Below are 134,482 nucleotides of genomic sequence, written 5' to 3' on the forward strand. Positions count from 1 at the left end.
AACTCATCAAACTCAACATGCAAAGAACAAAGAATCCAATCAAGAAATGGGCAGAAGACATGAACAGACATTTTTCAAAAAAAGACATCCAATTGGCTAACAGACACATGAAAAAGTGCTCAATATCGCTCGGCATCAGGGAAATCCAAATCAAAACCTCAATGAGATACCACCTCACACCAGTCAGAATGGCTAAAATTAACAAGTCAGGAAACAACAGATGTTGGCGGGGATGCGGAGAAAGGGGAACCCTCCTACACTGTTGGTGGGAATGCAAGCTGGTGCAGCCACTCTGGAAAACAGTATGGCGGTTCCTCAAAAAGTTGAAAATAGAGCTACCATATGATCCAACAATTGCACTACTGGGTATTTACCCCAAAGATACAAAAGTAGGGATCCAAAAGGGTACATGCACCCCGATGTTTATAGCAGCAATGTCCACAATAGCCAAACTGTGGAAAGAGCCAAGATGTCCATCAACAGATGAATGGATAAAGAAGATGTGGTATATTGGGCGCCTGGGTGGCTCAGTTGGTTAAGCGACTGCCTTCGGCTCAGGTCATGATCCTAGAGTCCCTGGATCGAGTCCCGCATCGGGCTCCCTGCTCGGCAGGGAGCCTGCTTCTGCCTCTGACCCTCCCCCCTCTCATGTGCTCTCTTTCTCTCATTCTCTCTGTCTCAAATAAATAAATAAATAAAATCTTTAAAAAAAAAAAGAAGATGTGGTATATATATACAATGGAATATTATGCAGCCATCAAAAGGAATGAGATCTTGCCATTTGCAATGACGTGAATGGAACTGGAGGGTATTATGCTGAGCGAAATAAATCAAACAGAGAAAGACATGTATCATATGACCTCACTGATATGAGGAATTCTTAATCTCAGGAAACAAACTGAGGGTTGCTGGAGTGGGGGGTGGGGTGGGAGGGATGGGGTGACTGGGTGATAGACACTGGGGAGGGTATGTGCTCTGGTAAGCTCTGTGAATTGTGCAAGACTGTTGAATCTCAGATCTGTACCTCTGAAACAAATAATGCGATATATGTTAAGAGAAAAAAAAAAGAAGAAGGTAGCAGGAGGGGAAGAATGAAGGGGGGGAAATCGGAGGGGTAGACGAACCATGAGAGACGATGGACTCTGAAAAACAAACTGAGGTTCTAGAGGGGAGGGGGGTGGGAGGTTGTGTTAGCCTGGTGATGGGTATTGAGGAGGGCACGTTCTGCATGGAGCACTGGGTGTTATGCACAAACAATGAATCATGGAACACTACATCTAAAACTAATGATGTAATGTATGGGGATTAACATAACAATAAAAAATTAAAAAAAAAAAAAAGAAATAGGTAGGTAATCTCCCAGTGGCTCCCCAGGGCCTTCAGGACAAAATACAAATCGATTAATGTGGTTTTCTAAGTTCTTTGTAACTGGCTCCTACCTACCAGTCATAACTTACCTCTCTAGCCAGGCTCCTAAATATTCCATCTCCTGTCTCTGAGCCTGTGCACTATGTTCATTCTGCTTGAAGACCATCCTACTCACTTTGTACCCAGCAGATTTCTATTCTGTTTTTAAGTCTCAGTGTAGATATCATTTACTCTAGGAATCTGTATATTCCAATATATTACATTATATTCCCATGTAATAATTGTCCCGCTATTTGGTGTCATCCATGGAAGTCTGCAAGTTCTGTGAGGGGAAGGCCTGCATAAGTCTTGTTCACAGTTCTGTTCCTAGCCCTTAGCACAGATGGCCCTGGTCCCACATGGTCTTTGGTCAAGTGTCCATGTTTCTGGAGTCTTCCTTGTCGCTATGGTAAGGCCCTTCTCTCAGCCACCTCCACAATCTTTTCCTGTGCTGTGGTGTGCAAGATGGCATGAGGCTGTCCTCAGGCCATCTGCTCAGGAGCCTCACCCAGCCAGGCCACTATACAACTCTCGTGCATCTTGGGACCTGGAACCTGGGGCTCCACAGAGGGCCTTATGGCCTCCGTGGGCTGTGGGATCCCCTCAGTCTTTTCCAGGGCTGTTATTAGCTTTCATCCAGGCTGAGTGAGGCTGCTTTTCAGAGACACCATCAAAGTGTGTCTCCATGGCTCTTATCTTCATCTCTCTGAAGTTCATCTTCACCCCAGTGACCTTTAATCTCGTCTTGGGTAGAACAACTTGCTTTTATGTCATCACGAATTTTCCCGAATCAGAGGTTTATGGCATAAACTTTGAAAGTTTGGCGCTCATACTAGGTTTTGGTAACTCAGAAAGTATTTTCTCTCAAAGCTTCTGTCTCTGTCATGAGCCTCAAAAGTCTATTTTGATAATTTGTTTCTTAACTTTGAGTTGCAGCCCTCTCAAAGGCAGTAAGCATATCTCATAGGCTGGATTTAATGATGGAAGGGAATGTGGGATAAAAGGAACTAATAAGAATGGGTTTATATGTCAGAATACTGCCTCTATACAGACCCAACAATCACACAGACACTTTCTACGATAACATGGGGTTGCATGCACAGGAGTCCCATTCCCAGGAATTTATCCTACAGAAACACTTACAAAACAAGGTAAAAATGAATGCATAAAGATGTTTTACAGTGTTGGGTTTTTTTGTTGTTGTTGTTTTGTTTTGTTTTAGAGACAGAGAGAATGGGGGTGGGTAGAGGAGAGAGACAGAGAGAATCTTAAGCAGGCTCCATGCTCAGTGCAGAGCCTGACATGGGGCTTGATCACACAACCCTGAGATCATGACCTGAAATGAAATCAAGAGTCGAATGCTTAACTGACTGAACCACCCAGGGTCCTCACAGGATTTTTTGTAATACTGAAAAATCATAAAAACCTAAATGTCCATCAACAAGGACTGGTTAAAAGATGATGAATGGATAAAGAAGAGGTGGTATATATATATACAATGGAATATTACTCAGCCACATAAAAGAATGACATTTTGCCATTTACAATGACATGGATGGAGCTAGAGAGTATTATACTAAGTGAAATAAGTCAGTCAGAGAAAGACTGATCATACCATATGATCACATTCATGTGGAATTTAAGAAACAAAAGAAAAGAGAAAAGGAGGAAAAAAGGAGAGAGGGGCAAACCAAGAAACAGACTCTTAACTATAGAGAACAAACTGATGGTTACCAGAGGGGATGGGGCAGATGGGGAAATTAAGAGGATGGGGACTAAAGAGCACACTTACCATGATGAAAAAAAATAAAATGATAAAAAAATTAAAAACTACCTTTATTAACTGCTTTTATCATGTATAACATATTGTGAACATCTGCATTTGTAATGGAAGCACAGTATTCCATCCCAGGGATGCACCAAGAATATTAACTTTCCTGCATTTTGGTTTCTCTAATTTTTTAAAACATTTTAAACAGGTGCGCTTGCATGGCTCAGTCGGTTAAACTTCTGCCTTCAGCTCAGGTCGTGATCCCAGGGTTGGGCTCTCTGCTCAGCGGGAAGCCTACTCTCTCTCCTTCTGCCCATGCACTCTTTCTCTGTCAAATAAATAAATAAAATCTTTAAAAAAAAACAATTTTAAACAAAGTTGGGTAAGTGTTCTTTTACATACTTGCATACTTAAATACATACTTTTAAAAAAAGTTTTTATCACGAAATGTTCAAATACGCAAACCACAGAATAGTACGATGACTGTCCATGTATCGCATCCAAATTCCACAATTACCATCTAGGAGCAGATCTTGTTTCATTTATACCCCACCTACTTTCCCCATCCCTGATTATATTGATTATATTGAAGCAAATCCCCAAAATAATATCATTTCATCCATAAATGTTTCAGTATGTATCACTAAGAGATAAGATTCTTCTTTTAAAATATAACCATAATACCAATATTACACCTGAAATCGTTTTAAGCATTAATTTCTTAATATTATCAAATAAATAGTCAGTGTTCAAATTCCTGATTGTCTCACAGAACTTTAATTTTTTTGCACAATTTCTTCTTCTTCTAATTAGGATCCAAATAAGAGCTATATGTCTCCTGGCTGATATACTTCTTAATTCGTTTTTTAGGGCAGCTTGATTGAGGTATAATTTGTACAACATAAAATTCACCAACTTGTTTCTCTTTTAATCCATAAAGTCCCCTTCCAGCTCTTTTTCTTTTTGCAAATTTTTGATGAAGAAAGCGGGTAGTGTTTCTCACTGCAGCCCCATGTAATGTCACTCAGCAAGTTTTCCCTGTCCCCTATATTTCCCAAAAATTGGTGGTTAGATTTAGATGTGGGATCAGATTTAAGCTTTACATTTTTGGCAAGAAGACTTCACAGGTGGTGGTGTGTACTTTCACACGCAATGTATGTTTATCTGTCTTTTTGTGTGTTTATCAGCCATTGATGCTTCTTGACTAGAGCCCGTAAAAGGGTCATACAGTGCTGATACTCTACCTTGTTTTCTTCATTTCTTCATTAGCTGCAATACTTTGTAAATAGAAGTCTCCCCTTATCCCTTTCTGGTTACCCAGTACTATAGTTCGTACTGGAATGGCGAGAAATAAATGCTTAATTCTTTCCTTTTATTTTCCAGTCTTGAAAATAAAATGTGGGTCCCTAGCATTCTCTGAAGGTGACCAACGAGGGTGTTACCATTCCTGTTTTTAGTACCCTTTTGAATTCGTAAATGTAGACAGTTTTAAAGTGTTTCCATCCAATGCAGTGAAATTCCTTGTTGCTCAAACTGTCCTTTCTTTGGTCGACGGGAGCTTTCAGTTCCATCCCGGACTTTTTTTACTTAACCGGAGAAATCAAGTCAGTTCTTCCTGCTTAGCACAGGAAAATATTCCAGGCTCATTCACACCCACTCACCCTAGAACCTAATATGTCACAGACCAAAGAAGGCAGGAGGAAACAAAAAGTGAACAAAGGCCCTCAGCTTAACTGGAAAAAGCCCTGGGGCGTGAGTCAGACTATCTGGGTTTAAGTCCTGACTCTGTAAATGGCTGAGTATTGCATTTGAGACAATTGGTAAACTCTGATTCTCTCACCCTTTTTAATTTTTTCTCATTTGTTTATGAGGATAATAATAGCAGGAACAACAATAGTAACCATAGTGTTGCCCACTTCAGCAAGTGTCTGTAGAAAGGCACTCTGTGCATGGCACACAAACGATATGCTATCACCGTGGCTCCTTCAGCCTGGGGTCCCCATCCGAAGAGCCCCACCACCAGCACAGGTGGTGGTTTCTCTCCCTTCATCTGTCTAACAGTCTCTTTGAAATGCTCTCTCTAAAGGGCTCTCAAACCTCCTTTCTAAAATACCAGTGAAGGGGGGCGCCTGGGTGGCTCAGTTGGTTAAGCCACTGCTTTCAGCTCAGGTCATGATCCTGGAGTCCTGGAATCGAGTCCCGCATCGGGCTCCCTGCTCGGCGGGGAGTCTGCTTCTCCCTCTGACCCTCCCCCCTCTCATGCTCTCTGTCTCTCAAATAAATAAATAAAATATTTTAAAAATAAATAAATAAAATAAAATACCAGTGAAGGGGCACCTGGGTGGCTCAGTCGGTTAAACATTTGCCTTCGGTTCAGGTCAGGTCAGGTCAGGTCCTGGGATGGAGCCCTGTGTCAGGCTCCCTGCTCAGTGGGGAGTCTGCTTCTCCTTCTCCGCTCGCCGCCCCCCCCCCCCCCCCGCCCCCTGCCTTGTGCTCTCTGGCTCTATCTCTCTGTCAAATAAAAAAACTACCAGTGAAAACAACGCTGGTGAAGCTGGATCTCTGGACCTCAGTGGGGAAGTGGGCACAGGCATGTCATGCTGTTGAGAGGGTCAAGCAGTAGGACTTTTCTGAACAGTCATTAGCCAGTATGTAGCCAACTTTTAAAACGTGTCTATTTCTTTGATTCAGCAATCCTACCTCCTAGAAGGAATAGTTAGACAAATGAGATAAGATGTATTTGTGAGAACGGCCATTATGGGGTGATTTATAAAACCTTAAAAATTGGAAAAAATGTAAATATACCAGTAGTTATGGAAATGATGAAACATCCATTAAATAAAATGGAATACCATACAAAAACTGAAAATAATTTTGTAGGTCTGTATTGACTGACATGAGACATATTCGTGCTCTATTCCTAAATCTAAACAAATCAAGACACAGAAGCTGGGCGGGGTGGGGGTTGCTGGAAGTGTTTCCTATCTTGGCTTGGACGGTGACTACACAGGTGGACACATAGGTAAACCTGCACCGAGCTATGCACCTAAGAGTTAGGTACTTTACTTACATTTTACTAATAAACAAGATAAAGTAAAAAAGAAGGATAGAAGGAAGGAAGAGAGAGAGATAAAGAAAGAAAGAGAAAGAAGAAAGAAAGAAGAAAGAAAAAGGAGAGAGAAAGAAAGAGAGAGAAAAGGAAAAGGAAAGGCAAGATCATCAGAAGCAAGCATGGGCTCACCAAAAAAGTCATACCAGTCAAAACCCAAACCAAATAAACCACATAACATAATCCTGCATATATAGTAGGAACCAAAATTTTTGTTTTTAAAAAAGATAATTAAAAAGATACACTTCCAGAAGACTATTTGTTTACTGAATATTAAGGGATACACGTGCCCCCAGTCTGAAACTCATGATCGCGCGCAGGGTGCGGTTCCAACACTGTGGGGGTCTCTTGCCTGCACTGCCTAGGTAGCACCTCCTGCTGTGTCTCCCGGGGATCCCCTTTACCCCCCAGCCTGTTCTCCCCCAGCAGCCAGGGGGAACCTTGGCAGCCAGGACCCCTCCGTCCCTTCCTCACCCTCCAGTGACTTCCCATCACAAATAGAACAAAATGTGACCCCACCTACCTCACTGACCTCCCCTCCTTTCTTTCTTCTCACTGTTTCTTGAACACGCCAAAGAAATCCTCACACTTGATGCTTTTCTCTCAAAAATTCACATGGCTCATCTCTCCTTTCCTTCAAGTTTCCTCCCTCAAATGCCATTTCTTCAGAGAAACCTTTCCCGAACTCCCAAGCCAAAATGTTACCGCCGTATCCGTCATCTACTCCCACTCCTATTTTTCCGCACAGCATTGACCACCCCCTGGCTTTTTGCTGCATGTTTACCTCTTGGAGCGCTGGTCTTGCCTCATGCCTTCCTTGGGGTGTAGCCCCGCACCTGGCTGTCTCCGTGAGGAGTTGCTGCATGCAGACAGGAGAAAATCTCCCGTGATAGGAGCCCTGGTCACGTTAGTTTTTCTCCCTTGTACTTTTTCTCATTTTCTGAAATGTTTTACAATGAGCAAATATTACCATTACAACAACAAAATTGAACGAAGTTGTGTTGGTTTCCTAGGGCTGCAAGAACAAAGCATCACCCGCACAGACCACCATTGTCTCCAGGTGTAGAGGCTGGAAGTCCAAGATCAAGACTGGCAAGGTTGGTTCCTTCTAAAGACTGCGAGGGAGAATCTGTGCCAGGCGTCTCCCCAGGCTTCGGGTGGTTTGCTGGCAGCCTTTGGCGTTCCTTGGCTTGTAGATGCATCAACCCGATCTCCATCTTCAGCTTCACATGGCGTTCTCCTTGGTGCACGTCTGTGTCCAAATCTCCCCTTTTTATAGGAACATGAGTCATAGTGGATTAGCTGCCCCCCACCCTCATGACCTCATTGTAACCCAATAACCTCTACAAAGACCCTGTTTCCAGATAAGGTCATATTCTGAGGTGCCGGGGGTTAGGATTTCATCATATCTTTTTTTGTGGGGGCACAATTCAACCTATAGCAGAAGTATTACCTTAAAACAAGAAAAAACGGGGCACCTGGGTGGCTCAGTCGTTAAGCGTCTGCCTTCAGCTCGGGTCATGATCTCAGGGTCCTGGGATCGAGCCCCGCATCGTGCTCCCTGCTCCACGGGAAGCCTGCTTCTCCCTCTTTCACTCCCCCTGCTTGTGTTCCTGCTCTCGCTATCTGTCTCTCTGTCAAATAAATAAATAAAATCTTAAAAAAAAAAAAAAAAAACAAGAAAAAACGAATTTCTGAAATTTAAATGTCAGAAATGTGTGGAAACCTGTGTGTGAGGGGAGGATACTTCCCTGGAAACGTGACTTCTTAGATACGTTTTCTTTCAGGTTAATGATTTCACTAATGTCTAAAGCTGCTTAAGAATATCTCAGTCAAGGGACGCCTGGGTGGCTCAGTTGGTTAAGCATCTGCCTTCAGCTCGGGTCATGATCCCAGGGTCCTGGGATCGAGTCCCGCATCGGGCTCCCTGCTCTGCAGGGAGCCTGCTTCTCCCTCTGCCTCTCTCTCTCTATCTCTCATGAATAAATAAATAAAATCTTTAAAAAAAAAAAAAGAATATCTCAGTCACAATACAATTCTGGCTCATGCCAACAGAGCACATCTTTCTGTAAGATGCTCTTTTATTCACTTTAATTCTCCACCACTGAAACTTTCCTGCATTAAGGGATTGGCCCAGCTTTCTTGGGACGAAAGGCCTCTTGACTAAGCCAAGAGGAGCCGGTCACCTCCCAGAGGGCCCCTCCTCTCCCATGATGGGAAATCCATCTTAGCCTCCACCATCTCCCAACTCTGCAGCGAGGAAGGGCTTCCCTTGGAAGTGGGGCTTGACCTCATTCATGCTTCTAGAGTGTCTTTTTTTTTTTCTTCTTTAAAGTTTATTTTTGTATCCTGTTGTTAAATGAAATGCAACCTCCCTCTGTGCAGAATGGGAGGAATAGTTGCTTTTCTTTTTTTTTAATCAGAAAGCCTAGAATCTTTCTGGCAATTATGCCGTGACTGACATAGCTTAGTCACTTTTGCACAATTCTTTCCTGTTCTCTTTATGTTTGTTTTATCCTGAGGTAATTCCAGTCCTTCAGCTTCTGTGGCCTTGTGAGGTTCACGTGCGCTTCGCCTACTCCCCTCGCTGTGGGAGGATCGTGGGGGTTCCTTTTCCTCTTCTCACCAGCTCTGTTTGCCATTCGCACACCACTGACTTTTCCACACCACCTGCCAGATGGGGCATAGGGCCCCTTGTGAACATCAAGACTCCTTTCCCATAATCTTTGATCCTGGCCTACAGGCGAATCCTGCCCAGCAAGTGGGGGGTGGCACAAAATAGATAGGGAGAGGAGAAAGCTAAAATGGGAGTGGATGCTAGAACCTGCTGGTAGGCTTTGCAAAATCAGCCACCGGGTTTTGTGGGGAGCCACTGAGAGGAGACGTGGGCTGGGAAATGCGTGGCATGAGCCCAGAGGGTGTGGGCTCACACGCTTTCCCCTCCCTGCTCTCTTAAGAGCTGGTGGCTGGACAGCCACAGGGCCGAGATCTTCTGGCAAAGTCCTTTGTTCAAACATTCCCTCCGTTTTATTCATTCATCCACTGATAACACAGTTCCTGCAGCAGCAGCCGCAGCGTTAACCACAACAGGACTTGGGCCTCCTCCCGGCCGGTGTTACCTCGGTCCTTCACATGAATGATTTCAGGTAAGGCTCGCAAAAACCTTGTGAAGTAAACACCACTGTTCTTCCCTCTTCTTCTTCTTCTTTTTTTTTTCAGACGAGGACCCTCGGGGGCCTGAGGGGGATGCAGAGGGCGGTGTCCTGCCCTTGTCCCTCCAGGGCGCTCGGCTGAGGGCAACTCCTGGTAGCTTCACTTGCAAATGCTTTACCAAGGTGTCATAGGTGACAAAGTGGCCCAACACCACACAAGCCAGACTCCAATCCCGCCCACCTGCGGTCTTCCCAGTATACCAGGAACCATCCAGTGAGGCAGCCGGACAGGACCCTCAGCAAAGGAAGGCCTGCCCAATGGAAGGCTGTATTGGCACTTGCCGGAAGCCAGACACGTTGCCCTAAAACACTTTTTTTTGGGGGGGGGGTCTTTATTTTTTATTTTATTTATTTATTTTTAAAGATTTTATTTATTTATTTGACAGAGAGAAACACATTGAGAGAGGGAACACGAGCAGGGGGAGTGGGAGAGGGAGAAGCAGGCTTCCCGCTGAGCAGGGAGCCCCATGTGGGGCTCGATCCCAGGACCCCGGGACCATGACCTGAGCTGAAGGCAGATGCTAAACGGCTGAGCCACCCAGGCGCCCCTGGGTGGGGGGGTCCTTTAAAAAGGCTTTCAATTTCTAGAAAATATATGTATTGTAAATATAAAAATACATATGTGTAAATACATTCACATACCCGGATGGCTCCCTTGAAATTGTCAATCCGTGCACTCTGACGCTATCCATCTTCAACAGAGAAAAACCTTGGGTTGGGTGCAGATCCACTTACTTATTAAAGCAACGAGTGTTGTTTTATACCACCTCTTAGGTTTCAGAGTTACTTGGGGCCCTCCGGTGCCTCCCTGGGCTTTGATGTCACATGAGCTGGAGGCGGTTCCCCGCCCTGCCCTGGTCCCTACAACTTGGAGCGGCGGCACTTTCATCACCTTCAACAGGTTCAGTGGCATCGAGATGCAAAGTGCCTGGCACCTTGTCAGTGCCCAGTGGACCAAAACTCTCCTTTAACGAGTTCCCAGCCTAGAAGAGGACCTGACAGCTAATGTTTTCAATTTTACAGTAATGGCGCAAGTATATGGAGAATGAATGGTATGCATTTATACACCCAGCGAGAAAACATGGAATTTTTTAAAAAGCTAACAAAAATAATCTTTTCCTAAGACTTCATTTATAGGATGAAGTGACTATTCATTGGGCTTATCTTTCAAGACTGCTTTTTATAAGGTATTGCTTTAAATTGTTCATTATTTTTTTTTGCAAACACAGCACATGTTAATTGCACAAAATTCAGGGAAAAAATCAAGGTGAAAGAAGAAATTTTAAGAATTGTCCATGAACCTGTCAGGTAGCGGTAAGCACTGAGAATATTCTAGTGTTTTTCATTCATTTTCTGTGGATACGCATTTACATATAAATACACATAAATAAATACATGCAGATAAGGCATGATGCTGTAACATTTATTTGATAATCTTTTCTATAAAACTTTTCATCGACATATAACATCCTACAGAAAAAAGTGCACAAATCTAATAACTTTTTTTAATGCAATGCATAACAAACAACATATCGTTGAATCTTCTATAGCATGTTTCATAACTCCAGTATTCTACTTTGTGAACATACCGCTTTTCTGGGATTCTTGAGTTGCCTGAGGTCAAACAACTTTCTGAAATGAATGTCAATTCTTTTTTTTTTTTTTTAAAGATTTTATTTATTTGACAGAGAGAGATACAGCGAGAGAGGGAACACAAGCAGGGGGAATGGGAGAGGGAGAAGCAGGCTTCCCGCGGAGCAGGGAGCCCGATGTGGGGCTCGATCCCAGGACCCTGGGATCATGACCTGAGCTGAAGGCAGATACTTAACAACTGAGCCACCGAAGCGCCCCATGAATGTCAATTCTTAAGCAGGACTCTTATTTCAAGTCCTGCACATTCTTGCAGGCCATGTATGGAAACTCATGGGCCATAGATGACTACCTCTCTCAGGATCCTGGAGCTCTTGATAAAAATGTAGATTCTTGCCTTACCGAATAAGAATGTCAGGGTTTGGGGACCAGGAATCTTCATTTAAAGTAAGCTCATATAGGAAACTCTTAGGAGCATTGAACTTTGAGAGCTACTGGCCTTTTATCATTTTAATGTGAACATTCCCTCTTGGGGTGTTATTATCCAGAATGATTGAAGAAGTAACCTCACTTGCTTTCATGTTCCTCAGTGACACCCAGATTGTAGGGTCTGCTTAACGGGAGGTTGAATGAGGATGAGATGTCTCAGGGGAGAAAAAGCGGGCTGTCTCACCTACTCCCTCCTACTCCCAGAGCACTGTTGGGAAAGACATTCTCACCTCTCAGAGCCTTAATTTTCTCATTGCAAAACAATGATGGTGAAAATAATGATCTCTCAGGGTTGCTACAAGGACTGAATGAGATAATGTCTGGGGAAATCTCTGCAAACCAAAACCTGCTCTAAAATATTATTATTACTATTATTGTCATCCACAGCTCAACTTTTTCCTCTCAGTCATGGGGATCCTGGTTAATGGTTACTTCTACACTTACAATGTCTAATATAGTAACCACTAGCCACATGTGACTTCTGAACATTCAAAATGTAGCTAGTCTGAATTTTATTATAGTTGTGCTGCAAGTTAAAATACACACCAAATTTTAAAAACTTAGTACAAAATACAGAAAGTAAATATCTCATTAATAAATTTTTAATGTTGATGACATGTTAAAATAATAATTTGGGTTAAATAAAATATATTGTTAAAATTAATTTCCCTTTTTTCCTTTTCCTAATGTGGTTAACTAGAAAATATTTGTATGATTTGCTACATATTTTTTTTTGGATAGTGCTATTCTAGAGACATTTTCAACAAAATAATTGAATTAAAATTCCCAAGTTAAAAAGAAGAATGTCAGCAATAAGAAAACAAACAATCCTATTAAAAAAGGGGTCAAAGACCTTAACAGACCCCTTACCAAAGAAGATATAGAGTTGGCAAATAAGCATATGAAAAGATGCTCCACAACATATGTCATCAGGGAAATGCAACAATGAGATACCACTATGCACCTATTAAAATGGTCCAGGTCCAGAACACTGACAACACCAAATATTGACAAAGATGTGGAGCAACAGGAATTCTCGTTCACTGCTGGTGGGAATGCAAATGGTCCTGCCACTTTGGAAGATAACGTGGCAGTTTCTCAAAAATTAAACATACTCTTGCCATCAGCTTCAGCAACTGCACTTCTTGGTGTTTATCCAAAGGAGCTGAAAACCTATATCCGCACAAAAACCTGCATGTGGATAGTTATAGCAGTTTTACTTATAATTGCCAAAACTCAGAAGCAACCAAGATGTCTCTCAGTAGGTGAATGGGTAAACAAACACTGATACATCCAGACATCAGAATGTTATTCAGTACTTTAAAAAAAAAAAAAAAAAAAGCTATCAGACCCTGAAAACCCATGGAGGAAACTTAAATGCATATTACTAAGTGAAAAAAAGCCAATCTGAAGAGGCTACATACTGTGATTCCAACTATATGACATTCTGGAAAAGGCAAAACCATGGAGACTGTAAAATGATCAGGGATTGCCAGGGGTTGGTGGAGGTGGGAAGGATGAATAAGCAAAGCACAGGGGATTTTTAGGGCAGTGAAACTATTCTGTATAATACTGGAATGGTGGATGCCAGTCATTATACATTTATCTAGACCCATAGAATGTACAGCACCAAGAGGGAGCCATGATGTAAGCTGTGGACTTTGGGGGATTATGATGTGTCAGTGTAGGTTCATCAACTGTAGCAAATGTATCATTCTGGTGGGGATGGTGATAGTGGGGAAGACTGTGTCTGCATAGGGTAGGGGGTATATGGGAAATCTCTGCACCTTTCTCTCAATTTTACTGTGACCCTAAAACTGCTTTTTTTAAAAATAGAGCCTTTAAAGAAAAAAGAAGAGGGGCGCCTGGGTGGCTTAGTTGGTTAAGCATCTGCCTTCAGCTCAGGTCATGATCTCAAGACCCTGGGATTGAGCTCAGCGGGAAGTCTGCTTCTCCCTCTCCCCCTCCCCACCCTGCTAGTGCTCTCTTTCTCCCTCTCTCTCAAATGAATAAATAAAATCTTTAAAAAAAATAAAAAGAAAGAAGAAGAAAAAGAAGGTTGTACTGGCCTGAAGGAGAAATTGGCCTAAGAGTAGGGTAATGTTATAATTATGTGTGTGTGGGGGGGGGGATCCAAATTTCATGCATCCAACACTGCTGGCTGCCCATGGAATCTTGGGGGACTCTTGTCCTAAGAATTTCTAGGAGAAGACCAAGGGAGGGAACAAAGCGCCAGAATTCATTAAGTCACTTTAAGGAAATCATGGGTTATAGAGTAGAAAACATTAGTAAGGCCCAGGGAAGGTGAAGTGTAGATCATTATAAAAGCTGACATCCAGCGCACAATGTCCTCATGAAGGCAGGTTTTTAGATATCTGGAATTTACTTCCAAATACTTCAGTGCAATTGTGTGTGCCAATCAACTTCAAATTTAATTCTGAAACTGTCCAGCCAACAGCAAGTTGTCAGCAGTAAAGTACTGCTCAGAAATAAAAGGAATTACTAATAATATGGTTGAATCTCAAGTGTAGCATGCTAAGTGAAGAACTCAGACTGAAAAGGTGTCATGTTTTGTGATGCCATTTCTATGACACTCTGAAAAAGGCAAAACTATTAGGTAGAAAATAGATCAGTGGCTGCCAGGGGCTAGAGGTTGGGAAAGGTGTGTACCATGTAGGGGCGTGAAGAGACATTTTATATCAAGGAAAGTGTTCTGCATCATGATTGGGGTGCCTAACTGTAGGTATCTGTCAAACCCATAGAACTATATACTATAAAGAGCAAATGTTACTATATGTAAATTCTATTTCAATAAACTCGAGGAAGAAAAAGACTGCACAGTTCACATTTCACTGTATGTAAATTTTACTTTAAAAAAAAAGTCCATGAGGGAGTGTCTGGTTGGCTCAGACATGGCTCCACGCATGTGACTTGATCTTGGGGTCATGGGTTTAAGCCCCACACTGGACATAACTTTAAAAAAAAAGTCCATGTACAAATACTGGAGTCTAGTTGATATGCATCTTCAAAGTGTTCAGGGATAACATGTACTGATTACTGCAACTTACTTTTTTAAAAATTTTTTTTATTATGTTATGTTAATCACCATACATTACATCATTAGTTTTTGATGTAGTGTTCCATGATTCATTGTTTGCATATAACACCCAGTGCTCCATGCAGAACCTGCCCTCCTTAATACCCATCACAAGGCTGACCCATCCTCCCACCCCCCTCCCCTCTAGAACCTTCAGTTTGTTTTTCAGAGTCCGTAGTCTCTCATGGTTTGTCTCCCCCTCAGATTCCCCCCCTTCATTCTTCCCCTCCTGCTATCTTCTTCTTCTTCTTTTTTTTTTTTTAACATATAATGTATTATTTGTTTCAGAGGTACAGATCTGTGATTCAACGGTCTTACACAATTCACAGCACTCACCATAGCACATACCCTCCCCAATGTCTATCACCCAGGCACCTGCAACTTACTTTGAAATGAATCCGAAAATTGGAAGGATCTAGGGCGCCTGGGTGGCTCAGTTGGTTAAGCATTCAACTCTTGATTTTGGCTCAGGTCATGATGTCAGGATTGTGGGATTGAGCCCCACAGTGGGCTCCATGCTGGGCGTGGAGCCTGCTTAAGATTCTCTCTCCCTCTCCCTCTGCCCCTCTCCCCTGTTCTCTCTCTCTAAGAAAAAATTGGATGGATAAGTGGATAGACGTGTGATAACACAAACATAGTAGAACCAGGGCGTGCAGTTCTCAAAGTGATGCCTGGGAACTGGCAGCCTCAACATCACCTAGAAACTTGTTAGAAATGAACATTTTTCAGGCCGGACCCACTGAATCGGAAACTATGGGAGTGAGGCACAGCCGTGTGTATTTTAACAAGCCTTTGAGGTGATTCTGATGTGTGCTAAAATTTGAGAACTATTGATGCAGATAGTGGTATATTGGTGGTCACTGTACAGTTCTCTTAACTTTTCTGTACGTTTGAAAATTCTCATGATAAAAAGGGCGGAGAGAAGAATGGGAGTCCAGGAGCGGTGCGCTCGCCTTATAACAGGAAGGAGCACCTGCACGGGTGGCTGTGGAAGTATCCCCCTTGGTTCGGTCCATTAGAAGGAAACCTAATGCAGGTGCCTGGGTGGCTCAGTCGGTTAAGCGACTGCCTTCAGCTCGGGTCATGATCCCGGAGTCCCGGGATCGAGTCCCACATTGGGCTCCCTGCTCAGCGGGGGGTCTGCTTCACCCTTTTCCCTCTTTTTTTTTTTTAAAGATTTTATTTATTTATTTGAGAGAGAGAATGAGATAGAGAGAGCATGAGAGGGGGGAGGGTCAGAGGGAGAAGCAGACTCCCCACTGAGCAGGGAGCCCGATGCAGGACTCGATCCAGGGACTCCAGGATCATGACCTGAGCCGAAGGCAGTCGCTTAACCAACTGAGCCACCCAGGCGCCCTGACCTCTTTCCTCTTGTGCTGTCTCTCATTCTCTCTCTCAAATAAATAAATAGAATCTTTAAAAAAAAAAAAAAAAAAAGAAGGAAACCTAATGATGTGATGTATGTTGTGATCACTGCTAACATGTAATGCTACGTCAAGCCTTTTATCAGGCTTCCTGTGGGGGATACTTCGTGTAGGGGATACTAGTCTAGGGTTCTGAACCTGAGCTTCAGAGAGCCCAAAAAGTCTGTGGGTAGAGCTAAGGGGTTTGTGAACTTGGGTAAGGAAAAGTTACATCTTTATTTTCTCTAACTTCTAACTGAAATTTAGCATTTCCTTCCTTTATGAATGTACGCAGCATTCTCAGTAGTATTAGCAGAACCTGTGTCTTTGTCTTCAGTAGAAATTACAGATTTTTCCTATCACATGACAATTGTAGTTATTCTTGAAATACCATTTATGGTCATTACTACTTCTTCACTATGGAAGTTGTTAGATCTGCCATCGGATCTTAATGCATGGGTAGAGAAAAACATGTGTTACTATATCATCAGATTTTTAAAGTATTTGATAATCATATTTCAATAAAATTGGTTTCCTTTGTAATCATATGTATTTTATTTCATGCATTAGAAAATATTCTGAGGGGCACCTGGGTGGCTCAGTAAGTTAAGTGTTGCCTTCGGCTCATGTCATGGTCCCAGGGTCCTGGGATTGAGCCCCTAATCTGGCTCCCTGCTCCGCGGGAAGCCTGCTTCTCCCTCTCCCACTCCCCCTGCTTGTGTTCCCTCTCTCGCTGTGTCTCTCTCTGTCAAATAGATAAGTAAAATCTTAAAAAGAAAAGAAAAGAAAAGAAAAGAAAAGAAAAGAAAATATTCTGAGAAGGGATCCACCAGCTCCCCAGACTAAGAAGTTCATTTCTAAAAAAAAAAGATGCAGGAGCGCCTGGGTGGCTCAGTCGTTGAGCGTCTGCCTTCGGCTCAGGTCATGATCCCAGGGTCCTGGGATCGAGCCCCACATTGGGCTCCCTGCTCGGCGGAAAGCCTGCTTCTCCCTCTCCCACTGCCCCTTCTTGTGTTCCCTCTCTCGCTGTGTTTCTCTCTGTCAAATAAATAAATAAAATCTTTAAAAAAAATTTTAAAATTTAAAAATTTAAAAAAAGATGCAAAAGCCCTGCTTAGCCAGACTGAGAGATAGCTGTTCCGCTGAAATTCATTTCTGAAACATGTAAGCGTTGGAACCTCCCCCAAGCCCGCGGCTCTGCCAGCCAAATTCAACAATCACTCTGAATTCCAGGGAGCTGGAAGGAGGGGGATGGCAAAGTGCAGGCTGATGGAAAACAACACTTGCTCAAGAACCCAGACCAGAAGAGGAGGCATCTGCCTCAGTTCCTCTCTGTTCCCTCCCTCCATGTTCCACTGTCCTCCCATCTGGGCCTGGGCGATTTGCTAGTATCTCGTCGTTACGGTGATAGCCTTGGCTATTAAAAATAATAATCTTCAAATTCCTCACTTTTGGTGTGAGCCTCAGTATTTGCAGTGGCACCAAAACAAAAGTAGATTTATTGCAAATATATTGCATAGTTTTCAGTGAAGCTCAACCTTGGCCCACGGTACAGAAAGGCATGATAAGTGGCTCCTGCTTTGCCAGCTGTAAAACTCAACTGGAAGCTGTTCCAAGCTCAGGATGAATACAGTGTGTTTAATAAAAAGGAGAAGAGGGAGAAAGAGGAAGAGAAGGAGGAGGAGAAGGGGAGAAAGGTCCTTGTTAACTTTATTAAAGTCACTTGAGATGAAAGGTCCCTGCTGATTGTCACCCTCTGGTTAGGTTTAATGGCAGTGAGATTGTAGTCCACTTAGTAAATTGTAAACATGGATTTGGATCTGGCCACTTACTAACTGTGAGGCTTTAGGCCACTTAAGGCCTCTGAGCCTCCTTTTCATATGAAATGGAGTTGCTCAGAGTAGCTGCCTATAGGGTTGCCCTGAGGATCGGATGAGAAAAATCCTGTAAAGAATTTACCTGGGGCTTGACACAGGGTGAGCCGGAGTCTCAACCCTGGTCCTCACACTGGCTGCAGGGAGTGATCACGGGAGGTGTGTGTGAGGGGGTGTTTATTGTGGTAAAATATACATAACACAGCCTTTACCATTCCACTCCTTGTAGGTGTACAAGACAATGGCAGTTGAGTACATTGACAAAGTTGTACAACCACAACCACTGTCCATCTCCAGAACTTCATCTTCCCAAACAGAAACTCCATCCCCATCAAACAATAATTCTCACCTGGGCAGTTTCCAAATAACATCTGGACCCCACCCCAGACCCACTGAAGCAGGGCCTCTGGGGGAAGGGCCTGGCAGCAGTATTTTTTTAAAAACTCACAACCACAATGTTGATCATTAAACAAAGAAAGTCCTACTCAAGTAGGTTTCCAGTTCCCCAACCTTTTTTGGTCACCTCAACTCCTTGAATGTACTAAGAAGGCAGAGGATGAAGAGGATTGAGCCTACAATTGCCAACTCTGGGACCTGGACATGGCTGCAGGCCCCTTCAGCCTGAACCCTCAGCTCCTTTGGCACGTCCTTTTCAGTTTTCCCAAGAGGAGTTTATTGCTGTTGTTCTCTGATCACAGAGGCAACATTAGCTCCTGAGAGAAAAATCAGAAAATATAGATAAGCAAAACAGAAAAACGCAGTTTCCACTTTGAAAACATTCCTCTTGTACTTCCTGATTCCTTAAGCCCTCTGAGCTCTTTCTGCCAGCTGGTTGCCTATTTGCCCATATGTCCTGAGCCTAGATTGATTTTATTTTATTTTTTGGTAAGATTTATTTGTTTGTTTGAGAGAGAGAGAGAGAGAGAAAGTGCTTGAGCAGAGGGAAAGGGAGAGGGGAACCAGGGCTCCATCCCAGGACCCTGAGATCATGACCTGAGCAGAAGCCAAGAGTTGTATGCTTAACCGACTGAGCCACCCAGACGCCCCATAAACTTGATTTTAGTTAAGAGTGTCCCATATACTTTTTAGCCCATGTTCACTATTTCTTGGAATGATTTTTGCAGAGGTGGAGGGTTTCTTCCCTGCCTCCTTGATATCACCCACTGCATCTTGCTTTCCTGTCTTTAATATTTAATTTCTGTGGGAAGCAAATTCAGTTCAACAACATGAATGTAGCGTCTGCATACATACATGGGGAAAGGCACTGTCAACTTGAGTCATATTACTATTTAGCTGTTTTAGCAAAGTTTGATTTGCTAAGATGCTTTTTATAATGAATGTACTTTCTTACAAAGGGCAGGTAAAAATCAGTAATGACCACAGATACTGAAGGAGTTTTAAAAACTGTGGGGGTGCCTCTCCTCGATAGTAGTCAGACATCAGGGAATGTTGTCATCTTTCAGGAAAACCGAGGCTCTGACTCCTCTTCTTGTGATGCAGGCTGAGGAAATGGAAGCAGGGCTGTACCTGGGCCTCAAAATACCTTCCCATACTTCCTACCCACAGAAGAGTTATTTGAGCCAACAAACTTCTGTTTTAAAATGTGATGACATCTCTCTATACACGAATAATGAAGTAGCAGAAAGAGAAATTAAGAAAACAGTCCCATTTACAATTGCACCAAAAATAATTAGATACCTAGGAATAAACCTAGCCAAGGAGGTAAAAGACCTGTCCTCTGAAAACTATAAAACACGGATGAAAGAAATTGAAGACGGCACAAATGAATGGAAAGATATTCCAGGCTCACAGAGCAGAAGAACAGACGTCTATACTACCCAAAGCATTCTACACATCTGATACAATCTCTATCAAAATGCCAACAGCATTTTACACAGAACTAGAACAAACTGGGATGCCTGGTGGCTCAGTCGGTTAAGCATCTGCCTTCGGCTCAGGTCATGATCCCAGGGTCGTGGGATCGAGCCACGCATCAGGCTCCCTGCTCAGCGGGAAGCCTGCTTCTCCCTTTCCCACTCCCCCTGCTTGTGCTCTCTCTCTCTCTCTCTCTGACAAATGTGTAAAATCTTAAAAAAAAAAAAAAAAAAAAAAAACTAGAACAAATTATCCTAAAATTTGTGTGGAACCACAGAAGACCCTGAATTGCCAAAGCAATTTTGAAAAAGAAGAACCAAACTGGAGGTATCACAATCCCAGAGCTCAAGATCTACCACAAAGCTGGGTAATGAAAACAGTATGTCACTGGCACAAAAATAGACACATAGATCAATAGAACAGAATAGAGAGTCAGAAATAAACCCACAATTATATAGTCAATTAATCAATGCAAAAAGACAGTGTCTTCAACAAATGGTGTTGGGAAAACTGGACAGCCACATGCAAAAGAATGAAACTGGACCACTTTCTTCCACCATACCCAAAAATAAATTCAAAAGGGATTAAAGATCTAAAACCACAAAAATCTTAGAAGAGAACACAGGAGTTGTCTTTTTGACATCGGCTGTGGCAATATTTTTCTAGATAATGTCTCCTGAGGCAAAGGAAGCAAAAGCAAAAATAAACTATTGGGACTACATCAAAATAAAAAAAACTTCTGCACAGCAAAGGAAAACAATCAACAAAACTAAAAGATAACCTACTGAATGGGAGAAGATGTTAGCAAATGACATATCCGATAAAAGGTGGGTATCTAAGATATATAAAGAATGGAACACCAGAAAAAAAAAATCCAATTTAAAAATGGGCAAGAAGACATGAACATTTTTCCAAGGAAGACATCCAGATGGCCAACAGACACATGAAAAGATGCTCATCACTCATCATCGGAGAAATACAAATCAAAACTACAATGAGATTTCACCTCACACCTGTCAGAATGGCTAAAATGAACAACACAAGAAATAGGGGTGTGTGGGTGGCTCAGTCGGTTAAGTGTCTGATTCTTGATTTCAGCTCAGGTCATGAACTCAGGGTGGTGCGATTGAGCCCTGCATCGGGCTCCATGCTCAGCAGGAAGTCTGCTCATGATTCTTTCTCTCCCTCTCCCTCTGCCCCTCACCTCTCTGCACTCTCTCTCTCTCTAAAAATAAATAAATCTTTAAAAAAAACAAAAAAAACAAGAAACAAGAAGCGTTGGTGAGGATGTGGAGAAAAAGGAACTCTTGTGCACTGTTGTGGGAATGCAAACTGGTGCAGCCACTGTGGAAGACAGTATGAAGTATCCTCAAAAAATTAAAAATAGAATTACCTTATGATCCAGTAATTCCACTATTGGGTATTTACCCAAAAAAACCCCTGAAAACACTAATTTGAAATGATGTGTGCACCCCTATGTTTATTGTAGCATTATTTACAATAGCCAAGGTATGGAAGCAGCCCAGGTGTCTATTGATAGATAAATGGACAAAGAAAATGTGATATATATATATATATATATATATGAATATTATTCAGTCATTAAAAAGAATGAAATCTTGCCATTTGCAACATGTTTGGAGCTAGAGAGTATAAGGCTAAGCAAAATAAGCCAGTCGGAAAAAAACAAATACCATATGATTTCATTCATTCATTCATTCATTCTTAAATTCCTTTAAGAAACAAAACCTATGAGGGCACCTGGGTGGCTCAGTCGGTTGAGTGTCGGGCTCTTAGTTTCAGCTCAAGTCATGATCTTGGGGTCCTGGGATCGAGTCCCACAACAGGTTTTGTGCTCAGTGCGGAGTCTGCTTACCCTCTCCCTCCCCCTCTGCTCCTCTTTCTCTCTCAAATAAATAAATAAAATCTTAAAAAAAAAAAAAAAAGAAACAAAACGTATGAACAAAATAAAAAAGAGACAAACCAAAAAACAGACTCTTAACTATAGAGAATAAACTGATGTTTACCAAAGGGATGGGGGAAGTAATAGGTGATGGGGATTAAAGGGTACACTTATCATGATGAACACGGGGTGATGTACAGAGTTGTACACCTGAAACTAATCTAACACTGTATGTTAACTACACTAAAGTAAACCTCCCCCACCCCGGAATGTAATGATCTCAGAGGATCCTCACTTCAAACTCTTTGATATCAAACATCTTTTTCTAACACCAAGGTCAGCCTAACTATGGGGCTAGGGGTTCCAACATGGCTGGGAGCACTGTGGGGGCCTCCCCCCACACTGGCCTTGAAGGGACTGAAGGCTGCTTTGGGACACGTGTCTGCAAAGAGGCAAACAAAGACTACATCAGCTTCAGTTTCCTTGTCTACAAAATGGCGTGATGTGAAAGGGCCAATGTGAAGATTTAGGGGAAATCTTGTTTCTAAAGCCCTTTGCATGGCGATGGGCACATAGCAGGCTCAGAATAACAGGTACCTTTTACTGTTGACATCATCAGCATCACCGTCACCATCTCCTATGCCATCTCCTCTGGCATAGGTGTGGTGGGTTGTTGATGCCCAGTTTGGATCTATTTCTCCCCAGAAAAAGAGAGATAAATATGAGAACTTTCATCCCTATAATTCTATGGTATTCACTGATACCACTAACTAACTACTAACTAACATCCACTACTAACATGACCCCCTTTAATTAACCCAGACAAGCATGTCATTAGATAAAACATAAATGATCTTGTTAAGAATAAGTAACATGGGCTGAAGCTGGACAAACTACTTAGGTCTGTTATTTTATTTTTATTTATTTATTTTTTTAGAGGGAGGGAGAGAGAGAGGGCAGGGTGGGGCAGAGGGAAATGGAGAGAGAATCTTAAGCAGGCTCCATGCCTTGTGCAGAGCCCAATGCAGGGCTCGATCTCACAACCCTGAGATCATAACCCCAGCTGAAATCAAGAGTCAGATGCTTAACTGACGGAGCCACCCAGGTGCCTCTAGGTCTGTGTATTTTAAACTGTGGTCCTTAGATCTCCCTTAGGAGAACTACCAAGAAGACTTGTTTAAAAGGAACTTCCCTGAATCTGCAAGGTGAACCTGGAACATCTTGTCATACAGAAAGAGAAAGAAGCTATTCAAAAGGACTCAGGAGGTAATGTGAATCGGCATGCACTGGTTGAAATGGGACAATGTGAGAATAAACATGTCAATGGATCAAAACATATCCTGGTATATTCAAATGATACCAAAAACAAACCAAACACTCCTGGGTAACTTTCACAGAATGCTAGAGAAACAACTTATCCCTTTGGAAACTGACAAAATAAAGGGGAAAATCAAACATTTATTCTCCCTCTCCCGTTAGAACCTAACCTCAGGAGAACCAAATAGTTGTTGCAAGGAGGTTTCTCTTTATAAAAGAATTCCAACTGATAAATGAAGATAGAATGATAGAATATCGCCACTGTGCCGTCCCCTAATGCAGTAATGGATTAGGTGTCGAGCATCAACATTTCCTAATGCAACACAGGAGGAACAACCATACTAAGTTGATACTAGGTGGCTAACTATGGGAGTATATTACGTTCATCTTGCCAAAAAATAAAATCTGAACCTGATCAAGCAGCTTGGTCCCACCACCAATTTACATGATGTAAAAAGGATATAGGAAAATGTTAAAATGTACCAGGAATGCAAGCAGCAAAATTGAGATGGTGGGAAACTCTGCTGGACATCTAACCTGGTTTCTTCAGTAAATATATTGCAAGGGGGGAAAAGAAGACAAAAAGAAAAACAGGGGGTGGCTTAAAAGGGACTGAGGCATATTAGCCTACCGCAGTGTATAGACTTTAATCCTAATTCAAACAGAGGGCAAAAGCCATATTTTTAAAGAGAAAACTAGAAATTTGAACATTGATCCTATTTGGTGATTTTAAGGGATTATTGTTAACTTCTTTAGGTGTGAAAATCACATCATGGTTATATTTTTTTTACAGATTTTATTTATTTATTTATTTGTCAGAGAGAGACAGAGAGAGCGTGCACTAGCAGGGGGGGAGGAGCAGAGGGAGAGGGAGAAGCAGACTCCCTGCTGAGCAGGGACCCCGATGTGGGATTCATTCCCAGACCCTGGGATCATGACCTGAGCCGAAGGCAGATGCCCAACCGACCGAGCCACCCAGGCGTCCCATGGTTATATTTTCTTTTAATTGAGGTATAACTCACATACAACAAAATTTACCATTTTATAGGGTAGAATTCAGTGGTTTCAGCATTTTCACAAGGTTGTACAAAGATCACCATTATTCAATTCCAGAATGCTTTCATTACCCCAGAAAGAAATCCCATACTCATTAGTTGTCACTTGCCCTTCCCTTCTTTCTCTTGTTTCCTAACAACCAGTAATCTACTGTCCCTATGGATTTGCCTGTTATGGGCATTTCGTATCAATTGATCGTACAATATATAGACTTTTGTGACTGGGTTTTTCCACTAGCATGTTTTTAAGGTTTATCTATGTAGTAACACGTATAAGGACTGCATTCATTCCTTGTTATGGTCAAATAATATTCCATTGAATGGATATATCACATTTGGTTTATCCTTTCATCAGTTGATGGACACGTACTGTTTCCACTTTTTGGCTATTATGAATAATGCTGCTGTGAACATTTATGTACAAGTTTTTCTTAAAGATTTATTTATTTGAGTGGGGGAGGGGCAGAGGGACAGAATCTTAAGCAGACTCCCTGCTGAGCAGGAAGTTATATGTGGGGCTCAGTCCCACAACCTGTGAGAGAAACCAAGTGTGGAGGCTCAACCTGACTGAGTCACGCAGATATCCCTATGTACAAGTTTTAGTGTAAGCATTGTTTCCACTTCTCTTAGGTATATACCTAGAAGTGTAGTTGCTGGGTCATGGTAACTCAATGTTTCATGTTTTAAAGAACTATCAAACTGCTTTCCACAGTAACTGTACCATTTTACATTCTCACCAACAATGTATGAGGACTCCACACCTTAGCCAACATTATGTCTTTTTTTATTATAGTCATCCTAGTGATTGGCAATTAGTATCTCATTATGGTTTTGATTTACATTTCCTTAATGACTAATGTTGTTGAGCATCTTTTCATGTGCTTCCTGGCTATTTATATATATTTTGGGGGCACATATCTATTTGGATCCTTTGCTTGTGTTTTAATTGGGTTGTCTCTTTATTGTTGAGTTATAAGAGTTCTTTATATATTCTAGATGTATTATTATGTATATCATTTTATTAGTATATGATTTATGATTATTTTTTCCATTCTTTTCACTTTTTTTGAATTGTGAATTGTCTTTTCCCTTTTTTTTTTTAAGATTTATTTATTTATTTGACAGAGAGAGAGACAGTGAGAGAAGGAACACATGCAGGGGGAGTGGGAAAGGGAGAAGCTGGCTTCCCGCCGAGCAGAGAGCCCGATGTGGGGCTCAATCCCAGGACCCTGGGATCATGACCTGAGCCAAAAGCCTGAGCCAATCAGGCGCCCCTCTTTTTTTTTTTTAAGATTTTATTTATTTATTTGAGAGAGAGAGAGCACACCAGCAGGAGGAAGGGGCAGAGGGAAGGGGAGAAGCAGACTCCCCATCTGAGCAGGGAACCTGACGTGGGGCTCCATCCCAGGACTCTGGGATCACAACCAGAGTCGAAGGCGCTTAACTGACTGAGCCACCCAGGCGCCCTATCTTCAGTCTCTTGATACTATTGTTTTATGTACAAAAGCTTTTAATTTTTTTAAAGATTTTATTTATTTATTTGACAGAGAGAGTACAAGCAAGGGGAAAGGCGGGGAGAGGGAGAAGCAGGCTCCCGCTGAGCAGAGAGCCCGATGTGGGGCTCAATCCCAGGACCCTGGGATCCTGACCTGAGCCGAAAGCAGACACTTAACTGACTGAGCCACCCAGGCGCCCCGCTTTTAATATTGATAAAGTCCAATTTATCAATTTTTTTCTTCTGTTGGTTGTGCTTTTGGTGTCATATTTAAGAAAGCTTACCAAATCCAAGGTCATGAAGATTTACACCTATGTTTTCTTCTTAGCGTTTTATCATTTTAACTCTTACATTTAGGTTGTCGATCCATTTTGAGTTAAATTTTGCATATGGTGTGAGGTAGAGATTTACCTGTGGATATCCAGTTGTCCCAGCACCATTTGTTGAAAAGACGATTTTTCCTCCATTGAATTGCCTGGACAACCTTATCAAAAATCAATTGACCATAGAAGTATGGGTTTGTTTCTGGAATCTTAATTCTATTTATTTTATGGCTATTTTATGCCAGTATCATACCTCTTTGATTTCTGTAGCTTTGTAGTAGGTTTTGAAATTGGGAAGTGTGAGTCTTCCAAATTTGTTTTTTCTTTTGAGGATTGTTTTATCTATTCTGATCCATTGAAATTTAGGGTCAGCTTGTTCATTTCTGTGAAAAAACATTTGGAATTTTGATCAGTATCACATTAAATCTGTTGATAAATTTTAACAGTATTAAATTGTCCAATCCATGAACACAGACATATTTCCATTTATTTAGGTCTTCTTTAATTTCTTTCAACAATATTTTGTAGTTTTCAGTATACAAGTCTTGTGCTTCTTGGTTAAATTTATTCCTAAATATTTTCTTCTTTTTGATTCTATTATAGATGGATTTTTTCTTAATTTCATTTTCATATTATTCATTGCTAGTGTACAGAAATAAAATTGATTTTTTTATATTGCTCATGTATCCTTTTACTTTGCTGAACTAATCTATTAGGACTAATAGTTTTATTCATATGTATTTTTAGGATATGTCATCTGTAAATGAAGATAATTTTATTTCTTCCTTTCTAATTTGGGTGCCTTTTATTGTTTGTTTTTTTTAAGTGCCCTTATCTTTTAAAGATAAGATTTGAAATATTTATAGAAAGAAATGATGTCTGGGATTTACTTCAGAATAATCTGGGAGATACAAGAAGATAAACAAGAGGTGCCATGTGTTAAAGCTGGGTGATGGATGTGTGAGGGTTCATTATACTAATCTCTTTATTTTTGTAAATACTTTAAAATTTCCATAATAAAAGCCAAAATGAACACTCCTGGAGTCCTCACTTTGGATGGACTTTTGGACTCAGAATGTCTGGGTAAGGAGTGAACTTTTTAAACAAGCTCCCCAGACTATACCTATAGAAAATATTGTTTGAGGGTTTCCATCCCAGTCTGTGAATTACAAGTGAACAGAGCTTTCTTTATCCTGGCCCAGGATCCCCTCCAGGTTTTCACCACCTTGGTGCTTTGCCAAACTCAGGTCTGTGTTCGAGAAGCCATGATGAAAGATGCCCCTTTACTTTCACAAAAACCTGTGATTAGGCAATGTCATTTGTATATATTGACTTAGTGAATATTTTGGTTGCTGAAAATGTTAAATTTCATTAACTTGTCACTCAATTAGGCCACTTCCACAAAAAAGGGGGGGCCACGCATACATGATTGAACCCAAGTTTTTAAATTAATATTCCACTTGTTTCTACCTTTTGTCTCATCGCTATCAAGTACCACAAGTTTAAGAACAAACTGCCTTCAAACCAAATGTCAGCAAACTGTGTAACGTCACACAAGCCAATTTTTCTTTGTTTTTTTTACATGAGAATAACTTAGCAGTTCAACAGAAGTAGATTGTTTTATTTTAAAATACAATAAGAAAAAATATCTAATTCTGCCTTCTAGATTTTGAAGGTGAAACTATATAGCTCTCTGAGCCTTATTTTGGGGTACTATTTAAAAATTTTGTTTCCACCAAGTTTAGACCACACAGGCTGCCCCCCAGAGTTGCCCCTTCTGGGCCCCGTTTTTGCTTTCCATAGCTGCACTCATCTGAACTTCAGACTCCACCTGAGCCCTGACTTTTGGTTTGATACCCTCTGAGCACTCAAGCCCTTGCTCTGTTGGCATATTACTTTGAACTTCTTACGGCTCTGTTGCTGCCGTCATTATTTCTCTTGTATGTGGGGCTCTCTCCATCAGTCTTTTCTGTTCCTTCTCTTCACAGTCCTTGGCACAAAAATGCTCAATGGATGTTATTGGCTGACATCCAGTCCTATCCAACTTTACTAAATAGCACACCTACAGAAACTAAACATTACGCTATCATAGGATCCCGGGTATTTGAAAGAATATTGTTAACATGCGCCGCCCAGGTTTATGTTTAGCATTTAGCAGCGGAGCAATGAAGGCAACTGCAAATATGAAGTTCATTTGCAGTTCAGCAGAGAAGTACTTGTTTTGCACACAAATGAAACCCCATACATCCACGTCTTGCCAGTTGTGCTTTTTCGTAGAACTTACATGTAGTGACTGCATCTTAAATTAATGTCCAGCACTGCCAGAGAATTTTCAGGGCTGAGCCCCTCGTACTGATGTTTGTCCTCGGTCAGCCCATTTGGTGCTTGAGATAATGCCCAGTAGATAGGAGAACGGTTTCCTGGAAGTGAAAGAGCAAATTCCTCTGAGCATTCCTCATGGTGTCAGGAATTGCTTCTCTTGAGGAAGGAATTGAAATCATTTGGCCATCTCTCTTTACCCATAGTCTCAATTTCCTGACATTCAGAGTTTTTCAGTGACACATTCTGCTGGGCGTGTGAACTGACCAAACAGGGTGTGGCCTCACAGAGTGTGCTGTGGTGAGCAGACCGTCTGACCTCTTGTTTCCAGCTGAGACGGGGCCAGTGTTTGCGTGCATGTGTGTGCGTGCGTGTGTTAGCAAAGGATAGGGTTTGACTTTGATCAGTTCAGCTAACTTTGTGAGGAACATAAAAGCAAACCAAAAAAAACGGTGAAGTGGCGACATAAGATTATGGGATATCGACAAGTTCAAAGTCATCTTTGTATTTCCAGTCTAACCTGTAAATCCTATGTTTTTTCTCTTTTTCTAACAGCACTAAAGGAAAACTAGGGTTATCCCTGAATCAGAACCCCGAGTTTTAGAGATCCACCATAACACATTGCTCTACCCTTGCCAAACAAAATGCTTGTCAGGCCTTAAAAAGGCTTAGAATTAATCCCACAGCTGCCAGTTATGATATTCGACTTGTGGCGTTCCTTCCTAAGGTTAGGGAAATTCCATTCAAAGTCCCCAGATTCTTTGTTTGTTTTTTTTTTTTTTTTTCAGCATATACAGCATGTGGAGTTTAATATGGATAGTTTTATGAAAAAACAATTCTGTATCTACAGGATGTTGGTCACAACTGTGCTTTACTTAAAAATCATCATAAATGCCCTATTTATATTTTCTGTTCATGATTTCTAAGAAAGCACAGCTATGGGCTATAATTGGTAGCATATGGTGCTATTACCTTCTGTAGAAATGCATTTCCCTCCCTCAATTTGATGTTAATAATTTGATTCATTAGGCTGAAAACTCGTCGAAAGATTGTTGGCTTTATCCTTCCATCTAGGATGTTCTTTTCACTCTTGAGATTTGGTAAGCTCCAGCTCCTCAAAATTTTTCCTTGGATAAAAATTTTATTTATTCAACAACCATCTACCATATGCCAGGGCCTTCACATACATTGTGTTATTTGATCCTATGACACCGTGAGAAGGATACGAATCCCTGCTTTATAAATGAGGAAACCAAGGCTCTGAAAAGTTTTGATGAAATTGGTCAAGATCTCACAACTAACCAGATATGTTGGCTCCAAAGACTGGCTCTTTCCAGCTCACTCAGCTGCCTCCCAGACCAGAGGTTATAGGCTTGTAATCCAGGATCAGGAAAAGTTTTGTGGAGGAAGTGGCAGGATGGGGAGCTCTTTAAATCAGAGTGATAGAAGCTTTCAGAGCAACAAGTGGGAAAAAGTACTAGGGATCAAAACCATGTGGAAAATAAACAGATCTGCAACATACACACAACCTTTCTGGGCACCTGAAATCACACCATTAGAAAGTAGTTACTTTCAATCGTTCTATCACATTAATGGATCACGTCCTAGGTGCCAGCCTTGTTCTAGGGTGCTGAGGATGAGCTAAGACTAAAGTAATCCCGTCATAGTGCAGTTGACAGTAGCAGGGTAAGGTCTCTCCTTCCTTCCCCCCCTTCACTTAGTAATTCATTTATACCTTTCTTTTCCAGGAGCTTCAGAAGTGCATCCAGGAGACAAGACTCAGAGAGAAGCCTGGGAGTGGGTTCTGGGTGGTGGACTATTCCTGGGATGGCAGAGCTGCCCATGGGCATTAGTTACCCCAGGGAGTCTCTCTGTGTCCAGCCTGGGTCCCATCTCGGAGGGGAGGGAGATGCTACCAGGCACGCAGAGGGGCAGGGAGGCTGTTGGGAATAACCCATTTACTCTGAATGGCGTCCTGGTCCACCTGTCTAGGCCTTTGTTCAGAGTCTTGTTGCCTTGGTCCTAGTGAGGACCAGTCTTCCTCACACACCTGCACCTGCCTGGTGCGCTCATCTCACCCAGAGATGAAACTGCCTCCATTTTTGTCTCCCCTACAAGAGGAGAGCTCTTCACAGGTGAGGCGGGCTTAGTCCTCTCTCCTTTGGCTTCACACAGGCTGGGGTGCAGTAAGGCTGAATCAGGCTGAAGGGAGAGAGGGAGAGGTGGGCTGGGGAACAAAGGAGCTCAGAGCGGATGGTGAAAAGGAGCTTCCTTCAGGAAAGAAAAAAGGTGGGATGCATGTGATGTTGGTTAGACCCAGAGGTAGACAGGCAGCTCTGGGATTTAACGGATGTGAGGCTCCTCCTTTCTCCCTATAAGCCCAACTGGACTCTGCGCATCAACCTTATAAGCCGAGTGGGAGTTGTGAACCAGTAAGTCAGCCTGAACTTGGTTTCCTGATGTGTTCTGTTTCACCAGCATTGTGTATTCACAAAAATTGACTTTGTGAACTTTTAGATGAGGTATGTGTCCCCCCACAGGCCCCAGTGTTCTTTATTTCTTACAGAGGTCCAAACACAGGGTCATTTTACTGACCCTGGTTGATCTGTGGAGGTGTTTGCATAGCCTGAGTTCTATGGCAATATCGGGGGAGGTACCCGAAAAGCAGGAGTCGCTGACATCCCCCTCTTTGTCATTCCCTATGTAACCAAATTCCCTATGTAAGCCAAATTTTGTTGATCTTGCCTCTTCAGCAGCCCCCGTACCCATCCAATTTTTCCATGCCCACTGCTGTGGCTCTGGGGTGACAGTTGGCAACCTTTTCCTGTAATAAGCCAGAAAGCAAATATTTAGGCTTTACAGGCCATATGGTATCTGTCACAACTACTCAAGTCTAGTGTAGGGCAAAAGCAGCTATAGATAATATGTAAATGAATGAGTGTGGTTGTGTTCTCATAAAGCTTTATTCATGGACACCGAACTATAGATTCATAAAATAGTCATGAATCATGAAATATTATTATTTTTCTGACCTTTCCCCCTATTTAAAAATATAAACACCATTCTTAGCTCAGGGCCCACATAAAACCAGGTAGTGGCCTAGATTTGGCCCATGGGCCGTGGTTTGCTGACTCTTTGTTATGGGTTGAGTTGTGTCCCTCCAAAATTCATATGTTGGAGTCCTAAACCCCAGTATCAGGATGTGACCTTATTCAGAGATACAGTCTTTGTACTGGTAATCAGGTTGAAGTGAGGTGGTCAGGTTGGGCCCTAATCCAGTATGATTATATGTTCTTATAAAAAGGGGAAATTTGAATGCAGACACATACAGAGCAAGACCATGTGAAGACACAGGAAGAAAATGACCACCAACAAGCCAAGGAACACCTGAAGCTACCAGGAGCTCGTAGAGAGGCCTGGAACAGATTCTCCCTCACAGCCCTCACCAGGAACCTGTCTATTGACATCTTGATCTCCAATTTCTACCCTCCCCGACCATGAGACAATACATTCCTGTTTAAGCCCCCCCAGTTTGTGGTATTTGTTAGGCAGCCTCAGCAAACCCCTCTCACCCTGCTCTGAGGAAGCGCCCTCATCTCTCACCTCTGTGAGGCCTGTGACTGCTTAAGCTCCTTCCTGACCAGCCCCACCACCTGCTCTCCACACAGTGGCCAGAGCGATCTTTTTACAATCACGTCAGTCCTCAGTGTAGACCTTCTCAGTGACTGCCTGCTGTTCTGAGGTAGATAAAGAACCGCATCCTTACCCTTCCCAGAAGTCTGGCCCTGCCTGCCCTCTAAACCTTTCCTTTCAACTCCCCGCCCTTGTGCCCTCCTGCCTCGGACACTTCCCGTGGCTGCGGTGTGACCATTGCCTTCAAGGGCCCCTTCCTTGTATATGTGTATAAAGGCAAATATAATTGATAATTGACATTACATTCATATTTTTCTTTTGATTTTAAAAGATGTTAAAATTAGAACGCTTTTGTGGGCCTGATAAAGCGGTTGCCCTGGCAGTTCCCTCTACCTCATGGTGAGGCTGAAGGGGGACATGAGAGGGACTCAGGTCACCAACATCTCCTTCAGCCCCTCCAAGTAAACTTTTGTGGTCCCTAAATCACTCCTATTAGCATCACCAAGAGGGGTTTGTTTGGTGAAAAACATGAGGGTCCTTCCAGCAAGAGTAGACTGGCTACCATCTTCAAAGGACACTCATTAGCCCAGCACTCCCTCCCCCATATAGAAATTCTCCAGTACCCAGGCCAGGGATGCTGCTCCCACCCCATCCCTACCCTTTGCCTGGTTACCTTCCACTCACCCTTTAGCTCTCAGATGTCATTCCTTCAGGAAGAGCATCCCTGACTGCCTCCTGTGCCCAACAGGTTAGAGGAATTAGATGATATGACACTTACTACTGTTTCTAATCATGCATTTGTTTTTGATTTAGGGCCACCTCCTCCTTCTTGGAGTGGTAATTTCTATGATGACAGGGTTCTGTCTGAGTTTGCTCACCATCATTATGATCTCAATGCCCAGCACTGTGCCTGGAATTCGATATACAGGTGATAAATGAATGAATGACAAAGTATTTCTAATTCTTGAAATTCCACCTAAAGAGATTCAGTCCTTTGAATCTTAAAGGCTTTACATCTCCTGGGTTCCCTTTAAAATGCAAATACTCAGTGGTTATTAGTTATGGAGGAAATGCAGCATCGGAATGGGCTCAGACATGGTGACCACACATGGGACCGGCACTGTCTTGGGGACATAGAGATACAGCATTGGTTACCTTCCATGAGGACTTCAAAGAACCTCCTCTCTTACTTTTGACCTTCTTTAGGGATCACTAATAAAAAGGACTGTGTGGCTCAGTTGGTTAAGCGGTTAAGCGTCTGCGTTTGGCTCAGGTCATGATCCCAGGGTCCTGGGATTGAGCCCCACGTTGGGCTTTTTGCTCAGCGGGGAGCCTGCTTCTCTTTCTCCCACTCCTCCTACTTGTGCTCTCTCTCTCTCACTCTCTTTCTTTCTGTCACAGAAATAAAAAGAATCTTAAAAAAAAAAAAGGACTTGGGCTCAGGCAGTATTTCTAGTGCATTTAGTAATTAAAACTTAATCTGGAGAGGAAAACTGAGAAATCGGCCAAGAACAATTCTACAGTAATGGGGTGGGTAACCACAATCCAACAGCCCTGTCTGTCGCTGGAGCACCAGTGTTCCTTGATTATTTTCCTGCTGGGAGCTCAGCCCTTCTCTCTCCCCCTGCTTTGTCCCCTGAGTGCACGTTATCTGAGCTTCTGCTCCAATTGTACTTGGCTTCTTCCTCTGTTTTCCTGCCACTTCTTCCCCGTCCTAGTCAGATTTTATCTAAAATTTCTCTAGATATCAGTAGCTAACTACGTTCAGTATTTGAGTTGTTGCATGTTTGCTACAGAGATCTTCAACGCATATTCATTTTGAAAAATATATAGTGTACTATCTGCTAAATAAAGGCATACTGGGGGTGGGGGGTATCATGCTTAAAAACCAGCAAGAGCCTGGTCCAAACAAAATCCATCATTCTTTTTTTTTTTTTTAAAGATTTTATATTTTTATTTGACAGAGGGAGACATAGCGAGAGAGGGAACACAAGCAGGGGAAGTGGGAGAGGGAGAAGCAGGCTTCCCACCGAGCAGAAAGCCCGATGCAGGGCTCAATCCCAGAACCCTGGGATCATGACCTGAGCTGAAGGCAGCCGCTTAACGACTGAGCCACCCAGGCGCCCCCAAAATCCATCATCCTGATCTCTCAATGTAAAATTAATCTGTTAGTTTAGCTCTGAGTTGTGATTTTTTAGTGTAGCTTCCACTGTTCAGAAAATATTTTCCTTTCCTCTTGACTTCTTAGATGTCTAGTTCTGGGATCTGTGAAATTCATGCATCCATTGTCAAGGGAGCAATCATCTCTAATATCTGAATCTTGCTTTATGCTTTTACAGTGATTATTTGAACACTGTAGCTTCATATCTTGGGATTTTTAGTAGTCTATAAATGTTCTGTCTGCCTTGCTATTATCATCATGGTATTCATTCAGTATAGATGGGCATGAATGTGTCCCTTGATCTGGGGGAACTTTTTTTTTGAAATTCATTTTTCTCTAATTCTAAATATAATTTATATTCACTATTGTACTCTTCCCTCCCTCATAATTCCATCCTGGAAAAGAAACATTAAAGTGCGGACTTAGTCCTTTATAAGTTAACCAAATCCTGTTTGGTGTGAATGTAAACTGATTATTATCAGCAATATTAAAAAAATAATACCTTGGTTATCTGCAGCCATTTACAGGTAAACATGTCTCTTTATCCATTCTCACTTATCAACTCCTTGAAGTTCCAAGGTCTGCTTCTGAGGAAAGGCATGAAATATAACTAATTGAAATTAATTGTGTGATGGGAATAATATTTTCTGTTAATGGTAAATATTCAAATGGTTTGGGGCTACTGATGATAGTAAAGGAATGGCTTCTAATTTCAAAGTTCAGATAATTATATCTAACATGAGGGAAAAAAGAAGGGAAAGGGTATACTTATTATGGTTATTTTATGTCTGCCATCTTTATAGGGATTTCCATTTGTTCATTACGTAAAAACAAAACAAAAGAAATCAAAAACAATTGTTGAGCAGCTTCTGTTTACTAGGCAAGGGGCTAAGTACTGTGGTGGCTACTATATGCACCTAAATCCTGAGCGCTCATTCACCTCAAGGAGCTAGAAGTCTAACAGGAGAATTAGGAAAGTTTGCAAATAACCAGGATCCCAGACCATTTCCCATCAGGAGAGAAGTCCCACACAGTGCTGCAGGGAGTTCAAAAGAAAGGAAAGTGGCTACTTCTGACTTAGATAGTCAAGGACAGCTTCTTGGAGACAGTGAATTAGAAAGTGTCTAGTGAAGGAGAAACCCCCTGAAGGAGGGTGTAGCAGTTTCCTCCTGCTGCCACAACAAATTCCATAGACTTAGTGGCTTAAAGCAACAAAAATGTCTTCTCTTACAGTTCTGGAGGCCAGAAGTCCAACATGGATCTCAATGGCTAACACCAAGATGTCATCAGGGTTGAATTCTTTCCTGGAGATTCTAGGAGGGGGAGTCTATTTCCTGTCCATTTGGGTTGTTAGCAGAACTCAGTTCTTTGTGGTTGTAGGACTGAGGTTCCTGTTTTCTTGCTGGCTATAAATCGAGGGCTTTACAAAGCTTCTAGAAGCCACTGCATTCCTTGGATCGTGGCCCTTCCTCTGTATCCAAACCCAGTTGCAGGTCAAATCCCTCCCATGTTGTAGCATCCAACCTTCCCTTCTGTTCTCTTCCACTTTAAGGACCCTTTTAATTACAGCAGGCCCCACTTGAATAATACAAAATAATCTCCCCATCTCAATGTCTGTAACTTTAATCACATCTGCAATGTCCATTCTGCCATGTGGAGTAACATTCACAGGCCCTAGACATTAAGGCATGGATATCTTGGTGGGGAAGTGGCATTCTGCTACCTACCACATGGGAGTAGGATTTCGACCAGGAGAAAAAGTGGGGAGTAGACAGCCAAGCCTGGCAAAGCATGAGCAGGACATGGAGACAGATTCCAAGCAGGAAACAGCCATTTGGTTAGCATCTAGGTCTAGGGTACACACACCTGCATACATGCACACACAGAGTCAAAGAATGCAAAGGAAGCCTGGAAATACATTTTTTCACTTCATCATGGAGGGCTTGTCAACTATCAAAGAGTCTAGGCTTTGTTCGGTAGGCAGTGGGGAGCTCCTGGAGGTTTTTGAGTAGGCTGCACATTAGGACAACTGATGTGGCTTCAGGCTGTGAAGAATGGATGGGAAAAAGATGAAACTGAAAGGAGGGGAGCCCATTTAGGCCACCATAAGGGTCTAAAAATGAAAGGGAACGGTGATGCCGGGGTCTCCTATCCCATTCTTCACCTGTGCTGCAGACCTAGAAGGTGGTAAGGTAACAACTATGTGCCTCTGCAAGTCATTGATTGTATGGTAACTTATTACAGCAGCAGAATTCTCCCATTTAAAACAAGTTCTCCCCTTGAACCCTCATTGTCCTCCAGCTACTTTCATTTCCTTGTTTCTTTGCCACCTTACTCATCACAAATGTTTCCCGCCTAACGTCTCCTCTCTTCAGCCTCCCAAGAGAGAGCTCTCCGCTAAGGTTCCACTGACTGCCAAGTCTTTAAATCCAAGGGACATTTTTCAGTTCTCATTTTACCTGACTTTTTAGGAGCATGCATCTTTGTTGATCTCTCCTGCCCTGAAACACTCTTCCCTTTGTTTCTGTGAAACCACATTGACTGGAAACCACATTGACTTCCAGCTCTCTGGCAGCTTGTCTGTTTCCTGTGCAGGCTCACCCTGCTCTACTCACCATGGAATGTTGCATTTCCTCAACATTCAAGTCCCTTCCCCCTCTCCCTCTACACTGTCCCTGTGGGCAAATTCCTCTACACCTTCAGCTTTGGTGGCCACCTGCAATATATGCAGGCAACTCACAAGGTTGGATCTCCTGATCAGATTTCTTCTGAGCTACAAATGGGTGTCTACAACTATCTTCATAACACCTCCATTCACTCCACTCCACCCCAAATGATAGCTCCAAAAACAAATGCAGGATCTCAGTGCAATGGAAGGCACTATCACCCACCAGTTTGAGAAGTTAGAAACCTCACAGCCACTTGCTTCTCCCTTGGGCCATACAGCTGATCCCATTGTTATTTCTCCATTTCATCTACTCTCTTCCTCCTCCAAAGCTATCATCTTAGCCCGAGCTGTATCACTTCATTACTCGACTAGCCTTTGCCTCCTTCCTTTCAGCTCCCACTCGTCCTTCACTCAGCCCCCAGAATGATCTTTTGGAAACACATCAGGTCATGTCATTCCATCATGTCCCTTTCATGACTTCCCATTGTTCTGAGTATAAAGACTAAGATCTTAAAGTGACACACAAGGCCCTATGTAGCCTGACCCCTGCCTACCTCTCTATCCTCACCTTTTATCTCCCACCCCCTACTTATGCATGCCAATAACAATAGTCTCTTTTAGCATTTAAAGTGGTGCCTTATGTTCCTTCCCCCACAGGGCCTTTGCACAGGTAGTTCTCTCTGTTAGAATGCTTTTCCTGTCCATCTTGTTAATTTCTTTGCATCTTTTACATCTCAGTTAAAGTGCTTCCTGATTTTTTAGGCCAGATCACATCCCCTCTTTTATAAAATCTCAATGGATAGTTGTGTCTACTTTATAGTACTAGCCACAGTCCCAAATTTCCATGTTTGTAGCATTACCTCATTATTATTTACCTCTCCCACTAGACTTGTAAGCTCCATGAGAATGCCTGTGTTCAGTATTTTGTCCCTGGTACCTAGCACATCTGGGCGCCCAATGTGTTGAACAAATTAGGTACTGCTGAAGAGGGTGACAAGACTAGCATATTGTAAATGCATGATAAATATTTGAGTGAATATGTGTTCCATTTAGACCACTTTGACTTTGAAAGGTTGTCAAACCACACATATGAAAATGTCTAGAATTGGTTGGAAGTCTGGAAATGAATATGTGTGACTTTCAAATGCAAATTATAACTTTCTAACCCATGAACACACTCAAATTCCTGTGTATGTAAAATACCAGGAAGAAAAGGTAGGCAAACTCAAGATCTTGTTTTTCTTTGAGGTCACCTTTCAGTGTAGACAAAAACCTTGTTCCGTTCTTTCGTTGTGTGAACGCTGGCCACTGTGATGCTTTCTACCAGAGTGTTGTCCTCTCATCTCCTCTCTCTGCCTGAGCTCAGTTTAACTTTCTTTCACCCTCTGTGATATCTCCCCAATATTCTTTCAGCTCCTCTCTCCTCCCCGAGTATTAATTTGACAGTAGGTAAGCACAGAGAGATACCATCTGGTCTTCCCAACTTCTCTGTTTACTTCACCGTCTTATTTCTCTAACATTCTCCCTACTCTCTCCATTCTGTCCATTCTCCGCATGCCTGAAATACCAGGCTTTCCCATGACTTTGCTCCTGCCCTTCTCCCCTTCCAAGTATCTTTACCTCAAACTTTAGTTCTTTCTCTCACCTCTTTCTGAGAGGTATTAGCTCTGGGACATTTTTCAAGTTTCAACCCCAAACCAAGAAACTCTTTTTGTTCTGGAGTTGCCAGCTATCAAATACAATCTGCATGACTGCTTCCTGACTTTTACAGATTTCCCTTTGCTCTTTGAAATTTGGCAGCCTGTCACTGGCCCCCTTCCACTTCTGCATATGAAATTACCTTATCATCATCTCATCAGAGTTTTTATTATCAAAAGCCATTTATCAAGCATCTGACTATAACACACTCAATTGTTTTTTTTTTTAGATCTGATTTAACAAAATACATAGTCTTAAAAGCACTGTTCGATAAAGCATTTAGTAGTTAATTTTAACGTTAAAAATAGACCATGAAAATGTTTCTTTTACAATTATGCAATTAAATATTTATTGTCAATTTAGATGAGCTCAGTTTCCCTTTGAAAATGTAAATTTCACTATTGAAATTAATTTTGTGGAGAGGACAGTTTGAGCCTTAGACTTTTAGTTTTTCCTAAAGCAAGTATCACCAATGTTTACTGCAAAAGATGAAATTAAAAATTTGAGGGACACTTGGGTGACTCAGTAGGTTAAGCATCTGCCTTTGGCTCAGATCATGATCCCAGGGTCCTGGGTTCGAGCCCTGCATCAGTCTCCTTGTTCAGTGGGGAGCCTGCTTCTCACTCTGCCTCCCGCTCCCCCTGCTTGTGTATGCTCCCTTCTTCTCTCTCTCTCTCACTCTCACTCTCTCTCTCTGACAAGTAAATAAATAAAATCTTTAAAAATAAATTAAAAATTTGAATGGAAGGTTTTAGAACATATAGGAGCATATAGACCTTTTCAGTGGGATTTTTATTTCAGTTACATACATAACAACATGCTGCTCAAGTCTGCAAATAAAACAGAAATTGCAGCCAACTATAAACGTAATGAGAAATAAGTAAATAGCTGGTGTTGCTGTCATAGCTCACTCAGCATAAAAAGTAAGCTAACGGAGGATGTGGTAAGAAAAGAAAATTTGTTTTAGCAATTCGTCTCTTAATAATGTAAAGTGTCAACATAAGAATTCTCTAAATGCAGAATGTGATTTTTATCTTGACAGTGTTTCTTTGAGGTCTTCTGGGAACAAATCTTCTTAAACTCTTGAGCAATTCTGACTTATGCAATCACATACTTTATTACTCATCTGAGAAGCAGAGTGGCTATGCGGAGAATGAAGCTGCGCTCCGTGGTGTTGGAGGGCTGGAAAGGCAGGTCTGCAGAGACTGTCCAGGTGGCCACCGTGGAAGGCTTGCTGGGACCCTGGACCTTCTCCTAAACATGCCCCAGAGAGTTTTACCAAGTTTTCCACAAGGTCCTGTTTTCCAAAATGGAAATAAATAACAAAATAAACCAAAATCAGAGAAAATTTTTCTCTCATGAATTTAATATTAGAAAACATGTTTAAGAATGAAAACTTAATACTGGGGATTTTCTCCTCTGGTATCAGAAACATTTTCATTATTGTGAAACATAAGAGTTTGTACACTTAAAAATGGTTAAGATGGTAAATTGTAAGTTAGGTGTATTTTACCAAAATTGAAAAAAATTGGAGAGAAACCTAGAGGTGGAATCTATTAAATAGGTTCCTATTAAATAAAGGCATTTTAAAAATTACAAAATATAAAACATTTCTGATCATTCATCTGCTATCTAGTAATCTATTACTCTCTTAAAAACAATAATAATCTACTTGTCTCTAAGTCTGACTTTCTACAATATATACCCTTTGGGAAATATCCAGAAACTGAAGAAGCAAAAGGCCTTTTAACAGTTGAAATAGCCATCACGAAGTCCTAGTTCTTCCTTGCAGAGGAAAGACCTTTAGGAATGAGAAGTTCTATTAGCTCTTACTTTACATACAATTTTGATAAGCTGAGTAATCTTTCTTACACAACAGTAGATTGAAAGCAGAAAATTAGTAAGGTATGGTATTTTACTAGAGACTGGAATCTTGATAGCAGAGGGAAAAAAAAAAAGGAGTTGATTATCTAACAGAGGCAAAACTAAATGCAAAGAAATCCCTCAAAAAAGCCCCCAAACAAACAAGAAGGGGAGGAGGAATGGGATTTGTTTAATGGGTAAGAGTCTTAGTTTGGGATGATAAAGTTCTGGAGATGGGTGGTGGTGATGGTTGTACAACATTGTGAACTTAATGGCACTGAACTGTACACTTAAAACTAGTTAAAATGATAAATTTTATATTATGTATATTTTATCACAATTACCAAAAAAAGGTTAGAAAAAGAGTTCATCATTGAAACAGATCCCCCAACTAATAGAGCTGATATTGTTAATCCTTTCTCTGGATTTTTTTTCTTTTCATTTTTTTTTTCTTTCTCTAGAAGTTGCTACAAGTTTGCAGAACCGAAAACTCCGAACAACAATGAATGAGTAGATCTCTTTGGCGGACCCAGAGTCATTGGTTTCAAGAAAAAGTGGTATTAAATTTTGATAATTGAGATATTAAAGTGTATTCAGTATATTTGAACTAGCAGGTAAGAAGTTCTTTATATGTAGTCTCGGGGGAAGAATATGGTTCCTATTCTTGTGGAATTTATGATCTAATCAAGGAAACAAAAGACATGGGTATAAAACAAATTAAATCAGTGTAGCTCATCTAGTTTTTTAGGGCTTTTAAGACTAGAGCCTGCTTTTCGGGCACTAAGACATAAAGAGGCTGAGCCATAATCAGGTGTTTTGCATTGGAAGCTTGGGGAGGGGGTGGGAGGCAGGTAGGTAGTCTTAGGGCATATTCCTCAGGGGCCTCAGTGAGAACCCCTAAAACATCCTGGCCTCATAACTGCAGGGGACTGGCCAGGGAGTGGATCCATAGCCTCTCTCTGCTCTGGCTCGTGCTGGAGACACATCTTTGAATTCCCCTCTTCCTCACTGCACAAAGCCCATTATTTGACTTCAGTTTCCTTATTTATAAGTGCATTATAATCATGATTCTTGAGGTCCGTGATTTCAAGCTTTGGAGTCAGATCTATCAAGGTTTGAATCCCAGCTCTTGGTTACTGGGGCTCTCTGTGTTTTAGGGTCCTCTTCCAGAAAAATGGGGTTAATAACATGGTTGTCTAGAGCATTAAATGAGAATACACAGGTTTAGGGCAGCAGCTGGTATAGAGTAAGGACATATATATATATATTTTTATATATATATACATACATACATACTATGTTAATTAATTTATACATTGTAGCTTTGCCACTGCTGTAGGCTTTATGCTCAGCTGGACTTGTGTTCTCTCTCTCTTTTCTCCTCTTCTCAGTTGATGCATTGTGTGGATGTACTTATTAAACATAATTTTTGTTAATTATTCTATTTAAAAGTATTAAGAACTATGAGACAAAAATCACCCAGAAGGGTGAAATAGGTGAAGGGGATTAAGAGTACACTTATCATGATGAGCACTGAGTAATGTATAGAATTGATGAACCACTATATTTTACACCTGAAATTAATGTAACACTGATGTTAACTACACTGGAATTAAAATTAAAATCTTCATAAAAAAATCAAGTACATATAAACAATAATAAAGAAATAAAACAAAAAATCACCCAGAATAACTACATCCAGAAACTACAACTTTCAGCATTTGGCTGCATACTTTTCTGGACTTAAAGATTTTTTTTGAGAGAGAGCAGGGGGAAGGGCAGAGAGACAAGCAGACTCCCTGCTGAGTGTGGAACCAGAGGCAGGGCTGGATCCCAGGACCCTGAGATCATTACCTAAGCCAAAGTCAGCTGCTTAACCAACTGAGCCACCCAGGCGCCCCCCCATATCTGTATATTTTTTTTAAATTCTATATTATATGGTATAAAATATATATTTTTGTATACATATTTTAAAATATAAATATATATACTTATATTGTTTTACAAAATTGGATACCACTTGCTTTTTTTCGAACACATCTACAAGACTGTCAGCTCCAGCAGGGGATAAATCATGTGGTTTTGCTCTCCATGGTATCCCCTGTGCCTGGTTTAGCCCATGACTCATGGCAGTACTCAAAAAATAAAAAAACAAAAAACCCTAAGGAATGAATGACTTCGTATCAATAAACACATATCCAGAATAACAATAAACATGACCATTAATCATAATATTCTCCTGCATAGGTGTGTCAATTTGTCCAAGCAAGCTTTTTTTTTTTTTTAAGATTTTATTTATTTATTTGACAGAGAGAGAGTGTGCGTGTGCACAAGCAGGGGAAGTGGCAGACAGAGGAAGACAGAGAAGCAGGCTCCCCACTGAGCAGAAAGCCCTATGTGGGACTTGATCCCAGGACCCTGGGATCATGACATGAGCTGAAGGCAGACGCTTAGCTGACTGAGACACCCAGGCACCCCTCCAAGCAAGCTTCTATTTAGAAGTTTACCTGTTTCCAATTTGTTTCATATATAGATATTTGAAAACTTTTAAAAAATGGTTTTTTTAAAGGCACAAAGAATAACACAGCACACATGATTAAACCTATTCACCCAGAATCAACAAATTTTAAGATTTTGACAGTTTTGCCTCACTTTTTAAATAAAAGAAATAACATATTGGAGGTAAAGTTGAAGTCCTCATTCTGCTCTTCTCAGTTTAATTTCCCTCCTTCCTTCTACATAGGCAACAGCCATCATGAATTTGGTGCATCTTCTTGCAGTCTCCATGTCTATACTTATAAAAGTATTGATTAGTATAGGTTCTGTGGCATTTTATTGATGAATATGGTATCATAGTGTATATACAGTTCTGCACCTTGCTTTTTTTCCACTCTACAATTCGAATTCTATCATTTATCCTATGAAAAGCATAGAGCTAGTTCATTCACTTAGCTTTTTTGTCACTTGAATATCTACCTTTTATTTTCCTATTATTCCCTATTGCTGGGTATTGTAGGTTATTCTTGATTTTTCACTATTGCAAACAATGCTTTAATGGTCAGTATAACTACAAAATTTTATTGGGGTTTATACAAAATTTTTAAGTCACTAAATTCCTTTTATTTGCAACATTTCTTTGACCAAAAAAAAAATGTTTTCTTTAATTATGTTTACATCTTCGAAGACAGCAAGGGCAGGACCTTTAAACATACACAAAGAAGAATCGCAGCCAGCCCTGCCCGCCTGGGGCTGGGGAGGAGAGAGTGAGTTCAGTGTATGAGTGAAAAGGTACACAGGTGAGTGCAAGACGGACTCAATTACAGAATACCCACTGGGGACTTATACTGTCCAAGATGCCTGGGTAGAGCACAGGATAAGATTGAAAAATGAAATTGAACTCTAAGCCGCACAATCATTGGTTTAATTACCAGAGCTCAAAGAGTAGAGAAAACAGGAGAGTGATCTAGGAAGATTCATTCCTTGTGAGAGCTAAGACGGAGGCAGGGCTGAAAGCCTGGGTGGGAATTAGATGAAAGTGGACAGGATGGCAGACCAGGGACTTGTAAGGTTGTTAAAAAGTCCAGAGATAATTACCTTCATTACCATTTCTTTTCACATTAAAATTTAAGAACTTCACAAGAACTTATTAGTTAAAAAGGAAATCGGACTGGCTTTTAAAACAATATTAGCCCTCACCATCACCTGCCACAGACTGTAGGTGGTAGGAAGTATGTCAGGAGAGTCCAGAAGTAGATTAAGGATTGCTTCCAGGCTATTAGTTCAACTCACATCTCTGCACAATCCCTGCACATGCCCGTGTACCACACCCACAGACCACAAATGGAAATGCAAAACTCAGACTCACTTGTTGGTATACATTTCTATCTAGTTCTGCACATCATGAAACATCTCATAAACAAAATTTCCACAGCACTGGGGTTTGATTAAATTAAAACTAATTTTGGATATACATTTGAACGTCGTTTATTACTTGATTCCATGGACTAAGCTGTCCTCTTCTATCCCCTACTTTTAACAGCTGACACCTATTTGGTAACTTGGTGGCTCCTTCAGGCCTGTTAACTTACTTTCTTCGCCAGGGCTGGTGTGAGACGCTTAAGAAAACAGTGGCTTTAACGACAGTTACCAACTTTTATACCAGTGCAGTCGAAGCGGCAATACTGGAGCTGGGGGTGGATGACAAAGTGGCAAAAAGGTCCGCAAGAGTCGGCGGGGAGGCCGCGGGCAGGTGGCGACGGGCGCTGTTGGCCGCGACCGGGAGGCAGGAAGCGGCGGCGGGGCGGAGCGGGCCGGCCGCCGAGCAGCCAGGGCCGCAGGCGCCCCGCCCGGGCTGGTATGCGGCCGAGAGTGACGCGGGAGGCGGGGTCACGTGACGCCCGTGGAATGCCAACAATGTAGCGAATGTCCCACTTGGGTCTGCGCGCTGGAACCTCGGCGTGAGCGCCCCGGGAAGATGGAGCAGCCGCCGCCCGCGCCGCCGCCGCCCGGGGCTCCCCCGTACCCGTGGGGCCAGCAGCCGCTCCAGCCACTGGCGCCCGGTCCCCCGGCGCGCGAGGCCCCGGAGCCACGGACGAGGACGCCCCGGAGGGTGTAGACCGCGCCCCAGGAGGTGAAGGGGCAGGGGCGGGGGGCGTGTGGCCAGGGGCCAAGGCGGGGCGGCTGGAAGTTTCCGCGGGCCGGCGGGGCCCCGGGGCGCCCCGCGCCCACCCTCGGGCCGCTGCGGGCCGCGGCTCCGGGAGGGGCGCCCGACTCGGCGGGGCGGCCCGGCCGAGGGGCGGGGAGCGGGGCGGCCGAGGAAGTTTGTCCCGAGCGGAGCCCTGCGCCCTGCCCCCACGGCCCCCGCCCGGCCCGGGCCCGGAGCCGCCTCCGCTGGCGGCGCGTCGTCGCGGGCCGTCCGGAGTCAGCCGAGCCGGGGAAGTTGGGAGCGAGCGCCCGGCCGGCGGGGCTGCGCCGCTTTGTTGTGCGCCGGGCGGCCGCGGCCGGGCTCCCGGCGGGGCTGGAGCGGCCCGGCCCGGGGCGGCGAGCGGGGCGTCCCGAGAGGCCGTCCGCGCCAGGGGTACCCCGTCTCCACGGTCCTGGGGAGCTGGGCTTTTACCCCGAGACCCGGCCGGGCGCCGTGCCGGCTGGGGGGCCCGACAGCGTCGGGATCCCGCGCCCGCTGCACCGCGGTCCACAGAGGCCGCGCCGTCGTCCGCCCCGGGCGGTGCGGTCGTCCCCCCACAGGCCGCGGTGTCGTGCCCCCGCTGGCCGTGCGGTCGTCGCCCGACCCGCCTGCCACGGACAGTGCAGCCCGCAGAGCCCCCGGTGGTGCCGGGCCGGCGCTCGCTCCGACCTCTCCAAGTTTGCCTCCCGGTCCTCGCGGGTCGCAGCCCGAGCTTCAGGGACGCCTTCGCGGCCGTGAGAGCGGCGGCCGTTGCATAATACGCCTTTCCTGCGTCCTAGTTTAGCCGACTTTCTGGAGCTTGTCTTTTCTGATGCAACCTCACGTGCAGTTAGTTCCCCTGCCGGACTCCGGCGATGCGGATTCTGAGTTTATTCGCGTTTTGCCAGTCACCTCTCCGCAAGCCTGCCTTCGGAACTTCAGGAAGAGCATCTCTCTCGGGGTGAAGTCTGGCTCGCGGGGTTGGGCGGGAGTGCAAGCCTGCAGCAAACCTGGCGTCCTTTGATCCCGAGTCCCCGGTACCCCAGGGGAAGGCGGGGAAGGTAGACCCCTCCCAGACGAAGGTGAAACTCACCTGACGGCACCGGGGCCCGGGTGTCCTAGGCTGCTGGCTGGCTGTATGTTCTGAGCCCTTCGAATGAGAAGTTGTTTTTTTTTTTTTCCTTGCAATCATAACCGTGAAAGTATACTTTATTTGTAGTTTTATTATGACAAAATCTTAAACAAGAACTTTTACATTTTCACACGTACGGAGGATATAAGTGAGCGTGCTCTTAATAGTAATCTAGACTTTTAAAAAATTGTTTAACAGTACTCTTAAACCAGGGACTATACATTTGGCAGATAAAAATCCAGTGGCCAAACAGCTCTCTTCCCAAAGTATTCGGCAAATATGTTACATTTTTAAAGGAAAGTTGGCCCACATTTTACTAAGAAACTTAAATATACTGAAATTTGAGTGGAAAGTCACAAAATGTGTATTGTCTTTTTACAGGTGTTCTGTTTAAATTAGTAGATGAGGAGCCTCCCTTTAATAATGGAGAAAGCAACTCGTGACTTATTTTTAGGAAATTTGTACTAAGTAGATCTTGCTCCATATAGTTAGTTGAATCTCAGGATAAATCCCTCCATATGGATCACCATTTTTGAGTGCTAAATCAAGAGACTAAGCTGACTTGTATCTTTTACTTTTTCCTTTAGCTTTTACTATTTCCTATTTTTACTCTTTCTTTTCGTAATAAGGTAGTAACAGAACAATCTTCCAAAATAAGAATGCAGAGACTGTTTAAGAAAGTCTGTTTTAAATTATAATTAACAAGACACTGTGTTATTCAGCCTCTCATAAAATTTGGTCTCATTATCCAGGTATATAGAACACTGTTTAATGAGTACACCAGCATTCCTTTGAAATTAAAATTGCTAAACATTTAATAAATCTCAAAATGTAAAGCAATTGAAAATGGCATCTGAACAGAAGACCTCATGCAAAAGTATTAAGTTGAATTACTAGAATCATGGAATTTTAGAACTGGAAAGGATTCTACTAGTCTCTCCTTCTAGGTGGAAATAGTTTTGACCTAAGTGTAAATTGGAACTGTACATATTTCTTTCCTTAGCAAATCACAGGGTTGATGGGAGGGACTTTCCTTTGGTGGGAGGGGAATGTTTTTACAATAAGATGCCTTGTTATTTTAAATGCTGTGTTGTAAATAGCCAGCCCTAGGCTTCTAAATCCCACTCTGTTGGGGTGGGGATGGCGGGGGAGGGGGGGTGTTGAAGCTGATAAATTCACCATAAACATAGGAAGGATTTGGGAAAGCTTTTGGAGGGGGCGGGGGTGTTCTGCTTTGTATTAGATAAACCAGACCAACACAGTTTTTGAAAAGTTGCTTTTATATTTCATTTCATGGTTGTAATGTGAAACTTGTAAACAGTGTTCCCTACTGACTTTTAAAAAAAATGACTTGAAGAAATAGAGAAGATTACTCAGTGCTTTTACTTTGTCTTGACTGTAAATCTGCTTTAAAAAGGAGCACAATATCCTGATCAGCCGAATGAAGGGGTTGGGCTTGATAATCCCTAAAGTGACGGACTTCCAGCTCAAAAAATTCTCTGAATTTCCTTCCTTTTTACAAAAGCCTATTGCTTAGTAATTTCTCTGGAGAGAACTGGGCCTCTATGGCACAAGTCCGGGGGTCACCATTCCCATTATATGTTGCGTGGGTGATGCTGTATGAACCAGGGCTTTATACACAGAGCACCTGTGAATGGCTCCTGGTGTTTGGGCCACCAGTTTCTCTCTAAGTCAGCTGTTCTCTCAGTATTTTTAAAGCTAATGTTATTTGATCTATAATTTCATTTTTGAAGTATTCAAACAAGGTAGTGTTGGAAATAAAGATAATGGTTGTGATACTAAAATTAGAATTGACATTACTTAATGTTTACTGTTCACTATATGAAAACCTTATATTGCTTACCATCTAGACCATGTCAACCTAATTGTAACAAATGGTTTCTTAAGTTAATGAAATACTTTTTGCCCATGTGCTAATCTTTGACATTCATAGGAATTTTTCTGGAGGACAAGTGAAAAATCTCATGGTTTGTAGCAGTGGTTTATATTTATTGTTAACCAGCATTGCTCTATTGGGGTGTAACGTAGATTCTATAACCTCTAAATTAGCAAGGATGGTAAAGATTTTATGAATGTAAGTTGGCTCTTGAATGGAGTGGGCCTCTGGAGTATTGGCCTCCCTGCCTCCAAGCAGTTTTCCTGATTAGGAATTCTAAGAACCAGCAGGTTTCATTCCTAATTAACATCATCCCTACCTCAGAAGTCTCCTATGTTCTCATTAAATGTACCCAGACAGTTTACCTGCTCCCTCCCCAACATTATCTGCCTATTCATTTTTCTCTTCTATGTTTGAGCCTTTTCACAGGAAGTTCCAGACTCTAAGAATAGCTTCACACTTCCTTCATCAAATCATAGCCTTTTAGCCTTTCCAGTTTTGGTGAAACAATCCTTTCTCTGGTAGATTTTCTCCAAATAGGCACATGGACTGGGATTCTTTGGACAGTCACAGTATTACCTCTGTCCATAGCAGGACTCTCAAATGGGATGGGTGTTCTGATTCCTTAGCTGGCGTATGTCTGAAATTTGGAGGGAAAGGAAGCAGCGCTTTCTTAAAGACTGAAAACCCTTACTGGGGTATGGAGTTGAAGATACGGAGACCCATCCTGTATAGTTGCTTGCTGTTAGGAATGCTGCAAATAATGGATAATAAATCTGTCTATAACCTGATCATTCTGTGTGGTCATCTAGAGTACAGACTTCTGTGGCTCCATTTTTTATGCCTTTGTTCATAATGCATACATATATATCCCACAGATATCAGGTGCAGAGCTAATAAAAGAATGTGATGGTTTGTTTTTCCTCTAGATTGTAAGCTTATTTAGAGGTGAGACCCTGTTCTACTTGGCTGAGACCTCATAATACCCAGCAAAGTATTGGCATATGGCACTTCTAAACCCACTACAACCTTGTGATTGCACTATTTATTGGAGAATTTTCCTGGATCCCCAGAGGGCTGTAATAACTGATTTCCTCAAAGACCTTCATTATGAGGGGGAGCCACTGTTGTGTGGTTTCCCAGCCTGGACAGTACTGGAAAGGTACATCAGCATGGTAGTTGGTGATTCTGACATTTGGCATCTGGCTGGAGGCCTGCCCTGCCCTGTCTGCCTGACTTAGTTTCAACTTTGCTAGTTAATTATAGTAAGGATATGATTTTAATAATAACTGGAATTTTAGGTCCAAGAAATACTGTTTTAAAAAATGCCGGTGTTTGTCATTAGTGTGGGTCTCAAGAGACATGGGTTTGGTTGATTCTGTGGTTGGTGCTTGATGTGTGTTTAGCATCCAGTGTGGGTTCATGAAGCACTAACAGATATTAGAATGAAAGTTCATGAACATCTGATCGCACTTTCCAGGATTGGAATTGGGTTTGAGAGGGCCAAATTAAGGGATACTTCAAATATTGCTCTCACATTTTTACATGAGCCACCTATTCTAAGTAGTTGTCTCAGTTCCAGGTTTGAAAGTGAGGTGTTTTTGTTTTGTGAGTTGTGAAATAGTTTTGAAATTCTGGTGTCTAGTTTCTTTTAAAGTATATTTAAATTGATTGATGATGCCAAATGAATTTCCAAAGTTAGATTTACTTTGCTTGATACCCTCTTTTTTAAAATCCACATTCATGAGGCCTTAGGGTCATATTTAGAAAATTCTTGATGAAAGAACTTATTAAAATGATATAGTAGTGTGTCAGAGTAGCCCATTTCTAGCTGCAATCTTTGGTGAGTATTCTCATGAAAAATTCTTTCATAAGTTCATAATTTGGCCATGAAATCAACTGTCTTCAAACTAAAACCTAAAATACAAGGTCTCAAGCTGAGAAAATACTTTAATTCTTTATGAGACTGAGGGAAAGTTTCATGCTTTCCAGACTGTTCAGGCAGGAGCACAGTTTGCCCAGAGGTGCTGTGGTACAGATTCGCTTAGAGAGACAGGGCAATACCTGTGATGGTCCCAGGACCAGTGCTTTCTGTCAAGGTGATGGTGGAAGATGGGAAGAACACGAGGAGAGTGTGTGGTGACCTCCAACTCCCGCCACGCAGAGGAACTTCCCCAGCGGTGGGTTTATGGGGTGTGAATGAATCACTCTTTCGACTTCTGTATATGTTTGAAATTTTTCTTTTTTTTAAAAAGATTTTATTTATTTTTTAGAGAGTGAGCGAGAGAGAAACAGCATGAGAGGGGAGAGGGTCAGAGGGAGAAGCAGGCTCCCCGCCGAGCCGGGAGCCGGATGTGGGACTCGATCCCAGGACCCTGGGATCATGACCTGAGCCGAAGGCAGACGCTTAACCATCTGAGCCACCCAGGCGCCCTGTTTGAAAATTTTCATCCTAAATTGTTGAGGGGAAACAAAAAGAAAAGAAACCGAGACCTCTGGTCCGGATTCTGCTTAAGGGCTTATCCACTTGGTATTTCTCGGCTCATGCATCCATACAGACATCAACACAGAAATGTCTTGCTCACCTGTGCCGGCCAGCTTTATAACTGGAATGTTTGTGGGACACATGAGTGCTTAAAACCCCAAGTATCTCAGGAGCGCGGCTCTTTGGAAGCTGCTCGCTGTTGTGTGTTTTTCGGCCTCCTGGCGGTGGGGGTGACGGCGTGCTTGGGAGGGCGAATGTGGCACCTGGCAGGTTAGACTGCGCTCTGTGAGGGGACTTTGCCCTCCTGGCAGCGCCCTGTCCTGAGGTTCGGTCTCTGCATGTGTCACTGTGTGTAGCAAGGGAACCATTCTTCAAACGCTAGTTAGCGAAATGTGAATAGTTAGACGATTTTCCCCCCGTTTTTGTATGAGTGTAAAAAATACATAGTATTTATCATTTTAATCTTTCCTAAGTGCATAATTCAGTTGCATTAAGTACATTCACATTGTTACTGCAATCATCGCTGCCATCTATACTCCAAGCTTTTTCATCATCCTAAAAGACACTGTACGCACTAAATAATAGCTCCCCGTACCCCTGGCCCCTGGTCATCTCCATTCTGCTTTGTCTCTCTCAAGTGGCATATTCCAGGCGCCTCATGGAAGCAGAATTGTGAAGTATTTGTCCTTTTGTGTCTGACTTACTTCACTTAGCAGAACATTGTCAAGGTCCATCCATGTTGTAGCCTGTGTCAAAGTTTCATTCCTTTTTCTGACTGAATAATATACTGTGTTATGCAACTTTATATGATAGTTATTTGTGAACTCCACTGGGGAACATTTCACCTGGGCCCACATCTTACACTTCAGAGGAAAAGCACTGCTGTTTACTGAGTGCCTTCCGTGTGCTCAGCCTTGTGCCAGACGCTCTCCCGCGCCGCCCTTAGACCAGTGGCAGAATTTATCACCGGTGTAGGATGGAGGGGACAGACCCAGAGCTAGGTGACTTCCTATGTTCATTCAACAGATGCTTCTTGGGGCCTATGTGTGTGTCCGACAGGCAGGCTCCTGCCCCACGGACCTTACAGTTGAGGTGATTCAAGACGAAAGCAGGCACGTCAGTCATTCGTTATACTCTGGGACGTGGCTGTGAGTGAACACCAGGGTCTCTGGGGTTGGGTGGGCAGGGAGGTCCTTCTGCGAAGGGGTTTTTTCAGCTGAGAATTGTAGGAGGCATAAGTGAACCAGACTGGGAGTGGTATTTGTTCCTCGCAGAGAGAATAGTCTTGCTAAGTTCCAGAGGTAAGGAAGAATTTGTTGCCTTTAAGTTCCCCGGGGCCATCCAGCTTGAACCTGATGCTGGCTGGTTGGGAAGCAGTCAGCTTCCTGAGGTTCAGGTACTGCTCCCAGGCCTGGCTGCAGGCACACGTTTCAAACATTAAGTCTAATCACTTAAGTTTTTCTCTCTTCATGCTTTTCTTTTTTAAAAAGGAAGATTCTTTAACTTTTCAAGCATTGCTATCAAATAGTCATTTAAAGAGGAGTCACTTGGAGTGAGCATGAGATACCTACATTTCTACATTCAGTTTGGTACCTTTTCCACTAAGCCAGTCTGGACTTTGCCCTGGTCTTGTCTCTTGACTTGATTAAAGCCTTTTTTGTCTAACTGATTCTGAGTCCTGAACTTCTTAGTAATTCTAATAATTGGCCAGTGTGTTGTGCGTTACAGATGAGAATGATCTCACATGCAGTTTCACCTGTGATCTTCAGAGCAGCCCTGTCAAGTAGACAGAGAAAGGCTTGTTACCCAGTAGGAAACTGAAGCTCGGAGAGGTAAAGTGCTTGCCCAGATCACATGGAACTAAGTGCCAGATCTGGGGGTGGAAGCCAGCTCCAGCTGCTTTTTCCTTTGCACCGAAACGGCCGTCTTCTGAAACAGCCTCCCCAGACCTGTCCTTACCTCCTGATAAGTGCCCTTCTCCATCCCCACCAAGGCTTCTTTCTTGATGCTCATTGTCCAGGTGGTTGTCCTAGCTCAGAGACTGGTGCTACCATCAGCTCTGGTTTCTAAACCAGAAACTTGGCCTCCCCTTTCAAACCTTTAGTCCTCTAGTGAACATCACCAACCCTTACGGGTTCTATTTCTTAAGCTGTTAAATCCACTCACTTCTTTCTGTTCTCCAGCTAATATTCTGTTTCAGATCCCCATAATATTTTGGGTAGACTTTTATTGTCACATTATCTAAGTAATCGATCTTCTTGTCTGTCTCCCATCTTAAACTGTGAATTCCCTTAAAGTCAGAGGCTGGTCATTATTTTCTGTTTTTCTAGAACCTAGTAACAGAGCCATCTTGTATGGGTGTTCAGGTTGTGCGCTGTTCAAGGGCCTTACACGTAAAAGGGCATGCCTCACATCATACAAATGCTCGCTTATATGAGGGCATGTGTAGCCTACGGGGAGACCCTGGGCCACTCACGGAATACCTGTACAGCAGTAGAGAGTCACCTCCCCGGATAAAGCCACATGGCGTGCATGTTATGTACCTGTTCTGGAGAGTACACATGATCACTCCTCTGTCACTTGCCTCAGAGGTCCAGTTCCCTCCCTCCTTGTGATTTAGACTTTATCTGCCCCCCTCACCTGGGGGGTGTATATTATGTGTGTGTGCATGCCTGTGTGACAGATTGTGACATGTGGCATCGGTAGGTTTTCAGAGAGGGCCAGGCCACTATCCACAGAGCTCTGGAAAGCTCCCCAGGGCAGGAGTTGCCCATGTTGTACAATAATATAGTAACAAACAATTTACTTGAGGAAGGGGTACCTTTTTATAGTCCCACAAAGGTACCACATGAACCACTAGGGCTCTGCCGATAACTACACAGAAAGTGTGGTGGTAGAAGCAATGTCTTAGAGCAGACCACTCACTCCTCAACTCCTCCTAGCTCTGGGGCTGGAGTCACAGGGCCTCCGGAAGCCATAAGAAAGGCAGCACAATTTGCAAAAGCCCCAAACTGGAAATAACCCAAATGTCCTTTGGTGGCAGAATGGATAAACAAGTATGTTCATACAATGGAATATTACTCAGCAGTGAAGAATAGCAAACTCCTGGTACATACCACTGTATGAATAACCAAACAGTGTCGACCAAAATAAGCCAGACATGAAGAGTACAGACCATGTCATTCCATGGATATAAAGTTCAAAAACCAGTCAGACTAATCCTTGGTGTTAGAAGTTAGTGAAGGCGATTCCCCCTGGGGCATTGGTCTGTGGGGGGCTGGGGGCTTCTGGGTTATAATGACACACTCCTCGATCTAGGTGCTATTTATAAGGGTGTGTTCTTTGTGAACATTCATTGATCTTATGATTTGTGCACCTTAAGAAGTATATGTACAACTTAAATAAAAACATTCCTCCCCCCGTCCCTCCAAAAGACTGACTTCTTCCCCAGCTTTCAGCAACTTTGTGTTTTTAGAGTAAATTCCAGAGGGCTTTCAAGCCTCAACCCACCAGGGCCTCTTTCACCTGTGCCTGGCTCCGCTTCTCTCTGCTGGTGTGGCTGGGCAGAGAGGACATCCCCACATCTGGGGTTTGGCATTCTCACAGTTCTTTTTTCTTCAGTGTGGACTGTCTCCTGTGGCCCTTGCCCTTTCTTAGCTGAGTACAAAGCAGTTTTGTACCTTCTCTTAAATCTGCTAATGTCACTTGATGGTAAAATGAGACTGCTCTTCTAGGTCATGCCAGTTGGGAGGGATACGAGCTCTCCACTCACTTACCTACTGCTCTCTCTCTCTATGGCTGAGCAGACAGCTCCCTAGCTAGGTGAATGTCCCGCATGCTGGTGCCAGTCATTGATGTTTCTAAGGCCAGACTAAGCCCAGACGTCTGGCCAAGGTGTAACCAGCTTCTGATCTCTCTCTCCTCCCTCCCTGGGATTGCTGCACCTCACCCAGGCTTTCCTCATCTACCTGGTGTGTTGCGATTGTCCCTTCCAGTCCACCTTTCAGTTGGCTTCCAGACTCAACTCTTCAAAGGGCACTTTGGCCACATCACTCCTTAGCTTCACTGCAGACAATGACTTTCCACTTTGTCTGCAAGGAGTCCAGACAATTAACATGGCCTTGAAGGTCCTTCCAGATGGAGCCTTGTACACCTTCCACAGTCTCATCTCTCCATAACTCTCCAGGAAAAGCCTTTGCCACACAGATGTGAATGTGAAGGGTGGGGCCTGTTCCTCTCCTTTGCATATGCCCTTCCAGTTGGCTGGAATTCCGTTGTTCCCTACACTCAGATTCAGTTATCTCTACTTCACAGCTTTTTCTGGCTTTCTCCTTTAATCTCCCATTTGTTAGATGATTTCCCCCCTCCTCTTGGGCATCTCTTTTCCTTTGAAGCTGTTTATTTGGCTACCTCACGCTCACCTTGCTGAAGGCCAGAATTTGTTTTTGTTTGTACTAGCAGTGCCTAAGACTTAGTAGGCTCTTGATGAATGTTTGCAAGGTGGATAGGTGGGTGGATGGGGCTTAGATGAGTAGATGGTAGAGGAAGGGTGAATACATTTTGACTGCAAAGAAACCCTCCCTGATTATTTATTGTGAAGATAGGATAATTTGTCTTGTGTGTTTCAGTTTTCAAAAAAAGGGAAAAAAGACCCTAGAGATTGGAAATAAAGTGATTTGTGTAAATTCCCACAGGAAAAGATACAATTCTCCTGCCTTTTCTCAGACATAGTGAGAGTCATCAGGATTCTCCATACGTGCTTGGCAGCTCCTTGAGAATCTCTCTATTTTTGCTGGAATGGGAATTCATGGTTTTAGAAAGTTAGGTATTTCAAAACAGATGCTTAGACCACGAAGTCACTGAAAATGAGTGTGGTTGCAATATGCCCATTTTACACCAATTAAGCAGAGCTCTGGGCTTCTGGCCCCCTGCCAACACTCTGGTCCAGGCCCCAGGGAAATCTCAGCAGTTCTTGGATCTAATTGTTCACTGTCTGCAAGGTCTTAAAACAGTCATTTCGGTGACTTTACTATGTTAGATGTTGTGCATTAAAATATAGATTTCATGTTGAAAAATGTATTTAGTCTGATTCTTACTTTCTAAATAGAATCTTCCCTCAGTTTCATTGAGAACGATAGTTAGAACCTTTTAAGACCTTCCATCTCCCCACCTCTAAGAATAGTAATTTTAATGTCATTTCTTCAGATTTATGGTCCTATATGATTATGAAATAGATCTATATAAGTAAATTCACATAGAACTCTTAGAGCCTGGCACATAGTAGATACTGGATAAATATTAGCAATCATTTTTCTTTCTGCAAGACAAAGTCTGTGAAGCAGATTTCCATTTTACAGTTCTAAAATTCCTTACTGAAACAAAAAGTCCAGAGCCCTTTGCCCTGTCCTTTTAAAGACTGCTCTTTTTTGAATCGATTTTTCTTTGTTCATTAAAATGCAAAATGCTTTTCCTTTACAGTTTGCTCTTAGAGTTCTGTGGGTTAAAAGGAGTGAAATGAGTGAGGGCAGAAGAGGAGGGAGGGGGAGAGGGGCCACTAGAGCTTCAGGTGTGAGCCCAGAGGCTGTGCAGCAGGCCTTTGCTTTTGCCACCAGTGGGCATCTGTGCTCTGGTGATGACAGCTAATTACACAAATAATAGTTACACGAGTACTAGAAAGCATGGTTTACCAAAAACTTCTATGTTCCAAGTGCTACTGAGCCAGTTCCATGCATGGTCTTGCTCAGTGCTCACCACTGCCCTCTCACCAAGTGGTGTCATCTGTTTCACCCAGGGAGGGTGAGGGAAGTTAAAGGACTTGTCCAAGGTCACCCAGCCAGCAAGTGACTTGAGCTAGATCCTGCTTCCAGGAGAGCTGGCTGCTAAGGGCAGTATTGGGTTGGACTCCATTTTGTTTTCGGAATGCAAGAACAACAGAGTAGTCAGTGAATTAGGCCTGGGGTAGGTATAATTCACTATCAGAAAATGGCTTTGTGATCTCTAGTCCTTTTTTTTTCTTTTTTTAAGATTTTATTTATTTGCCAGAGAGAGACACAGTGAGAGAGGGAACACAAGCAGGGGGAGTGGGAGAGGGAGAAGCAGGCTTCCTGCTGAACAGAGAGCCCAATGTGGGGCTCGATCCCAGGACCCTGGGATCATGACCTGAGCCGAAGGTAGACGCTTAACGACTGAGCCACCCCGGCACCCCTGATCTCTAGTTCCATATGTACAAGCCGTTTCCATGCTGTAGTAGGTGATCTGTATGAATAACTTATTGATATAGCCACTTGTTAGTATGGTCATAGTGACTCTGAAAGAAATCACCCATATGCTTTTACTAGTCCCCTTCCATGTAAGTATCAGTTTCTGCAAGAAAGGTATTTAGGTCACAATGCTGATAAGAACTTCACTACTTTGTAAAAAAACCAGGGAGTAGTTACCTTCAAAGTCTTACAGCACATTGTGTTAGAACTGCTTTCAGTTGCAATATAGGACACCTTTAATGTGATGAGTTTTGTGGTATCTTCCAGGAAGTTTGGGAGGGCTTTATAAGGAGTAATTTCCAAAGACATGGAAGGACCACAGGTTCAGAGCTGAGGTGGGGGAGAGTTAGTAAAATCACGGAGATAAGAGACAAAGGTGTGGGTTATGAGTTGAGTGGTTATTAGGAACAAGCCAGAAATCCAAGACCTCATGTAGAAAGTTTAATCCTTAAATACTCAAGCTGTAAATTTCAAAATGAAATTATATTATAATGAGTTACTTTAAATGAGCTATCAATTGTTAATACTACTCTCTCTTCTTGCCTGAGTCAAATATTTCTAAGTCAGTATGAGCTTGTAGAGATTTACTTTATTGCAGATTACATATTACAGGAAACATCTTGGGACAGCCCTAGATGTCATGTGCACCAACCAGAGTTGAACGGTATTTTTATCATTTCTGAGAGGTGATGTGTTCTTTCTTAATCCTTCCAAGTGGAATATTTTCAAGATCATTGTCCATTTCTGAAAACTCTTGTTAACAGTATGTGAAAACCACAAATGAATATGTTCTTTCCATTTTCTTTTTCAGATAGCGATGATCTTCAAAATGAAGACTCTGGAAAATTTTAGGTTCTCTACAGGAACTACAAAAATTGAAGGAATGAAGGTTTTCAAAAGGAAATTGTTTTGAAAGTATGTTTACAACTAACTGATACTGTTGACAGTTTTGTTTTTTTTTTTAATAATAAAACGCTTTAAGAAGATTGTATTTATGGTAAAAGGAAACTGGACTAACAATGAGGCCAAAGACTTTTCCTGCCACAACTTACTCTGGAAATAGCCGCCAGCGACTGCAGGAGATTCGAGAGGGCTTAAAGCAGCCGGCCAAGTCTTCCGCTGAGGGGCTGCCTGTGGGACCAAACAGCGATGTTTCCCTGGCCACCAAAGTCCTGGGGGGCAAGGATGCTGCCAGGCAGCAACAGCAGATGAGAGCTACCCCAAAGTTCGGACCTTATCAGAAAGCTTTGAGAGAAATCAGATACTCCCTGTTGCCTTTTGCTAATGAGTCCGGCACTTCCGCAGCTGCCGAAGTGAACCGACAGATGCTGCAGGAACTGGTGAATGCGGGATGTGACCAGGTGGGTGTAACCTCCCTGAGGCTCCTGCGGTGGCAGTTATAGTAAGTAGTCCATCCGAACACCGCTGAGAAGCCAAAGATCCTGTGCTTGCCACTTGAAGGCTAAGAGAAGTGTTTCTAGGTCAAAACCCAAGGCCCTTCCAATGTGCCATCACATTGTTTTCCACTCTCTCTCCAGAAGGGTCTTTTTGGCCACTTTTCCTTTTCAGGCAAGATCCAGAAGTTTCTGAACTCTACTGAAATTCTGTTCTGTCCCTGTGATGTTGAGAAGGGCTTTCACACTTAGTCCTTTCTTTGGGGTTTATTTGGGCTTATTCTGAGCTGTCAAGAGGAAGGTACTGACTTCCCTTGTTTCTGGCTTGTGCATTCATTTTACTTAGTTAAGGGAAAGGTTGATTAACATTATTTGGCTCTTCCTTAGACTCTGCTTTCTCCTATTTTAAAAAACAGTATGTATACCATTATAGGAGACTATGTTAAGGAAATGATCAAGCTTGAGAAGTCATCAAAGTGGTGGCAACATAGTCTGACTTCTCAGTTGCTTGAGAATAAGGGACACATTAATGGAGGTGGCAACAATGATATATAAATGCACAACTTCTAGCTATACATTTATGATCCTGTGTTGATTCACATAGCCACGTAAAACCCAGGTTGAGGGGCAGGACCATGTAAAATGGAACTAGTGTCCAACCATGTAAAAATGTATTTAGTAAAATCTAACTGTAAAAATGTAATTGCCTTATAAAAGAACTTCTGAAAGCTAATGCTTTGTTACCATCTGTCATCTTAAAAGTCTCAGTTGCATGAAAATGGAAATAAGGTAGGTATTTTTGCTGCCTTGGAAAATTAGTAAGATTTCATGCTCAAAGCACATCTAGATGGCTTGAGCACTTGTAGTTTCTTAGAAATAACCTAATTACCTACTCCTGGCCTCACAGTCACAGGAAAAGGCTAACAATGCCCTCTTTTATTTCCAAAAGCTATCTCAACCTTCTTGTTGTAGTTGCTTACCATAGAATTTAACTAGAGAATTTATTTTTCTCAGATGATATGTTTGTGAAACTAATCGTGCTATTTTGCAGGGCACTTCCTTGACACTTTGGGATATACTGGGATTAACTTGTGTGAAGCAAGCATTGTTGTGTTGAAAGTTGCTTTTATAAAACACAGGATCATGAATAATGTGGTGCAGAGTGTTTTAGCAGTGGAAGCTGACAGCAGAGGCATGACCTTTCTCATTGTGAAAATATGAAGTTAAATACGCTGCCAAGTGCTATCCCTTGACAAACAAAACTTGATGGTTTTGAAAGTAGGAAGGAGCAGTCCTGGGGAAATACTAGAATAAGATTGCAGACTTGAAACCCAACAGCAAAGCCTAAAATCTTCTATAAATCACTTACAAACAAAAGAGGTAATCAGAGCAGGGTGTTCTTTGCAGTTGTGTTTCAGCTGTGATAAAAAGAAACAAGTGAAGCAAATAATCCAAAATACAGGTGGGATCTCATTATGGCAAAATCCATTAGTGGTAATTACAGTGCAAGAAATAATGAAGCTGGTGCTGTATCCAAGACAGTAAAATACAAATACAGTAAAATTAAGGATCATGACACCAATGAAGTTCCCACCAACATTTAATTTATGTTAATTGCTAGCAGAAAGGACTCCATTTGTCGTATTTAATGGTTCTGAAATAATCACTTTGGTGTATAGTGTTACTCTATAAAGTAAAACAGCTCTGCTTTCACCCTGACCCTCCAATTCGGACTGTTTTTGGTCTATATACAGGGTGCATTTGCTTTCAGAGAATCCTGGTCAGAACGTCATTATGAGAATCTGAATAATGTGAGTGGAAACAATCAATAGTACCTCTAGAGTTGTGTGTTTCTTCAATAAAGCAGATTATCAGATCCAGTATAATTGGTACAGAGAGTACCTAGTGTTGCAGCTTTTCATTTTCCTTTGTCTCCTCCTATATTGCCTTTTAATTTAGGTTTAGTTTTATTCTCTTGTACTTTGTCATTTTTGACCCTAATATTAATCAGAATGGCAGTAAACTCCATGTTTTCTCAAGGTCTTCCTGGTGATACACACTTTTATATGCACTATTTTATTCATTGCATATACATGTGCATACATTTTTTCCCACTTTATTTGACCTGAGACTTACTGAAAATATTTACTTGAGTGTTTTCTTTTAAACTTTTTATTAAAATAAAATTTACATAAGAAAAGTACATGATTCCTAAGTGTACAGCTCAGTGAATTTCACCCAGTGAATCACACCCATGTAACTAGCATGGATGGGTATATTTTTTTAATTTTTTTTTTTTAATTTAAGTAATCTCTATCCCAGCGTGGGGCTTGAACTCAACACCCTGAGATCAAGAGTCGCATGCCCTTCTGACTGAGCCAGCTGGGCACCCCTGTGTGTGTGTATTTTTTTAAGATTTATTTATTTTTAGAAAGAGTGTGCACACACAAGAGAGTGTGGAGGGGAGGGGCAGAGGTTGAGGGAGAGATTTTCCAGCAGACTCCACACTGAGCGTGAAGCCAACTCAGGGCTCAGTCTCACAACACTGAGATCATGACCTGAGCTGAAACCAAGAGTCGGATGCTTAACTGACTGAGCCACCCAGGTGCTCCAGCCCCCACTGGGGTATATTTTTAATTAAAATATTTTTAATGTAAATATCCAGGAAAAGTAAAAGACTAAGTATTTTCTGTGTAATGATATAGTGTATATGTCAAATGATGCAGTATCTAAAATATTTTTGCACATAAGTTATTAAAAACTTATGAAAATTTCTACAGGAAAAAAAGGCCAGTGGATTAATATTCCTTATGGAAGGAGCTTTTCTTTAAATATAGATTAAAGGAATAGGAAAGATAAGTATTTGATTATGAGTGTCATATTTATCATTTGGATACTCTTCATACTGACATAGGTAATTTAAATTTAGCTTTTATCTTATATAACTTAGTTTCACTTTTTCTTTTAATGGTTTCAAGTGATCATATTACCAGGTTTTCCCTCTTTTTCTTCCTGACAAAGTTTTAAAAACCACTAATTAGGGGTGCGTGGGTGGTTCAGTTGGTTAAGCGTCTTGCCTTCTGCTCATGTCATGATCCCGGGGTCCTGGGACCGAGCCCTGCATCGGGCTCCCTGAACCCTCTCCCGCTGCCCCCTGCTCATCCTCTCTCTGTCAAGTAAATAAATAAACATACTAAAAAAAAAAACCCACCCCACTAATTTGATTTTGCAGCGACATTAATACATGTAACATGTCTGCTTCTCGGAAGCATATGACTTGTGTCATCTCACTGAATTGCAGTGGGTTAACAGGTATAAGGGTGCTGTTGGGGCAGGCTCACTATACTCGGGGCTTCTCAGGGTGCAGGGATGGCTGGCTGGCATAGGGGCCTAGTGATGGCAAGAATCCTATTCAGCGGTAGCTCCTGCACTCCTCAGAATAGCTAAGCATTTTATCACTTTGTGTCCCTTAGAGAAAGACTTAAGTGAGAACTGCCTTTCAGATGTGAGTACCAAGAAATGTTTTTTGCTTCTCTTGAGCAATTAGCATGTGCTCTTTCTCTGTGGACAGCCCATATCCTGACCTTCATAAGCCTCCCTCATTGATCTGCTGAGGGCTCTGGCCTGTCATAGCTACATTCTTCCAGTCCTGAATTTCTATGCGTAATTTTCCCAATCCTGACTTAATCCAATTTTTCCTCACTTTATTGTGAATGTTTAAATGACTTAAATCTTTACTGGAATGAGGGTAGGAAGAAAGGTAAACAAATTGATTTATTACACCAAATTTGGCCTAAGAAAAAAGCCGATGGTCAGGGTGTATATTCAGAGGCAGGCTTCCTGAGAATGATGGTCATAGCAACAAATAAATTGGAGGTAGTCTGGTTAATAGGAAAAGGGAGTGAATTTCTTTGTATTCTCAAGCCAAAAAGTACAGAAAAGTCAAGTTTCTTAACCCATTCTGCAAGTTATTCCTCAACCCAGGTGCTTTTGCCAAAGGAAATAGCACTGCAGAGGGGTGAGGCCTGCTGGGACCTGTGAGTCTCAGAGGAAGGACAGACACTGGTGTTGGCAGCCGCCTCCTGTGCCAAGTACCGGTCCCGACAAGCACTCGCGTCGGTAGCCTCATTATTGAAACTACACAGCAAGCATTTGAGATGGATTCCAGTCGTTCCCCCAGTATTGCAGAGGAAACTATGGCTTGGGTGGTCAGGCAAGTGACTCGAGCTCTCCTCTGCACCCTCCCCCCGACCCCCCGGCTCTTACTGACCTTGTATCTTCAGCAAGGGTTGGTTAGACATACTGGTTACGCACACTTGAGAGGAAAGACTTCAGTGCTCCCTTAATGTGGCCATGCAGAGCTCTGTCTTTAACTTGCACCGTGTGTGTTGCTGGCCCGTCCTGGTGGGATTTTCTTCTCCGTGACTTGGTCCTCTCCCACGTCCAGGGGCGGGCGGCACTTTCTCAACGCTTCCAGTCCCCAGGTCCCTGGCCACAGGCCCCGCCTGGTCCTCTCCAGGGGCGCCCCACCCACTCCTCCCCTGTGCACCTGCCCCAGATGCGGGGCGTGGCCTCCTCCTGCTCGCACCTCCACTTCGCTTGTTCTGGGGGCTTCCTCAACATATGATGCTGTTGGCTGGTAATGTCGGCATCCATCTTCCCCAGCGTGGATTCGGGCACCTGTTAGGGTTCGACTCAGATTCTTTCTTACTGCAGGGTCTTGATTCTTCCACCTGTTTTTGAACTGTTCCTATTCAGACTTCCATAGTTGTGTATTTCTGGGGCATTGGATGCTTGATGCCTGCCTTGTGCGGACAGGTGGTCATGCTGTCGTCGCACCAGCAGTGTGGTGCGCAGGCCTCTGGGGGCTGCGACCCGGCGCGTCCTGGTGTGCGCGGGGCGTCGCGCGCGGCTCGCCGGCGGCCTGCGCGGTGGGGATTTGCGCACGCGCTGTGCGGATTTGCGCACGCGCTGTGCGTGCCCCTGGAAAACTGCGCCGACGGTTCCCTGTGCCGGTCCGCGCCCGAGCCGTCGCTGGTTTGTCGGAAGTTGGAAGAGACAGACACAAACACCCCTCGGCCTCTCTGTATGTTTGCAGCGGGTTAACAGGTGTTAAACAAACAGTAGGCATCATCGGGAAAGCTCTAGACGGTGACCTACAGAAATGTTAACGCTGAAGTTGTTCCTTTAGCCTGGTGTCAAGATCCTGCCTCGGTATTAGTTCTCCGTAATACAGGTATTTTGCTAATGAAAAAAAGTAGAAAGGGTTTAGGTAACAAGTACATTTCCTCCTCCTCCCTTCGTCTGGAAAGGGAACGAATTTTCAGTATTACCGAACACCAAACACGGGTACTCCCCAGAAATATTCATAAGAGGAAAAGAAAAAAGAAACACTTAAGTTTAGGAATGCCAGTAATGTAACAGGAAATTGTATTACAATGGCTTTTGGGTGTAGCAGTTCCTTATCTTCCCCCTTCCACCACCACCTTTTTTTTTTTTTTTTTAGCTTTTCAAATTAAATCTGGCCTTGCCAAAAGATAAACCTTATACTTTGTTAAAGTAGGATATTTAAAATTAGTTTGACAAGACACAAGCACATCATACCCTTGTGTCATACCCTTCTCCCACCCCACCCCACACAAGCTCCCCCCTAGTTATTAAAGAAATAGTGTTCATTGTGTAAGTTTGGAAAATAGAGAAACGTGCTGACATTGCCACTCCTCCTGGACGCTCTCCTCATCTGTTCCCTGCACAGAACCCTCTGAGGGATCATTCTAAAAAGGAAAAATCCTGTCATTTCCTTCTGGAAACCTTTCCACTGCACTTGGGATGAAGCTCCCGACCTGTGGGCAAGGCCCATCCCACAGCCTCAGGTGGCACCCCTTTTCCAGCAGTTGGTGTCTGACCCAGCCGGCTTTACTGCCTTTCCTCAGACCTCTCAACACTGGCCCCTTCTTCCTGGATAATGGCTACTCCTCTTTGAAGGCTTGTCTTGCTGTCCTGGATTCAGAAAAGCATTTTCTGACCCCCTAGTCTAAACCAGATCCCTCTGTTTTATTCTCTCTCATTACAGAAATTTCCTTTCATAGCATTTATCAGAACTTGTTACTAAATGTTTTGTTGTGTATTTCATATAATACCCATTTCTCTCTTTAGAGTTAATCCTCATTAGGCAGTGGCTTTGTTCTGGTCATCATACTCTAGTACCTAAAACTGCAAACTCTCAAAAACATCTGATGTATAAATGAAGGGGTAAACGTTTTGCTATAAACATTTTCATTTTTAACGCCTGTGTTGTATTCCATTGTTCAAATAGTACTATAATTTATTATGCATAACTGGTGTTAAGAGGTAAACTGAAGCATATTTTAAAGTTTATCTGAGCAAAAATGATTCCAGTTGGTGGCAGCAAACCAGAAGTGGTTAGGAGCACTCCACTGACAGTCGCTCAGGAAAGACTTTCAGAGAGCAGAGGCAGAAGCAAAGCAAGAAAATTATTCGATTGTCCACAGCTTAAGCAGTTACCTTATTTGGGAAAGCCTAGGTGGCTGTTTATGATTGGTTGTCCTTAGGTTTTGATTTTTTTAGCCTTCAGGCATTACAGCCTTAGGTTTGGTTTGCTTACATGGGCATAAGGTCTTAGAATCACCTCAGTCTGATGGCTTCCTTGTTTAATTAAACACTGTGATGAACATCCTTCTACGTAAATCTTTATAGACAGCACTGATTCACTTAGAATGAATTTTAGAAATGGAATTACTAGGACAAATGATAAGAGCATTTTTACAGTTTTTATTTGGCAAGTTTCTTTAGAAAATTTTTAAATTGCCTTTATATTTTCAACCCTGCCAACAATGAATACTGCTACTACGAAACAACACATCTGTTTGTCAGTTTAATAGTTTGTTTTGTATTCTTAATTGTGGCAATGAGTATGTGGTAATAAAGTGGGATAGTTCTTCAGTTTTAAGTAGCAGAAAACTCATATTTTGAGGGGGGCTCTAAGTGTCTGAGATTGGATCCATTTTCCTCTTAAAATGCAATGCAAAATCTAGTACATCAAGACCAAAATGCATCTTTTGAGGAACATCTTTTCTCTCCTCCCTGAGTGATTTACATTTGTGCATGGTACAACTCCTGGCCAACACAGGATTTTGCAGTCCTAGAGGATTTGCAAAAAAGTAGTTGGCAGACAGGTAGGCAAGGCCTGCCTTCTGGGGAGGGCAAGCCCTAACAACCCCAGGAGCGGCACTCTCTGGACATTCAGCTTGCTTTGTTCCCCAGAATGTTTTGTGTGCAGAGCAGAGCGCCCTGGCTGGTGTTCAGATATGACAGGCTACGAGTTTGCTGAGGTGTTCGTTCTGGCTGCCCTCAGGAAGCTGAGTGCTCGCGTCCTCTTTGAACAACCTTTTCCCTTAATCCAAACAAGCAGTACAACTATTAATATTTTCTGTATGTGTCATAATGTGGAAAATATTGGAGATCACAAATGTTGTTTACCTAATACCTATTATTCACACTGAGCAGTTTTCTACCTAAATGATTATTTGCTGTTATATATATATGGTTGTGGCCGTTCGATGGATCATGCAACCCTAGTAGGTGATTAATGAGCATTTTAATATATTCTATAGCATAGTGCTTTTCCCCTTAAAAGTGCTGCATAGGCAGATATTATAAGTGCTGTAGAAGGTTTTGGAATCATTATTTGGTCCTCCTTTTCTTGCACCCAGTGGTTTTCCAACCTGGGAAGTGTTGAAAAAATACTGCCACCCAAGCCACAGCACCAGAGATTGAATTCATTTGGTGAGGAGTGGGCCCTGGGTAGGAGCCCTTCCTGACGGGTCTCAGATGTGACTAAGGTGCAGCCAGGGTTGAGAGTCATTCATTACTGCCTGGAACCTCAGCTCTGCATTGAACTTGATGGAGTCGGCCCTGGGAAGTGGCTCTAAGATCTGAGCCTTGTGTTTGCCTGCAGTCTGTTTCAGGGCTCCTTACACTGTTTCTGTCATTGCCAACCCATTTATGGATGTAAAGAGAAGTGAAATAACCCAACAAGGAAATTGAGTTTTTTTATGTCCTTTATTTTTTTATTTTATTTTATTTTATTTATTTGAGAGAGAGAGAGACAAGCAGTGGGAGCGGTGGGGGCCAAGGGAGAAGCAGGCTCCCCGCTGAGCAGGGAGTCCGGTGTGAGGCTGATCCTGGAATTTGGGGATCATGACCTGAGCCAAAGGCAGACAGTGAACCAACTGAGCCACCCAGGTGCCCCTACCTTTTATGTCCTTTAGCAACAATTTCTTTTAAGCTACTTTTAATACAGTTATTATAAATTTCAGACTTAACAACAAAAAAGCCACCTCTATTAACATAGTCATTACCCAGCTGCTGCTTATTTTGGTGTTAAAATTCAGTTACCAGAAGTTCAGAGTTCTCAAGCTTAATGCAAAATGTGTTCATCATGCAATTTTTATATACTATGTTTTATTCATCTTGGATTTCTTTATTGTCTTTTTTTAAAATTATTTTATTTAAATGCAATTAATGAACATATAGTGTATTATTAGTTTCAGAGGTAGAGTTCAGTGATTCATCAGTTGCATGTAACACCTAGTGCTCATCACATCACATGCCCTCCTTAATGTCCATCACCCTGTTACCGCATCCCCCCACCCACCGGCCCTCTAGCAACCCTCAGTTTGTTTCCTATAGTTAAAAGTCTCTTATGGTTTGTCTTCATCTCTGATTTCATCTTATTTTATCTTTCCCTCCCTTCCCCTATGATCCTCTGTTTTGTTTCTTAAATTCTACATGAGTGAAATCAGATGATAATTGTCTTTCTCTGATAGACTTATTTCACTTAGCATAACACCTTCTGGTTCCATCCACATCATTGCAAATGGTAAGATTTCATTTTTTGATGGTTGCATAATATTCCATTGTGTGTGTGTATATATATGTATATATATACATATATATATATACCACATCTTCTTTATCCATTCATTGTTGATGGACATCTGGGCTCTTTCCATAGTTTGCTGTTGTGGACTTTGCTGCTGTAAACATGGGGGTGCTTGTGCTGCTTTGAATCACTATGTTTGTATCCCTTGGGTAAATATCTAGTAGTGTAATTGCTGGGTTGTAGGATAGCTCTATTTTTAACTTTTTGAGGAACCTCCATACTGTTTCCCAGAGTGGCTGCACCAGCTTGCATTCCCACCAGCAGTGTAAGAGGGTTCCCCTTTCTCCGAATCCTCGCCAACATCTTTTGTTTCCTGACTTGTTAATTTTAGCCATTCTGACTGGTGTGAAGTGGTATCTCATTGTGGTTTTTTCTTTTTTCTTTTTTTTTTTTAGATTTTATTTATTTGACAGAGAGAGAGAGCACAAGCAGGGGGAAGGGCAGAGAGAGAGGGAGAAGCGGGCTCCCCACTGAGCAGCGAGCCCGATGTGGGGCTCCATCCCAGGACCCTGGGATCATGACCTGAGCCGAAGGCAGACGCTTAACCAACTGAGCCACCCAGGCGCCCCCTCATTGTGGTTTTGATTTGTATTTCCTCTTTCTTTTCTTTAGTAAGTATATTTGGAAAGGAGATGTTTTTCATAATTATATTTTTCAAATTTGTGATTTTATATAATTGACTTATTTTTCAGTGTAACAATTTGAATTTTCATAAGTGTACTTGCTGTTTTTCCTGGAGTTATGGGAAACCATAGGAAATTTCTCTTCCCTTTGTACCATTCTCCCATGCCCTCACCCTTACCCTAACCATCTAGCATAGTCCTGGATAAATAGTGAATGCTCAACAGATATCTCCAGCTGTTAGACAGACTGCATTTCAATTCTGACTAAGCTTGCTCTTGAGTATGATTTGGGAATTGAATTAAGCTGTTGGTGATAGATTCGCAGCTACAGAGCTTAATATCCATAAGTGGCCTAACAAAGGAAGGCTGGAAGTTGGGAGGATATGGCCAACATGGTGGTTCTTCAGTGTCATCAAGGCCCCAGGCTCCTACTGTCTTTCAGTTCTGTCCTCCTTAATAAGAGGCTTCCATTTCCAGGTGCACCAGGTGGCACCTCCCTGAGAGTCAACAGTTTGTACAAGAAGCAGGAATATGGCAGCAAAAGTGCTGTTCTAGCTCTGGCTCTTTCTTAAAGAGCTTTCCTTCATACTTCACTGGCCAGAACCTAGTCACCTGATCACAAGAGGTTATAAAGCAGCCTTGGAAATGTGTACTTCAGTTGGGCATATGGCTGTCCCTGATAGAACCGGGGCTTCTGTTAGTGAGGAGGAAAGGATATCAGTAAGTCAGTAGATTTCGTTAAGGAACCAGAGGATAACCACATGTCCTACTGGCTGTCACCATGGGCTAACAGCCTACCTTTCTGAGCCTCATGATCCTTCATCTATACCCTGGGGGTAACGATTACTCCTACCCCATGGGTTGTGTTGCAGACCAGAAAGAATGTAAAGTGACTTGTCTTTGACTGTAATCTCTACTTTAGTCATTATATTAATGCGTACTTTCCCCAGTACCTATTTTTTCTCCTGCATAGCTTTCACCTCTATGTCTTTTCAGTGCTAACACCCTGCTCTATACCTGGATTCTTCTAAGTAGTCCCCCTGACCCAGTATTTCTGCCGGTGAACCTTTCCTAAAAGGTGACAATCAGCCACTCCCTTGGTAGGGATTATCTAGCCCACATGGCTCGTCACACAGTTAAATTAACTGAGACCCAGAGAGGTGATGTGGTCAGTTTAAGACTATACAGCAAGTGAGGGGCAGACCCAAAGCTACAAGCCTCTCAGTTTCACCCATGAAACTTGAAAGAGAAAGAAACAGAAATAGCCATCACTCTACCATTTATAAAAGTAAGATATTTCCATACAGTAGAATTGACCCATCAACCCACTGTCCAGGGATAATCATTGTTATTTGACCATATTATATTTCCTTTTATGGTTGTTTTGATTAACTTTTTATTTTGGAAAAAATTTAAAAGTACAGTAGCATCGGGGTGCCTGGGTAACTCGGTCGTTGGGCGTCTGCCTTCAGCTTGGGTCATGATCCCGGGGTCCTGGGATCGAGCCCCACGTCGGGCTCCTTGCTCGGAAGGAAGCCTGCTTCTCCCTCTCCCACTCCCCCTGCTTGTGTTCCATTTTATTTATTTATTTGCCAGAGAGAGACAGCAAGAGAGGGAACACAGGGAGCCCAACATGGGGCTCGATCCCAGGACCCCGGGATCATGACCTGAGCAGAAGGCAGATGCCCAACGACTGAGTCACCCAGGCGCCCCTAAGTAAATAAAATCTTAAAAAAGAAAGTACAATAGCATCTATCTCTGCAGTAATTTTTAGAATAAACATTTAATTCAAATATAACATCTAGAATATTTTCAAAACAAATACCAGGCATCATTTCACTTATCACTCATATACTCCTATATTTAAATGTATCTGTGAAAGACAGAAAAAAGTAAAAAACACAACAGAATAAAAACATAATCACAATACTATTATCACATTCAACAAAATAAACATTTTAAATTTAGTGTAATTTTTATGACTACATGGTTAATATTGTGGAACTACTTATTAATGAAATTAATATTTCTGAGCAATTACTATGTGAACAACAAGCCTGCAAGGAAGATTCTGTTTTTGTCAACATTTACAGGTGAAAAAACTGGCTACAGGTTTACTGGCACAAGATAAATAATGTGCCTACTAAGTAGTGGAACTAAGAATCAAAAATCCAGATCTGGCTTTTTCTTGTTTTGTATCCTGAATATTTTTCCCTCAACATTTATATACATAGCATGTCTTCATATCAGTAAAAATAGTAACCTAAAACATTTACATGCCATCATGGGAGTCTGCCAGAATTTAATAATTTCCCTAATTTTGGACAATGAAATTGTTTCAAGTTTTTTACTATTATAAATAATGCTGCAGAGCACATGTTTATTTGTAAATTTTGGAAGACATCTCTACTGCTTTCCTTATGTTAGATTTTTTTAAAAGTGAAATTACTCCAGGAGCCTTGTTCTTTGATTGTTTCATGCAAGTTAGTTTTGCCTAGAAGTTGAGTAACATTCGGTAGTAGTAAATGGCTGGCAGAACCAGAAGTAAACCCAAATAATGTTTGCAGTCCTTCTTTGAGTGCATGTTTATTGAGCATCTAGGAGGCGTTATGCACTGTGCTAAGCACTGAGGATTCAGAGATGTCTGAGACCTGAGATCCTTCCTCTTAATGCCTGGTTGCTTCTGGCTGGACGCTTTCTCATTTACCAGAGTGCTGAAGGAAAAAGAAAATCTATCCACTGAGAATTCTGTATGTAGCAGAACTGTCCTTCAGAAATGGAAGTGAAGACATTTCCAGGGAAACAAAAATCTGAGAAAATTTGTCACCATTTGCAGTAAAAGAAATACAGAATATACAGGAAGGAATGAAGAGCACTAGGAATGGTAAATATCAACAAGTATAAAAGACAAATTTATTCCTTTCTCCTAATTTCTTTAAAAGATATGTCAGTACTTAAAAATTACACTGTAATAATGGGTTTATCACACATACGATGTAACAACATAGGACACTATGGATAAGGGGTTAAATGGAATTGTATTATGCAAGGTTTCTGTGTTTCTTCTGATGTAATTAAAAATTAACACTTAAGTAGATTATGATAAATTAAAAATCTGTATTGCAGTTTATAGAGCAGTCACTAAAATAGAATTCAAAGAGCTAAAGCTAGAGAGCCAGTTAAGGAATTAAAATGGAATACAGGGGTGCCTGGGTGGCTCAGTCAGTTGGGCGGCTGCCTTCGGCTCAGGTCATGGTCCCAGTCCTGGGATCGAGCCCCACATGGAGCCCCGCGTTGGGTTCCCTGCTCATCGGGGAGTCTGCTTCTCCCCCGCCCTGCTCTTGTGCTCTCACTTGTTCTCTCTCCCTCTCAAATAAATAAATAAAATCTTTTAAAAAAATAAATAAAATGGAATACAAAGAAAACTTTGATTAACATGAAAGGAGGCCAGGAAGCAGGGACAAAGGAACAAACAGATGAGATAAATAGGAATGGCAGGCTTAAATAAAACCATATTAATAATTACGTTCACTTAAAGGGATTAAGCACTTCACTCAAAAGGCAGAGGTTGTCATACTGAATAAAAAAGCAAGATTCAACTATATCCTGTCTATAAGACACACTTCTTAAATACAAGGACACAAATAGACTGCAAACAAAAGTCTGGGAAAAGATAAGCCATGCAAGCTATAAACATAAAATAGATGCAGTGGCAATATTAATATCAGATAGTACCCTTCAGGATGAGTATTACTTGAGACAAAGAGGACCACTTTATAATAAAGGGCCTATATATCAGGAAGATGTGGTAGTGAGGTATGCATTTAAACACAAGCTTCAAACTATATGAAGTGAAGTAGATGGAGCAAGAACTAAAGGAGAAATCCGCAAATCCATGATCATTATGTGGAGATTTTAACCCACCTCTCAATAATTGATGGGATAGGTAGACAAAAATAAATCAGTAAGAATATAGGAGAATTGAACAGCATTATCACCTACTTTAACTTAATTGACATCTATAAACATCACACTCAGTACATGTAGAATATACGTTCTTTTCTAGTTTACATAGAATGTTCATTCACGGAGATAGACCATTTGTTAAGACAGAAGTCTCAATAGCTTCTCAAAGATTGAAAGCTTACAGAATATGTTCTCTGACCACAATGAAATTAAATTAGAAAAAAGTTAAAATCTTTGAAAGCCCCAAATATGTAGATGTTAAACAACTCACTTCTAAACAAGTCATGACTCAGAAATCACAAAGGAAATTACAAAATACTGGTTCTGAATAATAAAAATTTTTAAGATTTTGCTAAAGCAGTACTTAGAGGGAAATTCATAGTTTTAAGTGTATATTTAGAAAAGAAGTCTAAAATTAATCATCTAAGCCTCTCCTTTGGGAAGCTAGAAAAAAGAACAGTAAATTAAACCCAAGGTAATAAGTCAAAGAAAGGAAACAATAAAGAGAACAAACTGTAAGAACAAACAATAGAGAAAGTCAATGAAGCCAAAACCTGGTTCTTTGAAAAGATCAGTAAGATTGATAAACTTCTAGCCAAACTTACCCAAAAAAGTAAATAAGAAAGAAAAAGGGGGCACCTATGTGGCCCAGTCGGTTGAGCATCTGACTCTTGATTTTGGCTCAGACCATGATCTTAGGGTCGTGGGATCAAGCCCCATGTCAGGCTCTGTACTCAGCACAGAGTCTGCCTATCCCTCTCCTTCTGCTCCCCCTTCCCCCCACTCACATGCTTGCACATGCTCGCTCTCTCAAATAAATAATTAAAATCTTTTAAAAAAAAGGAAAGAAAAAAGCACAGAGGAAACAAATGACCAATTTCAGGAATGAACGGATACTACTGTGGGTCCTAAGACATTAAAAAGATTGTAAGGGAATATATAAACAATAAATTTATGATCCAATAAATGTGACTTAGATGAAATGGATAGACAAATTTGCTGGAAGACAAAAAACTACCAAAATTAACACTAAGAAATAGAAAAATCTGAATAGCTCAATATCTATTCAGTTCATAATAAAAATCCTTCCTACAAAGAAAGCTATAGGCTCACATGCTTCACTGGTGCATTCTATTAAACAGTTAAGGAAGAAGTAATAGTAATGCTAGCCAAACTCTTTCACAAAATAAAGGAGTAGGGAGTAATTCCCAAGTAATTTCATGAGACCAGTGTTGCTCTGATATCAAGACTTGAGAAAGCCATTGTAAGAAAACTGACCAATATTCCAGTATCTTTTGTAAATGCTACATAAAGGCAAACATCCTAACCAAAGTATTAGCAAATGCCATTCAGTGAAAATATATTAGGACCAAATGAGATTTATCCCAGACATGCGGGGTTGGTTTAACATTAGAAAATTAATGTAATTCACCATGTCAACAAAATGAAGAGTAAGGCTATGAGTAAAGCCATCTTCATAGATACAAAAAAAGCACTTTTCAAAATCCAACAGCCATTCATAACAAAACTGGGTATAAAAGAGAACTCAAATTGCTGAAGGACACCTATGTAAAATCTATAGCTAGCATCACATTTAATGGTGAAACTCTGAATACATTGCCTCAAAGATTGGTAATAAAGCATGGATATCCACTTTTCATCTTCTGTGGAGGTCCTGGGCAGTGCCTTAAGGAGGGTAAAAGAAATAAAAGTACACAGATTGGAAAATAAGTAAAACTGTCTTTATTTACATTTGACACGATTCTTTTGTAGGAAATCCTAAGGAATCTATTAAAAAGCTACCAGAACTAATAATTTCCTACATAATAATTTAGCATGGTCACAGGAGACAAGATCAATATGCAAAAATCAATAGTTTTCTGTATTCTAGCAATTAACACTGGGAAATTGAAATTTTTTTTTAAAGATTTTTATTTATTTGAGAGAGAGAATGAGAGACAGAGCACGAGAGGGAAGAGGGTCAGACAGAGAAGCAGACCCCCTGCTGAGCAGGGAGCCCGATGCGGGACTCGATCCCAGGACTCCAGGATCATGACCTGAGCTGAAGGCAGTCGCTTAACCAACTGAGCCACCCAGGCGCCCGGGAAATTGAAATTTAAAATGTGATTTCATGGGGCACCTGGGTGGCTCAGTCCGTTAAGTGTCCAACTCTTGATCTCAGCTCAGGCCTTAATCTCAGGGTTGTGAATTTAAACCCTCATGTTGGGCTCCATGCTGGGCATGGAGCCTACTTAAAAAATAAAGTGATTTCATTTATAGTAGCATTTAGAAATATGATATACTTAGGGATAAATTTAACAAAATATGAATATGTTCAAGACCTGTAAAACACACAACAGTACTGAATGAGTTAAAGAAGATCATAATAAATGGAGTCATATACCATGTTCATGGATTGGAAGACTTAATATTGTTAATATGGCGGTTCTCCCCAAACTTATCTGTAGATTCATCACAATTCTGAGAAAGCCACAGCACGCCTTTTTGACAAACTGAGTCTAAATCCATATGTTCTGCAAAGGACCTAGAATAGCAAAGGCTATATTAAAAAAACATAGGTAGAATACTTAAACTATGTAATTTCAAGACTCATACTAGTTAAAACTTTATAATAGATTCTAGAGCTATACAATAATCAAGACAGTGTGGTACTCTCATGAGGATAGATACACAGTTGAGTGAAACAGAATTCAGAGCCAAGGGGTGCCTGGGTGGCTCAGTTGGCTAAGCATCTGCCTTCATCTTGGGTCATGATCCCAGGGTCCTGGGATTAAGCCCTACATTGGGCTCCCTGCTCAGTGGTGAGCCTGCTTCTCCCTCTTCCTTTGCCTACTGCTCTGCCTACTTGTGCTCCTTCTCTCTCTCTCTCTCTCTGTCAAATAAATAAATGAAATCTTATTTTAAAAAAATAAAGAATTCAGAGTCCAGAAATGAGCATTTATATAGTCAACTCATTTTCAACAAGGATACAGAAGGAAGGAAAGGGGTTTTTTGTGTTTTCAGCAAATGGTCCTGGGATAAATGAATATCCAAATGGACAAAAATCAGCACTCTTACACCATTCACAATAATTAAATCAAAATGGATTATAGACCTAAATACAGATTATAAAAACTTTTAAAAGAGAATGTAGGAGAAGATCTTTGCAATCTGAAAAAGGCAGAGATTTCTTAGATCTAATATAAAAATCCTGGATCATAAAAGAAAAATTTGACTTTAATAATAATATTTGAATAAATATGAGTTTTCTGAAATTAAAAATCTTTGCTCTTGAAAAGACATAATTAAAACAACAAAAAATCAATCCATGTGATAAAAAATATTCCAAAGACATACATTGGGCAACAGACTTATCTCTGGAATATATAAAGAATCCTTACAATTCAGTAATAAAATGACAGGCCTTAAAAAATGGGCAAAGATCGGGGGTACCTGGGTGAGTCAGTCGGTTAAGCGTCTGCTTTTGGCTCAGGTCATGATCTCAGGGTCCTGGGATTGGGCCCCACACTGGGCTCTCTGCTCAGCGGGGAGTCTGCTTCTCCCTCTCCCTCTGTGCTCTCTTTCTCCATCTCTCTCTCTCAAATAAATAACTTTAAAAAGATTTTTTTTTAAAGGGCAAAGATTTGAGCAGACACTTCACAAAAGAATATACAAGAATGGCTAATAAGCCCATGTAAAAATACTCAACATTATTAGACATCAGGGAAATGCAAGTGAAAAACCACAATGAGATACCACTATATTAGAAAGGATAAAATTTTAAAGTCTGATAACACCAAGTGTTGGTGAGAATGTATAGCAACTAGGATTTTTTTATACTTCTGGTGGAAATGTAAAAAAGTTTCTTAAACATATACCAGACATACATCTCGGTCATTCCTCTCATAATTATTTCTTGAAGAGAAATGAAAACCTGTGTCTACAAAAAGACTTGTGCATAAATGTTCATAGCAGGTTTATTTGCAATAGCCAAAAACTATAAACAGCCCAAATGTCCATCAGCAGGTGAATGGATAAATAAATCCTGGCATGTCCGTACAATGGAATACTGTTCAATTAAAAGAAACCTGTGGGACCACTTTTGGAAACAACAGCATGGACAAAATCATACTGCATGAAAGATGCTAAACACAAAGTAGGATCATATACGATTTTCTTTTTATAATATTTTAGAGAATATAAACTAATTTGTAGTGACAGAAGGTAGATCAGTGGTTAACTAGGGTGGGGGTGGAAGGAGGGAGTACCAGAAAGGAGCACTCAGAAAATTTGAGGAGTGATGAAGATATCTGTATCTTTGTTGTGATGGTGGTTTTACTGCTGTGTATATCTTGTCACTCATGGCTGTGGAGCCCCAGAGATGTGGCTTATCAGAGTTGAGATATGTGAGTCTATAGTAGACATCCGATCTGGAAGACCTCAATGATGTGAAAAAGAGAATGTGAAATATCTCCATCTTTTTAATATTGGTTACATGCTGAAAAGATTTATTGTGTTAAAGAACATATGTGAACATCAGTTCCACTTTTATCTCTGTTTTAAATGTGGCTGTGAGAAAATTGGAAGTGACCGCGTGGACGGTGCTAGTCAGTGGTGGCAGCGGCAAGGGCATCTTCAGTCACGCCGTTGCCTGGGGCAGCTCCCTGCAGTGCTGTTGCTTTGGACATGCTCTGCCCAGACCGCTTGCTTATAACGGTCCTCACTAAAAGTTCAACCAACTTAGGGGGCGCCTGGGTGGCTCAGTCGTTAAGCGTCTGCCTTCGGCTCAGGTCATGATCCCAGGGTCCTGGGAGCGAGCCCCGCATCGCTCGGCGGGAAGCCTGCTTCTTCCTCTCCTACCCACCCACCCTGCTTGTGTTCCCTCTCTTGCTGTGTCTCTCCCTGTCAAATAAATAAAAAATCTTAAAACACACACACACACAAAACCAAAAACAAACAAACAAAAAAGTTCAACCAACTTAGAAGAGGCAACTTTTATAATTTTGTTGTGATTTTATTCTAACTGGTAATCTGTATTCATTGTAGAAGACTTTGGGCACTGTAGGTAAAGAAAACAAAAGCTGTTGAAACCTTACCTCCGAAAGGCAACCACTGGTAAAACTAAATTTTTTTTAACATTAATATATTGATACAAATCTATCCCTGCAGTATTTCTGTATGTATGGATTTTATAAGAAAAGAAACAAACTGGAATCACTTTGTTTTGTAATCTTGGTTTATCATTTCATGAGCTGCTGCTTCTCTCCATATTCCACTTCTTTTTCTTCTTGTGTTTAAACGCATGCATGTTATTTTTCAAATTGATGTTTTATTTTTCACAGTTAAATATTTAACTTTTCTCTGTGAAGGTCTATACATTTGCTGTGGGGACACCTCCCTCACAAGATGCCAGGATGCTTTCTTTTTCCCCAAGTCCTGTGTTTTCTTTTAGTCAGTAGCACAAAATGTGTCATTAGTTGGACCTCCCTTCAGTCCTTTTGGAATTTTAAGATCTTGTTTCATTGTTGATCCTCAACTTCAGAAGACTTGGGAACCAAAGGTTCCCATCAAGAATGGCAGTTCACTACATAAGGCGCACTGGTTGTGCCACGCCCATGGATTTTAGATGAATACAGGTTCACTCCACAGGCAAAGGCCGGTCAGCGCACTTGGCAGCTCAGCTTCCAGTCTGTATATAGCAGAGGTCATGGGCTGGAAGCCTAAGGATCTTTCTTTTTTCAAATTTTATTTATTTGTTAGAGAGAGTGAATGAAAGAGAACACGAGCAGGGGCAGAGGGAGAGGGAGAAGCAGGCCTCCTGCTGAGCAGGGAGCCCGATGTGGGGCTCCATCCCAGGACCCTGGATCATGACCTGAGCTGAAGGCAGACGCTTAACCAACTGAGCCACCCAGCCACCCAGGTGATCCTAAGGATCTCTTTCTTTAGCAGTGGTGTTTTTATTCTACCTACACACATTCTTACAGTTTAAAAAAAAACAGTTTCCAACTTACAAAAGCCAGGATGTTTCACATTAAAACTTGGGTTTTTAGCTACCCTTGAAAAGGAGAAGTCCATGACCTGTCTGTCTTGTACAGAAGCGGGTTCCAGGGCTTTTGGGTGACCTCTGAGCCTTCTGTGACAGCTCTGGTTCGGTGTTGACGCGGGCAGAAGTGTGGTCTCATGGAACCTAAACACCAAGCCCCAGAGCAGCTGCTCAGCGGAGACAGCAACGGAGGCGGCCTCGAGGAGGTGGCCGCTTGGCCGCTTGGCCGCTGTGGGCCCTGGGCCGTCCTGCCTCAGGCCCTGGGGCCAGGGATTGCAGCGCCGGCTTGGAGGAGCAGCCGGAGGAGCGCCGAGCTGAGCTGTCTTCCCCTCCGGCAACCCCCCACTCTCTCTAAGCGCTTGGACGCTCAAAACCTGCTGCCCCTCTGCCTCCTGTGTTTGCTCAAGAGGGGATGCAAGTGCCTGGGTGGGGGGAATAGAGGACATCAGCCATTGGCAAAGCCTCCAGCTGAAGAGTAAGAAGGGGAAATTTTATTATTTTTTAATTTATGTATGATCAAGGTAATGGATGTGCCCCAGAAAAGGTGATTATTTCTTTTAAAGCCAGGGTATTGTGGCTCCTCCCACCTCCCTGAAGAGTAGCTGGAAAATCCCTTTGTGAATATAGTGAAGATCTTTTATTCTCTATCAGGGTGAATAACTCTTTATACCAGCTTGAGTTTCTCAAAAACACGTAAATGAAACTCTCCACCTTCACATCTAAATTGATTGTTTCTATAACATCCCTCCTCTCTGACCCCTGCTTGCTTGAATATTAAATTTCTCTGGCTCAGGTGGTAAATACGGGATTCCTGAAAGCACCTGGCAATTAAATAAAAAGCTCAATTTTGACTTTGGTGTAGCTCACCTCGTCTCTTCAAACTCTTGGAAAAGGGGACAAGATTTTTCTGTATGGTTTGAACTAGGACAGGTGGGAGCAAGGTCCATGTGGTGTATGCATGATATGAGGAGGAGCTTTCTAACACTGCAGTCTGAAGGTGGGGTGTTAGGGAGGTTAGCTCCACCACCAGTGGGAGGAAAAAGGTAAGGGGTGTGTTGGGGGAAGTCTAGAACCTCAAGGTAAATGCATGAACTAGAGTTGACAGTTCTCAGCCTTTAGCAGTTAGACTCAGGAGCTCTGGGAACGCGTGTGAGCACACATTCTCTCTCTCACTCACTCTCTCACTCATGCTTTCACACCCGGCAGGCCTGGGCCCCAGCCCCAGAGGTTCCGATTTAATTGGTCTTGGATGGGTTCTGGGCCTTGGTATTTTTTTTTTAATTTTTTAAAATTTTATTTATTTTTATTTGTCAGAGAGAGAGAGCACAAGCAGGGGGAGCGGCAGGCAGAGGAAGAAGCAGGCTCCCCGCCGAGCAACGAGCCCGATGTGGGGCTCGATCCCAGGACCCCGGGACCATGAGCTGAGCAGAAAGCAGACGCTTAACCAACTGAGCCACCCAGCCATCCCTGGGCCTTGATATTTTTAAAAGCTCAGCAAGTGTGGGGCGCCTGGGTGGTTCAGTCGTTAAGCATCTGCCTTTGGCTCAGGTCATGATCCCAGGGTCCTGGGATCGAGCCCTGCATCAGGCTCCCTGCTCGGCCGGAAGCCTGCTTCTCTCTCTCCCACTTACCCTGCTTGTGTTCTCTCTCTGGCTGTCTCTCTGTCAAATAAATAAATAAAATCTTTAAAAAAAATAAATTAAAAAAATAAATAAATAAAAGCTCAGCAAGTGTGAGAACCCACCGGGCTAGTCTCAGCTGTCATCTTCCAGTTTCCCCTTGGGCTCACTACCCTTGACCCCAGTCACTTTAGCATCACAAACGAAATCAGCTCTTCTCACTTGGGGGCGAAAGTACGGATTTTTGTTATTTCAGTTTGTGGAACTGAGAAGGTTGAGAGGAGCTTTCATCTCTTGCTGCTTTGTGACATAGATGGTTTCGGGGGTGCTGTGGAAGGTGCCCCTGAGCCCTGTCAGAGGCCGGTGCACAGGAGTGTGCTGGGTATGGGCGTGACCGGGGCCCAGCGTCGGGGATTCTGTGACACAGTTTGGGTTTTCTGTGTCAGCACCGTATCGCCTCCTAGAAGTAAGTCCCTTCAGCCTCATTGCAGACCCCACCCTTACCAAGTGCTCTAGATAAGGCCACCCGTTCCAAATCAGGAAGAAACTTGCCTTCGTTTATCTCCATAAACAGTATTTCTCAAATAAATCTTTACTCTCTCAATGAATTCTAAGTATCTGACACATGCCTGAGGAGATGTCTTAGGTTTTACAGACCTTTGGGACCTGTGAGGCTGCAAAGCCGCTAACCAACTAGCGGACGCTCTCTGCGGAAATGAAACTGACCCTGAAGAGTAGGAGCGGACCAGCTGACAACTTCCACTTCCATGGGGCAGCTGGGAATTGAGATGATGTAAAGAGGATCGTGGCACCTAATTGAAGGGATGGCATTTTCAAAAGTCTCACGTCACTAGTATGAAGAAATGAGTGATCCTTTCGGTGGGAGGTGGGTGGTTGTTGACAGCGCCCCAGCATTTTTAGTCAAGTGTCTTTCATACTGCAAGGTGAGATTCTTGAATGGATCAAACAAGCATTTTGTGGCCTGTGAATAACAACGCAGAGAATCACAACACATGTAAATAAGGGTAAGTTGCTCTTATGAAATTGTGAGTCACAGTATAAACAAAGCGACAATAACAAGGGGCTCCGTAGAACGGTAATTTTTACTGCATGGGAGACTGATGGGGGACAGACTCAGTGCCTCACTTCATCAGCTAGTGCCAGGCACTCTGCTGAGGGTTTTTCTAATGGTTTGTCACCTCCTACCATGATGTTTGGGATTCCTTAGAAGTCTGAGAGAGAAAGAAGCACTAACAATGAGGATGAATTTGTTTCCAGTTTTGCCATATTCTGTGGGACGTGTTTTTTCTCATGAGTAATTTGGTGCCCTAATTAGTCTTCTGTCTGAGAACACGTGTATGGCCAAGGGTTGGGCATGGTGGTGTCCTTTGTCCTGGTGTCCCTCATTTCAAGGAGTTGGATTTAACAGGAAACAATGTAGGCAGTCTTGGACCCTGCCCATGGTAGAGGGTTACTTCAGGTTTTCTGTAGGGTTTTATAAGCAAGACGCTATCTGGCTAATTTCTCAACTGTGAAATACACAAACCAGTCACTTGATGTTAGTGTGGAGAAACACTTGTTTTTACTCAAGGTAAAGTAGGCTGCACTTAGTATCTTAGTATTTATGGCAGAGTGCTGATATTTCCTGATTGTAGGATAAGGGTGAAATGTGAAGAAAGGTATCTTTTTTCCTGGGCATTTTTAAAGGAATGAACTGGTATATAAAGGGAAACTGCTGATTATAGAAAATTGATTTTTTTTTTAAAGATTTTATTTTTAGGGGGCACCTGGGTGGCTCAGTCGGTTAAGCGTCTGCCTTTGGCTCGGGTCATGATCCCAGGGTCCTGGGATCCGGTCCTGCATGGGGCTCTCTGCTAGGCGGGAAGTCTGCCTCTCCCTCGGCTCCTCCCCCTGCTCATGCTCTCTCTCTTTCTCCCTCCCCGCCCTCAAAAATAAATAAATAAATAATCTTTAAAAAACAAAAACAAAAAAAGTTATTATTTTTAGGTAATCTCGACACCCAACATGGGGCTTGAACCAACAACCCTGAGGTTAAGAGTTGCATGCTCTACGTACTGAGCCAGCCGGCATTCTGAAAACTAATTCTTGACAATCCCCTGAATTCTGTTTATAACACCTACATAGGAGAATTTTTAAAGTTGGGCATTAATGAAGCCAAAGATATTTTGCTTGTCTTCTTCTTACAGAAATTTAGGAGTAAGTTTTATTTGGGTTTTAGATGAGTTAATGTGTATAGTATGGACTACTGTGCAGTACTGTTAGATGTCTTTAATTAAGTGTGGAAATTGTGCACTAGAGAGTGACATGTTTCATCTCTGCCAGAGTCCTGGTCCTCGCTGTGTCTGAAACACGGGGCTTCTTCCAGGGCAGGATCCTGATCGTTACAACAAACCAGCACAAAGTGAAACCCCGCCCAACACAAGCAGCAGCTTCTGCCTGCCCTGTTGGTCCTCTAGCTGGCTGTCCCTTTATTTCTGTGGCTGATCTGGACTTTTCCTGCCAGCAGCTGAATCTGAACTCCTCGGAGTGAGGGAGTTGGTCATGGAAGAAGAGTAAAGAAATGTGTTACTAAGCCGTTCTTGCCCAAGTGTGGTATAGGTCCTTTCACAGTAATCTAAATGTTACTGGACCAAGAGGGTTATACAGTTTTACTTAGAACACCATGCATTGGAAACTCAAAAGAAATTCCTAGTATCACTGACTCGGCACACATTGTGGCATGCCTACTGTGTGCCAGGCACTGTGTTAGGACCCCAAGGGTACTATAGTGAACATAATAGACCTGAGTTTACAGCCCCCCTTGGAGTTTACAGCCAGCCAACAAATATATTTTCAATACCTTTTTTCCAAACTAAATTGTCCTACAACAGACAAGATCTTAGAATAGCTTAGATTTCCCAACTGGATAAAGAACGTTAGGTGTTATTTGTGAATTTCTAAGAAAGGAGTGTTCATGTAGTTGAGGCTCTGAAGTTAAACCACTCAATGAGGGCGCCTGGGTGGCTCAGTTGGTTAAGCGACTGCCTTCGGCTCAGGTCATGATCCTGGAGTCCCGGGATCGAGTCCCGCATCGGGCTCCCTGCTCGGCAGGGAGTCTGCTTCTCCCTCTGACCCTCCCGACCCTCCCCCCTCTCATGCTCTCTCTCTCTCAGTCTCTCTCTCTCAAATAAATAAATAAAATCTTTAAAAAATAAAAAAATAAACCACTCAATGAATTTTTTTTTTTAAGTATCATATTCATTCTTCCCTTGGCCCTTTGATGTTTATTTTTGTTGCTCAAATTGGACTTCAAGGCTGATAGCAGCCATGCTGGCCGCAGAAACAAATTTGTCCAGTTCAGTGAAATCAGCAGAACTTGTGTTCGTGGATGGGCTGATGGTCAGTGCCTTTCTGACTCGGTGGCTGAAGCATGCATTGTCGCGAGGGGCGCTGCTTCAGCGCACCGCCTCGGCATTTCTGTGCTATCTGAAAGTGATTGTAGAACCCTCCTGGCATATAATTTTCTAATACACATCAAGCATATACTTTTCATCCAAAAATACTTCCTTCATAGCAGTGCCTTAGCAAAAGTTATGCTTTATTCATACTTCAGTATTGAGCTAAGCCAAACCATACAGCAGGGCAAATTGGCTTTTTTGGTTTGTTTAACCTGACTGCATTATTACTTTCTTTGGCTGGTGTGTCTCAATTTTGGAATTTGTTTCAGATGATCATTTGACCTGAGAGGATAGATGGTTGAATTGCTAATTGTCCTCTGTGGTTTGCTCTCATCTTTGAGAGAACTAGTAAGAAGGGAAGCTGCTGGATTCCCTAGCGCCACGCCTTCCCATCCAGGGAGTGGGGACTTGTGTCACAGACCTCATATTGTCCTGTTCTTGTTTTTTAGAATAATTCCCTTTTATCTGTTTTTCCCCCTAAATTATTTAGCCTTTTAAATCTGCTTCCTTATTTCATTTTTAAATGAGCTATACAAATTTAATGGGAGGACAAGGAAAAGGACATTTCAGAGAATAAAAAGAGCACGTCAATATCAATGTGAAAGGTGAACCATTAAAATGGAACTCTGTTACAGGGCCTTGAAACAAAGGTCAGGACTTTATATCATTTACAGTCTTTTTGAGTGTAGCTTTTCAGACAACCTTATCTTTACCTTTCCTGCCTGTTTTAGGTCTTGTCTACAGAAAATTCGACTCTTCCCATGCATTTTGGAGTTAACACACTGATTTTTGCTTTTATAAAGTCTTGGCTCAAGCACATTGCTCACATCCTGAGGATGAGCGGATTACTCAGGCATCAAGCCAGGACAGCTGGTCCTACTGGGACTAACCTCAAGCTTCCCTAACTCTAGTGAGTAGTTACTCATAACCCCTGAAAGTCCCACTTTACCTGTCGCTACATCTGGTTGGCTGACCTGGCCTAAATGAGCAAGCAATGAGAATTTTTAGGTATAGGAACTCTCATGAGCAGAGGCCTTTGTCTGCTCTGTCACTGCTGCATCCCCAATACCTAGAACCGGGCCCCTTACTGGTTTGGTGATTTAATAACGGTTTGAATGAATGAAATGTTCTAGCCAAGATGATGAAGACATTGACATGAACAAAATCTCTATACCTTAAATAGTTGCTTTGTAATAGAAACAAGCTTCTCCTCTCCTTAACACCACTCCATCTGTGTTATCTTTGTCACTTTGGGTAGATTGCTAATCTGTTCCCACCACAGTTTTTCCATCTTGGAAGCATGGCTGGTAATGCTCTTTTTCCCAGGGTGGTTGTGGGATGGATACGAAATGATTTAAGTAAAGGGCCTGGCACGGCACATGCTCTTTGCTAGCACTGTCCTCTCATGCTGCCCACTCCCTTCAAAAATCTACCAACATCTTACAGTTGTGGGCTGTGCCCGGTGGCATAAATGGCGTTTCCTAGGCATTGAAAGGGGGGAATGCTGGTAGGTAGAAAATTTGACTAGAAGCGCACCAGGCTGGCCCAGTCGGTACAGTGTGCAACTCTTAAAATTTCAGCATTGTGAGTTTGAGCCCCACGTTGGATGTGGCAATTACTTAAAAATAAAATCTTTAAAAAAGAAAGGAGGGAAGGGACGAAGAAGGAAAAGAAAGAAAATTTAATTAGAAAATTTCCTAGTGGAAGTGCTGAAGCTTTTGGCTAACATTAATAAAGGCAACAGTCTATCATTTTTGGAAGGCTGTTAACTCTAGCCAGCTGGTATTTTGCCCCCAGATTGTCCAGTCCAGAAAGAAGCACACCAGATTTTGAAATGTCTAGCCTCGGGCAGAGCCTCCTAGCAGTAGCGTGTACTCAGAATAGTTTAATCGTCTTTCACATAGAGACACTTGCCATGCAGAATAGCCGTTTCTCAGAGGAAATGTTAATGCACTTGAGGAGTTGTGCATTTTCTGACTTCTTGTTTATCGGCTCTCTGCCACTTGTGGGTACAGTGACCAGTTAAAAGCACCATCCTCCCTGAGACGAGAAGCATTACCTACAGCCTTGTGGCTTGCAGCAGGGTCAGAGTGCACATTTGGTGAGTGTCTGAGACCCATGGAGGGGTAGAAAGGATGTGGGGAGGATGTGCAGATTCTTTCAACCAGAAGTTGACACATGTGCACCATCTTTAGAAGTCAGTTTCAGTCTTTGAAGGAAGACAGATATTTCAGAAGAGTAGCCAAAGAAGAAGTGAGAGGAAGTAGGAAGGGTCATGGGGCCTGTTAATAAGGTGTTTGGCATGCATTTCTGGAAAATCATGCTGCCACCACTACGAGGTAGCCACCATTAACCACTAATGTTGGTATATGCTCTGATTTTTAAAAATTTTACAAGAACAGGGTCATGTTGTAGGTACTGTTTGATTGGTGTTGGCTTTTGGGAGACGTTCTCGAGTATCTAGTGATTTGGGAGCGATGCACTAAAATGCTGAGGTGGGGCCTATTGATGGGGGCTTCACTGTAGGGTGGTCAGGTGGAGAGCCAGTCCCACAAATGTCTGTTTCTGGAGGCTTGTTTCAGGAGCCCTTGGGTTTTTCCAGGGGAGACCCTCAAGTGGCGAGATGGCCAGTGGCTCTGGGAGGTCTGTTCTCAAGGACAGGGGAGGACGATGGGCTGCAGTCAATTCAGCGTGTCTGGCTCAGTCTCCCTGCTTTATTCTGGTGCTTCCTATCTGCCGCTTGCTGTGCTGTAGTCTCTGATTTGGGTGCTTCTGGTCCAGGGTCTCCTGCACAGAGTGGGGACCCAAAGACTCGGGTGCACTGTGCGGAGCACCCTCTTTTCCACCCTCCCCTGCCCTGTGGGCTCCCATCATGCACTTGGGTGTATGTGGAGTCCATGGCTGCCCCTCCATTGGGTTCTGAACTGAAATCCCTTCTTCTTCACTGTGATTGTCACTTAAGAGTATGATGGAAAACTAAGCAGAGTAACGAGAGTTGTGGCTAATGCATCAGTTAGAAGCTGAAGGCCCAAATATTTTTGTTATCCATTTTTTGTTGTTTGTTTTTACTTAACAGTGTATTATAAACATTTTCCTATGTCATAAAATTTTACTCTCTAGCACTTTAAAAAAAACTGTTGTATTTCACTAAATGGATGACAGACATTAATTTATTTGGGGACACTCCATTCATTTGTAGTATTTCACCCTGTAGGCAACACTCAGGTGGATATACTTTTAATCAACGATTTCATTGTTACACATGGTTTGCTGGGCCAGTTGTCAACAGAGAATTTGAACCAATTTGCCAGAGGGATTTTCAGATAGTTGCCTGAGAGGAGAGGGTGAGGAGACAGGAGCAAAGGAAGAACAGGTTATATGACACTGTGAAAAGGTCTCCGGGGCACTGAATCAGATGTGAGATGGTGCTTGTTCCTGCCTCCCAAGAGTTTGCAAGGTGGTAGGGAAACCAAGGCATGAAAGAGCTGTGCTTTTGTACACTTACTCATTTGTTCATTACTTAACCAAACATTGAGCAGTCCCTGTTTGCTAAGCACAATGGATACAAACATGAATATGACTCAGTTTTTGGCCCTGAGAGCACACAGGATAAGGAGGCAGGATTGTGAAGTAAGACCGTGGGACAAAGAGAAGCTGGGTCTTGGTTTTATTGTTGAGTATTTTGGTGATGATTGATGATGATGTAATCTTTCAAACATTTATAAAAGGAGAATAAGAGAACATTTCCCCACATTTGTTTCAGAGACTTTTTTTAAGTTTTTATTTTAATTCCATTTAGTTAACATACAGTGTGTTATTAGTTTCAGGTGTACAGTATAGCAATTCATCACTTCCATACAACACCTGGTGCACATCATGAACATGCCCTTCTTAATCCGCATCACCTATTTCACCCACCTCTCTCTCTGGTGACCATCATTCTGTTCTCTATAATTAAGAGTCTGTTTCTTGATTTGTCTCTCTCTGTTTTCCCTTTGCTTGTTTTGTTTCTTAAATTCCACATATGAGTGAAATCATATGGTGTTTGTCTTTCTTTGACTGATTTCGATTAGCATAATACCCTCTAGCTCCGTCCATGTCGTTGCAAATGGCAGATTTCATTTTTTATGGTTTAATAATATTCCATTGTGTGTGTATGTATGTATGTATATATATGTATGTATGTGTATATATATACACACACACACACCACGTCTTCTTTATCCATTCATCCATTGATGGACACTTGGGCTGCTTCCATAATTTGGCTATTGTAAATAATGCTGCTATGAACATAGGGGTGCATGGGGGCACCTGGGTGGCTCAGTGCATTGAGCGTCTGCCTTCGGCTCAGGTCATGATCCCAGGGTCCTGGGATCGAGCCCCGCATCGGGCTCCCTGCTCCGCGGGAAGCTTGCTTCGCCCTCTCCCACTCCCCCTGCTTGTGTTCCCTCTCTCGCTGTCTCTCTCTCTGTCAAATAAATAAATAAAATCTTAAAAAAAAAAAACAAAACCATAGGGGTGCATGTATCCCTTTGAATTAGTTTTTTAATATTCTTTGGGTAAATACCCAGTAGTGCGTTACTGGATCACAGGGTAGTTCTACTTTTAATGTTTTTGAGGAACCTCCATACCGTTTTCTACAGAAGCTATAGCAATCTGCGTTCCCACCAACAGTGCACGAGGGTTCCTTTTTCTCCACATCTTTGCCAACACCTGCTGTTTCTTGTGTTGTTGATTTTAGCCACGCTGACAGGTGTGAGGTGGTAGCTCATTGTAGTTTTGATTGGCATTTCCTGATGGTAAGTGATGATGAGCATCTTTTCACGTGTCTGTTGGCTATTTGTATGTCTTCTGTGGAGAAATGTCTGTTTATACCTTCTGCCTATTTTCTAATCAGATTATTTGTTTTTTCAGTGTTGAGTTTTGTAAGTACTTTATATATTTTGGACACTAACCGTTTATCAGATATGCCACTTGTAAATATCTTCTCCCATTCAGTAGTTTGCCTTTTAGTTTTGTTGTTGTTTCCCTTGCCTTAGGAAACGGATCTAGAAAAATGTTGCTATGGTTCATGTCAGAGACATTACTGTCTGACCTCTCCTAGGATTTTTATGGTTTTTAGGTCTTTAATCCATTTTGAATTTATTTTTGTGTATTTCTTACAGAAAGTGGTCCAGTTTCATTCTTTTGCATGTAGCTGTCCAGTTTTCCCAACACCTTTGGTGAAGAGAGTTTTTCCCATTGTATAGTTTTTCCTGCATTGTGGAAGGTTAATTGATCATATAATTGTGGGTTTATTTTTGAGTTCTCTATTCTGTTCCATTGATCTATGTGTCTATTTTTGTGCCAATGCACCATACTGTTTTAATGACTACAGCTTTAATATAACTTGAAGTCAGGAATTGTGGTGCTGTTTCAGAGACTTTTACAGAAACACTGTATTATGTACGTAGTGGGGCTTCTCTGGGCTCTTCCAGCCTTGATCTCTCCCTTCCCTCCCCAGCCACTGTTATCCTGAATTCATCTTCTCATTCCCATGCATACGATAACCAATACACAGTACTGTTTTACAAATTAAAAAAAACTCTGTACAGTATGATTTTGCAACTTACTTTTTTCATGCAACATGTTTTTGAGATTTATCCTTGTTGATAGAAGAGGCTCTAATTCATCTTAATTGTCCAGTTGTATTGCATTGTCTAATTATATCATCACCTATCTATCCATTATCCTGTTGATAGACATTCAGAGTGTTTCCAGTTTTCTTTTACCAAAGAAGTGCAGTGAGCATTCTTCTGTATGTCCTCTTATGAACATGGAGATTTCCCTAGACTGTATACCTAGAAGTAGGATTTCATGGGATTTGAGGTCATGGGATTTGAGCATCTTTAACTTTCCTAGATATTGTCAAAGTATTCTCCTCTGTGGTTATACTATTTCACACTCCTTTCCTTGGTTTATCAGGGCAGGTCTCCCTGTCCTTGCCAGTAACTGGTGGTGTCAGACCTTTTAAATATGTCAACCTAAGGGGTGTGAAATAGTTTTTAAAAATGCAGTTCTGGAGGGAGGCAAACCATAAGAGACTCTTTAATTGTAGGGAACAAACCGAGGGCTGCCTCCCCACAAACAACTCATGCTGGAGGGGAAGGGGGTAGGAGGATGGGGTAACCAGGTGATGGGTATTAAGGAGAGCACGTGATGTGTGATGAGCACTGGGTGTTAAAGGCAACTGAAGAAACACTAAATTCTACCCCTGACACTAATAATACACTATGTTAACTAAATTGAACTTAAATTAAAAATGCAGTTCTGGGGGCACGTGGGTGGCTCAGTCGGGTAAGTGACTCTTGATTTTGGCTCAGGTCATGATCTCAGGGTTGTGAGATCGAGCCCCGCATTGGGCTCTGTGCTGGGCATGTGATCTGCTTGAGATTCTCTCTCCCTCTCCCCCCACCCCCACTGGTATGCTCGCTCGCTCTCTAAAAAAGAAAATGCAGTTCTCGGATTACTAATGACATCGGACTTCTTTTGACTGTTTGGGTTTGAACCACCGACGGCATGAACTCGCAATATGATTACTCATTCCGAGCCTCAGTCTCCTGATTTTCATAAAACGTGAATACTGGCATTTTGGAGTTCTTCTGAGGATTGGAGACCATGTGCACAGTTCCCGGCGCGTTTCTGTCTCAGTCTTGAGTCTTTCTCCCAGTGGTACCCATGAGGCTGCCCCACATTGAGGAGATACACCCCTCCCCGCCAAGAGCTGTGGCAGGAGCCCGTGCAGAGGCCCTGCTGGAGCTGAGAGCCCGGCAGGAGTCCCAGGAGAGCCCCCGCCCACCGTGGCCCGCCAAAGAGCTTATGGAGTCAGGCAGGTCTGTCGTGCTACCTGACCTCCCCTCACACCGTTACAGTCCATTCTCACACAGTAGCCTGAGCAATCCTTTTAAAGCAGAAGGCAGATCTTGGGCTCTTGTGTGGCTTCTGGTCTCACTCAGGGTGAAAGCCAGAGTCCTTATCATGGCCTATGCGCTGAGTTCCCACCCAGTGGTTTGTCGCCCGTTTTCATCCTGAAATGAATCTGCAGGATCGTGTCCAGCGTTTCAAAGCCAGGGAGTAGAGGAGGGATGCAAGAGTGCAGCACGCAGCTGGTGTTGAATCAGTTGGCTTGGTTAGGCGCGTGCGTACGGAGTTTTCGTGTAAAATGTACTGTTTCCTGCGGCCGTAGTCCAAGTAGCATCGCAGCCTGCGAGTCTCTGCCGTCCTGTCCTGCCTGCTCCATTCCAGCCACACTGAGCCTGCTCTTTCTTGAACGCGCTCTTACCTGCCTCAGGGCCTTTGTAGTCGCTGTTCCCACTTCCTGCAGAAACCTTCGGCTTCACTCCCGCCCTTCCTTCAGATCTTTGTTCACATATTCCCATAATAGAAAGGCCTTCAAACACCACCCTTTAGAAAATAGCAACCCCGTATCCCTGACACACACACTCCCTATCACCCTTATTTGACGTTTTTCCACGTAGCACTTGTAATTTGTGATTTCCCTCAGTATTGTTTATCTCTGTCTCCCCAGGGCCTAGAATGGTGCCTGGTACATGGTGGGCCCTCAGTAGATATATTTCTTGAATAAATGACTGAGTAGTGGGCTTTCAGTAAATGTGGCCACAGTCCAGTAGGAGCAGGCAGTATATAAAACAGTAAGTAAAACTCAGTGATACCAGTTCCATGGAAAGAAGACTGAGAAGTCAGTTCTCCTGGGTGGTTGTTGGAGGGTGAAGAGAGGGGCATCAGGGTGGGTGTCGTGGTAGAGATGAGGGCTTGAGCCGAGTCTGCAGAAGTGTGTAGGTATTTGTCAAGCAGGAGCTGGGAGTGGGCCTGACATTCCAGCGTTGGAAGCAGCATGAGCAAAGGTCCTAGGACATGATGCCATGTGATAGATTTCTGTGATGCGTTTCAGAGTGGCAAACCATTGCGAGCGCAGCCCACGTGCCGGGGTACAGCTTAGGGGAGGGGACAGAGGCCAAGGAGGGCGGTGGTGTGTGGGTGGGTCTTGAGGGAGGGGATTCCAGCCGGAGTCAGGAAGGCCAGGAGGAGAGAAGGGGCACCTGCATTCAGGCATTACCAGAGTGGGGTGTTCGTGTGTATGTAGGAGAGGGTGGTGGTGATGCATTTCTATAAAGACTTTATTTTCCGAATACAGAAACAATACAAACTTATTATAGCAGATTTGGAAAGTGTAGGGAGTGTGTGAAGAATATAAAATTCACCCCTGATCCTGCCGCACGGAGCTGACGTTGTGTTCGTGTCTCGGGTTGTTCCTTCACTGCATGGTTAGTTGTGTCTCCTCACTAATAGGATTGTTCTTCTCCAGTTACAAAGTTTTGTGAGACGATTAGCCTGGCAGGATTGAAGGCACTGAGAGTTGTTGGTGACAGTTACTGGCATGGAGAGCGCTGGAGCCATGTGTTCTTGATCCTTTTTGTAATTTTAGAGGAAGACACTTTTTTAAGTCTTCCCCCAAATGTAGAATTACATCGGTTTTGGCCCCCTTTTTCTACCACAACCAATTTGTCCCTCTCTCCCTCTCTCGCACACCCATCTGCGCCCACACCCGCTCCTCTGTGTCCTCCGGCCGTGGCTGCCCCGGACTGCTGTGCTGGGCCTGGCCTGCGCCTTGTCCCCTGAGTAGGAGAGAGCTTTGTGGCACCGTAGCCCGCAGCAACGGCTCTCCAGAGGCCTGGGTTCACTCCTTGGTGCTCTAAGAAATGTCATAGATGAATTCTTCCTTCCTGGGAAAAACTGGGGACTGAGAAACGTGTTTGTCATCTGAACTTGGCAAAAGCTATCCTTGCCCTATCGGGCACAACAAGAATTTAAATGGAGGGTACCTGGGTGGCTCAGTCGGTTGAGCATCTGCCTTTGGCTCAGGTCATGATCCCGGGGTCCTGGCATCGAGTCCCGCATCAGGCTCCCTGCTTCTCTCTCTGCCTACCACTTCCCCTGCTTGTGCTCTCTAGTTCTCTGTCAAATAAATGAATACAATCTTTAAAACAAAGAAGAATTTAAATGTAGCATTCTATTTAATATTAAAAATATTAAAATGTTGGGGCACCTGGGCGGTTCAGTCTGCTAAGTGTCCACCTTGGGCTTGGGTCATGATCTCAGGGTCCTGGGATTGAGTGCCACATTGGGCTCCCTGCTCAGCCGGGAGTCTGCTTCTCCTTCTCCCTCTGCCCGTCCTCCCCCCTACACACTGTGCAGGTGCGCTCTCTCTCTCTCTCTCTCTCTCAAATAAATAAATAAATAAAATCTTTAAAAAATATTTTAAAATGTTGTACACAGATTTTTTTAAAAATTGAGGTATGATTGACATATAATATTAATTTAGGGTATATAACATAATGATTCGATATTGCAAAATGATTGTCACATTAAATCTAGTTAATATCTGGGGCGCCTGGGTGACTCAGATGGTTAGGCGTCTGCCTTCGGCTCAGGTCATGATCTCCAGGTCCTGGGATCAAGCCCCACATCAGGCTCCCGGCTGGCTCTGTGGGGACCCTGCTTCTCCCTCTCCCTTTGCCTCTCCCCCTGCTTGTGTGCTCTCTCTGTCTCTCAAATGAATGGGTAAAATCTTTATAAAAAAAATAATAAATCTAGTTAACATCTATCACCATACATAGTTACAAAATTTTTTTCTTGTTGAGAACTTTTAGGATCTACCCTCTAGCAGCTTTCAAATACGCAATACAGTATTATTAACTGCAGTCACCATGCTATGCATTACATGCCCAGGACTTATTTATTTTATAACCGGAAGTTTGTACCTTTTGACCCCTTTACCCACTTTGCCCACTCCCTACCCTTCACCTCTGACAACTGCCAATCAGTTTTCTGTACTTATGAGCTTGCTTTTGGGGGTTTTATTTCGTTTTGTTTTTTTCTAAGCTTCTACATGTAAGTGAGATTGCTTCCATGTCTTGGCTACTGTAAATAATGCTGGACAAACATCTTTTTGAGTTAGTATTTTTATTTCCTTTGGATAAATACCCAGAAGTGGAATTGCTGGGTCATATGGTATTCTTATTTTTAATTTTTTGAGGAAGGTCCATACTGTTTTCCACAGTGGCTATATCAATTTACATTCCCACCAACAGTGCATGAGGGTTCCCTTTTCTCCACGTTCTTGCCAAACAGATCTATATTTTTTAACATAAAATTTATACCACTATTTGGCAATGCTTGTCCTGAGATTTCACTGTCAGCAACGTAGAATTAAGAAAAATTATAACTGGTAGTCACAGCCAAGTTTGAAACAAAATGAGTGGATTTTAAAGCACTAATGGAGGAGCTCCTGGCTGGCTCAGTCAGTAGAGCATGCAGTTCTTAATCTCAGGGTTGTGAGTTCAAGCCCCACATTGGTTGTGAAGTCTACTTAAAATAAAAATAAAAAATAAAAATAGGGCGCCTGGGTGGCTCAGTTGGTTAAGCGACTGCCTTCGGCTCAGGTCATGATCCTGGAGTCCCTGGATCGAGTCCCACGTCGGGCTCCCTGCTCAGCAGGGAGTCTGCTTCTCCCTCTGACCCTCCCCCCTTTCATGTGCTCTCTCTCATTCTCTCTCTCTCAAATAAATAAAATCTTAAAAAAATAAAAAATAAAATAAAATAAATAAAAATAAAGCATTGTTGGAAAATGAAAATTGTTACAGAGCTTCCAAGTCCTTGGAGATGTGAATTAAAAGTTAACTCTCCGATATGTATCTATTTCAAAGTTATACTGTAACTGTTTCTGAAAAATACATAAAAACTTAACTAGGGAGTTTCAGTTTTCACTACCATGTTTCATAACTAAGATATTTATATGTTTCAATAAATTATACTGTAATTAATATATTACATGATATCTTTCAAGAGTACTTGTAGAAGTAGCAGATTGCTGTCTTCTTTGATGAGCCTATAGCTTTCTAGATATTCCCATTTACTTGATAACATTAAAAAAAATAACCTCAGGGAAGAGGGCTCTGTGTACACTGCATCCAAACGCCCCCTCCCCTTGATGCATATGGGCTGACCATCCCCAACAAGGTGAGACAGAGGCAGCACAGAGGGCCCAGAAGACACAGTAAAACAAAAACAGTTACTCACTTAAAAAGCAAAGAAAACAAGCTTCAAGTTCTATGACAAAAGCATGGGCTCCTGAGGCAGGCCCACGTGCTGTGTTCAGGTAAGCGGGTCATAGACAAGGGTAGACCTTGACAGGCAGCATTTGTCTGGAAGTGAAGAGCAGCCAGTCTTCCCACGTATATTTGGTGGACTTAATTTCAAGAGCCAGCATTGGCTTGGAGCCCAGTCAGAGAAATCTGTTTGTCCAGAATCATGTTTAAGCTTTTCATGCTTCAGCTTTGAGGACTCTGGTTTATCTTTTGGCCAGCTTGATGCCCTGTCCTGGCACAGGCTAGTCTTTCATAAACTCAGTCCCATCACAGCACGTAAGCTTTGGTGCCAGACGGTTTTTCGTAGAGTTGAACCGGTCATCCACTTGCTCTTTTTTCAAGGATGGGGTGGGTGTTGGAGACCAGGGATGGGTACCGGTATCTTTGATAAAAACACGCACAGTAGGGCGCCTGGGTGGCTCAGTCGTTAAGCACCTGCCTTCGGCTCAGGTCATGATCCCAGGGTCCTGGGATCGAGCCCCGCATCAGGCTCCCTGCTTGGCGGGAAGCCTGCTTCTCCCTCTCCCACTCCCCCTGCTGGTGTTCCCTCTCTCTCTGTCAAATAAATAAAATCTTTAAAAAAAAAAAAAAAAGAGTGTGAATTAAAACTCAAAATTACCTCCTGTCATAATTCTTACCACTGGGTAATGCTCCTCTAGGCAGCTGAAGACAAATGGCAGGTGGCCTTTTGTCTTACCTTATCTTTAGTATTTATCTTACCTCTGTCCCTGTCAGACAACAGTGGAAGTTCAGAGTTGAGTTTGCAGATGAACTCCCAAGCTTTGGCAAGCCCTTCCTTCTGGACTCTTGTCCTGACCTCTGAACCTATCTTGAAAGGAAGAGAAAGCCACAGGAGAAAGCCTGAGGTTGGTGCCGTCCTGGCTAGCCTGAGCTCTCCCCAACAGAGGGAGCCAAGAAAGCTGGCTTTGGGTCTCTTAGCATCTATTCAATTACCCACTGTCAAGGTCAGGTTATGTTCTTTCTAAGTTCTCTCTGTATATGATCTTGTCCTCTTTACCAGAAAGTTTGTTGATCTATCTTCTACCTGCACTCAGCCCTGCCCTCCACCTGGCATCCTTCAGCTCATTCTTTAAAAAAGTGTGAGCTCTTAGTGATAGGTTTTCTTTTGTGCTGGGAAAACATGGACCTTGAGAAGTCAAACCCTCTGGCTGATGGTTACCAGAAGTTTCCCTAGAATTCTGTCTTCTATGGGGCCAGCATCATTGCTTCCTGTGGATTGCACCATTTCTGTGCTGTCTGCCAAAGGCTTCTTGCTTCCCTAAGCACTCAGAACACTGAAAGTGATGATCTGGATTTCCTTCATTGTTTCCTTCAGCAGTAGAGGTTGTTTTAGAGACTTGGTAAAAGTGAGGCACATGATAACTCCCCTGTGCTTTGGTGTGTATGCTTATTTTTTTTTTGCTGAATTGTACCAGCCAAATTTTAGAGTACCTGCTGTCCTTCTTAAAAACAGGGATGTCTTGTTGGGTGGGGGAGGTGCTCTGGAAGGGGCCAGAGCAGATTCTGCTGTGTGAAGCTCTTGCTCAATCTCTGTTGGGCTTTGGCTCTCACTCCTTGGATCAGGATGCTGCTGGATTGTTCCCTGGTGCTGCTGGAGCCAAAGGGCTTCCTGCCAGAGCACAGGGGTGCCTGCAGGTTGGAGGCTGGGACTGGGAAGCCCAGTGCAGTGCTGGTTTCCTAAGCCCAGACTGTGGGCTGTGTGCACACGCAAGTGCATGCCTATGCACACATATGGTTGGGACCCAGGAGTTCTCCCTTAAGGAAAAAAAAAAGAAAGATTCACCCATTCTTTCCTGAAGCACTTTAAAATGGTTTTGTATATTTATTTTTCTATTACTTTCATGACTGAAAAAAATAGTTTATTTTTCTCAAAAAGAGATTGGACCTAAGTTATTGTAACAAGTCATAGCCAAGAATTTGGTACTCCTTTAAGAGAACAAAAACATTTAGAGATATAATAATAATTTTGTAGCCAAATATTAACCCAACCAGATATTTATTTGAGGACCTACAGAGTTGTAAGACCACTTAAAAAGGTAGTACTTACTGCTGAATATGCAGCCAAATTATGATAACTAAATACAAAGTTTAAGATAAAATAAATAGGTGAACGTACTTTTTCAGATTATACACTGTTATAATTGTCAATTACCTGTTGTGTAACAATCCATCCCAGAACTTTTGGTGGCTGAAAAATAACAATAATTTTATTATTTATGAGGATCCTCTGGGTTGGCTGGACTCTCCTGGACAGTTCTTCTGCTCCATGTGGCGTTTGCTGGGGTTCCTTGTGGTTCATTCCACTGGGAGCTCAGCTGGGGGTTGAGCATCCAAGATGGCATCACCCACATGCCAGAACTGCAGCGGGGTGGGCTGGAGCTGCTGAGGCTGGCTGGGTCTCTCTCTAGCCACACAGAGAGCCAGAGAGTAAGGACGGAAGCAGCCAGGCCTCTTGAAGGCGAGGCAAGGCGCACAACTGGCATAGTTCCACTTGTGGTTCATACCACTGGAGCTGGTCCCAGGCCGACCGTGACTGAAGGGGAGGAGCAATAGCCTCCACCTTCCTCCAGGGGCCGCAGCCCGTGTGTACGGGGACGGAGGAGTTGTTGGTGCTCATTTTTAGACACAGGCACACACAAATAGAAAGAGAGGATCGGGGACCCCTGAAACCATATGTATGTATAAAAGCTAAGAGGGAATTTTGCTATATTAAGTTTCCATGGAGTGTGCATACCTCTCTTCACCTACCTCGACAGTAGCAAAAGTAAAAATCTTTAGCATTTTAGCAAATATCCCTCAATATCATGGTATTTTAGAGGGATTACCTTGTGAAATCTTTCTCTCTCATTGGACTCAACAGTAATCTGAAGAATTTTTGTCATCAGCCCACAATGATGTAGCTAGATAATACAGGTAGTTTTATTCTAATGGAATATGACATGTGCATCAATAAATACTCTTACTTTGTTACTGTCTTTAACAAAAAGAAATCATGGGTATTTCAACATAAAATTAAGTCAGACTCTTTTTCTCACGTTCTAATTAAGCCCTTGTTCACAGACAAAAAATTAATTTATACATAGCTAAGGTACTAAGACACATAACATTTTGTACATAAGCATTTTTGCATGTTGTTTACACTTTTGAAAGTTGCATATTTTGTTCACTGCTGCATATTCAGTATTTTTTTTTTAAGATTTTATTTATTTATTTGACAGAGATAGATATAGCGAGAGAGGGAACACAAGCAGGGGGAGTGGAAGAGGGAGAAGCAGGCTTCCCGCAGAGCAGGGAGCCCAATGTGGGGCTTGATCCCAGGACCCTGGGATCATGACCTGAGCCGAAGGCAGACGCTCAACAACTGAGCCACCCAGGCGCCCTGCATATTCAGTATTGAGAACAGTAGGAGGTGCTCAGTAAATATTTGGCAAGTAAAAGGATTGTGGCCATAGAAAGTATTTTTATGGCTGTATTAGTATGTTCTGGGTAATACATTAACTATAATTAACATAATCATTCTATCATTGGGTATTTAAGCTCCTTCCAGCTCCCATCCCACCCCCTTCTATTTAAAGAGCTGATTTATTATGTCTTATTCTGACACTTCTTGGTACAAATTGATTTTTAAAATATTTTTAAAATATTATTTTAAATTAGCCTGAAAGGGACACCTGGCTGGCTCAGTCAGTAGAGCATGAGACTCTTGATCTCTTGGGGCCATGAGTTCAAGCCCCACGTTGATGGTGGAGATTACTTAAAAAAAGAAAAATAGCCTGAGAATAAAATTCAAGAAGTAAAATTATTTAATCAGGGTACAAGCAAATTTTATAACTACTGATACTTAATAACAAACATTCATCTTAAAGGAGTATGATGGTTTATATTGCCACCAAAAATCTGGGACTGTTGAAGAATTTCACCAACCCATTTATCTTTATAGTGGTTTATTCCAGTGCTAAGAGTAGTTATAAAGTACTATTTTATTAGTGTTTCTTTGATTATTGGCAAGGTTGAAAATTTTTTATGTTTAATTTTAGGTCAGATTTATTCTTCATTCCCTTACCTACAGGTTACTTTAAGAATTTTTTTTTTTTTTTCTGGGGCGCCTGGGTGGCTCAGTCGTTAAGCGTCTGCCTTCGGCTCAGGTCATGATCCCAGGGTCCTGGGATCGAGCCCCGCGTCAGGCTCCCTGCTCCGCGAGAAGCCTGATTCTCCCTCTCCCACTCCCCCTGCTTGTGTTCCCTTTCTCACTATGTCTTTCTCTGTCACATAAATAAATATAATCTTAAAAAAAGAGAGAGAGAAATTTTTTTTTCCCTCAAAAGTGCTGAGCAGTGACTCTACCCAGAGCCTCTTGCTGTGTAAATAAGGCGTAGGTGCAGTGGCTTCGTCCCACAAACCTTAACCGCCACGAGGGGTTGAAGTTTCTATGAGCCTCTAATGTGCAGTAGTAATTAATTTTCTTTTCTTGTACACACATTTAAAAGTCAGAGCTGCTTCTGTTTGTCCAGCCATCGTTGGAGCACGCACATGAGGAAGCTCTTACAAGCCCACGTAGAGTGCTCTTCATTCTCTTTGGGAACTACGTGCAGCGCAAAGAACAGTAGGAGGCCGGGTCTGCCGGGCTGGCTGGTGATTCACATCCATTCCGCCCGAGGCCTGTGTTTCTGACTAAGGCTTGACAAACTGGCAGCCGGATGCACTGAAACACTGTGTTCCACTTGATTTCCCAAAGAACTCCTGGAAGCATTTGGTTGAGGGAACGCAGTGCAGAAGCAGCGCTGCGACAGTATGTGCACTTCGCGGCGAGGCCTCCTGCGCTCCGGGGAGCGGCCAGAGCCTCATGGGCACCCGGGCACCTTTCCTCTCAGGGCTGCCGCTCACTGTGGCCGCCCTTCACACATACCCCACTGCTCATTTCTCTCCTCCATGCTCAGGAAATCAAAGTGCTTCTGGATCAGATTCCTTTTTGAGGTGAAGAAGAGGACTACCACCCAGTTTCAAAGCTGGCTGTGCTGTCTTCCTTTTCCTTGACAGGCTGAGGAAGTGCCCGTTGATTTGGCAGGGAAAGGGGAGTATTTGAGTCCCAGGACAGCAGTGCTCAAGTGGCCAGGGGATCTTGCCCAGAGATGGGGTCTTCAGCAAGGGATGGCCAGAGACTCTTCTCCTCTATTCTCACTTGGAACTTAAATTGGTAGTGTGTGTACTGAGGATGGAGACACAGGCCCACATAGACCCAACAAGGCCTGAGTTCTACATTTCTAGTTTTTTAGCCAAAATTCATAATTGGAACATTAAAATGTTGGGATATGGCTTTGCTAACATTTGAAAAATGCTTCCTTACCAGGAAGGGGTTGGGGGAAGGACCTCCGTAGGAAATTCCTTCCTTCATACATAATAACTCTTCACTGAATTTCAATTACTCTCAGTCCTGCATCGATGCCCATAAAATAATCGAGCTGTACAGAGTGTGTGAACCCAGCTTTTGTCTTCCTGTGAGTTATGAGTCAGAAATCGTAGGCGCATGACTAGGTTTGCTACAGCTCTGCCCTGTAGGACCTGTGAGTGGTGGAGAAAATGCACCCATTTGAGGGTGACCAGGTCAGGAGAGTAAAGGCAGGTGGGGCACATCCCTGGCCAGACCACGGCCTTTTCCCCAGGCTGGGGCAGAGTTGGCAGCGAGAGCCCACGCACCTGGGGCCGAGGAACAGCACAACTGATTGCTGGTCCTCCTCATGCTGTTCGGTGGGCTTTCTGCCGTGTGTCGGCGGCAGGGCTGGCAGGGCAGGGCTTTGGGGGCCCTGCAGCAGCTGGAGAGCTGGTCGCTGGACAGGGCTGCTGGGTAGGAGGCTCACTGAGGGGCAGGATCTGGACTAGGCAGAGGGAATGTTAGGTGGAGTGGACCTGCAGTGGAGGCTTGGCTGGTCCCAGAGGACACTCTGGAATTGGGGTGTGGAGCAGCCCAAGATTCTGCCAGGGCAGCGGGAGGGCAGTTTGGCTACATGCCCCACACGTCACCCAGTTGGCCATTTTGTTAAACTGCCTCACTGCAGTCCCTTTCATATCAGATGAGATAGGGGGAAATCCCATTTTCCAGAATTTATTTTGGCTAGAACCAGTTTTAAGTTCTCAACAGTTTATTGATAAAATGTAAAAGAAGAAGTCTCTTGGGAGAGATACCTAAGGTGGAATGCTTTTGCCTTCAGAGCATCCAGAATCTTCTACCACTCTAGTCTAGGTAAAGCTGAGAAAAAAATGCTTTTAGATCGGATGTGGGATGTGAAGGAAATCTCAAAGTCAAGATGCTTCCAAGGCTGGGAGAATGGCATGTTGTTTACTGAGTGGGAGGACTGGAAGACGGAGGTCGGGTTTGCACAGGGCGAGTCATTGCACTAGGTGGCACGGAGCAATCACCAAGGAAGTGAGTTTGAACCCTGGAGGCAGCCTGTACCAAATCTAGCATGCCTCGTATAGTGGTTCAACCCCAGCACGGAGGGCTGTCTGGAAGAGAAGGCTGGCTTGTAGACGTAGTATCTGAGTCCCCACTGGAGAAGCATAACTTTGGTATGAGATGCTAAGCAATCCTAACTGAAGCTTTCTGGAGGGCTTTAGGAGAATGAGTTGTGTGTAATATTTTCTTGGTGCATGTTGATAGGTGGCATAAAGTTATCAAAGTCTTGTTAACCTGCTGTATTGCTTGGTTTTAGACTGCTAATAATTAGTAAACGGTAAACAATAGAAGAGACACATGGTAGGACAGCTTTAAGATTTTGTCAACTTCTTTTTTTTTTTTTTTAAGATTTTATTTATTTATTTGACAGAGAGAGACAGCGAGAGAGGGAACACAAGCAGGGGGAGTGGGAGAGGGAGAAGCAGGCTCCTGGCTGAGCAGGGAGCCCGATGAGGGACTCGATCCCAGGACCCTGGGATCATGACCTGAGCCGAAGGCAGACGCTTAACCGACTGAGCCACCCAGGCGCCCGATTTTGTCAACTTCTATAGAGGAGGCTCTCCCAGGTATGCAAATTAGGTACTAGAGTAAAACTCAGGGGAAATAGTTTGATTTTTGTGGTCAGCGTTTGTGCTTTACGTTCCCTTCAGCCTGTGGTTGGGTACAGCCCTGTTTGTGCTTTATCTCCATCTTCCCACCCAGCGGGAGGCAGCCTGCCCAGAGCACCTCCTGGCCGCCTCCCCGCCTTGCTTGCTGGGCAGGCAGCCCTCTCCTCCTTTGTGGATCTCCCAGCAGAGTCCCATTCAGTCACTCCGCCACTCACCCAGCTCTTTCTAGTGTCAGACACTGGAACGGATACCTGACTGTCCTTCCCCTTCAGCTGGGACCACGTGCTTGCTTTAGGGCACGGCCGTCCTAGCACCCACGGAAGGGAGTAATATTTATGGGGCAGCCCTGGGTGAACTGGAGGAGCTCAGAGGTGTCTGTTGAGACTTGGTAAAAGGAACCCATGACAGTTCTCTTTCTAATTATGGTAAGAAAAATAAAGCAAAAAGTATTAGAAAGATTAAATATTGAATCTGTATCAAATCTACAAATATAATCTACGTTTGTCACCGGAGACACTTAAAATACCTCTGTGAACTGTGAGAGCAGACCCTTACATGGTGCTGTTTTGAAATATGTCATTATCTCTTTTCGTCTGTGGAGCGGCCCTCTTAGCCTTATTTCACAGGGAGGGAAACAAATGCTCAAAGTAGGTAAATAATTGGCCGAAGGGTACACAGCTACGTGACGGGGCAGGTGTGAAGCCAGGCCGCCTGGCTCCATGCTCCACGTCGAGGCTCTGTGCTGCTCTGCCATACTGCTGCCTGTTCTGGAGCAGGTTTTATGCTTGGATTGGCCATGCCCACTTCTAGATCAGGACTTTTAAATGATGGTGCGTGCTTGAGAAAGGAAGATGAGTGACCCAGCTCCTCAGCTTGGCTGTAGGGCCCGATGCCGGGCTTTAGCTTCATCCCCTTCCATCTCCTGGCGCTGGCCTCTTGCCATCCCCCTGACTGCACTTGTCTTTTTGCCTGTGCACAGGCTTTTCGCTCAGCCAGAGGGCACCAGCCCCCTTCCCATCCTCCATGTCCTGACGTGGCTGTGGGCACCCTTGCCGCACTCTGCTCGTGCCTGGCGTGTGGTGTGCGGCCCGTTGCGGTCACTAGCGAGCGCAGGGATGTGGCTTCTGTCTGTCATCCCCCTGGCAGCTTGTCCGGGAGAGGTGCCGCCCAATTGCCCGTGAGCTTTTGCTCCTTGCTGCTGACTGGGAGGCTATGGGATGAACCCTGAAGTGTTTCCAGGGCCTTTGGTAGGATCTCTTTTCCAGGTAATAGTCCATTTGGTTTCTGTCACCCTCCGGCCTTCCCTAGTAGGAGGGAAATTAAGTACCTTGGAGCTGAGCCAGCTGCGCCACATGGTGTACTGTGTGGGGTCTGTGGAGAGCCTAGCAGACAGGAGTCTGGGCTCCTCTGGGCCCCAGGTGGCGGGACAAGTCCCTACAAGTTGGGGAGAGTGTGGGAAATGAAGCTTCAGTGACTTTCTGGGACTGGCTTAAGGTCATCATTTGTCAGTTCCCATGTTCGGTTTCATTAGAAATATAGATAATTTATGGTAGTTTCCGTTTTTACTTTTATTTTCGTCAGAACCAAGTAGTTTCCATTGAAATTTTACAGTGAAGATTGGATTCACGATTAGCTTTCGATCATATCAGCTCCTGCTCATTTTTGCTTCCACGCTGTGAGCTGTGAGCCGCCACTGTTTTGCCGTGTCCACATCTCTGAGCCTCTCAGGTTCGAATTTCGGGTAGAAAGTCACCCTTCTGTCAAGTGCAAATCCCTGTGATAGGTACTTTTAGCTGTTGTTAGTTGCATCTTGGGGTGTGTTTTTTTTCTCCCAGTAATTTTCATTATGAATTTGATAAAGGGCTGATCAGTCATTAGTCCATTGGAAATTGGTAAGCAGTTTTGTGAAAAGGGGATTTGAGACGAGACAGACAGGGAGTGGGGTGGAAGGGGCCGTGGGACAAACAGACCCAGTTGGGGTCCAGGGGTGGTTGCTGAGGTCTGGCTGCCCTGACTGGTCTGGGCACTGGGGGCCCCTGTTCACTCAAGCGGCCGTTGCAGCTGCTCCTGGGTGGGGGCACCTCTGCCCGCCCAGGGCATGGTTCATCCCCTCATTGTTTCCCTTGAACTCCATGCAAGCCCTGTTGTGCAACAAAGGAGGGTGGGAGGGACAGGTGGCCCACCAGCCAAGGGGCTCTCAGAGCCCAGATTCCTCCCAGATCTGCCTTGGAGGGCAAGGCTTCCCACGGAGCATTTCCATGGAAGGTATTCACGGAAAAAAAGCTATGTGGGAAGAAGTGACATGTCAGTCAGGTCCTAGTAATGGTTGGAAGAGGATCCCTTTGTTTTCACAGCTCCTGTGAATGAGGTGGTCCTTGTGGGGGGGGAGGGGCCACGTCACTTTAACTTTGGCCTTATTAGGTCACCCCTTTTCTCCCTCAGTTTTTGCTTTGTTTTCCTTTTCTCTATTATAGGCCTTTTTAGTTTGATTCCAAAGATATTTATTACTGAAGGTACTAAGGAAATCAAAATTAACGAGACATTGCCCCTGTGCTCGTTGGGCGCCTAGACTAGTAGGGGAGACTTTAAATGTCCTGGGACAGATCAGTAATAGGAGTATAAGGTACAGAGGAGCATATGTGGGGGGGGGGCGGTGCAGGGGTGGCACAGGGACCGGTAAGAGGAAGAGACAGTCCAGAGGCAGACGGGACATGGGTGTGTGCTCCCGGAGAAAGGGGCATGGGGGGCTGGCGTGTACTAGCCCGTGCAGGATGCACATAAATATGCCAGTGTCTGAGCACATACCATCCAGGAAAAGTGCCTAAGCTCTAGGGCAGAATTTGGGCATTCTTGGGTACATTAGAAATACTGTGTGTAATGGCACCTTTGGCCCCACCATCACCTCTGACCAGTGTCAGGAGGGGCGTCTGACCTTCGGGGAGAGGCCCATGCCTTCTCCTACCGGGCAGCCAAGCCCAGCGCCTGGACACCTTGTGGGGATGCTGGAGGCAGCGGCTGCCGTCCTTCCTCTCTCTGCACCTCTCCCCAGGCAGGTTCCGAGCCAGTTCCCGTGGTGACACTCCAAGCTGCCGGCTTGGTGTCTGACAGCCGGAGTCATGTGGAGCTTCAGAGAGGTCGCACGAGCAACTGTGCGGGAAGCAGGTTGTGCTGTGGGATTGACGTCTGCTTGGGTCTGTTCGCAGTCTGCAGCAGATGGTGAGGCTGGATGAGAGGCAGGGTGCTTATTCCCGGTGGATTTAGAAATGATCCTGGATTTCCTTCAGCTGGAAAACCTAGCTACACATGTGTATGTAGTAGCATCTTCCAAGGGTTAATGTGTAGAAACTACTTTTTGCCAAATGAGGGTGAGGAACAGACAAGGGCAAGACTTGACTGATCTGGATTTTTTTTTTTTTTAAGAATTTATTTATTTGACAGAGAAAGAGACAGCCAGAGAGGGAACACAAGCAGGGGGAGTGGGAGAGGGAGAAGCAGGCTTCCCGCCGAGCAGGGAACCCGATGCGGGGCTTGATCCCAGGACCCCGGGATCATGACCTGAGCCGAAGGCAGACGCTTAACCATCTGAGCCACCCATGCATCCCAAGGCCTGGATTATTTGACGGTTTTTAATAAACAAGTTGCCTCGTTAGCATTGGTTAGGTTTTTTTGTTTTTGTTTTTGTTTTTAAGATTTTATTTATTTATTTGAGACAGAGAATGAGATAGAGCATGAGAGGGTCAGAGGGAGAAGCAGACTCCCTGCCGAGCAGGGAGCCGGATGCGGGACTCGATCCCGGGACTCCAGGATCATGACCTGAGCCGAAGGCAGTCGCTTAACCAACTGAGCCACCCAGGCACCCGCATTGGTTAGGTTTTATGATTTGAAGCATCGCTGTGAACACAGTCATTATTTGTGGTCTCCTGTTGATTTTTCTTGGTTAAGTTCCTAGATTCAAAGCACAGTAAACGTATAAATCTTGAAGTCGTGGGGGCCAGTAAACAGGGAGTTTGAGAATGTATTTGTTTTGACTTGGTCCGCGAGTCAGCACTTTGCTGCTGTTCGGCAGGTGCTGAAGGAGTGAGCATGCCTGGCAGTCCCCCCTGGAGGAGACAGGAGCTGGTGGTCACGTTTCAGACAGAGCAGACTGCTGTGGTTAGGGTCAGCTCCCACGGGCACATATTTTGCTCCAGGGTGATCCTGATAAGATGCGGCCTTATACCGTGTTTTTCTCTGAGCTGTTGAGAGTTCTCTGCAGACATGACCTCATCGCATAACATAGCCGTGAAGTAGGGAGCTTGAAGGATTACCTCCCGTCTGCAGGTGAGGCATCGCCGTGTTCACTTCTGCACCTCTCTCTCAGTGGCCCCACCGGATTTGACGCACTTGCCCTTTCTGTCAGTCCAAGCTCTGCTTTCAAAACACAGCTCTGTTCTTACCGCCATTCTCTGTCTGCCTGCTAAGCTGCCTCTTCGTGCTCTCCCCCCCGCCCCGCCCCCACGCAGCCTCCTGCACCCAGCACGTCCCCACCCCCCCATCTTGGGCCATTGGTCCCTACCCCCTGCCCTCCCTGCACCGTCTTGCCGTGTCTCCTGGCATCACCAAGAATATAGGCACAGGTTGCAGCCAGGGTGCTTTGTCCTGCCATAAGGCGGGGATACGGCCAGGAATGGAAAACTGGATTTTAGTATTATATAATCAGAGGGATATTAAGCACTGAAGTTGTTCCAGTTGCTACATTAGGTGGGTGATACAGCCACGAGTGACGTGGAGTTCAGGCCCCACCAGGTTCTCCCAGGCCCAGAGGAGGAGACAGACCTATGGACGGACAGATCCGTCTCATGAAGGTCATGGGTGTGTGATGCCCTGTCACGGGGCTGGTGGCAGCACAGTGGTCAGTTCTGAGTTAGCCCGGAAGAGCGCTTGGTTGGGGAAGCCAGGGAGCTCGGTCCTCCTCAGTGTCTGGGACTATACGGATTTTCCAGAGTGGCCCCTTGGATAGCACAGCCACCGTCTTTCTGCCCAGAACAGCCCCAAACTTCCTTCTCGTCGTCCTGGGGTCTTCCTGCACCCTCACCCCTGTTCTCTCCTTTCTGAGCCACAGGATTTCCTTTGCCATGCTTTCCTACCCCTTATGCCCTCGGTCCCCCTCTCAGCTCCCGCCACCACCCCTTCTGCATTTTGTCACTTCCTCCCCGCTTGCCTGCCCCTCGCCCCCTCACAGTGCTCAGTGTCCCCTTCCACAGAGTCCCCATTTGCTGCCTCTGCCTGTTCTGTCTTTGTCTCCAGGAGGCCGGCCTCTGCCATCCTTCCCGTTTGCCCACAGCTCTGCTGAGCCAACCAACAGGCACCTTGGCCCTTCCAGTTTCCCGTCCGCTCTGGCCTGTTTGATCTCCCCAGCCTGAGACTGCCTCCAGCTCTGCTTACCGTCTCTCTGCCCCAAACTGGTCTTTTCACTGCCCCATGTGCCCTGTTGGAAAGCCTCCAGAACCGGGCAGTGTCTGGCCCCAGCCTGTGGCTCCGTCTCTGCTGTCTCTCGTACCCCTGCTGGCTGCCTGCCACTCCGCCCGTTCTCTGCACCCCTGGCCTCTGGTCCAACTGTTCCCCCTGCCAAGAAGGCCTTTTCTCTCCTGGGCTCTCCATCTACCCAAATTCTGTCCGTCCTTGGGCAGCCAGCCGTGCCTCCATCTCTTCCACCAACGGTGCCTGGTGCCCCCTCCCTCAGCAGGGGGAATCCGTCTCCTCTGACCCTCATCCCTCATCGCTGACCCTTGTCCACTGTGTCTCCCGTGGTAGTCCCCAGCTTCTGTCTCCTGTTCATCCCAGAGGCCATTTTAGGGTGCTTGTCCTGTGTTGGGCACTGCTCCAGGGGCTCCTTTGGGACCTGGCTTCTCTTTCTCCCACTAGATCAGGAGCCCAAGTGCAAGTTCCCAGCTACCATAGCCAGCACAGGGCATTCAGCAAGCTCTTTACAAATGACTCTGGCAACCCTTCCCTCCTCCGGTGGGGGGCCGGGGTGGGCAGGCCACACCTTCTCCTTCTCCCAATTAGCCTAGGGGTCAGCTGGGGTTAAAGCTAGGGTCTCTGACTTCAACCATTCTTCACATTAAGCTGTTCTAGTTTTAGGTTTACCCACAAAGCAGAATCTATCAGTAAAATCACAGAAGTCTTCTACAGAGAAGCACAACTTAAGATTCTTTCAGGTCCACCATCAGAATTCCAGTGTGTTTGTGACATACCCTAAATAGCCGATAGTCTAGTGTGTGTGAGGCTTTTGTCGTGAGGCACCTGAGGACATGGGGCCAGCTCTGCTCAATCTGGGACTCGTCTGCAGCACTTGTTGCAGGACCCCAGCAGGCACAGAGGGGCGGATGTCACATGGTTCTGACCAGGGCGGGAACGCAAGTGTGGCTTTGTTTTAGGATGACAGGCAATGATACCGCCCACTGAAGCATCCGTGTGCTTTCCTCCCAGGAGATGGCAGGCAGGGCTCTGAAGCAGACTGGCAGCCGGAGTATCGAAGCCGCTCTGGAGTACATCAGCAAGATGGGCTACCTGGACCCGAGGAACGAACAGATTGTGCGCGTCATTAAGCAGACCTCGCCAGGTGAGCTCAGACGTGCAGCACTGTGGGTGGTCGACAAACACAACTCCGTTTGCAGCAAGGGAGGTCCAGTGTGGCCCCAGTCAGCACGTTACCTCTTGGCCGTTTGCCTCACTGCTCTTACCGGTGAGCTGGGCCTGCCCTGCTCTGCATTTGGGCCCTGTGAGGGGAGGCGGCAGGTGGCAGATCACGGGACTTACCTGGGTCCTGAAATAACCTGTGGTACTTTCCAGGGGGTGGCAGTTATATACATGTTTTGCTCTATGAAGATTGAAAAATTCACTGGATATTAAAGTTAGGCAACCCAGCAGAGTGAGATCTAAAATGTTCTTTTTACTCTCTTGGGCCTGTGAGGGAGTCTTTGAAAAGGGAGGTTTATTTCATTGACTTTTTTTTTTTTAAAGATTTTATTTATTTATTTGACAGAGAGATAGGGAAAGCAGGAACACAAGCAGGGGGAGTGGGAGAGGGAGAAGCAGGCCTCCCGAGGAGCAGGGAGCCCGACATGGGACTTGATCCCAGGACCCTGGGATCCTGACCTGAGCCGAAGGCAGATGCTTAACGACTGAGCCACCCAGGCGCCCCTTTCATTGACTTCAAAACGCACATTTTCTCACACTGTTGCTGCAGAGCAGGCTGACAGGCACCTCTCTGGGCTGGAGGCCGTGGCAGTGGCGCTAGGACAGCCCCTCAGTGTCCCCTGGGAAGGGCCAGAGGCACCAGCACCCATGCTCTGCCTCGCTGGCTATTGAATGTTTCTCTCTGAGGATGGAGCAGATGGGACAGTGTTTGCTACCTGAGGTCCCTGGGCATGATAAGAGACTTCGGGTATTTTAGCAAAGAGAGCTTTCCTTATTTTGTGAAAGATCTTTGTAAAACCCTCTTCACCTGTTGAGTGAGAAGGTGTATCTTTGTTGTTAAGAGGACACAGGCTCTTGTTTTCTTGTTGATGGAAGATCCTTAAATGACTGCCTGCTGGCTCTCCATGTCCAGATGCGTAGAGTCCCAGGGTCTGTCTTGGAGCATAGCTCCACAGGGAAACGCAGGCCCGTGTCTGTAAGAACTTCCTTCTATGTTTGCCTTTGACGTGTACTCGCTGATGCATCTTCTTAGCCCAGGAAAACAGTCCTTGTTTGGCTATGCTTCTGCGCTGGGTGATGTCTGTAGAGGTTCTCGGCTGTGCCGGCTAGCCCCGTGAGGGGCCCCGGGTGGGGCAGAGCCTTTGACCCAGAAGGTCGCCCGTGTCAGAGAGCCTTCCAGAGGGCCTTGGGTCATTGAAGAGCCTGTGCAGCAGTGTCAGCCCCAAGGACACTGCCAGCGACAGGGCCCAGAGCCAACTGAGCAGGTTCCCCTCTAATGCCGTGTCCTTGTTCTTTGCTCTGCAGGAAAGGGCATTGCACCAGCCCCTGTGCCACGGAGGCCAAGCTTTGAAGGAACAGGCGACCCTTTCCCCCCCTACCATCAGATGAGTGGAGCCGCCTACGAGGGCAGCAACACGCTGGAGGAGGTGCCTCGTCAGTACATGGACTTTCTTTTCGCCGGAGGCACTCACGGCGTGCCTGGCGGCCATCAGCACCAGCCCAAAGGCTATGCTGCAAACATGGAGGCCGCAGGGTTGAACTTCCCAGTGGGCGGCCCTGGGGGCCAAGCCCTCCCACTGCAAGGCTCCCACTACAGGCCACACCTGCTGGTGCCTGGGGAGCCACTGGGCTATGGCATCCAGCGCAGCCCCTCCTTCCAAAACAAGGAGGCAGGAGCATATGCAAACCTTGCTGCCAAGGGCCCAGCCGTGCAGCCGGGGGCGGGCCACGCGTTTCCGCCCACGGGAGCGGCGACAGGGCTGTACGTGCCCCACCCACACCACAAACAGGCCCACCAGATGCACATGATGGGCTCCCGGGGCCAGGTGTTCACGAGTGACAGCCCCCCGCAGAGTCTGATCACACCCTCCAGAAACAGCCTCAATGTGGACCTGTATGACCTGAGCAGCCCTCCTGTCCAGCAGTGGCAGTCCTCTACCCTGTCCCGCCGTGACTCTCTTCAGAAGCCAGGCCTGGAGGCACCACCCCGCCAGCACGTGGCGTTCCTGCCCGAAGGCCCCGTCCCCAGCAGAACCAACTCCTTCAACAACCACCAGCAGCCAGTGGCCGTGCCCATCCGGGCAGGAGTGCCCAGCAAGACGGAGCCTTCCATGCCCTCCCCCAACACCATCACGGCTGTGACAGCCGCCCACATCCTGCACCCAGTGAAGAGCGTGAGGGTGATGCGGCCCGAGCCGCAGACGGCTGTGGGGCCCTCCCACCCGGCCTGGGTGCCAGCACCCACCCCCGGGGTGGAGAGTCTGGACTCCAAGGACGAGCACCCTCTGCCCCTGGGGGGCGCCAGTGCATACCCGCTGGACGTGGACTATGGCAGCCCAGACCTGAGGTGCCCGCCCCCACCGTACCCCAAGCACTTGTTGCTCCGGAGTAAGTCAGAGCAGTACGACGTGGACAGCCTGTGTGTGGGCATGGAGCAGAGCCTCCGAGGCGGCCAGGCTGCCGAGCCTGCCGAGAGGAATGACAAGAGCCACAAAAATACCAAAGGGGAGAAAGTGGGGAAGGATAAAAAGCAGATTCAGACCTCTCCTGTTCCTGTTCGGAAAAACAGCAGAGATGAAGAGAAGAGGGAATCTCGCATCAAGAGCTACTCGCCGTATGCATTTAAGTTCTTCATGGAGCAGCATGTGGAAAATGTCATAAAAACCTACCAGCAGAAGGTCAACCGGAGGTTGCAGCTGGAACAGGAAATGGCAAAAGTAATTTCTCATTATATTCTTATCATTTGGCCCTGGCTCTTTCCTAAATTGGTAGTGGGAATTACGGCAGAATTCCTTTTTTGTTTCTGCTTTATGCACCTTTATTACAAATGATTCGTCTCACAGGACGATGGTGCAGTTATAGGGCGAACACCTTGCAGAAATGACAGATGTTTCAGGCTCCCTTGTCCCTTCTCCCTGACTCTGAGGGGAGCAGTGAGCACAGAGCAGGACGCAGCCAACAGGCAGATTACCAGATCGATTTTTATGGTGTGTCCTTATTTGTTAACAAAATTTGTCAAGTTTTACTGACTGGTGTTTAAACATTTTGAAAGAGTAGAAACAAAGTTTGAGGTTTTATAATTTGAAATTGCGGTATTTATAAAGAAAAACATATCTGGGAATGATCTGTTTATCCTTTAAGTTTATAATTAGCAAATAATATATACCTATTTTTTAAAGATCTTATTTATTTATTTGCAAGAGAGACAGAAAGAGCACAAGCAGGGGGAGGGGCAGAGGCTAGAGGGAGAGGGACAAGCAGGCTCCCCTTCGAGCAAGAAGCCTGATGCGGGGCTCAATCCTAGGACCCTGGGATCATGACCTGAGCTGAAGGCAGACACTTAACCAACTGAGCCACTCAGGTACCCCAGCAAATAATATTTTAAATGTACATTAGTTGATACTTACTTGCTAGAGAAGGTAATTCATGAAATTTAAATCACACAAAGCCAATCATTTCAAATTCTAAAAACCAAATCTGTGCTCTCCCATTTTCATTGACTTTTCTTTGTTCCCATTTTCCCTGAGCTATTAAATTATTAGATTGTTCTTAGAGTTCTAGGAACTTTGCGGTTCCCCCCCCTTTTTTTTTTTTTACAGATTTTTATTTATAGAGGTTCCCTTTAGAGCCTAAAGTCACCTGTTTTGCCTTCCCTTTAGATTCCAGATTTGTGTCTACATAAGTATATAAAGAACAAAACCAGTTGTTGTATTGCTTATAGTATACTGGACCCATTCAGTGTTCTTATTTCTATAAATTAAGTTAGGACCCTTACGTCTCCCGCCCCACCTATTTCCTACCATGGGCTCCTCTAATGTGACTTCCTTGTTTTCCTTCTCCGCAGGCTGGACTCTGTGAAGCTGAGCAGGAACAGATGAGGAAGATCCTCTACCAGAAGGAATCTAATTACAACAGGCTGAAGAGGGCCAAAATGGACAAGTCCATGTTTGTGAAAATCAAAACCCTGGGGATTGGTGCCTTTGGAGAAGTGTGCCTTGCTTGTAAGGTGGACACTCATGCCCTATATGCCATGAAGACCCTGAGGAAGAAGGATGTCCTGAACCGAAATCAGGTGGCCCACGTCAAGGCCGAAAGGGACATCCTGGCCGAGGCAGACAACGAGTGGGTGGTCAAACTCTACTACTCCTTCCAAGACAAGGACAGCCTGTACTTTGTGATGGACTACATCCCAGGGGGCGACATGATGAGCCTGCTGATCCGGATGGAGGTCTTCCCTGAGCACCTGGCCCGGTTCTACATCGCAGAGTTGACTCTGGCCATTGAGAGTGTCCACAAGATGGGCTTCATCCACCGAGACATCAAGCCAGACAACATTTTGATAGATCTTGATGGTCACATCAAACTGACAGACTTTGGCCTCTGCACTGGGTTCAGGTGGACTCACAATTCCAAATACTACCAGAAAGGTATTGTCTAGACGTGCCACGGCCACCTTCTACATCTAGACAGAGCTGAACCATCTAAGGCAGCTCCTTCCCATCTGGGTGGCTCCGGATCATTTTGAAATTATCTGTTTTCCATTATTTTATAATTTGGCATGACATCCTTTTCTCCCTGAAACAGTACTATGGTGTGTGGGGAAAAAAAGGTTTTTTTTTAAATTAATGGATTCAAATTTTACTATAGTATTTTTAGGACAGTAGGCTATGGGGTGTCATGGGACCTTGGTTGGGAACCATCACTCTGCCCTTATAAAATGAGCCTTAAAAAATAAGTCTCACAACCTCCCAAGTGTCCTGTCTTCTAGCTAACGTGAATCTATAGGTATCTATAAGTACAGGTATAGGTTAACTCCATCTTCTACAGTTTTGCTGGCCATTATGTTACTTGTGACTCAGTTTCTTGACATTGTTATTTTAATACCATGGCTCAGGCTTCTTTTTTTTTTTTTTTTTTTAAGTAATCTCCACACCCATTGTGGGGCTTGAACTCACAACCCCGAGATCAAAAGTTGCACATTCTATTGACTGAGCCTCATGCTTCTATTTTTTTTTTAATTTTTTTTTTTTAAAAGATTTTATTTATTTATTTGAGAGAGAGAGAATGAGAGAGAGAGAACACATGAGAGGGGATAGGGTCGGAGGACGAAGCAGACTCCCCGCCGAGCAGGGAGCCCGATGCGGGACTCAATCCAGGGACTCCAGGATCATGACCTGAGCCGAAGGCAGTCGCTTAACCAACTGAGCCACCCAGGCGCCCATGCTTCTTATTTTTTAACTCAAAACTAACCCTAAATCATTTAATCCATTCCCATTTTCTGGCATTAGAGTCACTTTTGTTTATATTTTTTAAATCCTCTTATGCTTTTCCATGTTAATCTTGAAACATGTCAAACAGGTAGTAGACTTTGGCCAGAGTGCTATGCCTGATACCCCCACAGCAGTTACCTGAGCTTTTTTCCCTGTGCATCACACTGTTACCCCACACCATGCCCAGCTCCTGTCATCGCTTTATCCATCGTTCTTAGTGTTTGTGTTACCTCATGACTTGAGTCTCAGACCCAGGAATCATGGGCCACCCCTACAGAGCAGTTGGGAAGGATTCTTTCTCATAACATGTCAGGAGCTGAACTGAATTACTTTCCCCTTTGAAGTTGTGGATTTGTTGCATCGCTGAATAGTGGAAATACACTTTGTTTTTTATTCTCTTCTTTCCCTGCCCCTGATTCCTGGGTGAAAGGGAGCCACATCAGACAGGACAGCATGGAGCCCAGCGACCTCTGGGACGACGTGTCTAATTGTCGATGTGGAGACAGGCTGAAGACCCTGGAGCAGAGAGCCAGGAAGCAGCACCAGAGGTGTCTGGCACACTCCCTGGTTGGGACCCCAAATTACATCGCGCCGGAAGTGCTCCTCCGAAAAGGTGCGTGCTTCCGGCCACAGCCAGCTGCGCAACTGGCGGCCATCTTGACTTCAAACCTTTGGGGCCAGATGACCCCTCAGAGTCTCTCCAGCTCCAGCTTTCCAAGACTCTGAATGTTCTCATTGTATTTTTGTACTCGTGGAAGCCCGAGAGGAAATTATTTCCCTAACAAACAAACCTCCAGCATATCTCTCGTCTGTTTTGCAGCTGCCCTTGCTTCTGGGGTGAAAGAGGACACACACACACCATTAGACCTGTCTCACTAGCTCCTCCTTTGGCTGGGCTAGATTGGGTATAGGGTGTGGGCTTTCTGTGTAGAACCCAAGAGAATCTCGCCACAACTGATTTTGACAGAAACAACTCTGAGGGCACAGGGACACTCGTCATTCTGCCTAAGCCATACATGTTCAGGCTCCTAGCTGCTTGCAGCATATCCAGCTGGTTAGAAGTATGACAGAACACAAGTATTATTTCCCTCCCGTTCTCCCCTGTTAGTCCAGAAGTGCTGGAAGGTGAGATGTGGGGACAGGGGTATGCATAAAATTAAAAGTGTTCAGTAAAATCGGTCTGTGCGGATGTTCTCTCAAATACGCATCTGAGTACAAGAGAAACCTTACAGTGAGTGTGGGGCTCATAGCAACAGTGCAGTAAATCCAGAGATTGGTGGTCTGTCTTTTCACATGTGCTCTTTCAAGTCTTTCAAGTCTGATCAAGTCACTTTCCTTTGTTAGCTGTGGAAATCCAAAGCAAATCACTTAACCGCTCAGAGCCACAGGCCTAACAGGAACTACCTTGTGAGGTGGTTGTGAATATCGGCCTCGCTGCCCTGGAAAGGTGTCATTCTTTCCTTCCTCTCCCAGTGGGAGGTGGGAGGTGTCTCCAGCACCCTGACATGTGCCACAGTCCCGGAACGAGGGGTTGGAGTTACCCTTCGGCCTCCAGTGCCGGGCCAGGTTGGGAGGAGGGGGGGTGAGGGGAGAACAGAGCTAGCAAATACTGCTGGCGGGTCTTAAGGCCCAGTTCAGGCTTAGCAGGCATCAGGTGACATCAAGACTGGAGCATGGCTGGGTCTGGGCTGCAGAGCTCCGAAGGAAAAGTGGGAGAAAATAGAAGAAAAATGGACCTGTCCCACCGCCTCGGTGAGGCTGGCCCTGTCTGACCAAGCCGCAGGGTGCCCTGCCTCAGCTCCTGCGTCTTGGGAGCTCCGTGAGCAAAGGGCCTGGCTCCGTGAGTGCGTCACACTGTGTCTTATTAGACAGTTGTTTCCTTTGCCAAAGGGCCCCCTTTCCCCTCCTCTTCTCCATATTCCTCAACTTCTTCCAAAACTGACTCAGCAGGCCTCCCCAGGAAGTCCTCGCTGACAGGTGTAGCGCTTTCTGTTTTCCAGTTAGTCCTATTTTAATCGATGTCTTTGTGTGTTCTTTAAGAACTTAAAATCCTGGTTCGTAGCGTTACTAAGAGTTACAATAGGCTTTTAAAGTTAGAAAGTCTTACTACAAAAGCATCCTGTGTTTGTCACAGACTAATGTAGAAAATAAGAGAATACACGACGACTGGCACCGGCCTGGCAGGTGCCCCACGCAGCCTTCTATACTGAGCCACACGCACAAGGAGGCGCGTTTTATGTAGGTTGGTTTTCTCTTACGTAACATGTATGCTGCTTGAACATGCTTTCCCCCTTAACAGTCAGTTAGCATTTGAGGATTTCATAAAATTCTCTGAGAAGAATACATGCCTGTGTTGGAACTGAGTGAGACTTTGTCTTTCAGGATACACTCAGCTCTGTGACTGGTGGAGTGTTGGCGTGATTCTCTTCGAGATGCTGGTGGGGCAGCCACCCTTTTTGGCCCCTACTCCCACAGAAACCCAGCTGAAGGTAGGAATTAACTAGCCCATGCATCTGCTTGCTGCAAACACACATGGTTGTCTGATGAACCCATGAATCTCTGGTCGGCATTTGATCTTTCATTCTGAGTAGCGTAGGAGTGTCCGTTGTATATATTAAAAGTATTATTATTATGACCTATAGAAAAAGTTTTATTTTAATAAGTAAACCCACAAAGTTAGACCTGTGTTTTGATGTATATGTATATCTGAAGTTTTACTTGAACCATTGGCCATCCGCCATCTTGAACCATGAGCGGTGAGAAGCAGTAAAGGGGCTCTGTACATCTGGTCTCTGCTGCCACATGCCTACCTTGCAAAAAACACCGAGAACTTTATGAACTAGACCTAAAGAAATCAGTTATTTCTTTGGATGTTATACTACATTATACACTATCTGTATTACTGTTTGCAGATTATCAGCTCTGTGGTTGGGCTAGTTGTACATATTTCTAATATTAATTGGAAATAAATAATTACTCTCAATCATTTAATGCTAAATAATTAGTTTTAGAATGAGAGATTGATAGCCATTATTCTCTGAAATGAATGATTTGATTATTTAAGAAGGACTGAATAGAGAATCTGATGAAATCTTTGGAGCTTCTTTGAACAGTGCACTTAACCACCAACATAGGTTTTTACTAACAATCTATGAAGTACTCATATGTCCCAGAGTCCATGTTAGACCCTAAATTAATAATCCTTTATTTAGAAAGACCCTAAATGAAGGCTTAGTTTTCACTCTGGTAACAGTAAAAATGGAATTTGACATTATCTGTATCCTAATTGAATTGCTGAACCATTCTCTAACTTGCCTGCATGATAATAACCCAATGTTTTTATTGTGATAAAGTTTACCATTTTAACCATCTTTAATTTTACAGTTCAGTGGCATTGAGTGCATTCACAGTGTTCTACAACTACAACCATTACCTCTTTTCAGATATTTTTATCATCCCAAACAGAAACTGTACCCATTAAGCAATAACTCCCCATTCCTCCCTCCACCAGGCTCTGTAACCTCTCTCCGACTTTCTGTCTCTGTGAAGTCACCTAGTCTGGAGCCCTCATGAAAGTGTAATACCATATGTGTCCTTTCATGACTGGCTTATTTGCCTTAGCACAATGTCTTTGAGGTCCATCCATGCTGTAGCACCTGTCAGAATGTCCTTCCTTTTTAAGGCTGAAGAATATGCCAGTGTATGTGTACAGCACATTTATTTATCCATCATCGGGTGATGGTCACTTGGGCTTTTTCTGCCTTTTGGAGTGAACATGAGTACGTATACAAGTATCTGTTTGAGTTTCTGCTTTCATTTTTGCGGTTATATACCCAGAAGTGGGATGGCCAGCTCATATGGTCATTCTGTGTTTAACTTTTTGAGGAACCACCAGACTGTTGGCCCCAGTGGCTGCATGATTTTGCATTCCCATCATCCATGCACGAGGGGTCCAGTTTCTTCACATGCTCATCAACACTTATTTTACTTGTTGTTGTTATTTTAATAGAAGTCATCCTAGTGGGTGTGAGGTGGTATCTCATTGTGGTTTTGATTTGTATTTCCTGATGATAGTGATTGAGCCTCTCTTCGTGTGCTTATTGGGCATTTGTACATCTTTGGAGAATGCCTGTTCCAGTCTTTAGCCCTTTTTTAATCAGGTTGTTTTTGTTGTTGAATTGTAGAATGTATTCTGGACGTTAATCTCTGATCAGATATATGTTTTGCAAATATATTCTTCCATTCTGGGGGTTACCTTTCCATTCTGTTAATAGTGTCCTTTGGTGCACAAGTTTTAAATTTTGATGAAGTCCATTATATATATTTTTTGTTGTGTTGCCTGTGCTTTTGGTATCCAAGAAATCATTTTCGAATCCAGTGTCATAAAGATTTTTCCCTTTGTTTTCTTCTGTGACTTTTACAGTTTTAGCTTTACTAAAACAACTACTCAAGTTCAAACCAGCCCTCCCACCCATACGCCCACCTGCCTGCATGCCTTACCAATGCCCTGTCACCCCAGCCTGTAGCCTGATGGTTTGGCCTTGCTTTATTCTAAGTATAAATAATAGAGAGTCCCTTAGGTTTTCTCTTCATAGTAGTTGCTTTTCGTGACAAATGTATTTACTGAATATCCCGATGGCTGGTCTGTGCAGTTGACCATCACGAACATAGGCCAAGGCCATAGGGTCCATCACCTTTATTCTTCTCTGTGAGGTTGTCTTTTTTTTTTTTTTTTTTTAAACAAAACCCCAGTTGACCATCTCTTGGCCATAATAAGTACTGAATGAGAACCATGATGGTCCAATAGAAATCTGTTGCCATAAGCTAAAGAAATGACTCACAGATGAGCGGCCATTTCATTTTTATGGAAACCACACAATTCTTCTGCTAAACTGTATTTCTGATAGTCTCTTTTGGTCTGTTTGGCTTCATCACCCCCTGCCTCAGGCTGTGAGCCCCCTACTAAACCGCGCCGGCCCTTGATGGCTGCTCAGCTCTGCAACTGCTGCTCCTAGATCTAGTCTAACTGTTCTCCCGTCGTGGAAGTAAAATTATTTAAAAGCCACGTCATCACACACTGTCTCAGAACTGCCCTAAATGGGCCTTAAAACGTGAAAAGAAAGGAAAACTTTGGTTCTGTTGTCTCTTCAGGTGATAAACTGGGAGAACACGCTCCACATTCCAGCCCAGGTCAAGCTGAGCCCCGAGGCCCGGGACCTTATCACCAAGCTGTGCTGCGCTGCCGACCACCGGCTGGGGAGGAATGGGGCCGACGACCTGAAGGCCCATCCGTTCTTCGGGGCCATTGACTTCTCGAGTGACATCCGGAAGCAGCCGGCCCCCTACGTCCCCAAGATCAGCCACCCCATGGACACCTCAAATTTTGACCCCGTAGATGAAGAAAGCCCTTGGAACGATGCTAGTGAGGACAGCACTAAGGCCTGGGACACACTCACCTCTCCAAATAACAAACACCCTGAGCATGCATTTTATGAATTCACTTTCCGAAGGTTCTTTGATGACAATGGCTATCCCTTCAGGTGCCCCAAGCCTTCAGGAGCAGATGCTTCACAGGCTGAGGACTCTGATTTGGAAAACTCTGATATGGTGGATCAGACTGAAGGTTGCCAGCCAGTGTACGTGTAGACAGTGACTCGCCGTCCCCGACACTCTGCTTCTTCAGAGGTCCAGGGGGCCCAGGGCCGGTTTCCTAACAGGCCTGATGGAGAGTCGAGGTCAGCTTTGTTCAAGTTAGTCCGTTGGTTACTTCACTTGAACTTCTGGTCTTCACCAAAAACCCCCAAAACAAACAAAAAAGCTTTTTAAAAAAGGACTCAAGTCTAGCAGATTCTGGTTGATGGGAGTGGGGGCAGGTGTCAACATTGCTTTGAATTGGAATTGGCTTTTGAGGACCTTCACTGCATTAAGACCATATTTTTAAAAATTTAGTACAGTTTAGAAAGAGCACTTATTTTGTTTATAGCCATTTTTCTTACTAAATTATAGGGATTAACTTTGACAAATCATGCTGCTGTTATTTTCTACATTTGTATTTTATCCATAGCACTTATTCACGTTTAGGAAAAGACATAAAAACTGAAGAACATGTGATAAGAAATCTCTGTGCAATAATGTGTAAAAAAAAAAAAAGATAACACTGTTCTGTTATTACTGATACCATTTTATTCACACAATGGTTTTTGTTTTATATTTTTTCCCACATTTCAAAATTGTGATATAATGTTAAAAGCTGCTTTTTTTTTTTTTTTTTTTTTTGCTTTTTGCATATTATAGTATACTAGAAAGTGTGAGCAAGGTGATTATGTGGGTGTGATTTCAGATGTCTGGTGTGTAGAGTACTGCATGAGCAGGGTTTTTCTATTATAAAATTACCATATCTTGCCATTCACAGCAGGTTCTGTGAATATGTTTTTACTGAGTATCTTTAAATGAGATGTTCTAGACAGTTTGCTGATAACGTATCGTGTGGGTGACTTCTTCGCTATGATTGTATCCCTTACTGTTTTGTTGAAGAAATTCAGATGTGTAACTGAGAAGCGATTTTTGTGTGTGTGTCTTGGGTATGATTGGATTCTTTGGGGGGTAAACTTAAACATTTGTCATATACTAAACTCGTGTACATCAAAAGGGATTAATTTAGCTATGCCAAAAAATTTAAGTTGCTCGTGGAACTCAGTCCATGCCGCTCGTCGGTACCCTGTCGCTGGCCTAGCTGATATGTGGAACCCAGCGTCCGCACCACCGGGCGGTCTGCCCAACGCCGTTCCTGCTGTCCGCACAGACAGCAGAGGTGTTCTTCCCATGATGAAATCTAATGCTCTCCTGTTTTCTTTTTTTTTTTTTTTTTGGTGTGCTTTGAAGTATCAGTCTTAACTTGGTTTTAAAAACACACTTTTCTAATCTTTGTAAAACAGCAAGGATTATTCAAAGTGACATTGGAATAAAAAAATAATTAAGCCATACGTATTTTCTTAGAGGTGTAGATGTATATATAACTACATAGATAAACACACAAAATATTCCTTATTTCAAATTAGTATGATTCCTATTTAAAGTGATTTATATCTGAGTAAAAAGTTCAATTCTTTTTTGCTTCTTAAAAATCTGATGCGTCATATTTTTCATTATATTATTCCACATATTTTTCCTTGAATTTTTTAGCATAATGTATCCATTATTTAGTATATATCTAGGCAACAACACTTAGAAGTTTATCAATGTCTAAACTAAGAAAAAGAACAAAAAACAAAAAAAGCAATTCCTTGTGTACTGGTTTACATTTGTATGAATGGCAAATTCTGAAGTCTGCTGTGCTTGTATCGTGACTGTCAGTATTTCCGCTATTTTATAGTAACGCCCCGTTATTTACAGCGCTCTGACATACTTTCATGTGGTAGGTTCTTTCTCAGGAACTCGATTTAACTATTATTTATTGATATATCATTGCCTTTGAAAAGCTTCTACTGGCACAATTTATTATTAAAAGTTTGAATCCAAATCCTTTGGTGTCATGTCGTCCTGGAATTTGTAACTTCCTGCTTGTATCAGTGTGTTTCTCAGGGATCCGAATGCAGCCAGGACTGCCACCTGCTGATGGAAGGCACTATCACGAGAGGGAAGGGAGAGAAGCCTCCCCAGACAGGGATCTGGCTCAGGGACAAAGGGTCAGGTGTGGGAAAAATGGGTTTTCAGGTTATACACAGAAAGTCCAGGGCAGGGTGTGGTTCTGTGACCTAGCTTCTCTTCCATAAGCCGGTGACAAAATACACCTCACTAGGATCGTCAGGTGTGGGATATCAAATACGTATGGTAGGTGATAAAATAAATCCTGATCAGGAGCTGATTCCCCCTGCGTGAGATGCTTAAACTGAGAGGACCACTTGAACACCCTGACCTCTGGGGCGTTAACGCATATGGGGCGCCTGGGTGGCTCAGTCAGTTGAGCATCTGCCTTCGGCTCAGCTCATGATCCTGGCTTCCTGCTCAGCGGGGAGTTTGCTTCCTCTCCCTCTGCCACTCACCCCGCTCGTGCTCTCTCTCTCTCACTTTTATTTTAAATAAAATCTTTTAAAATAAATAAATAAAAATAAAATGGTTGGTGGAATTTGCAGAAAATACTTTGTTTTCTTTCGGTTCATCTTTGAGTAGTTAAAATCACATGGTTTAAAAATCAAAACACGTAAAAGGATATACAATAGAATGTCTCCTACTCCTTTTCCTAGCCATTCAATTCACTACTCACAGTTTCTTGTGTGTCCTTAGAGAAATGAAACTTTATGCATACACAGCACAAGAAAATGCATACACGTGCACATTTTACCTCTTTTACACAAATGGGAGAATGTTATGAATACTTTCTGCATCTGTTTTCTTCACTTGGCAATCTAAGCACTCGTCATGCTTTATTATACTATGTGGTATTTCATCACGAAGGTGTATTATAATCAGGCCAAGTCCCATATCACTGGACATTTTGGTTTCTGACCTTTTTCTATATAAATAATGCTGGAATAAATAACCTCTATAGCCATCATTTTGTGCATGTGCAAGTGCATATATAGGATAGATTCCTAGAGGTGGAATTGCTAGGTCAAAAATTAAGTGTATTTGCAATTTTTATTGCCAAATTGCCCTGCAGAGATCTTGGGAGAAACTCTTCTCTGGCTGTCAAAGGCCCTGACCATTTTTCACATGGACTATTTCTCAGGATTGGGTTTGCAGTGAGCAACCTTGAGGGGTGAAGTAATGTCTCCCTCCCAGACAAAAAAAGCAAGCTTGCTTATTGCTTGCTATTAAAGGGGTAGATTCCTCAGGCTCAGTGTACCTTAGCAAAATCCCTCTGGGTCTCCTGTGCTTCCCCTGTGGGACTTGGGGGCAAGGAGATTTGTGCAAACACACTGATACTCATGCTGCTTAATGTACTGTGAGTAATAAAGTCCTGCGTGCCTGATCCTGGAGTCCCTTGTCTTATTTCAGGATTCACGATAGAGTAACAGGCTAACTTCTTAGCTTATAAGTAGGGTAAAAACAAACCTTAGACCTGAAAACCGGTATTATGCCAATATATACCCCCCAAAGAAATACATGGGAGTATTTACTTACTGCTTTGCCAACTGCACAGTATATTATCAACCTTTTTGATCTTTGTCCATTGACTAAGTTAGAATACATGTGTGTGTATCTTGATATACTTTGACATTCCTCTCATTTTGAAAGAGGTTGAGCATCTTTGTGTATGCTTAATATTCATGTGCATATCCTTAAAAAGTAACGGTTCTAATTTTATGCATCATTTGAGTGTTCGTCTCTAAGAGAATCCTGAAAGATTTCCATTCACTTCCTGCTCTTGGACTTCTCTTCCTGCTCAGCTAAAGTGAATTGTTTAACTGGGCCGATGGCCAAACAACAGATTACTGAGAACAGACACTTCAGTGTTTTGACAGATTCCATAGGAGGTGAATACTCTGCTCAGAACAGTGCAAGGACACAGCCAGGCCTAACTTCAACATATCTGTGGTCATTGCTAGGTGTGATTGGAGTGCGTTGAGGAAACAAATGCTTACTACATTCCTTCAAAGTTTCCTTCTTCGCACTTGGCATGTTATGTGTCCCTTGATAAATCTAAATGCAAATCTCAAAGAGAAAAACAGTAGCCAGCATGGCTGGCTTCCTCTGAACCTCCTATGCTCTGACCCATTATTCAGTTGCAAAAAAAAAATTTTAAGATTTTTATTTATTTGAGAGAGAGCACAGGCAGGGAGGAGGGGCATAGGGAGTGGGAGAAGCAGACTCCCTGCTGAGCAGGGAGCCGGATGTGGGGCTTGATCCCAGGACCCTGGGATCATGACCTGAGCCGAAGGCAGACACTTAACTGACTGAGCCACCCAGGCACCCTCAGTTGCAAATTTTTTAAATGGAGTTTAAAAACTCATAATACTTCCTCCAGATTCTACTTATGAACTTTAAAGCCCAGTACTTAGCTAATAGTTTATTTCCCCTGGCAAAATTCAGCATAATAAAAGATCTTTGCTATTAAAGTGCATATTTGTAAGTAGTACTATGCTGGTATTATTAACCAGTAATTATATTCTTTTCCGTCAGTAAAGAACTTTTCCTTAGTAAGAGAATTTTCCATTTCCAAAAGTGGAAGCTTAAACTTAGTGGACAAAATGTGCTTATTCATCATAGAAAGGAAGAAACATTTTATTGTTATTGGACACTGGGATGAAATACATATGGCCCACTGTTAAAGGGAGAAAACTAGCTTGAATGGCAACTTTTGTTTTTCTTTTGCAACTCACATCAGACAGTGTTCTAATTTTTGTTCCCATGATTACTTTAGAAAACTCAAGAAGAAAAGGAGAGCCTACTGTATTTACTGATAGTTTTGCTCACCATATTCTTTCTTCCTGATACTCTTAGGATTTTTATCTTTTCCTATCTTTTTAGAAAATGCCCTTTAAACTTATTAAACTCAACACCCAAAGAACAAATGAAACAAGAATGGAAAGAATAAAGCAAATGAACAAATAATCCAGTCAAGAAATGGGCAGAAGACATGAGCAGACATTTCTGCAAAGAAGGCATCCAAATGGCCAACAGACACATGAAAAAGTGCTCAGTATCACTCAGCATCAGGGAAATCCAAATCAAAACCTCAATGAGATACCACCTCACACCAGTCAGAATGGCTAAAATCAACAAGTCAGGAAATGACAGGTGTTGGTGGGGATGTAGGGAAAGGGAACCCTCCTGCACTGTTGGTGGGAATGCAAGCTGGTGCAGCCACTCTGGGAAACAGTATGGAGGTTCCTCAAAAAGTTGAAAATAGAGCTACCCTATGACCCAGAAATTGCACTACTGGGTATTTACCCCAAAGATAATTGGGGCGCCTGGGTGGCTCAGTTAGTTAAGTGACTGCCTTCGGCTCAGGTCATGATCCTGGAGTCCCTGGATCGAGTCCCGCATCGGGCTCCCTGCTCGGCAGGGGGTCTGCTTCTCCCTCTGACCCTCCCCCCTCTCATGTGCTCTCTCTCATTCTCTCTGTCTCAAATAAATAAATAAAATCTTTAAAAAAACAAACAAACAAAAAAACAAATGTAGGGATCCAAAGGGGTATGTGCACCCCGATGTTTATAGCAGCAATGTCCATAATAACCAAACTATGGAAAGAGCCAAGATGTCCATTGACAGATGAATGGATAAAGAAGATGTGATATAGATATACAATGGAATATTATGCAGCCTTCAAAAAAACCCCAAAATCTTGCCATTTGCAATGACATGGATGGAACTAGAGGGTATTACGCTAAGCGAAATAAGTCAATCAGAGAAAGACCGTTATATGATCTCACTAACATGTGGAATTTGAGAAACAAGACAGAGGATCATAGGGGAAGGGAGGGAAAAATGAAACAAGACGAAACCAAAGAGGGAGACAAACCATAAGAGACTTAATCTCAGGAAACAAACTGAGGGTTGCTGGAGTGGTAAGGGGTGGGAGGAATGGGGTGGCTGGGTGATGGACATTGGGGAGGGGTGTGCTATGGTGAGTGCTGTGAATTGTGTAAGACTGATGAATCACAGACCTGTATCCCTGAAACAATACATTATATGTTAATAAAAAAAAAAATCCCCCCCAAGAAAAAGAAAAAAGATGCCCTTTATCCATTCTTTTAGGAAAGGTCAACTGGTGACAAATTCTCTTAGGTTTCCTTCATCTGAGAATGTCTTCCTTTCCCCTGAAAGATATTTTAGGTATATTTGTTTGGGGGATAATCCTATTTGGGTGTAGGATTCTAGATTGATACTTTCAGCACTTGAGAAATGTTATGCCACATCCATCCAGCCTCCATGGCCTCTGATGAGAATCTGTTGTCATTCTAATTATTTTTCCTCTAGAGACAAGGTGTTGTCTTTCTCTGGCGGCTTTTAAGATGTTTTCTTTGATTGCTTTTCAGAAGTTTAATTATGCTGTGTGCTGGCTTGGATTTCTTTAGGTTTACCCTGTTTGTGATTCACTCAGATTCTTGACTATGTAGGTTCACTTCTCTTGCCAAATTGAGAAGTTTTCAGCCATTATTTTTCATTGAGTGCTTTTTCATCCCTGCCCTGTTTCTCTTCTCCGTCCAGTACTCCAAAGAAGCAAGTATTACATCTTTTGTTATCCCTGAGGCTCTGCTCATCTCCTACCCACCACTTCCACCCGTTTTCTCTGTGCTGCTCAGGATGGGTAATTTCTATTGTTCTTTTAGTTCACAGATTCCTTCCTCTGTCCCCTCTCTTCTGCTCTTGAGCCTACCCATGGAGCTTTGTATTTCAGTTATTGTATTTTGGGGTTCACAAAATTCCATTTGATTCTTTTTTATATTTTCCACTTCTTTGCTGAAGCTTTCTATCTTCATTTTTTTAAGAGCACAGTTGCTCTTTGAAGCATTTATTATGGTTTAAAATCTTAGGTAAGTCTAATATCTCAGCATTTTGTTGTCTATTGATTTCTTTTAAAGATCTTCCTGATTCTTGGTGTGATCCTCAGTTGAAACTTGGACATTTTGCATTGCTTCTGAGACTTCGGATCTTCTGTTTTAGCTGGCTGACATTGCTCCAGCAAGGGAAGAGGGACATACTGCCTCATTATTGCCTGGTGCAGGTAGAAGTCCCCACTCAGCCTCTTTTGATACACAGGGACAGGGACGTTTCCTTAGTACTGCTGAGCAGGGATGAAGTACCTGCTGTCCAAGTTGTGTCAACTGACATCATGTGGGGGTGGCCTCATTACCACTGAGCAGTCCTGACTCTGCACGAGGCCTCCTCTGACACCACCCAAGTGACGGAGAGAGAGGGATGCCTCATTACTGTCAGGTATCGGATACCGAAGTCCAGGTTCCCCATATTTTCCACTTAGACTGCCAAGTTGGGAAAGGCATCGCCAGCCAATCGGGATGAAAATCCCAGCTTCCTACTTGGAGTTCTCTAAAATCACCCCAGCAGAAATGTTGAAAAACCTCCTTTCAGCCCTGCAAGGGTAGAATTCTAGGCTCCCACTTGGCCTTTGCTGGCATGGCATTTTAGGATGACTGTGAGGTGCCACAGTTTTCTCTGTAGCAATTGGCTAGAGTAGAGCAGTTATGGTCTAAAAGCTGTCTTGCTACCCCTTTCTTCCTCCTCTAGCTAGAGAGAGCAGGCTTTTGTTGGGACTCTTTTTGTCTGTGCTTGTTGGCATTTCCAGGCTGATGGCTTCTAGCTCCAAGTCTGGAACACGGAGGCAGAAAGAAAACCCAGAGAACTCACTACTATGTCATTCCTTGGGTACTGATGTCCCTAGCTGCTCTGCTTTCTCCTCTCCACCTTTCAGTGCTTTTTGTTTTATATATAATGTCTAAGAGTTTTGGTTGTACTTAATGGGAAGAATAGGGAAAAGTACGTCTACTCCATCTGAAAGTGGAAGAGGATTTCAATTTCAGTTTCAGTGCTAACTAATTAAAACTCCAAATTCAAGTCCTCAGTCACACCAGCCTCATTTCACGTGCTCAGTAGCTACACATGATTAATGGCTACCACACTGGATAGCTCAGATCTGAGAGAATAGCTCTCTAGTTTTACAGTAATTCTTGCACTGACAAACATCTTGCTGAATTTTTTTAAAGATTTTATTTATTTATTTTAGAGACAGAGAGAGTGCAAGCAAGGGGAAGGGGCGAGGGAGAAGGAGAAGGAGAGAATCTCAAGCAGACTCCACACTGAGCACAGGGCCTGACGTGGGGCTCGATCTCATGACCCTGAGATCAAGACCTGAGCCTGACTGAGCCACCGAGGCCCCCCCTTGCTGAATTTGAAGATAAGTATAAGCTAGCCCTCATCTCTCATGCATCATTTATGCTTGGGCAATGGAGAGACCACACTATTCTTCAAGAAGCAGAGTCAACTGAAGATCTACAGTGCCTCCAAAACTGCCTTTGGTTTAGCAGCATCATTGACTATTCCTGCTTCACTGCTCTGACTACATGGTATTTCCTAAAATCACCAGTTTCCTTTTCTTTAGGCTGGTGACTAATGTCTCCAAAAGGACTAATGTTTCCAAAAGCTTATAGCAGTAAGGTAAGAATAGAAGACATGCAGTGTGTCTACCACAGCAACCTCTCACCTGTCTCGCCAGACATCGCCAGTCAATTCACAAACACCTTCCGGCTGAACCCAAACTTGGCCTCAGAATCCAACTCAGCGCTTGGAGTAGGTCTTATCGATTGATCAAACTAGGCATTGAGATAATACCTGGTTGCCACTCTTAGCATAATAATGCCAACCTCTTAACTTCCCCTCTTTCTCCTTTGACCCTATTACCTCTTACCTCCTGTGAAACCTTCAACTCTCATTTATTCCTTTCCACTGGCCTCTAGCTCCTACACCAATATGAACAAAGGTGTCCACATTTTCCCTGCCCGTAAAAATGAACCGGCCTCCAGTAATGCCTCTGTCCCTTATGTTTTTAAATTCTTGAAGCAGGACCTTTTTTTTTTTTTTAAGATTTTATTTATTTATTTGACAGAGAGAGAATGAGAGAGAGAGCACATGAGAGTGGGGAGGGTCAGAGGGAGAAGCAGACTCCCCGCTGAGCAGGGAGCCCGATGTGGGACTCGATCCAGGGACTCCAGGATCATGACCTGAGCCGAAGGCAGTCGCTCAACCAACTGAGCCACCCAGGCGCCCGAAGCAGGACCTTATAAGAGAAAGAGTCCTGAGCAGGGAATCCGGGGCCTTGATTCTAAGCCCAGCTTTGTATAACTTAGGGTAAGTTAGAACTTCTGTCAGATTTGTTAGTTACACGGGTCAGAGAGAGTCTGGCTTTTAAGTTACTCTTAAGAATTAGTGACTTCTGGGCGCCTGGGTGGCTCAGCTGGTTAAGTGACTGCCTTCGGCTCAGGTCATGATCCTGGAGTCCCTGGATCGAGTCCCGCATCGGGCTCCCTGCTCGGCAGGGAGTCTGCTTCTCCCTCTGACCCTCCCCCCTCTCATGTGCTCTCTCTCATTCTCTCTGTCTCAAATAAATAAATAAAATCTTTAAAAAAAAAAAAAAAGAATTAGTGACTTCTGAGAGGTGTCTCAGAGGCTGCTAGGGTAAGAGGGCCCTGCCCTCTGCTTCTCTCACATGCTAGCTGTGCTTTCATTTTGCATAAGATTTCCCAAAAAAGCATTCTAACCGAACAAGTTTTAAGACCACTGGTTTACATGATTAGTAAAGTCTTTTCTTTGTTATTTAAAGCTAATTTTAAATTTTATAAACATTATAAATGTATATAGTTTTGAAAGTTATATTACCAAAAAAAGAAGTCTCTGTCCATCTCTTGCCATTTCCTGCTCCCCAAACACAACCAACTTTCTTGTCTTTCTACGTTATTTCTTCTAGTATTTCCATCGTTAGTAATAAGCTTCTAATGATATTCCTTGACTTACTTATTTCAAATATTTTGTATCAATAGCATATTATGGTCATTCTCTTATAGTCCCCTTCCCAACCTCTGTTTCCAAATAGAGTTCTACCACAATTTTTTGTTAAATCGTCACTATAAATATTACTGAGACTATGCTAAGTACTCTTTGAGCCAAATACTATATTGTGATTATGTTTCTCTTTTTATATAATTTTTTTCCTCTTAGACTTACTAACTGCCTCACTTTTTCATTTGCATTGTTTTCTTTGAGCCTACAGGTGTTTTTGTCTGTCCATCCATCCTTTCCTCCTCCCTCCCTCACTCCCTTCCTCTTCCCGTCCTTCCCTCCTTCCCTTCCAATTGCTGCAGTGGATCTGTCAAATGCCAGACTGTTTTCCGGGAGCAAAAATGCTTTGTCCACCTCCTCCCAGTCTGGACTGGCTGCTCTCCAAACCTGACAAACAGCTCATCATGGGAATTCTCTGTCACTTTCCTGTGTTGGATCCTATTTTTGCCAAAAGCTGTATGTTCCTTTTTCTTGATTTGTACCTAGAAACAATTTGGAGTCCTTGTTTGTCTGAAAATGTCCCTTTTCTACTTGATTGAAAATATGGGTAGGCATAAAATTCTAGGATGAGAATTCACATGCATTTGGAAGACATTAGTCCTTTGTTTCCCTGCTTCTAGTATTACTGTCAGAAGTCTAATGCTATTCCCATTCTCAGTCCTGTATGAGTGGCCTTTTTTTTTTCTTTCTTTCTCTCCAAGCATTTAGGATCATCTCTACATGCCCAATGTTCTACATTTCATGATTATGTTCCTTGATATACATTGTTTTTCATGTATTATCCTGAACACATTGTAGCTTTCAACCTAGAGGCTTGTGCCCTTCAGTTCTGGGAAATTTTCTTGCATTACTTTGAAGTTTTATTCTCTCTGTTCTCTAATTCCTATATGTGGGATCTCCTCAATTGCTCCTCCAATTTTCTTAAGTTTATATTCTTAAGTTGTATACTATGATCCATGTCTTTTTTATTCCACTTTCTGGAAGATTTCATTGACTCTTAGGGGGCTAGCAAGCAATATCTTTTTTTTTAAAGATATTATTTATGTATTTGTCAGAGAGAGAGAGAGAGAGCATAAGCAGGGGGACCAGCAGGAGGAGGGAGAGGGAGGCTCCCCAAGCAATATCTTTAATTCCCAAGAGCCCATTCTTATTCTCTTAACCAATCTCTTCTTGTTTTGTCTTCAGTATTTGTGTTTATTAGCCGTCTTATTATTTTGAGTTTATTCTGTTTTTTTTCCAAATTGTCTCTGGGTGCGTTTTTGCTATCACTTTTGCTACTTGTTTCTTTGTTTTCTTCTTTCTCTTTCATGTTGGAAGCTTTCCTCAAATTACTCTGACCATCTTTTTTTTTTTTTTAAGTAGCTTTAGGGGCGCCTGGCTTCCTCAGTTGGTGGAGCATGAGACTCTTGATCACAGGGTTGTGAGTTCAAGCCCCAAGTTGGATATAGAGATTACTTAAAAGTAAAATCTTTTTTTAAAGTTAGATTTAATGAAATATAATTCACACAAATCCATAAAATTCACCCATTTAAAGTATAAAATTAAACAGTTTTTAGGATATTAGGAGTTGCACAAACATCCCCACAACTTGATTTTATTTTTTTAAAGATTTTATTTATTTATTTGATAAAGAATGAGCAAGAGAGAGAGAGAGAGAGCACGAGCAGAGGGAGAGGGAGAAGCAGACTCCCCACTGAGCAGGGAGCCCGATGTGGGGCTTGATCCCAGGACCCCGGGATCATGACCTGAGCTGAAGACAGACGCTTAACCGACTGAGCCACCCATGCACCCCCAAACATCACCACAATTTTAGAACATTTTAATTTTCACCCCAAGACAAACTCTGTTCCCTTTGGTGATCACTCCCATTTTTTTAATCCCCTCCCAGTTGCCCACCTGAGGCAATCACTAATCTCGTTCTTATCTCTATGGGTTTGCCTCTTCTGGACATTTCATATGGTCATACAATATACAGCTTTTGGTGATCGGCTTCTTTTACTTAGCATAATGTTTTAAAGGTTCATCCATGTTATAGCATGTGTCAGTATATCATTCCTTTTTATTGTCAAGTAATTTTGTATAGATTTACCCCATTTTACTTATCCTGTTTATCCATCAGTTGATGAACATTTGCGTTATTTCTACTTTGGGGCTATTATGAATAATACTGCTATAAGCATTCATGAACAAGTTTTTGTTTGGACGCATGATTTCATTTCTCTTGGGTATATGCCCAGTAGTGGAATTGCTGGTTCAAATGATAACTCTCTATTCAACCTCTGGAGGAACTGCCAGACTGTTTTCCAAAGCAACTGCATCATTTTTGCACTCCCACCAACAATATATGAGGGCCCCAATTTCTCTACATCCTCATCGATGCTTGTTACTATCCAGCTTTTTTATTATAACCATCCTAGTAGGTGTGAAGTGGTATCATTGTGGTTTTAATTTACATTTCCCTAAGAACTAATAATGTTAGCCTCTTTTCACGTGGTTATTGGCCATCTTTATATCTTCTTTGGAGAAATGTCTCTTCAAATATTTTGCCCATGTTAAAATTGGATTATTTATTTTTTTATTATTGAGTTGTAAGAGTTGTTTATGTATTCTAGATACAAGTGCCTTGTCAGAAATATGGTTTGCAAATATCTTCCATTCTTGGGAGTCTGTTGTCTTTTCACTTTTTTAAAGGTATTCTTTGATGCCCCTACATGTTTTAACTTTGATGAAGTCCAATTTATTTATCATTTTGTTGTTTTTCCTTTTGGTGTCATATCTAAGAAGGCTTTGCCTGACCCAAAGTCATGAAAATTTACTCCTATATTTTCTTTAAAAAATTTTAAATTTAGCCCTCACACTTAGCTCTATAATTTATTTTTAGTTTATCTTTGTGTGTGGCAAGATGAAGGGGTATGATTTCATTAGTGTGCTTGTGAATATGGACAATTTGTTGAAAAGACTAACTATTCTTTTCCCATTGGATTGTGTCTTGCCAAAAATTAACTGACCATAAATTTAAAGATTTATTTCTGGACTCTCTGTTATATTTAATTGAACTATGCATCTATCCTTTTGCTAGCCATTCTTGTTTAAAGTATCAAGCACTGACAGCCAACTAGGAGCTCCACTTGGGGGTGGGGGGTATTTTATTTCTGACTCTGAAGTCTTTCTGTATTTGCAGGAAGGCTGCACTTCCGGCTGGTGGTTATACACCCAAATGCAGGCATTCTGTGGACCTGGGACCCAGCAGAGATGGGCTCATAACGTGTGCCTCTTTCTTTCTCTACCTTGAGATCTCTGCCTCTGTTGCTTATACATTGGCCATGTTCTCCCTCCTGGGTCAGGACTCTTTTGCAGTATGAGAAAGCCTACTTACTGCTTGAAGTCTACCTAAAAATGGTTCCCCATTACTCAGCATCTGGCACTGCCAGGATATTTATGCTTCGTAAATAAACCATTTGACCCTTTTTACTCAGTACCTATTCCTTTGCTTTCAGTTTGCACCAAGAGCACTAATTATTTCCTCAGGACCAAAAGAAACCAGCTTCTTCTTAGTGTTCTTCACCAACCATAGGCTTCAACACACTTCTCTATTTCAATGTATTATATTGATTTAGACATCTAAGATGTCTGGATGTATCTACATTTTCTCTCTCCCCCAACACCGCTAAAATGACAGAAAAGAGATTTTTTTAATTAATAGGTTTATTTTTTAGAGCAGTTTTAGGTTCACAGCAAAATGGAATGGAAAGTACAGAGGTTTCCCATATACCCCTCCTCTACACATGCATAGCCTCCCGCATTATCAACATCCCCCACCAGAGTCCATTTGTTATAATCGATGAATCCATACTGACACATCAGTATCATTCAAAGTCCATAGTTTACATTAAGATTCCACTTGGTGTTGTACATTCTATGGGTTTGACAAAGGTATTATGACAAGTATCCACTATTGTAGTATATAGAGTAGTTTCATGCCCTAAGAATCCTTCACCTCACCGACTCATCCTCCCTCCCCACAACCTCTGGCAACCACTGATTTTTTTTTTACTGTCTCCACAGTTTTGTCTTTTCCAGAATGTCATGTAGTTGGAATCACACACTATGCAGTCTTTCAAGATTAGCTTCTTTCCCTTACCAGTACGCATTTAAGTTTCCTCCAGGGCTTTTCATGGCTCATTCCTTTTTGGCGCTGAATAATATTCCTTCGTCTGAACGTACCATAGTTTATCTATTCACCTACTGAAGGACATTTTGGGTTGCCTCCAAGTGTGGGCAATTATGAATAAAACTTTTAAACACCCATGTGCAGATTCTTGTGTGGACATACAGTAGTCTTCCCTTATCCATGGGGAATGTGCTCCAAGGTCCCCAGTGGGTGACTGAAACCACAGACAGTGCACGGAGCCCCAGATACACTATGTTCTTTCCTGTACCTCCATACCTATGATCATTTTTAATTTATCAACGTGGCATTGTAAGAAATTAACAATAATAACTAATAATAAAATACAACAATTATAACAATACCCCACAATAAAAGTTATGTGACTATGGTCTCTTCCTCAAAATATCTTTGTGTACCATATCCACCCTCCTTGTGATGGTGTGAGATGATAAAAGGCCTATGTAACGAGACAAAGTGAGGTGAATGATGTAGGCATTCTGATATCGAGTTAGGCTACCGCTGACCTTCTGACAATATGTCAGGAAGAGGATCATCTGCTTCAAGACCATGGTTGGTGGTGGATAACTGAAACCACAGATGAGGGTGGACTGCTGTACTTTTCAGTTCTGGGTAAATTCCAAGGAGCGCAACTGCTGAATCTTATGGTGGGAGTATGTTTAGTTCTGTAAGAAACCACCAAACTGTCTTCCAAAGTGGCCGTACCATTTTGCGTTCCCACCAGCAATGAACGGATTCCTGTTGCTCCACATTCCCACCAGCATTTGCTGTTGTAAGTGTTTGGGATTTTGGCCATTCTAATAGGTGTGTTGTATGGTGTCTCACTGTTGTTTTAATTAGCAATTCCCTGATGACATATAATGTTGAGCCTCTTTCCCTATGCTACTAGCCATCTGTATATCTTCTTTTCAGATCATTTGCCTGTTTTTAAATCAGATTGCTTGTTTTATTATTGTTGAAATTTAAGAGTTCTTTGTATATTCTGAATAACAGCCCTTTATCAGATGTGTCTTTTGCGAATAATTTCTTCCTGTCTGTGGTTTATTGTCTCATTCTCTTGAGAGAATCTCATTGTCTTTCACAGTGAAGAAATTTTTAATTTTAACAAAGTTCAGCTAACCAATTCTTTCTTTCATGTATCATGCCTTCAGTGTTCTATCTAAAATGTCATTGCCAGACGGTGACCCCCACACCTCTGCAAACATGGGCACATGCTGCTGGGAGCAGTGCGGTGGAGGCCCAGGCACTGAGGCTCTGGCACCATCTGGAAGCCGTGCACAGGCTCCACTCTGCTCTCCGTGCCTAAATTCACAGACAAACATGACTGGATAACAACAGAAAATGCTATTGGACCAGTGGGAATCAGCAACTTTGCACAGGAAGCTTTGGGAGATGTTGTTTACTGTAGTCTGCCTGAGGTTGGGACAAAATTGAACAAACAAGATTAGTTTGGTGCTTTGGAAAGTGTAAAAGCTGTTAGTGAACTCTATTCTCCTCTGTCAGAAGTAATGGAAATTAATAAAGCTCTTGCAGAAAATCCAGGACTTGTCAACAAATCTTGTTATAAAAATGGTTGGCTGATCGAGATAACACTCAGTAATCCTTCGGAACTGGGTGAATTAATGAGTGAAAAAGCATATGAAAAATACATAAAATCTATTAGGAGTGAAAATGGAACCCCTAAATAAACTAGTACGAAGCAACTTAATCTAGTATAGTTGTCTTAAATTAGTGGCGCATAGAGGATTTAAAATACCAATGTTTAACAA

General features: G+C 43.3%; 1 protein-coding gene across 3 annotated transcripts; it reads left to right on the forward strand.

Moving 5' to 3' along the window:
• Positions 1-44,702: 44,702 nt before the first annotated feature.
• LATS2 (large tumor suppressor kinase 2) lies at positions 44,703-120,527 on the forward strand. 3 transcript variants are annotated; one of them, XM_045869165.3, is made up of 8 exons: positions 44,703-44,892; positions 57,511-58,060; positions 107,529-107,661; positions 109,044-110,455; positions 111,583-112,165; positions 113,439-113,621; positions 115,391-115,497; positions 118,160-120,527. In XM_045869165.3, the coding sequence occupies exons 2-8, from the start codon at positions 57,719-57,721 to the stop codon at positions 118,652-118,654; spliced, it is 3,255 nt and encodes a 1,084-aa protein (XP_045725121.2). In that variant the 5' UTR covers positions 44,703-44,892; positions 57,511-57,718; the 3' UTR covers positions 118,655-120,527. The 3 variants fall into 3 exon arrangements, with proteins under 3 accessions (XP_045725121.2, XP_064442371.1, XP_064442372.1); XM_064586301.1 differs by lacking the exon at positions 44,703-44,892 and adding an exon at positions 45,736-45,886; XM_064586302.1 differs by lacking the exon at positions 44,703-44,892 and adding an exon at positions 105,124-105,377 and having other exon boundaries at positions 57,923-58,060.
• Positions 120,528-134,482: the final 13,955 nt, after the last annotated feature.

Source organism: Mirounga angustirostris, unplaced genomic scaffold, assembly GCF_029215605.1.
Source record: "Mirounga angustirostris isolate CCGP_5_RB_7025 unplaced genomic scaffold, mMirAng1.0.hap1 SCAF_3, whole genome shotgun sequence".
Classification (NCBI taxonomy): Eukaryota; Metazoa; Chordata; class Mammalia; order Carnivora; family Phocidae; genus Mirounga; species Mirounga angustirostris.

What these genes read in the sequence shown, in the direction of transcription:
- LATS2 (XM_045869165.3), top strand. Translation starts at nt 57,719, where the DNA reads ATGAGGCCAAAGACTTTTCCTGCCACAACTTACTCTGGAAATAGCCGC. An exon ending in TGGAACAGGAAATGGCAAAA is followed by an intron (nt 110,456 to 111,582) that starts GTAATTTCTCAT and finishes CCTTCTCCGCAG; the next exon opens with GCTGGACTCTGTGAAGCTGA. An exon ending in GGAAGTGCTCCTCCGAAAAG is followed by an intron (nt 113,622 to 115,390) that starts GTGCGTGCTTCC and finishes TTTGTCTTTCAG; the next exon opens with GATACACTCAGCTCTGTGAC.